Source organism: Prionailurus viverrinus, chromosome B2 (assembly GCF_022837055.1).
Source record: "Prionailurus viverrinus isolate Anna chromosome B2, UM_Priviv_1.0, whole genome shotgun sequence".
NCBI lineage: Eukaryota > Metazoa > Chordata > Mammalia > Carnivora > Felidae > Prionailurus > Prionailurus viverrinus.
Window position 1 is genome coordinate 141,329,178 of NC_062565.1, and position 144,179 is coordinate 141,473,356.

Consider the following 144,179-nt stretch of genomic DNA (forward strand, 5'->3'; position numbering starts at 1 on the left):
CATGGTGGGCAGGCTAGAAGGCAGGGTCTGGATTCATGGCGCCCTTTTCTATGGACAAAACTTAAAAAAAAAGGGGGGGGCGGATTTTCTTACCATGGAGAGAAAAGTCGTTCCCCAACAAGTACCAGTATTTAGAGTGACCAGCCATTTTAGCTCTCCTAAAACTCTCCCAGTTTGGCGCTGGAAGTCCTGCATCCTGAGAAATCCATCGGTCCCATGCAAACCAGGATGGTTGGTCACCCTAGAAGGGGATCATGGTACCAACACATGAGGACACTCATTGGGTTTGGAGCTGGGCAGACAGCTACTACCTCCTAATGGTCCTCTCTGAGGTTGAGTGCATTCAGGAAAGTCCCCTACTCCACACACTCTAAAACGGATGACTTTTCCAATGAAGGTGTTCAACCTTCTCACTAACAAACTCTCACTCCACAGCCAGTCCCCATCCGGGCACTCACTGTTAGACAAGTCGGCCAAATCACGCAAGAAAACACTCTGTTTGGCAACAATCTTTACCTGATTCAACCTAGGATTTTTTTTTTCTTTTTTAACAAGTTTAATGTGGAAGAAGGAGATATCTTTGCTTCTCTTTCTACTATTTCTTGTTTCAACGGTACCTTTGTCAAAATGTGTGCGATTACCCAGTGACAAGCACAATGTAAGTCCTTATAGGTACTTTTTCCTTAAAGTTACTCAATATCTTAGAAACTTTATTTTTAGTAAAGTGCTTTTAAGAAGAGGATTTGGAGGCAAAAGTATCGAATGCATGGGTGAGAACAATTCAGTTCTGTGCTCTGTAAGGCTGGCCTCTTTCCACAACCAGCTCCTTCCTGGGGCCATCCCCATCTCTATCAGTCCGCGCTATGGAAACACAAGCCAGTTTACTGGCTTAAACCCAACATCGCCACAGAGGAAACTCTTCTTCCCTAAGAAATAAGACCCTGCATGCCAAAGCCCAATGAAAATGGGAAAATGGCATTTGACTCGTACACTCACTGTGGTTGACCATACAGGTTGGTCTAGGTAAGATTTCTGGTCCCATCTCTACAACCATCTGTCTGATTAGGAGGAGCATTTGACCTGCTTCGGTTTGGGCCTTTAGAAAGCAAGATTGCTCAACTAGAATGATCTCTAACTTTTTTCCTAGCCACAAAAAAACACTGACAATATTTCTATATCTTTGCTTTAACTCATAGGATCCAGATTTGGCTTCCTTAATCATGCAGACAATTTTAGAGTGTTCCTCTCTCTAGGTGGGACCTAGACCCTATGCTAGATGTTGTATACGTTACCAATTGTATACATCAGTAAACAAGCAACAAGTCCCCCTCAGAAGACCCCCCCACATTTCACAGTCTCATAGGAGAAAGGCAATAAATAAGAACACAAACAAGGTATAAATATGAACGAAAGTGGCCACACCCAGCACATCAAAGGGAAATAATGAGGAGTTCAAGGTGTTCCCACCTGATGACTTGTATTTTTCCGGTGAGGTGTGAGGTAAAGTCACCAACTAAGTGTGCACTGGAGAGAGGTGGGAGAGAAGAGCGGAGACGGAGAAAACCATCCCTTAAGGGGACACGGAGCTGGCAGAGAGGTGTGTTCAGATGGCCCAGGAGAGGGAACCTTCCTGGGGTCTGAAACCAAGAATTTAAAAGGAACTCAGTCTGCTCAGTTGTGCTTTCCTCTGACTAGGCTCTACAACTCAGATGCAAGCAGAACAAGGCAGATAGCTGGGTTCATCAGGGCAGTGGGTCTCAGACTTGCCTGGGCATGAGAACCATCTAGGAGCTTATAAAAAAAAATACTGAGACTCAGGCTCCTCCTTCAAAGACTGATTCTGTTGTTCCACAGTGGGGCCCAGGCATAGGTAATTTTGAAGGCTCTCTGGTATGGTCAAAGTGCTTTGGTTACAGGCTTGGAAAAGAGAGTAGGATAGCCAGAAGAAGAAAATGTCTGCAAGACCATCGTACTGATTGAGCAAGGAGCCTAGGCTGGACAAAAAATGAAGGGAAGCTGAAGGGAGTTAATGCAACTAGGGGGTTCAGTGGACCACAATGAGGTCAAGGGATGATTATACTGGGGGTTCCTTGAACAGTTAGCTAGAAGGACAAAAACCTTTAGTAGGAGCACGATATTACCATTTCATATATTTAGGGGATTCTTCTAAAGCTGTTATGGTGAAGGAATCTAAGACGTGGCCATGGGAGGGGGTGGCTAGCCAACACTGAAAAAAGCAAAACACTGCCGACGAGAAGGTGAAGGAACTGAGAGGCCAGGATGTGGTGTAGACCATCCACCTGGGAGCTGAGATGGCCAAGAATCATCACAGGAGTTGGGGTGTAGCGAAGGACTCTGAACTCTGGATTAGGTCCACAATAAATGAGAGAAGGTGAGAGAATGGACAAGGACACAATCAGTGTCCCAGAGCCAGCAGGGCTGGGTTATTCTAGGAAACCGGGTTGGGACGGAGGGCCTCCAGGGGGCCAGAAGGCCTGAACCGGGCAGTAAGCAGGCCTCAGACACATGCGCTGAGCTCAGGGTCTAATCTGAGGAAGAAGAGAGGATTTATATGTCCAGTTACGGCATTCCCACCTCCCCCCCACCCACCCCCGGCAACTCGGGACTCATGGAGTCACAGGTGCACTCAACATCCACACTGGACATCTAGCAGCCATCTCAGCGGAACATATCCAGAACTGAGCTCCACATGACCCCCTCATTGCCTGCTCCTGCAAAGCCTTGCCAGCTCAGTTAGAGGCACTTCTGTCCTTCCCATCAACTACCACCTCGACTCTCCTCTTTCTCTCGCTTCCCACCCGCACTTTTCCCCACCCCACTGCCAGCCAGCATTGTTGCTCTCTTAGTCATAGCAACAGACTCCAAATTACTCTCCTCGCTTTTGCTCTTAGCCCCCTACCATCTGTTCTTAACCCGGCAGCCAGAGTGGTGCTTTTAAAATAAAGCCTCATAGCCACGGATGATAACAAGCTTGGCTGCTGAGGACCCCCACCAACCCTGAAGCCAGCTAATGGAGCTGCCCAGAGTCCCTGTTGCTACATCTTTTCCCTACAGCTGGAGCCACTGCGGTGGTGAGACCTGCCCCCAGAACCCCAGTCACTGCTCTGCCCCACTCTCTGGCATTGGGATGTCATAGTGCCTCACAATCTATAGGACTGGAGAGCTGCCACCGCTCTGACAGTTCGACATATGGCTTTAATGGTTCATCACCAGGGCCATGCTGTTGATGCTAACCATCGCCCGCAGTGAGTCAGGGCTTTAAGCTACCGTCCCCATGGTATGCACCTTGCTTCCTGAGCCCAAACCACCAGTGCACTCTGTCATCCCAGACCCATGCTACTAAGGCACGACCCTCCTCTGGAGCCTTAGTCACTGCAGTGAGTCCCAGAGACCCAGGACCCAATTCCATGAAAGACCCACACATACCTACACGTCGGACACCAGGGCCAACAAGTGCAGGCACTGTAGTAGTTCAGAGCGCATCTGACCCCAGAACCCTGGGTCTACTGCCATTCTGAGTGCAGACACACAAGACCCAGAACCAAGAGGAACCCCCTCCATTCGAACTTTCTCCCACAGGCAAAGAAGGAGAACAGGAGGACTCCAGCAACCTTTACCTTCAAGGACCCCAATAGCCCTAGCCACCACTGGGATCTTTGTAGTCTTGGTCACAGAAGAACTCACCGTCTTCATTGACACTGACCTAAGTTGATGGAGCTACATGGAGGCTATGCTATTGTGCCCTCCCAGGAATGAGAGATGCTACACTGTGCCTAGCTAGCACACCCACATCTATGTTTAGGTGAAAGTCTTTCTCCACCAAAGCCATGTCGAAAAAGGCTGGAGGAGGTGACTCCTCCCACAAAGGCACAGACATCAATGCAAAGCCATTGGAAACTCAGAAAACGTGAGGAAACATAACACCACCAAAAGGACACAATAAGTTTTTAGTTACTGACCCCAAAGAAATAGAGATCTGAAAAAGAATTCAAAGTAATTACTTTAAGGAATCTCAGTTTAATTCAAGGGAACACAGCCAATTCAATGAACTCAAGAGAACAGTGTGTGAACAAAACAAGAAGTTCAACAAAAAGATAGAAATCATTAAAAAAAAAACCAGAAATTCTGAAACTGAAGCAATACAATGAATGAAATGAAAAATGCAATATGAATTTCAATAGCAGGCTCAAGTAGAAGACGGAATCTGCAAATTTGAGAACAGATCTCTTGATGTTATCCATTCAGAGGAGAAGAAAGAAATCAGAGTGAAAAAGGGGGCCCCTGGGTGTCTTAGTCAGGCATCCGACACTTGATTCCATCTCAGGTCATGAGCTCGCAGTTGTGAGATCCAGCCCCACGTTGGGTTCCACACTGAGCATGGATCCTCCCTGGGATTCTCTCTCTCCCTCTCTCTCTGCCCCTCCCCCATCTCTCTCTTTCTTTCTCAAAATAAATAAATAAGCTTAAAAAAAGTGTTTTTAAAGAGTGAAAAAAGCCTATGTTGATTACGGGATAATGCCAAGCACAACAGTATTTGCATACTGAAAGTCCTAGAAGACAAAAGAGAGAAGAAAGGAGAGAGAGAGAGAGAGAGAGAGAGAGAGAGAGAGAAAGAGAGAGAGAGAAAGAGAAAGAAAGAAAGAAAGAAAGAAAGAAAGAAAGAAAGAAAGAAAGAAAAAGAAAGAAAGAAAGAATTATTTAAGAAAATAATGGCTGAGAGGCAGCTGGATGGCTCAGTTAAGTGTCTGACTTCAGCTCAGGTCATGATCTCATGGTTTGTGAGTTCAAGCCCTGTGTCAGGCTCTGTGCTGACAGCTTGAAGCCTGGAGCCTGCTTCGGATTCTGTGTGTCCCTCTCGCTCTCTCTCTCCATCCCTCCCGCACTCAAGCTCTGTCTCTCTCCCTCTCAAAAATAAACATTAAAAAAATTTAAAGAAAGAAAGAAAGAAAGAAAGAAAGAAAGAAAGAAAGAAAGAAAGAAAAGAATGGCTGAAACTACCCAAGTCTGGGGAGAAATATAGCTACCAAAATACATGAAGCTTAAAGCTCTCCCAACATTTTCAACCCAAAGAGATCTTCACCAAGACACATTATAATCAAATTCTCTAAAATCAAAGACAGAATTTTTAAAGCAGCAAGAGAAAAAGAGACTCATCAAATACAAAGGAACCCCAATAAAACCATCAGTAGAAACCCTGCACAGCAAAGGAAATAATCAATAAACTAAAAGACAACCTACTGAATGGGAGAAGATAAATTTAAAAGGCAACCTATAGAATGGGACAAAAATATTTGCAAGCCATATCTCTTAAAGGGTTAATATACAGAATATATAAAGAACTCCTGTAACTCCATAGCAAAAAAAAAAAAACAGCAAACAATCCAATTTAAAAATGGGCAATGGATTTAAATAGCTATTTTCCTAAAGAAGACATACAAATGGCCAAGAGATAAACAAAAAGGTGCTTGACATCACTAATTGTCAGGGAAATAGCTCACATCACCTCACACCTGTTAAGATGGCTAATGTCAAAAAGACAAGAGGTAACAAATGGGGGTGAGGATATCCAGAAAAGGAATGTAAATTGGTACAGTTACTATGGGAAACAGTTTAGCGATTCCTCAAAAATTAAAAATAGATATACCACATGATCCAGTAATAGTATATATCTGGGTATATATCCAAAGGAAATTAAATTAATATCTCAAAGAGATATCTGCACTCCCATGTTCAGTGTAGCATTATTCACAATAGTAAGATACAGAAACAACCTGAATGTCTTTTAATCTTTTAATGGATGAATGGGTAAAAAAAAAGGCGTGATGTGTGTGTGTGTATATATATATATATATATATATATATATATATATATATATTTGTGTGTGTGTGTGTGTCAGTGCGTAGACATATATGTGTTCATCTATCTATGTGGTGTGTATATGTGTGTGTAAAATGGAATATTATTCAGCCGTAAAACAGAAGGAAATCCTGCCCTGTCCAACAATATGGATGGACCTGGAGTGTGTGATGCTAAATGAAATAAGTCAGGGAAGGACAAAGACTATATGATATCACTTATATGCGAGTCAAAAAAATACAGACTGCAAGGAGGAGGAAATGGGGAGCTGTTGGCCCAAGTATACAAACTGTTAAGAAGGGGCGCCTGGGTGGCTCAGTCGGTTAAGTCTTCAACTTCAGCTCAGGTCATGTCTTGTGGTTTGTGAGTTCAAGCCTCGCACTGGGCTCTCTGCTGTCAGTGCTGAGCTTGCTTCCTCTCTCTCTCTCTGCCTCTCCCTTGCCCCTTGCGCTCTTGCTCTCTCTCTCTCACACACAAAATAAACATTTGAGAAAAAGAAGTTCTGAGTTTCTAATGTGCAGCATGGCAACTATAGTTAATAACACAACATTGTATACTTGAGAGCCACTGAGTATAGATCTTAAGCATTCACCACACACACACACACACACACACACACACACACACACACACAGGTGGTAGATGCCTTAATTATCTTGGTCTTGGTCATCATTCCACAGGGTATATGTATCTCAAACCACTGCATTGGACACTTTAAATGTATACAATTACTTTGTCAATTACTCCTCATTAAATTTGAAAAAATAAAATAAAATTGCAACCTTTGCTCCAGCCACCTCTTATCCCCTTCCCTGATGCACTTGCCTCAGAGTCCTTATCCCCAACTAATTATTAACGCTAACATTCTAATTACATGTAGGTAACATATTACATGATACTTATTTATCATGTTTACAGCCCGTATTCCCACCCTCCAAGTAAACGGCATGAGGACAGGGATTTTGTCTGTTTTGCTCACCGCTCTACTTCCTGGGCATAGAACAGTACCAGACACACAGGAGATCCTCAACACATACTTATTAAACAGATAAACAAATGTGTGAGTGTGACCATTTATTTAAGAGATAAGTTTGTGTCCAGGGTTGACCCAAAGCATGTCAGATCTGAATTTTTACTGGGGAGAAGGAGACTTAGGTCAAAGACCATGAGGTAGAACCAAAGTTATAATAAAATCTTCCCATCTTTGACTAGAGAGCATGAGTTTATTCTGCAGCCCACCGGTTGAAGGGAGTGAAGAATATTAATATGCACTTTGTACCTCCAACTCTGAGGCCAACAATGTGGGTGGGAGGTAAAAGAAATAAGGCAGGGACAAATGCAGGATTCTACCCTACGAAAAATGTGTAAACATTTTCAGGCATAATGTTGCACCGGATGCTTCAACTGAAAGAGAAATGGTCATGTGAATGTTACGGTTTGCTGGATAAAATGTGGTCCCAAAACATGAGTCAGAGTCCCCTAGAAAGTCTGGAATTTCTAATAATTAAGTTTCCTCAGTGCAATAAAAAACCATGATCTCATCTCTCCCTATAAGCAGTTATGTTTTCCAGGGTAACAAAGCTCAAAATTTCTCTTAAAAAGATTTTACTCGATGAGATAAAAGAAGGCATAATACTCATGTACATTTCCCTGCCTAATGTCCTCATTACTGCTTGGTTATAATCTTTGAACAACCCCTTCCATTCAGGATTTGTTGACATTATTTAAGCTTGCAAAAAAAAATATTTTTAAAAAGTCAAGGAGTTCAGAAACCAAGCCCCCTGCATGATTAAGGTTTTTATTACATCTGAAATGATGGGAGTGATAATAATTCATCCCCCTTGGGATTGCATGTCCGAAAGAGCAAATCCATACCTCAAATTGGCTCTTGATCTCTAGTCTATAAGAGATGAGCCAAAGTTTAAATACAGCAGGGAAGTTTCAATACAGCCCAAGCTCGAATACAAAAATGAAATATTGCCCGGTCCTTCTGGAGAAAGCAGTTTGGGGGAAGAAGAGAGAAGGAATTATGGGTTTAGGTGTGTGTGTGTGTGTGTGTCTGTGTGTGTGTGTGTGTGTGTGTGTGTGTCTGTGTGATTTAAGAAGCACACAAGTAAGCATACCTCAGAGCTATTATGGATTTGGTTCCAGGCCACCACAAGAAAGCAGATACCTCAATAAAGCAAGTCAAATGAATTTTTTGGTTTCCCAGTGCATACAAAAGTTACATTTATACCGTATCATACTATAACCTATAATATAGTCTATATAAGACTCTTAAGTATGCAACAGCATTATGTCTAAAAAATATACATTCCTTAATTTAAAAATACTTTGACTCTTCCTTTCATGAATGATTTGTCTGTAGCTTGCAATGCTATATGATAGCATTTAATCCACATTTAATCAACCTCTTTCAAAGTTGAGGTCAATCCTCTCAGATCCTGCCACACTTATCAACTAAGTTTATGTCATATTCTAAATCCTTTGTTATCTTTTCAACAATCGTCACAGCATCGCCACCAGGAGTAGATTTTATCTTGAGAAACCACTTTCTTTGCTCACCCATAAGAAGCAACTCCTCATCCATTCAGGTTTGATAACGAAATTGCAGCAACTCAGTTCCGTCTTCAGGCTCCACTTCCAACTCTAGTTCTCTTGGTATTTCCACCGCATCTGCAGTGACTTTCTCCACTGGAGTCTTGAACCCCCAAAGTCATCCGTGAAGGCTAGAATCAACTTCTTCCCTTCCCTAAAGGACCCCATGTTGATATTTTTACCTCCTTTCATGAATCACAGATGTTCTTAATGGCATCTAGAATGGTGGATCCTTTCCAGAAGCTTTTCAATTTACTTTGCCCAGATCCATCTGAGGAATCATTATCTATGGCAGCTATAACCTTAAGTATTTTTTCAATAGTAAGACTTGAAACTCAAAATGACTCCCTGATCCGTGAGCCACAGAATGGATGTTGTATTAGCAGGCATACAAACAACAGTAATCTCGTGGTACATCTCCATCAGAGCTCCTGGATGACTGGATGCATTGTCAATGAGCAGTAATATTTTAAAAGAAATCTTTTTTTCTGAGCAGCAATTCCCAACAGTGGGCTTAAAATAGTCAGTAAACCATGTTGTGAGCAGATGTGCTGTCATCCCGGCTTTGTTGTTCCGTTTATAGAGCACAGGCAGAGTAGATTTAGCATAACTCTTAAGAGCCCTAGAATTTTTGGAATGGCAAATGAGCACTGGCTTCAACTTAAAACTACCAGCTGCATTAGCCCCTAACAAAAGAGTCAGCCTGTTCATTGAAGTTTGAAGGCAGTCATTGACTTCTCTTCTCTAGCTATGAAGTTATTGATGCTGTCTCAGCCTTCAGAGAACTGAAGAAGAGTTATGGCCTGGCTCTGGAACAGGCTTTGGCTTAAGGGAATATTGTGGCTAGTTTGGTCTTCTCTCTAGACCACTAAACCTTTCTCCATATCAGCAATAGGCTGCTCACTTTCTTACCATTCATGTGTTCGCCAGAGTAGCACTTTTCACACCTTCAAGAATTTTTATTCACCACTTGGCTTTTGGCCTATGGTGGCTTTCAACATGCCTTCCTCATGCTTCATCGTTTCTAGTTTGTGACTTAAAGTGAGAGACGGGCAACTCTTCCTTGAACACTCAGAGGCCACTACAGGGTTATTAAATTGGCCTAATTTCAATATTGTGTCTTGGGATTGGGAAGCCTGAGGAGAGGGAGAGAGATGATGGCATGGCCAGTCAATGGAGCACTCAAAACACACATATTTATTAAGTTCACTGTCTTATATGGGTGCCGTTTGTGGCACCCCCAAACGGTTGCAATAATAACACCAAAAATCACTGATCACCATAATACATATAATCATGAAAACGTTTGAAATACTGCAAGAATGACCAAAACGCGACACGGAGGCACGAAGTGAACAAATGCTGTTGCAAAAATGACACCGACAGACCCATTTGACACAGGTTACCACAAACTTCCAATTTGTAAAAAATGCAGTATCTGTGAAGTGCAATAAAGCAAAGCACAATAAAATGAGATATGCCCGTGTTAGATTTTCGAAGCTAATGCCCATGGTAGAAATGACCTACAATTGGAGAGGCATGGGTGAGGTGGGTAGTGACAAAGCAGATCGTGATTAAACTAAAAAAAAGTGGAAAAAGACTAGAAAGCAAACACCAGGAGTAGAGGAAGGAGGTAAGTGATTTTCTGCAGAGCCCGAGTAAATCTGTAGGGGCTTAGAATCAAGGGAGGGCTCCCGTCTCCACGAACATGTCTCACGATCAGTCTAGTCAGATGGCTCACGAGCTGAGATGCGTGGTACAGAGGGGACTAAACACGAAGTGTGTTCCCCTTCAGAGAAATATCCTGATTTTTCCAAAATGGGATTTGGAAGTGACTGAACTAGAGCATTCATTCATGTATTCATTCATTCATACCATTACCGAGCATCCACAACACCCTATGAATTTGGTGGTCCCAAATGAGCCACTCCTCCCAGCTCTGTGAGGCCCTCCCATATTGATTTTGGGCTCGGCGCTGTGGCCGGCTGGGGCCAGTAGGACAGGGGCAATCATGGTACGCATATGCTCCAAAGGCTTATCTCAGAGTGCTCTCTCTTGCGAGTCCTGAGTTGCCATGTAAAACATCCCATGATGTGGTGGAGAAATCACATAGAGGAGAGGCCCTGAGGTGAAATGGAGACGACTGAGGGGTCAGCTGAGAGGAAGAACCAAGGACCCAGAAGTCTGACCACCCTGGAGCCCCATTTGCTACAATATCAGCATATGAGTGAAGAAAACATCCAGGATAATGCAGTCTCTGTGGATATAAAGAGATCAAAGACAAGTCTTTGGGAGACCTTGGGAAGTAAGAGTGACACAAATGTTTGTAATCAGTGGACAGACTATGGTTGGCAGTCTCCAAAGATGGCCCCAGAATTCCTCTCCTCCTTGAGCACATGCGCCATTCCTCATACCAGCAAATAGAGCTTAATTTTACTCCCTTAAAAGTGGCATAGCTCTGTGATTGCTTTAACTAATAGAAAGCAGCATAAGTGACACCCTGGGGCCACCAAGCCCAGGTTTTAAAGGAATTTGCAGCTTCTCTTCTCTTCTTAGAAAGCTTACCCTTGGGTCACCCCCTCTCAGAACCCAGTCTCCACACTGAAAGCTAAAGCCACATGAAAAGGATACCTAGAAGGGAACCATGAGAACAGGACCAAAAGGCACAGCTAAGACCCCAGCTGGCAGCCATCATCAACTGCCAACCTTGCAAATGAGTCATCCCAGCCAAAACAGCCCCAAATGACTGCAGATCCCGCCAACAACATGAGATATAGAAGTAACACCCGGCTGAGCTCAGTCAGCCCAGAGAACTATGATAAATTAATCGGTGTTGTTTTAAGGGGCTGGTTTGTGGGGTGGTTTGTTATGCAGCTTTGTGTTTCTAAAATCACGACAGATATTAATCTTTAGGGTTTGGGAATGGGAATTTTGAATTCCTGGGAATTAGAAGTTGTTTTTAATACTGCCAACATTCGTCATAATTTTTACTCATTATTATGGATAGCTTTCAAAGTTTTAATACGTACGAAATATCACATTTAGTAGTATCTTCAAAGAGCTATAGCCTATAGAGGATATTCAAACACTGGAAAATGTCAGTAAACACTATTGGGTGGTGTTCAAATAAATGTAACATTTAGATCTCGTAGCAAGTACTAAAAGAATCATGTGCCTGAATAGCCTATTGAAGGGTTTATTTTGCTTCTAAAACATGTTATTCTTGGAGCACCACTCATAGGATTTGTAGAAAACATACTCTCCATATAGACATTCGTATTTATTTTATTTTCAATAAAGACTCACCGTTTGAAGCAGACAGAGCCACAAGAACATACTTAAAACATGGCAGCAGCTAACCAAGGATGACTGATTAGATTGTAGCCAGTATTCTCATATGTGTTCCCATCCTCATTCCTACAAATGTTGACCTTTATATTTGTATCCATGTATCGATATTTTCGGCTCTTGCTTTCTACTTGACTTCAGGGGATGCCTTAGAACCCGTGACAGTCTCTGTTAAGTGTTTGTTCTTACAAAAGTAGGTCTGTTGCCCAATTTTCCCACTTTTGTAACTGATTTTTCTCAAGATTCACCATTCAGAAAAACATGTAAATTTCCCAAGGAATGCCAAGAAAGAATTCCCACATGGAAACACTAAGAGTAACAGATGACAACATCCACAACCAGCCTGCATTTCTGGGTGACTAAGCTGGTAACACAACAAACATGGTTCCTACAGTCACAGAGCTTACAGTCAGATAAGGAAAACTAATACTACACAGATGAGCAGAGGCACAAACCATCATGAGCCCCACACTGCCATTGTCCAGGTGAAGATGGGAAGCTGCCAAAAGAGGAGAAAGAAGAAAAGGTGGTCTCTACTCAGTCTTGAAGAGAAGCCCACAGATCCTTGCACCATTGGAGTGGTAACCACAACGTTACCCAGAGAAGCAACGATGCGAACTGGTTGAGAAAACATTTTGATTTGGGAGTTATTCTTACAAGGGCCACTTTGCCATGAAGTACAGCAGGATGGCCACAACCCTACCCACCTGGAGTCAAGATTTCCAGGCCACTGCTGCCTTCCTACAAGGTGAAGGGGATGCCCAGCAAAGCACCACAGTGAATCCCTCTTTCACAAGGTCACTATTTCTATTTCCTCACAATTTACATCTTTTTCTTCAGGCCCATTACCTTTTTTCTACTGATATAATGCATATTACAATCGATGCTACATTTTTTGTAATTTGTGGTCATTTCTCCTAAATCCTCAACAAATATCTCTCTTGGTGTCAGTAATTGGTCTTAAAGGAAAGACAAGTTTCTTATTAGGCTTCTAACAAGCATATAACACTTTCTTTAGAGATGCCCACTTCACCAAGTAGGTCTCAAAAATATTATTAGTTCCACCACTTGGATACCTCCTGAGTCGATGACCCACCTGACAAAAAAGGTGAAGCCTCTATAACCCAACCCCTAAGGACATGAGAAGTTTCTACGACGTGAACCCAACCCCTAAGGACATAAGAAGTCCTACGAACTCTTCTAGGCCTTTGCTGGGGGTTTAATTATGTCTGATTATAAAGTGTGATCAGAAAACAACCTGGTTAATTTAAGAGTTCTACCCGTTTACACTTTCTTGCTACTTACAAAAATCCTCTTATACCACCAGGTAATTTCCCACAGACAGGGGACAGATTTAATAGTGACCAGAGTGGACCTGACGCCATGGAACTACCTATTCTGTCCAGTTTCAATTCTTCCTGTTGCTAAGACTTGCTCTCCCTTTATAAAATGCTGCATGACACCCATGAACAACCACCACATAGGACTAACTTTGAGATCCCCAAGATGTCACATGAGGTGATATGAGAAAAGTGACCAAGAGGAAGAGAAGGAGATGTACAGAGAGAATGAAGGTCCTGGAATTTATTTTTATTTTTATTTTTTGGCTAGGGAATCTGACTCCATTAACATTTACATGTTTTGAGAAGCTAGCATGGCTGTATGAAATCCTCTCAAAGATCTGACATAGCTAATGAAAATACCTCATGTTTATATAATGAATTGGTTTCCAAGAACGCCATGCAAGTCACAGCTGAACCTCGTAATGTCTCAGTACGCTAGAGGAAGAAAGTAGAAATGAGTTGGTAACCAAGGAGCTTGCCCAAGGACACACAGCATCATCAGAGATTTGGTCTTCAGCTCACATTGCGTGATCTTCAATGCCAAGTGCAGTTCTCCAAGCACACAGCTCCCCAAAAAAGTGGCTCGGAGAAATGAATTAGTTCATCCCTTTACTTCATTTCAAATCATCACATGGGCTTGGGGTTTAGGGAAGCCCCTTTCATTGCCTCTCCTGACCCAGCCTCAGAACATTAACCATGATCACAAGTGAACCTGAGAGTGACTCCGGGGAGACTTCAAGGGAGTCAGTTTATTTGTAATTTAACCAGATGAATTTCAATCTCAATTAGACATCTTAAAACACAATTAAAGTTTTTTATGGGTTATTTGATCCTCACACCTCATAAATTAAATGGAATGAATTTTGATCTACCTAAGTCCTCCTGGTAGAAAAGTGGTGAGGGTAAGCAAAGGGGTTTCCAAGATATTTGGCATGAATTTCCTTCGGGGAAAGCCCCATAGAGCCTGGTTCCCAACACCGAGGTACAAGCAAGGATGTAACAGTCCACACGACATCCTTGATGGGGACAGATGGGAAACAGCAAACCTAAGCCTTCCCTTTCCACGCTTCTTACACGTGGGCTTTTCAGCTCAACCAAGCCAATCTATTAGCTGTTCTTCTACAAGATATCACTTTGGTGACGGAGGCAGCCATGTCACAAATATCCCCCTTCCCCCGACCAACTGCGTAATTTGCGGGGCCCATGGCAAAACTAAAATGTGGATCCCCTTGTTCAAAAACGATTAAGAATTTAACATGCAACAGCAGAGCAGTAAACCAAGCACGGGGGCCCTTCTAAGTATGGCCACGTGTGACTCCATAGGTCCCATGCCCATGAAGCCTGTTCTGCCACCTCCCTCATTGGATAAGAACGTGCCTGTCTAGCAAGCTTTGTCAGATAAACCCAATCTCCATTCAACCAGAGTACATGAGATGATATGTTAATCTTTGTATTTATGTATTTTCTCCCCCAACAGGACTATCAAATCTTCTAAAATAACCCTGTCTTTTTATTTTTTAATACCTCAAATAGTACCTAACGATGCTTTGTAGATAGTACGTATTAATAAAATGATTGCTTTCTCAACAAAACTTCAGGACAACTGGGAGCTGCACTCTCCCTCAACAGTGTTCCTGTGCTTGGGTCCAACTCAAGTGGCAACACCACTCCTTTAGCAAGTGATGTCATATAACCTTGGATCTTCAGGAGAGCTCCAGGAAAGATTAGGGCCAAGGGAGGAGGGCATGTTGCAAAGCATGCCTGCACCTAGGCTCCATTTATAAGGCCTGCAGAAAGGATAGTCCCCGCCAGGAAGCCCAGCGTTCAACCTTGTTTGAACCTGACTCCAGAGCTGTAGAGTTGAGAGGCAGGGATGGGGTCAGTGAACTGACAATATGGCTCCTCAGAGGCCAGCTGCAATGCACTGGGGGGTGGGGGGATGTATCCACAAAGTGTTTCACTTTTCAAGCCCACGTCCATTCCTGTTGTCATGGGCTATAGATTTCTTGTTGAACTACATAGCCAGGTCTCATCAGGGTGTATGTTTGTATGCTGATGTCAATCATTTCTTTTTTGTGTCCCTCACTGGCTGCTGCCCACGGAGTGGAGGTAATTCTTGTTCCCTGCTCTATTGATGTTGGTTATTTTTATGATATTATTTTTCCCTGGTGCTTTGATACCTATCAAGGTCTCACATCTACAGTGAGCAGGGGGTTATCCAAGAATCAAAGGGCAGAGTTCATACAGTTGGAAGGATGTTGGTGGGAGCTGACACGATTTATCTCAAAGAGATTTGCCACCATCCATCATTCTTGGAATAACAGTGTTCCTGCATCCAACCTCACCCTTCATAGAAAGATAACCACATGCTTTGCACACACTGACTCATTCATCCTCCATCACAAGTGAGTTCCATTTTAACTGTTTATGTCTCTGGCCTTTAGAAAAACAGTTAGCAAGACACCTTGTTTTTCTGAAGGTGACCTCTCTACCCTCCTTCATCATCCAATATGCAAATGAGAGCCAGGAAGTCCCTGAATAGCCAAAATGGATGCACCAGAGCCCTCACCCTTTGTTCATAGAGGAAGCCGTCCCCTGAAAGCTGACTACTCTCGTTTTAAACACGATTTCCAACCAGGTTAGGTATCGAGTTTCACAGCCAATGAAAGATGAAGGTCTGTCATGACAGGAAGGAGAAGAGGATCCAGGCAGGCAAAGTGACAGCAAACAAATTAGAGCCCTGGGGCCAGTGGAGAGTTTTCATCTCCGGGAATCTCCTGCACACCCACCCCTTCAGGCACCCTGATGTCCTATGCAATGTACTTTCACAGTCACCTACCTTTGCCCATGCTGGGTTCAGTACCTGGGATGCTCCTTCCTAGGGTCTCTGGGCGTCAACCACCTACTTATCTTTCAACACCCAACCCAGATGGCCCCTTCTGTGTGAAACCTTCCATTACACGTCTGCACACTTGTACCAATGAGTTGAACGTAGATCTTGATGCGTCTACCTCTCCAGCCACACTCCGCAGCTCCTAATGGCAGAGATGCCCTTGAGCATAGCTTCATACCTGTGCTCCCTCAAATATAGTGAGCACTCAATAAATATTTGCTCAACGAAAGAAGGAATTGTCTATGGAAAGCAGACAGGGTAAAAGAGTATGGCAAACAAGAGTCCCTGGAATTGTCACCCTGAAATACAGCCACTAGGCTGGGTGACAGCCACAGTGATTACAATAAATTATTTTTAAAAGGTTAAGATCCGTTCCTTATCCCTTATGATGAAAGGAAAGTAAGTGTGTATATCTTTAGAAAGATTTTGAGAATAACGATAGAAAAGTCATTTATTTGAAACACCTCGCCTGAGCTAATATTCAATAGGTGGGAAACTCCTATCGACTTCATTTACTCAGTGTTTGAATCAGAAGGAATTGAAATTCCTAAGACAGGAACTCTGACCCACACTCAAAGTCCTCCTTCCCTCTCGGTCCTAGCAAAGACTGGGTATGAAGCATCTCGTCACGTCCCCAGAGACAGACAACAGGTGCGTCCGTTGTCTAAGTAACAGAGACAAGATGAGCCGCAGTCAAAATGCATCTATCAGAACAGGTGGCAACGGCCAATAAAAGGAAGTTTTCTACTCCTGGGGCGAAGGAGATTTTGTTCTTTTTTTCTTTTGGCACAGATTTGTTTACTGTTCAGCCGTATTAAAGTATACGGTGCTACCAAAATATTTATTAATAGCCCTAACACTTCTTTAAATAAATAAGCCATTGATGATCCGCTTTTCAAAAGGTAAGCTGGAGAGCAGAGAACAGGGGGAGGAGGGAAGCAGGTGAATGCTTCTGACACTTCACCCCTTCACATTTAACTGCACACGATGACAAGTTTAAAATTCAACCCTAGCCACACTGGGAAGAGACAGCACATCAGAAAATAATAAATACAGTATCTTGAGGGGAGGGGACAGTGTTTCCTGGGCCTCTTCCACGTGCTCAACGGCACCATTCCCAAAGTTTGAGATCATTTTAATTCAGCAGTAAGCCGTCTTTCAAAAGGAGATACAAATATTGCTTCTGCTGCCCATTCGAGTAAATAATCTAGTTATCACTGTAGGAAGGAGTCAACTTTCGCTGACCACGTGACTTTAACTCACTCGCCTCCAATCCTATACCTTTACCCCTTGACCCCGATTTCCACGGTCCAGAAGCAAGGGGGATGAGTGGGGACAGTGGCCATCCAGGGCCAGGAAAGTGGAACATCTGGTGACGTCCCCAGCACGCACTTCCTGTCCTCAATGACTTTCAAGGTTAAAGTAGCTTTTTTTTTTTTCAAAGTCACAGCCATAGGCAGATTCATGGCAGTTCTGCAAAGCACACCCCAGTTTGAAAATCCGCCCACTTTAAAAGGAAGAATTGCCTTCATCTCCAGTAGATCATCAGACCCAAAGAAAGTCATGTCAGGCTGTGGCAAAGCCAACCTGGGCTGACAGCATTTATAAAGAAAAGGGCACCTAGACACCCAGTTTAAAGTGAACAGCTAAGATTGTGAGAACAGAGGCCAGAGCATCTTAATGGGGTCATGTCAAGACCTAGATGCTCACAGATGCTCCACACTCACCCCCCAAGTATCACCCCAGTGAGGTCCCGAGGAAGGCCATGTACTTCGAAACCTAGACAGATGGCCGAAGTATGGTGGTGCCAGCCGAAGTATTTAAAGTGTGCTCTTCCAATGGCCATTCCCAGAGCTGCCTAAATGTAAGCAAAAGAGTATTTCAGTAACAAATAAAAAATACAACGATCAAAAGCTTTTCATTCAAATTCTATGACCGGGAAACCACAAAGACAGGAAGGATGGGGAAAAGTCATCTGTCATCCCCACATTTACACATAGCCTGAAACAAAATAGAATGAGATATTCTATCAAGTGTAGCTTATGGAGTCCCGATGGTAAACAATGTCGTAATTATCCCTGAAACGAGGGGGTGGAATTCATAGACTTGCTCTCTGGATGTTCTCCGGTCTCTTTTTCTAGGAACTAGTTGATACTGGTTAACAGGAGTGTCTTAAGACTGTAGAAATGGACAGGTTTGTTTTTCTTGTTACATTTGAAAGGAGGGACGCCTGGGTGGCTCAGTCGGTTGAGCGTCTGACTCCGGCTCAGGTCATGATCTCATGGTTCGTGGGTTCAAGATCCACATCAGGCTTTGCACTGACAGCCCAGAGACTGCTTGGATTCTCTGTCTCCCTCCCTCTCTCTGCCCCTCCCCTGCTCATGTTCTCTCTCTCTGTGTCTCTCTCTGTCTCTCTCAAATAAGTAAACATTAAAAAAATTTTTGGAAGGGCAATTAGAAAGTCCTTCCTGAAACTCCAACATTTCTGATTCATTCCCTAAGGTTTAAATACTGATGTCTTGAAGTGTGTACTCCACAAAAATACGACATCAGCAAGGAAACCCATGAAGCTACTATCATTTACAAAAACCTTCACAGAGGGGCGCCAGGTGGCTCAGTCGGTTGAGCATCCGACTTCGACTCAGGTCATGATCTCACAGTCTGTGTGTTTGAGCCCCGCATCCGGCTCTGTGCTGACAGCTCAGAGCCTGGAGCTTGCTCCCAATTCTGTCTCTCCCTCTCTCTCTGCCCCCCCCCCCCCGCCACTCGTACGTACTCTGTCTCTCTCCAAAACTAAATAAGCATAAAAATAAATAAAAAAATAAAAACCTTTGCAGAAATGTATACTCTTTCTTTCCTTACAACTGTTCGCTGAGAGCCTTTGGAAAAGGGGTCTTGATGAAATAGGGCTATGAGAACAATGGTTCAGGAACAGCCAGGAATCCTGGGGTAAGGGAGGCCAGGAAAGGGGCCCCAGCAGGGGCTCTGAGCTGCCAAAGGGGAGGCAAGGTCACCAGAAAGAGAGAAACAGTGAAAGCAGAGGGGAGAGGCCCCTTCAAGCAGTGTTGTACAGGGCTGGCCCTGCCCTAACTTGTCTCTGCCTCTCTCCCAGGCTTGCCTCCCGCCCCTCTCGCCTCTGCATTCGGGCAGACAGAAGCTAGGGGGTCATGCTCACCTCCACTCCAACTAATAAAAAGAAGGAAAATGCCAATAAAATGAATATCTGCATTTATGCGTGCAGTCGCTTCAAGTTTCTGCACGTTTCAGTGGTAAGCACTGCAGGACATTAAGAGTAGAGTCAAGACGATATTTTATCCAGCTGCCCTCTTCCCAGAAAGTAAACAGATAATAAAATAAATCTAATCAGCATTCCTTTTCACTTAGCTGAAATTAAATTTTACTCATCATGGGTAAGTGGCTAATTACACGTTTAGTGTAAAGAAAATTCCGGGGACATTACCTTATTTACTCTCTTCTTGTGTCAATAGATGAGAGGACATTGGCATTCAGATGTAGGTGGCAACAGCTGACTGCTGATGCCAACTTACCTTTTACGGCCTGAATTCAGAGCAAAACAAAGCAAACAGGAGAGACACCGGAATTAAATTGCCTTCCACCCCAAATCCAGGCAATCTGCCCATTGATTTATAGCAACTGCAAGTGCTGAGGAAATTGCTTCCCAAATGGACTGATCCCTGGGCTCCGAGAGTTTGAGGAAAAAAAAAAAAAAAAGCCAAAATTTCTTGAGTGGTTACTGTGCGCTAGGCATTTCTTATGTTAAGATGCTTCGCCACAAGCCATGAGGCAAGTTGTCATGTTTTTATACCCATCTTGCGGTGGGGGAAACCAAAGCTTCAAAGGGCGGAACAGCATCCCCGAGGTCAATCAGCTGGTGAGCAGGGGACCCAAATCTGTCTGACGTTCAAGGCCACGCTTTGAACTGTGGCATCGTCTCTGTGGCAAAGGGGACTCCTTCCTGACACACCACAGCTGCCGCATGTTCACACGAAGGGGACCCAAGAGTTCCGAGGCCCTCTGTCAGCCGTGAGAGGGTCCCTTCGAGCAAAGTCCACTGGTGAACTTAGGCACAGCGCTGGTCAGCTCTCACCTGCCCGAACTTCCTTGTTTGGCTTGGTCCCAAGAAAACGTCTGGCTCCCAAGCCACCTTTTGGGTGACAGACCTCCCATATGGTGGTTTGTTCCTCGGTGCTATACCACTCTGCTGAGCTTTCCAATCTGGAAGGTGCTGCTGTAGACCGCACGCTGGCAGAAGGAACACTTCCTGCAAAGCGTTTAGGGAGTGGAGCAGGCTTGCACATTTCGCAGGCTTGTTAACGAGAGCTGCGTGTTTAGTCCCCCATGCTCTGAGCAAGACCTGAGGGTACCCTTTTTGAACTCGGGCAAAACATAAATGCAAATAATTCCATACAAACAGAACTGTCCTGAATTAGTCATGCTCAGATGAGCCCATGTGCGAGCATTCCAGCGCCTGATCATCACCGATGGAAGCTTACGTGGACGTCATTACATTTTACTTATAATCTACTCCAAACCAACGTGCTCAGTCTCTGAAAAGGGGATTCCTTCCGCAGTCCCCCCCCCTTTTTTTTTTCTGAGTTGTGTACGTCCTGAGCCATTGTCGACATCCTAGCAGGCTGTAAAGTCAATTCATTTTCTTCTATAGCTGTTTTGAATTTTATCTGGAGATGTTGTTAAATCAAGTCTGCTTAAACCTGAAGGCCCGGCATTTGTCACAGGGAACCTCTAGGTAATAAATAAAAACAAACAAGTCAAATCGCACCGCCTAGGTGATGTCTGCAAGTAAGAAAGGAAAGGATTTTTTTTTTTCACTCCGTTATGAAAAGTTCATGGCTACCATTACTGCTCAGTAGTAAATGTCCCCATCAAGACGCTCCCCCCGAATAGTTTCTCCCAGGTTTGGCAAACAGGACAGACGATGTGATACTTTTATCTGATTCGGAGGGTACGAAAAACCGTAACAAACGCCATCAACTACTGATGGTTCCAAATCCTCTCCAAATCCTCTTCCAAACACACTAGCTGCCTGGTTCTCTCCTTGTTACGTTTCTGGAGTACAAGCAGGGACGCGGGACTGAAAGGGCTCCCCGTGCCACTTGAGTTCGGGCTGCAAGCAGACCACAGCTGGATCTTACTGAAAGTTGTATTCTTACGACACCCCGAGGGGAGAAGCTAGGTGGCGTGGGTACTGCTTTGGGGACCTGTCCAAACTGACACTACAATTTCAGAGATCCCACCAAAATATATTTTACGGCGTGTGGCCTGAGACCACGAAACCTGGCGTGGGAATTTGGGTGCAACAGATGACGATCCACGGATTTCAGGGACTAACGTCCTCATGCCCACTGGCACCTGTTCCTGACTGTAAATTAGCATGCAAAATCTACCACACCTTCCCGAAAGACAGAAGGTAGGCTTGGCGTCTCTTTCATTTGTGTGAACCAGTTATGATTTAATATTTAGTGAAAACACGAGTCATCCGTCTTCCCCCTTCACTTGTCTTTCTTGATTCACAGGCCACCTTCCTATCCGCTCCACTCTGCCCACTCTATTTTTATCCAGGTTGCCACCCTTGATCCTCTCCCGTGTCCGATTTCTCCATTTTCTCCACTCCCCTCTCTCTCTCCTCGATCTTCCCATCTGAACACAGGAAAGGAGTCGCCCTAGTGTTTAAAATTTCTTAGAACTCTTGCGCCCCTTTAAAATCTTCCATCATTTAGTATTTGGAAATTTCGCAAGATAAACTTGGGAAAGCCAAGATCCCACATCCACCACTGCCCCTGATTCTAAATATGCCCCAGAGGGATCTAGCATCTGCTAGAAATGAGCCCCTCAACACAAGAATTAGAGGTTCCCGAGCCCTAGGAATTGATTATGGGTTGACAAATCAAATTACAGGATTTCTCCTATAACAATGAACATGTGCTCCTACGTCTCTTCACGTTATGGGATTTCATGCAACAAAAATACTAACGACAGCAGACGCTGCCAAGAGCCTCAACCATAGCCCCTCACGCTCATCCCTTGGTTGCATGTGGGCCAGACTTCCCGCAACAAGCCCCGCGACTGTGTTCCTTTGGCCGCGGGTCTGTCTGGCCTCTAGAGTCTTCTCTGCCTGCCCACATAGAGGACTAGGGATGCTGGGGAATTAATGCCTCCCCGGAGCAGCTCTGACCAACGTCCAACAGGAGTTGGGGTGTAAAGCTCCCTTCCCCCTCAGGTGGGATAACTCAGAGCGTGTCTTACACTGGCTCCTTGCGTTTCCCCAAGGGGTCTATGTGCCCGTGGCCCACAGTTGTAATTGTCTCCAGACACCTTCGTCAGCTGGCTTCTCTTCCCTGCCTCCTTTCCAGCATTTCCTCCACCTTTCAATTAAATTACTTGCACTTGAATTCTGGCCTCAGGGTCTTCTTCTTGGGAACCCCCCAAACGATACACGGTTATGGGATAATAGGACTGGGCCAGGCGCTCAGACCTTTTATGTCTCCTCAGTGATACACCAGACAAAGCAGACAAAGAAGAAAGAGAAGCAATAGCACAATTAAAATGCTACCAGAGTTGTAAACATCTTGGATTCTTAATACATGTTTTAAAATCACGCATTATTTGACACATTTCCTTGACAAGTTGCATAAATTTTGTTTAGTGGAAGGAGGTAGGTAAGCTAGTCTGGCTTCTGAATTACGAGGAAGGGCTGGAAGAAGGCCATCCTAATTTTTAAGACAAAATGTTGCGACACCCACGGTGGATAGCCATGGCTCAATGTTCCATACTTCTTACTTCTGTGCTGACTTAAATTAGAAATCCAGCTTTTGGGATTGGGCCCGTTCCCTCTTTTTGTGACACAAAGTGCTAGTTTGTTGTATTTGTATTTGTGGTTTGGCATTAAGCCATGATCTTCGGTCCCCTGAAGGTGCTTCTAAAACACCTTTAAAGTAGCTGATGACTACCACACAAGTTATTTTAAGAGTGAGAATTTAGTACAAGGGATTGGTGAAGCAGGTGATGGATGACTAAAAAGCCAAAGGGGGAAGTCTCAGGCAACTTCTGGAAGCATCTTCTGAGATGGAAAAAGAAATGAAGTGGGAGCGTCACTTGGTGGGACCAGACCTCTGAGGAGAAGTAGGGTGACCAACCATCCCAGTTTCTCTGGGACACCGATTTTTCATGCTAAAACCAAGAGAGTCCCAGGGAGACCAGACGGTTGTTCGTCCTAGAGGAAGGAGGGATGCCTGGCTGGTGGTGATGCCTCGGAAACTTCGAGAAGGGTCCCCCTCCTCCTCAGAGCTGGAACTCAGCTCTCTGATCAGGAGGAACTGGTACCTCTGGACTGGTAAAACGGGCCAGGTGCCAGGACAGCAAGATGACCGGAGCCCGGAACCAACTGCCGTTCCTCCGACTTTAAATTTTTCTCTAGCACCTTCGATTGGTGTGGGCCTAACGAGGAGCAGTCACCAAAGGGCAAAGTGAAAACATAGTTTGCTCTACAAGCAAAGCACAAAGGGTGGGTCTGGAGCTGAGAGCAATAGTTTAACAACCACACAACCAGCCAGCACGCCCACCACGATGGCCTCGGCTTTCCTTTCTCTCTCTTTCTCCCTCCAGCACTGTCTCTAATGAGGACTCCTTTGGCCCTCCTACCTCCTCTCCCCTTCTCGTATCTTTTAAAGCATTTTGTTATTTTCAGTTTCCCCTCGATACCTAAGACCCTCCCTTTATGCTCACTGCTTGAACTTTTATAACCAGATCATTGTATTAAATAATCTGATCACCAAAACATGCACACGCAGGGGAAGAGCGTGGTACACACTCCCGGGACGGTGCGCACAGGTGACCTGGGGCCCAGGAGCCGATGAGGTGCGTGTTGTGCGTGCAGGGTTCCTCCGCAGCTTAGTACAATGAGCTACGTGGCAAGTTTCGTCTCCACCTGCTGTCTCTTGGTACCGCACGGCTCCGTTACCTTGTGGCAAAAAAAAAAATCTTATTTGAGCAAATATGAACTTTGCATTCGGGTGATTTTATTCCCCTATGCGTCTAACCCAGAAGAACAAATACATGCCTTAGAGACAGGCATTTCAACAGAAGACTTGCTCTAAGAACTAGGGCCATCTCTCCCAGACCTGAGGTGGAGAAGTCGGGGACTCCTGGCCTCATCCCCCGCCCCCCCCCCGGAAATTTCTCCGTGTGTCTTTCCTGGAAATCACTTTATTATCTCTCCCATTTACTCAAAAAAAAATGTACTGAGCCAAAATATCCCTCAGGATTTACTTGAGAGCAGTTTAGGCATCTTTATTTACTCACTCTGTGTGGATACGTGGGCTTCATGCGTTGTGACCGTTGGATCTTTACTTCTCAGAAATTCTTGGAATGAACACAAATACAGCCCCATCGGGTTAGGAGGAACAAGAACTCCTGGCCCAAGAAGTCCTGCCACGTGCCCGGACTCCACACCTCTATCTGCCTGCACCTCTGCACCTGCTGACCCCCTCTCTGCTGGCACTTTTATGAGCGGTCTATTATTATCAGCCAAAAAAAGCTAGAATCTTTGATTCATTTCTAACGACTTTAAAAAGCGCAACGGGCCGCAATAAAAACCTTCGACAACTTTCATCTTCAAAGACACACCAAATTACGTTATAATTTATCTGAAACTTGAAATTGTTTCTGGAATTGTTTCATGTTTTTAGTCTCCTGCTCCACTCACATGACTCACGATTCCTGGGAGGGTCTTGGATGCAAGCTCGGCGTTACAAAATAGGTCACTGGCACGCCCAAGCTAATCCCCGCAGCCCGAAAACATTTTTGTTTCAAATGCAAGCAACCATAAACTCTTGATTATAACGGCAAATTTTCAGAGACCTCTGCTGCTTGTTTGCGAAATCTTGAGGGTGCTGCCGTGCGGGGTACCCCTGGATGCCACAGAGGGTAGTCATATTAAGATTGCCATTAGCTCTAGACATAAAACGTCAGTATCATTCGATGTGCATTGGGCTTCTTAGTTAATGATATATTCATTGGGTGGGCACTCACTGAACAAGAAGACAAATGTTTCCCTGCCTAGAAAAGCGGATAATCGGAAAGAACTCTAAATAAGTTTCTTCCAGATCACTCTGCCATTGGATCCCGCTGGGGAATAGTTTTCCAGTGTTTCACAAAAGGGTTTCCTTCTGGCTTTGTGCTCCTCGATCTCTACCCATGGTGGTCAAAAGCCCTCCCGGGCCTTCTGTCGCTGAGCCACAATTAAAATAAAATCCGAAATATGAAAACACTTCCCATTCCCTAACCACAAGACAGGCAGGCGTGGAGACTGCTCACATTCCAGCAGCCCACACGTGGCCCTGAATCGAGGGCAAATGGTTGATTCCAGCCAGTTCTGAGTCCTTCTAGGACTAACAGTTCCTCCCCGGAGCAAATATCTCACACTAACTTGACTTCTAGTTCTTCTCAAGGCAAACAAGAAGCTGCAGCCACCCTTAGAAATGCTCTGTGGGCCAGAATGCTGGTCCTGGACTCAAATGCCTTTGGGTGGGAAAGTCAAAGGAGCAGCAGCAAATTGGGAAGCCGACAGCAAAGCCTGATGGTCCTTCCTTGTGCCCATTCTATACTCCACTTACAAGCAAAGCACAAAGGGTGGGTCTGGAGCTGAGAGCAATAATTGAACAACCACACAACCAGCCAGCACACCCACCACGATGGCCTCAGTTTTCATTTCTCTCTCTCTCTCTCACTCTCTCTCGCCATTCTATACTCCAAAGTGGATGGCACAATCTGGAGGGGAAGAAAGCCTCCCTTCCTCACCTTGACCATGGTGTTGTACCTACTCCCATACAAACCGCTGGTTAGAGCTGACCCTTCATCTTAACTGTCCTCATACCCGTTGCCCCCGTGAGCCGCAGATCTTTCCTACTCTTTACACCGCACACTGGTTATCCCATCATCTCCACACCTACCTTTGAGAATCCACCTGGTTCATTTAGTAGAATACCTAAGCTCTGAGCACACTGTGTGTGGTGGTTTCTTTATTTATTCCATTATTTAGTGTTCTGTTAACTTGGTTCAGTAACACATAAACCCGGTAAGAACAAAGATTCTATCGGGGCGCCTGGGTGGCTCGGTTGGTTAAGCATCCGACTTCAGCTCAGGTCATGATCCCGTGGTTCATGAGTTCGAGCCCCACGTCGGGCTCTGTGCTGGCAGCTCGGAGCCTGAGACTGCTTCGGAATCTGTGACTCCCCCTCTCTCTCTGCCCCCCCCCCCCGCCAGCTCATGCTCTGTCCCTGTCTCTCAAAAAGTAAATAAAAAAAATATATAAACGAATAAAAATTAAAAAAGAACAAAGATTCTATCTACGTCAATGCTGTTTCCCGTTACCTGTTCTACCTGTGACAGGAGAGACTCCATAGTGTTTGTTGAACGAATGATGGAAGTAGAAGAAGAAAAGCACAAGCACACCCTAAAAGAAATCATTCCAAATGTGATTTGAGCTACTGACGTATAAAATTGGTCTAGGTTGGAGAGAGCCAAAGCATAAGAGACTCTTAAAAACTGAGAACAAACTGAGGGTTGATGGGGGTGGGAGGGAGGGGAGGGGGGGTGATGGGTATGGAGGAGGGCACCTGTTGGGATGAGCACTGGGTGTGGTATGGAAACCGATTTGACAATCAATTTCATATATTGGAAAAAATAAAAAATAACAAAAAAATAAAAAAATAAAAATAAAAAAAAATAAATAAATAATAAAATTAGTCTAGGTTAAGATTGTCTTCAATATTCTTTTCCGTTTTAAAAAATACATGAAAATTTCAGTCTCTTCCATTTCACTTGAAATTATCCCTGACAATTAACCGGCTCCACTGCTATCGGCTTGCTCTATGACACACTGGGATCCTTATTTCACTTTTTATAAATCAACCATTATATCACAGCCATATACAATAACGCACAAAGCCAAGTATGGTATGCACCTCTTCCTCTTGGACCTCCTTTCTTGACGGAGGCACAAACACATCACTCAGTTTGTTCGTCTCAATGATAAGCCCCATGTAGGCGGGGACCTACTTTTTTTTTTTTTTAACGAGTATCACCGTACTTAACGCGTTACCTAGCACATAATCACAGGTAGCCAGTAATGACTAGTTAAATGCGTGAGTTACATGCGCCCAGGCACTCAGCTTCTATTTGGATGCCCTTTTCCCCGTGGTGAAAACTTCAAGTCTTTCATTATTTAGGTTAAGTCCTTTCCTTATTCCCTCCTAACGTGTGGTTTGTTCTCATCATTACATAATGAGCAAACAGATGACAAGGATGTTCCCATTCTTAAGTTTTTGTTTACCTCACAGTACTGAGTACAGCGCTTTGAACATAAAAGGGATAGCATTAAATAATAATAACAACAGCTGGCTTTTTAAACAACCTGTTTTGAGTGATGGGCCCGAGCTCTGCGAGCTCTACATAATGAATTCATTTAACATTTGCCAAAACCCTGTGAGATTGTTTATGCCAAGATCCCATTTTACAGAAGAGGAAACTGAAGCCCAGAGACACAGATCATGACTGGCCAGGATTCAAATCCACACGTTCTGGTTCTCAAACGCATCCCACACACACACACCAGGAAATAATACAGCGTCACCTCTACAACGGCAGCCAGACAGTCATGGACCAGCCAGGGTGCGTGGGGTAAGCAATCCACATGCCTGTGGTCCAGGATGAGAACCCACATAGAGATAAAGCCAGAACGAGTACACAAGGCCCGGTGACTTACGTGTCTCAGATAATAAGCAAGCAAATTAATGGGTGCCTTTTGTGGCAATGAAGGCGTTGTGTGATTTTGGGGGTCCCCGGGAGGATTTCAAAGGTTACGCGATATTTCCATTGAGCATTTCCTGACCTCTCATCCTCATGATGCACAGTACACATCCACGCACGGCAGGAGTTTTCATACATTCGTTGTTACGCGGTGCATTTCAGACTTTTCGATATTCAGTTATTCTAATTTGATATGAATTGTTCCTAATAACTCACCAAATAAGTAAATAGGAAGCCCCGCTGGATAGAGTCTTTTCGTACAGACTTTGGAATTAATCGTGCATTTTGTTCTTCTTGTTCGAATACGCTCTGCTATCTTTAAATAAAGGGAACTTGAATAGGTCACAAATTTGTATTGAGCCCGAACTGTAACCTAAGTGGCTTCAACTCAAACACTCTTGTGTCTATCACATCCTCAAATAGCACTAAAAGACAAGTGTGCCGCTTTTAATCCTTTGATTTCAAGTATTACAGAGACACATAATGATGGAATTTACTTACGCTTCACAGAGATCCTAGAATAGTCTTTGTAAGCAGCGTGCACTATTTCAATTACAAAGACACTCTTGGCAAGCACACGTTGAACAATCACATTTTCTTTTATTTTTGATTGATCCCCAATATCAGTGCCATGTAGTGATTTATAATGAGATAATAATATCTGCTTCATAGGTGTGCCTTGAGGATTTAAGAAGACAATATGTGGGAAGCATTTTATAGGACCTTAAATCACATGTGCTACAAGACCGACATGAGGGGTAGAGCCAGGCAACCAATGAGTGAGCCTTGCTCACCCCAGCCTCCTCACTCAGCTGTTGTTATTCTGAGACCTGGGGACGCACGAGTTTCTGTACGTATCCTCCTCCAGCGACAAGAGTCTACTTTTCTTACAATCTCACACCGTGTGATCTTTTGGGGGAGCCAATTTTTCAATGTCTCTGAAAAGTCAAGTGTAGATCCCCTCTGATAATACAAATCTGCTTCAAGTCATTTATGCTCTAGATCGATATCCACACCTGTTTCCACTATTTTTAATACTGGCCAAATGTCCAGCCATAGGGATGGGTTAAAATAAAGTATGGTGCTTCCCAAGAGTAGATTACTATGCAGCCATGAAAATAATCGTACAGATGATCTGGAACCTCACCAAGATAAACCGGTAAGTGGAATGAATAAGATGCTAACTGCTACAGGTAGGACACCCCGTGGGTGTTTTTAAAATAAGGAGAGGCATACGTATAAACCTTGTCGATGCACAGACTATTTCAGAAAAGATTCGTAAGAACGTGGGAAGAGTGGTTGCCCATGGGAAACAGAATTAGAGATTGGGATCTGGTGGGAAGGGAATCTATTTTCGCTGTATACCCTTTTGCACTGCTTGAATTATTTTTTATCGCTTTGGAGTATTACGTTTTCAATTTAAAAACTAGATAATTTTTTTCCACATGATCATGATCAACATTCGCCAACTCCACGGTATGACTGGTGGGCAATACTTGCCTTCTGGCATCTGTTCTCAATGAGTATAATGTGGAGCCACGGGAGCCTTGGTTTTTGTAGGACAAAACACACACATTTCAACTGGTTGGTGCAAAATCCCCTGATAAGGTTGCTTGCTGACTTGAGCAACCATACTTTGGAGGTAAAAATCTATCCATAGGGAACTTAAAAGCAAATAAGGTGGGAAGATTTCTCCGAAACAGCCTGGTGAAGAATATATAGTTTGGGCAGGTGGGAGATTTTATTACCACTCGGAACACACCTGACCAACACCGCCTAATGGGTGGGCCAGACCAAATAACAAGACTTGTGTCGCCAGAACGTTAAGTTTGTAACAATATGCATTTGGTGTTTTGCTCCGTCTCACAGACGTCGGTGTAAAAACACTTAAGGAAAACGTCCACGTCTTGTAACATAAGCATGTTGCATAGCTTACGTTGCGAATTATACAAGAATGAATTATTAAACGAAAAATGTAATTAGACGTTTAAAATGTTACTGATAGCTCACACTCACAAAACAAACTGTGAATTCCACTTCCTAGCGTATGATTCAGGCCCCAGTTCTACAGATTTAATGTCTTTGAGGAATATCAGATGTCCCCAAGATTTGGAATTTGATGGAACCGTAAGATGCGGAGGGAAACGTTGCAGCCAGACAATTCCCCATTGGCTCCATATCTGAAGAGGACCAAAAGCCTGTGCTATTCCAGCTAAGGTTAGCAATAATTTATGCTGAATACATTATCTGCAGTTTAGCTTTTCTCAGCCAGGGGCACGAGAAGTTATGCAACGCAAAAGACTGTGTAGGCTAGCATGTACCAACATGCTGGAACCAAACCCGACTGGGAGCATCACATCAGATCCCGAGCCCAGTTTGCTATTGGCTTGGTGCGGGGCCATGTCCCTGGCTCAGCTGTGAGCAGAGGCAACGTCCCAGTCTCCACCCACTCGCCTTGCTTAACCTACCACTCACTGGACCGACCTGCACCTGGAAAGGGTGGAAAGCATGCCCAGGAAATAAAATGGAATCATAACGCACCATTTGGAAGGAAAAATAAATACACATCGATGGGGGGTGGGGGGGGGGTGCGTCCTCCGAAAGACGCTACCGACGTGGGTGACAAGACACAACCGGTTCCCTCCTCTAGAACGGATTCCAAATCTCGGGGTGCCTGTCGATGCTGAGCCAAAACGTCTCCACAGAGGTGGCAGGCAGCACGCGAACAGTTCCAGAAAGATCTGCCCCAAGGATCTCCTTGCAGGAGCTACAGTTACACGGGGACTGGGAGAAAGTTGGGTCTGGCTCACTGTCATTACCGTTTGGGCGACGGCCCAGCCCATACACTCCTTTCCGTGGCTGACTCAAAACAAAGCAAGGCCCTTATTAGGAACATAGGCTTAAACTGTCTAAAAGGCAAATGCATTAGTATGTTCAGTCACCTTGTGAGCTAATGACTAGACACTTTAGAGCACAGGGGATCATTATTCCAGCACATCATCAGTGAACTTTCCAGAAAAGCTAATTAAAGGATCCATTAAAATGCTTACCAGAAAGTGAGGGTTTATCACAGAATCTTACTCACATTTGAAGAATTCGCAAGATTTTTGCCTTGCCGGCTGCTACCGCCTTTCATTTCCTTCCCTGCGATCTCTACAGATGGACACAATTAATTAGGGACACTCTTATTTCCCTTTGATCATAATTTAGGTGTCTCCTCATTTCCCCTCTCTCCGATACTGTTTGCTACCAACCGACATGGTAACCCAAAATATCGGAGGCTGGCAAATAGCACGCATTTTCTCCTCTGTCTAGAGCAGCAGCTGTCTATACCTGCCCGGAAAATTCCACTGGGGCTAACACCTGTTTCTTCTCCCACATAGAAGTTGCTCTGACATCCTTTTCAGGTCTTTCAATAGCCTCTACTTGGCGTCCCCCACAAGGTGGGGACTACATTAATCCAGTAGAATGTGGAAGAAAATTTTACATTATATATATCTTGTTCCCTCATCCTATGGTAACTTTATTTTTGTATTTTCGTATTTTTTTTTCAGTATTTATTTTTGAGAGACAGAGGGAGAGCCGGAGCACGAGTGGGGGAGGGGCAGAGAGAGAAGGAGACACAGAATCTGAAGCAGGCTCCAGGCTCGGAGCAGTCAGCACAGAGCCCGACGCGGGGCTCGAACTCACGGACCGCGAGATCATGACCTGAGCCAAAGTCAGCTGCTTAACTGACTGAGCCACCCAGGTGCCCTATTTTTGTATATGTTTTACAACAAATAAAACACATTAGGACAGTGATACTTAGACATCATTTGTAAGTAAAATAAATAACCAGAAGTGAGAAGTGTGGGGTCAAATGGTTTTACAGACGAGGAGAGCAGTCAGACTCCACCCCCAGGCTAGCCCAGAACACCACAGCAGCCACGTGGAACCACCCATCACATGCTATCAACAGGCAGCATGAGGTCCTACTGTGTGCACCCCACCCCCCAACAAACTTCCCTGTAATGGACTCCACATCTGAAAAGAATTCAAGGCCACTGGATTCCGTAAAGATACAGAGTCATCCGTGGTATTAACATTGTTCACCTCATGTTCAGAAATCTTAGGAGATGAGCAAGTGAAATCACTGAATAGGCCCAGAGTGATTCTTCCCCCAAAACGGGTAAACTCCAGAAAACAAACAGAAAATGCCAAACTGACCCAGGAGTTTGACTCACGGAACACACAGGTCCACAGTTTAGCCTTTCCCTTTCCCCAAAGTAGGGTACGAGTTAGCATTATCTTTTCTTTTTAACTAATTCTTTTGAAGTTTTTTTCTTATAAAATAATACATAGCTACCACAAAAAATAAAGATAAAAATATAAAAAGTTACCTGTAATAGTGTTTTACTACAGAGTCAAGAATCTTAAAAAAAAAAAAGAGCCTGCTGCAGACGTCATCAAGACTATTACCATGCTCGCCTACCTGCTTCGGCTAACCAGCAGCTTGGGAAGAAGAGGCCTGGGCTCTGTGGGGATGCAGGGCCCCTGAGGGTGGGAGCGCACTCATCCATGACCCCAGCAGGCATTCAGTAGGTGCCGATTAAATGAAGCACTTTACTGCTCCCCAGGACAAAGCCGATATCTCTTTGTAAAAATGTAACAGTGAAGAAATCGGAAACGGTGAAATTGGACAAATCAAATTAAACTGTCTAGGATTCCCTCGTCTCATTTATTTCTTTAACACGCACACTTAGTGGCCCCAGCTCTAGGCCAGGCCCCATGGCAGGCATAAGGAACACAAAAATGAACCCAGCGATGGTCCTCTGGGACAAGACGGCTCAAATACAGGGTGTGATAGTCAACATAAGCCATGCTTGGCAGGCCAGCAGGGCTCAGTGGGGGCAGAGCTCAGGGGCAGGCACCCAACAACTAGGGAAGCCTCCTCGGAGGAGGTGACTGCGGGGTTGGTTGAATCGACATATTAGTGATTTCTTCTCAGAAGGAGAGTGACAAAGGGAAATCATTAAGAGACGTCAACATACCTACAATGTGTTAATTCCTTAAAAAGAAAGCCAGATATTAATGGTTGTTAATTCAGGATGGTGGGACATGGGTATTTGATTTTTTTTTTTTTTTGTACTGTTGTTAAATTTAATTTCTTGGTGGTGGGTGAGGGGAATGGGAGGTAAGTGGAACTTAGCCTACTGATGGGGAAAGGCAGTTTCCCTAGGCAAAAGGACACAGGAGGGTCTTCCAAATGGTGACAATTATGTCTACCCTCCTGCCTCGTGAGGGTGTTAGACAAACCAGGTGGAGAAAGGAAATATGAAAATACTTTGCAAAACATACAGCTGTGTTCTGAGGTGTCTTTTTTTAACTCTTTAATATAAGATTATATTTTTGCTTTATTTTTATTTATATTATTACATACTTAATATTAAGTTAAAGATTTCATGCAGGCCAATTTACTTTCCACCATCAGTATCGGCGATGTAGGAGATATTAATGGCCATAGAATGTCCTAATTAGGCAGAACTGAAAGGGACAGGCACTGTCACATGGTGGTAAACTTTGGGGAACCAATAAGGCACCAGACATCAAATTCTACATCAATGAATAACCCCTGATGAGTATATTTCTATGTCAGTCATCTCACAAAAGACCCTGGTGACTTACAACAATGACAAAATCTCTCTGAATACTAAAAGTATTTCCGCTTCCTTTCATCTTTACATTCATTACTCTATCAGCTATTAATGGAAAATTGATTTCGTTATTTTTGCTGCTCAGTCTATCTTATCCGCGGAGAAGTCAAAGGGAATCCCTACGGACACAGATGGAGGGAACCATTCTTTACACATTTTTGTATGTGATTTGGAAGGCCTAATAAAACGGACAAATCACAAGAAAAAGAAATTTGTGTCCTGCAGAGTAAAACTCAGTACCTGGAAATTTCACTGCAGGAAGTTGAAATTGACAGACAGAAACTAGACCAGTTTCATAATATCACTTCACAAACTCACAGGGAAAAACTGTTCTGAAAGTCTAGCTTTTTTCCTCACAAATATCATAAAATGACAGAACTGAAGGGGCATTCACAGGTCATCTTCCCCAGCCCCCTGCCTCGGGCAAAGGAGCATTCCGCCCGACGAGATAAATGACCCGGTGTGTGGTTTTGTTTTGCTTTGTGTTTTTTGAATATCCGAAGATATTTCGGTTTCTCTTGGTTACTTGATCAGTATCCAATCAGCCTTTCAATCGTGGCAATTTGACTGGACTCTTTATAGTTTAGACACATTTTCTCTTGTTCAGTTCTCTAAAAAGAACGAATTGGTGATTTTAAGTGTAAGAATATTGTTTGATATACTTGAAAAGAGTTACTGCCTTCTATTTCCGGTGGTATAGTAAACTATATACTCTAACCACACTATTTGCCATAAACAACTAAAAATGCCTAATGAAGTCTAAAAGCTATCTTTTAGCCTGCATCATTGAGCCGACAGAAAACAAATAAATGAAAAGAATACTCAGATGGCAAAATCCAGGTAAAAGCCAGTCTAAGAATGAACAGCAGAGCCCCAAAGCTGACTCTCATCTGAAGTCATTCACCAAACCAGATGAACTTGAACTTGGTCTTTAAGGCCTCAAAGGGGCACAAGGCACAGCAGACAAAGCCTAAAGATGGAATGTAAAATAGGAGATACACACTCCATTCCACCACAAGCTACAATCCCAAAAGGCCATAGTCTCAATAAGGATAAACCAAAAATACATCGTCCACTCTCCAGGAGATCACAAGGAGGATCACGTCTCAAATCTTGAAGAAAAAAAAAAAAATGAAAAAAATCTCCCCTCTGAATCTGCCTTCACAATGAAGACCCCTCGGATAAGCATGTATTTCAAAATTATACTGTCTGGCATTCTGGAAAACCAAGACTTTCATTTTAAAGGCACCCCAGGCTACCCATCCTGCCCAAGCATCCAGCTAAAGCAAATATGAATCATCTCTGAATACGTAAAGGTCTTTTCTTTATGGTCATACTGTTTCTCCAAAAAAACAATCTATGGATACTCTGCCCTGTTCGATGTACATGGCAGGGGTGGGGGGGGAGGGCGGCGGGAGGAGACGAGGTCAGGATAAAATTCTTGACATCCAGTATCTTGGTAGCGGAGTAGGGAAAGGGCAACTAGAGGTCAGTTACAGAGACATTCACTTCATCCCCTGAATTTCATTCTCCGCTCTGTCTCTACCCTTTGCTGTGCCTCCTTGTGTCTAAATCCAAATTCTTTCTTGATTTCATTTGTCCACGATGTAAACCACCTGTGGGGGAAGCCAGCTGATGCGTGGGGTTCAACCAGGTCATGTACAGACTTTGTGCCAATCTCCTATTTTCAGCCTGATGCCTCCCCACTGCCTGCCATCCACATCACCTGGATCTTCAACGTGCCCCCGCTCTCTAGGTTCTGCGGAGTGGATCAGCTAATTCCTCACACTCTCCCCCATGGGGGAGGCCCGTGGGATTGTTATTTCCTCTGCTCTGCTCAGTCAGCGGCCACACCAAGCTTCTGGAAACGTTCTTTTATTTATTGGGGTCTCCACTCACCTTCTGCTTGTGTGTTTATTCATTTTTCTTCCTTTGCGGCCATTTTAATTGGATTCGGGGAGGGAAAAGAGCTGCATATTCTGCCATGTTTACCCAGAAAAGGTCAAGTTGAACCTTGAATGGCCTGGGTGATAATGTGGGCCAAATATAGTGTCCGGACCATCTCTCGGGCTACCCTCAGCCTTGAATTTCCTATTTAAATATCTGGTTCCTCCCTGGAAAGGCAGACCCTGTGAATCACCTTTGTTAAATTGCCAGGACCTGCAACAGTAGATATTATTAAAAGAATTAAATTCAGATGGTTGAACTCTTGATCATCTACAACAACACCACATTGAACACTTATTAAGCACCTTGTATGTGCCAAGACCTGGCTTAAACACTTTACAGATAGCATTTTATTCACTTTAATTCTCATGACAGTGTTACGACGGAGTTATCATTAGTCATGTTCACAGATGATAAAACTGTGGCTCAGTTGAGCTAAGTGGTCTGGTGACAGGCACACAACCGGCTGAAAGGTGACCCAGTGTACACATCTGAGTCTCCCTCAAGCCAAGGACCTTGCTTGCTCCTCTCAACCACACCACACCCCGCCAAAGCCTAACATCATGAGAATGGAAGCAACGGCAAGACCACATCACACATAGACACGGCATGAAAGAACTTAAATCCAGAAAGCATGTACCAGGGCGCCTGGGTGGCTCAATGGGTTGAGCGTCTGACTTTAACTCAGGTCATGAGCTCACGGTTTGTGGGTTCTTGCCCCGCGTCGGGCTCTGTGCTGACAGCCCGGAGCCTGGAACCTGCTTCGGATTCTGTGTGTGTGTCTGTCTCTCTCTCTCTGCCCCTCCCCTGCTCACACTGTGTCTCCCTCAAAACTAAATAAACACTAAGAAATTAAAAAAGAAAGAAAGAAAGCAAGCACGTACCAAACAAAGATGGCATGGAAAGGTGATCTGAACCAAGGTTAAATGTTGAGCGCTTATTTGGATTTGCCGATTCAGAGGTGAGCACTGCTTTTTAAACTTCACAATTAGTATGTTACGCACGGCAGTTCTAAAAGTGCATTGTCTTGTACAAAACACATCGTCTTGTTTGAATCGCTAAACAAACCGGTCAGAAATCAACTAGCAGTGAATAAGGTGCTTTTAAAGTCTTGAATAAAGAGATTTAGCTCAATATTTTTATTATGCAGGCATAATGTATTTCAGAAGGATATCTCAGTAACTAATATGACTAAAAATAGAGAAGTCAAATGCATACTGATTAACACAGTGAATTAACTATCCCCAACTGTAAGTATGATTCAACATCATATTCCCCAGGAAAATATTTGGACTTGGAATTATCCATTGAACAACATATTTTCATTCAAAAACATATTGAAATATAAGCAGTTCTTACAACGCTTGCTTTTAGAATCATCGAATTTTGGCTTTGTTGAAATTACTTCTCCCATGGCTTCAATTTCTTCTGCATACACAATTTGATACCCAAATTGTGAAACAAAAACAGAATTTTTCTCATGGCAAAGGATGCCATGCAATTAGATTCAACATATTTTGAAACCTGACTATAGACGAAGGTCTGTGCTAAGCATTCTAGCATATTTAAAGCTGAACAAGGCATGTTTCCAAACATCAAGGGAGGAAACAAATACGTTCAGCATAATATAAGGCGGACGTGGGCAGCAGTGCCCTGGAAATAGAGACACGTGCTATGGACATCCAGAGAAGAGAGAGGTACCGGAACCCGGCAGATGAGGGGCTACGTGAGCTGGCCTTGGAAGCTTGAGGGATCTCAGCAGACAGAAGTGGCAGCAAATGGCGTTCCAGTGGAGGGGCCGTGGTGAGGAGACTCCTTAATGGGAAGGAGGAAGCGAGTAACACCGGCGTATCAGACTCAGGAAGTAGCTGGGAGCAGGTATTAGCGTCCTCGGGCCCCCATTACAAATTACCACCAACTTGGCGCCTTAAAACAACAGAAATGTATTTTCTCGTGGCTCAAGAAGCTAAAAGTCCAAAAGCAAGGCGCCAGAGGGTCAGTCCGCTCTGGAGGCTCTGCAGGAGAATTCTTTCCTGCCTCTCGCCTGGGTCTGCTGGCGGCTGAGCCCCAGCGTTCCTTGGCATCCAGTCCAGCCCCTGCCTCCATCTCAAATGGTTCTCATCTCTCCCCTCCTCTTCCCTTCCCTCTCCTCTCTTCTCTTCCCTCTCTTCTCGTCTCAGGACTTATCATTGGATTTAGGACCTTCTCTAACCCAGAATTATCTCATCTCAAGATCCTTACCTCTGCAAAGATTCTTATACCAATAAGTTACATTCTCAAGTTCATGGTGGCCATACTTTGGGGGGAGGGGGGACACAGTTCAAGCCTCTACAGGGCATCTCTCCCATAAATGTATAATATTTAAAATAAATTGTCCTTGTACTTCTATTTGATTATGAATTGTATCAAAAAAATATCTGAGCAATAAATTCTTAACGACAATTTGATTACCATTTTTCTGAATTTAATTTTTAACTAGTCAGCAGGGTTTTCACATTATGTCCAGGTCCGGGTGACTGATTGCCGAGGGAGACTTTCCCAAAACCCCCTCCCACCACGTGTGTAGAAGAACCGGTCACATGATATTACTGGATCCACGGCTGTCCCAGAAATTGGCCATGAGTAATGCAACCCCGTGCAACCCTTCGCCTCCTATACCGACAGGAGAACTGATCTCCATATTTGAAAAATGCCCCACAAAATACCAAGCAAGCCACATGAATCAAAAGCATTGTAAAAATTAGGGAAGAAAATCTAGCCTATACTCATCCAAAATTTGCTGTATGCACAGGAAGCACTTAGAAGCTGAACCCTAAGAATGGATTTTGTAGGGCATTTCATAATTGCCTTAATTATGGAAAACACTTTTTATTGGATTAGAGGTGCAATTTGATGCTCTTTGGGTGCTGGCTAAAGAACTCAGTAATTGTATAAAATGATGGACAGGCTTTCAGGCTCCTACACTTGTTTTTTTTGACTCTGTGATTTAAGTGTGAAATTGATCTGAAGTCGGTGCGGGTCCTCTATCAAGTAGGCTCGAATGTAAGCAGTGCAGCGCCCTTTGCACTAATTCGGTACAAAATATCCTTTCGGTGTGTAAAACTCAAATGCATCTCTTAGAATAGAGAGTCCAATTTATGTCATGCTATAATCATAGCAGTTCTAAACTAATTTAACACCCTGAAGAAGTTAATTAACATCATTAAAAAGTGCATCCAGTCAAGTATAACATGTGACCCAAATAAATAATTGAGTGAACTTTCCTCCTCCAGGGGTGACATGTTCCAAGGCTGTCCTCTTTCATCAGACCTGGTCAACAATTGTTTGAAACGTCTGACACCGACCACATTAGATGATTTTCATGAAGGTGTAAACCTACATGGCAGCCTAATAAACAACTTAAGTTTCATGGCTGACATTGATTCATACATCTTCTAAAGAGGTGGTGCATGAAATGATCAGAACAGTCAATAATGCAAGCAAAATGTATGGGCTTGAGATAAGAGAGCAGAAAACAAAATCAATGCCTTCCAGCTATTAACAGCATGCAGCAGAGTTCATAATAGATGGCATTAAACTTGAACAAGTTGCATCCTTCAAATACCTCACAGAAACCGTCACTCCAACAGTAATTGCAAGAATAGCATTCACACAAATGAGTATATATGGCTTTAGCTTGGTCACTGAAAGCATTTTACCAACTAAAAGCTACTCACATGAGTTGTTTGGGGTGCGTTCTTATTGCAAAAATTTTAAAGAAGGTCACTAAGCACACTAACAAGTATCATTAGGTGCATAAAATTTAGATAATGAAGAAAGTCAATACATTGCTATAAACCTTCACACACAAAATAGATGCACAAAAGGGCAAAGCAATCAGCCGCAAATGGATGATTTTTTTCTCCTTTAAAGAAATGAAATCGAGTGGAATGAAATATTGTTATCTTGTAATCAACACAGTCATTTTTAAGCCCTCCAGGTCAGAGAAGTTTCTGTGTCAGAAACACGAAAGGGGTTCTAGTATAAAGTATTTGGGAGAGCCGAGTGACTGAGCACGCTGGCTTGGAGATCAGATCGACCTGTGTTTGATTCACACCTTTACCACTTATTAGCTTTTTCATTTCACCTCTCCGGGCCTCTGTTTATTCATCTGTAAAATGAGATTAATTACAAGCACCTAGCAGTGTTGTTGTGAGAATATAATAACAGACGTTGGAGTAGTCTCTGAATAGAGTGTTCCCATCTTTATTTTCAGGATATGTAGGACTTTGTCCATACACTAAATGTTCTAAAGACTGGTAAATTAACATAAACACTTCAAAACAAGGTCAGTCCTTCATAATCTCCGCTTAGTACAAAAATGATAATGTCCGGATTCAGAGCAGCTAACTTAAAGAAGTGAATGGTCAGGCTGCTCTCTAGCAATGGAAATACGTCCTGGAGAACGGCGCACTAACAGCGACACTCGCACAGGTTACGTTTCTCGCTCCCTCTTTATACGTTATCCAGGTGCAGGAGGATTCAGATAATCCGAGCTCACGTTTTCCATTTAACCTTGAAATGATTTCGAGTATCAGAGGATCGCTTCAAAATCCCGGGTCAGCCACCCACAGCTCAGCATCTCAGGAGCACGTTCTATTATCTGCTAGTATTGCCACAACTTTCAACACGGCTGCACCATTTTAAATTTCTACTGCTTCTTTTGTTGTTGTTGCTGTTGTTGCTGATGTTGTTTGTTGTTGCTTTTTAGGCAGCATGCATTGGGGAAGAGTCACATGGCACGCCTCTTCTTTTACCAGTTTTATTGAGAAATAATTGACACACCTCACTGTATAATTTTAAGGGGGACAGCAGGATGATTTGATTTACGCAGACTGTGAAACGAATACCACGATAGGTGCAGCTAACATCCATGATCTCATATAGATACAATAAACAGAAAAGGAAGAAGTAAAAAAAAGAATTTTCGGGGCGCCTGGGTGGTTCAGTCGGTTGGGCATCAGACTTTGGCTCAAGTCATGGTCTCATGGTTTGTGGGTTCAAGTCCCAAGTCATGCTCCGTGCTGACAGCTCAGAGCCTGGAGCCTGCCTCGATTCTTTCTCCCTCTCTCTCCACCACTCCGCCCCCATGCTTTGTCTCTGTCTCTCTCTCTCTCAGAAATAAATAATTTTTTAAAAAAATTTTAAAGAAAAAGAATTTTCTCCTTGTGATCAGAACTCTTAGGATTTACTCTCAAATTGTCCTACATGTCATATAACAGTGTAACCTACTCATCACAGTATACATTACATCCCTAAGACTTATTTATAACTACAAGTTTGTACCTTTTGACCACCTGCCTCCAATTCCTACTTCCCGACCCTCTACCTCTGATAAACACAAGGCTGATCTCTTTCTCTATGAGTATGACTTTGGGGGGATGAGTTATTTGTTTTGGGTTTTGTTTTGTTTTGTTTAGATTCCACATATAAGTGAGATCTTCCAGTATTTGTCTTTCTCTGTCTGACTTATTTCACTCAACATAACATGCCTGCAAGGTCCATACATGTCACAAATGGTAGAATTTCCTTATTTATGGCTCAATAATATTTCATTTGATGTACACACACCCATTAATACACACACACACACACACACACACACACACACACACACCACAATTTCTTTATACATTCATCTATCACTGGACACTTAATCGTTTCCACGCCTTGGCCATTGTAAATAATGCTGTCATGAACATGAGGGTGCACATATCTTTTCAAGTTAGTATTTTCATTTCCTTCAGATAAATACCCAGAGGTGGAATTTCTGGATCATATAGTAGTTCTATTTTTAATTTTTTGAGGATCCTCCATACTTTTTCCATAGTAGCATATGTCATCTCTTATCTCTCTGATGATGGCCATTTTAACAGGCATGACTAGTTTTTAATTTGCATTTCCCTCATAACTAGTGATGTTGAGCATCCTCTCATGTATTTGTTGGCCTTTTGTATATCTTCTTTGGAAAAATGTCTAGTCAGGCCCTCTGCTCATTTTTTAATTGAGTTATTTGGAGTTTTGCTATCAAGCTGTATAAGCTATTCACATATTTTTATATTAACTCCTTATTAGCTATATGATTTGCAAATATTTTTCCCATTCCATTGTCTTTTCACTTTGTCAATGGTTTCTTTGGCTGTACATAAGCTATTTAGACTAGTGCAGTCCCACTTGCTTATTTTTGTTTTGTTGCCTGTGTGTTAGGTGTCATAACCAAGAAATCATCACCAAGACCCATGTCAGGAAGCTTTGTTCCTCTGTTTTCTTCTAGGACTTCCATGGTTTCAGGTCTTACATTTACGTCTTCAATCTGAGTTAATTTTTGTGAGTGGTGTAAGATAGGAGTCCAGTTTCATACTTTTGAACATGAATATCCAACTATCCCAGCACCATTTATTGAAGAGACTGTCCTTTCTCCATTGAGTATTCTTGGCTCTCTTGTCAAATATTAGTTGATCATATATGCTTGGGTGTATTTCTGGGCTATCAATTTCTGTCCCCTTGGTCTACTTGTCTGTCGTTATGCCAGTGCTATACTGTTTTGGTGACTATAGCTTTATAGTATAGCTTGAAATCAGGAATTGTGATGCCTCTGGCTTTGTTCTTCTTTCTTGGGATTTATTTTTTGACTATTTGGGGTCTTTGTGCTTCCATGTAAGTTTTAAGATTGTTTTCCACTTATGTAAAAAAAAAAGTGCCATTGTAATTTTAATAGAGATTGCATGGAATCTACAGATGGCTTTTGATAACATTGACATTTCAACAATGTTAATTCTTCTAATCCATGAACATGGGATACCTTTCCATTTATATGTGGCTTCAATTTCTTTCATCAAGGTCTTGTGATGTTCAGAGTAAAGCTCTTTTACTTCCTTGGTTATTCCTTAAATAATTTATTGTTTTTGATGCTATTGTAAATGGGATAGATATCTTTATTTCTTTTTCAAAAAAAGTTCTTGCTACTGCGTAGAAATACTACTGATTTTATACATTGACTCTGTATCCTGCAACCTTACTGAATTCCTTGATTAGATCTAACAGTTTTTTGGTTGAGTCTTCAGGATTTTCTACATATAAAATCATGTCGTCTACAAATAGAGACAATTTCACTTCTTTCTTTCCAATTCTGACATTTTTGTTTTTGTTTTTGTTTTCTGGCCTGATTATTCTAGCTAGGACTTCCAGTACCATACTTAAAAGGAATAGTGAGAACCGTCATCTTTGTCTTGGTCCTGATCTTAAAGAAAAAGCTTTCAACCCTTCACCACTGAGTATGATGTTAGCTGGGGGCTTGTCATATACGGCCTTTACTATATTCACATATGTTCCTTCTTCGCTAGGAGTTTTTATCACAAATGGATGTTGAATTTTGTCAAATGCTTTCTCTGTATCTGTTGAGATGATCATATAATTCTTTTCTTCCATTCTATTAATTTGATGTATTGCATTGATTTATTTGCGTATTTTGAAGCATCCTTGCATTCCAGATATAAATCCCATTTGATCATGATGAATGATTCTTTAAATGTGCTACTGAATTTATTTTGCACTATTTTATTGAGAATCTTTGCATCTATATTAATCAAGGATATGGCCTGTAGTTTTCTTTTCTAGTAGGTCTTGTTTGGTTGTGATATGAAGATAATGCTGGCCTCATAAAATGATTTTAGGAGTGTTCCCTACTCTTTGATTTTTTAGAAGAGTTTGCAAAGGATTGGTGTTAATTACATGGCACATTTCTAATGGCAACTGGTGATTCTTCATCACACAGTTGTATAAATTATCACCTCTTTTTCCTTCATTTGTGCCATGAACAACTGTTGAACTATAGAAACATTTTGTTGAAATACCGTATACGAAAAATTATTACATGTTAGGAATGTAAATGACTGTCTCAGGACATCGGGGCTGAAATATTGGCTCTGGGTAGGAAAGCGCTCATGGCCCTGGCCCTGTGCTGCTATTTAGTAATGGAAATAGAAACACAGCCTCTCCGTTAGCCAGAAAGGTGATTCTGCAGCAATCAAAGGCTGAAAAACACAGCTGCTGCTGGGCCAGAGTCCCCAACACAGAAACTTCTATTGAAGCAAGTATCTTTTCATTGAGCTCCACAGAAAACCATCAGTGGCTTTTTTAACCTGACTTTGTGCTTCATTTGGTGCAGCTCAGTGCAAGAAGCTATAGAAGGATAGCCCTGGAGAGTAAATTATTTTCTACCACCCCACTACATAAAGGCTACATAAAGATGCTGATTTTCCCTTCCTGTTTTCTCAGCACCCAGGGGTTATAATGACAAACCTGGCGTGCAACACTTAGTGATTGGGTGACAAGATACTCAAGTTGAGAAAACGACGGTCAAGGAAATGCCCCAAAATAATAATACCACTAAAAACAGAAAACTGAAATCACAAGTTTGATCATTTGGGTTGAATGGTTGAAAAAAAAAAGTTTGTTAGGAAAAAGAAAAAGTTTGCGTGTTGGGAGGGAGGGGTATGTTTAATAATCCCAGCTCTCTCTCGTAAACAGAATCATGCATAAGAGGGAAAAATGAAACAAGCAGAACTATTGGCATTCAAGGACAGAAAGGGGCAGTTCAGACCATGGAACAGGTTTCCAGATCTCTGCTAATTACTTTCGCTGTTCAGAGCAGCTGGGGCCTCTGAGGGGCTGGTATTGTTCCTTGCCCCCAAATACTTTACAATCCCCTTGGGAGAGCAATGATAGCAAATATTCGGTGACAGAACAATGTGAGGAGATGATTTTGCCCTGTTAAAGTAGACGATATAAACTTACATTCCGTAGGGGGTTCAGAGAAAGGAGAGGCTGGTGGCAAAAACATCAGGGGCCACCTAACCAGACAGCTGCATTTGTCAGTCTGCTTATTTCTGGGCTTTCATGCCATCCCTGCGTCTTTGACCGAATTGCTCCCCAACCACGGGTGCCCCCGTCCCTTTGTTAGGACCCCCATCATGGATGTGTTTGAAGTTTCTCCTTACTGGAGCTGTCCCCGATCACTGTTATCCACAGATGCTCTAGGACATGCAGACCCCACCCCCGCCTCCATAGAACATGTCTCCATGACTATAAACATCTACGAAGCATCTGTGCCTAGTTGACATTGAGGAGAAAACGCAAGGCAGGATCGTTCATGGACTGCTTAAAATAATAGCAAGTATTTTGCCCTCTTTCATACAAACTGTTTAACTATTCAATATCCTTCTAATAATTTCACTTAAAGAAGTTGTCATAGGTGTGGATAAGGTCTTAGATGCAAGGATATTCTTTGAAGCACTGTTTACAATAGTGAGAATCTGAAAATATCCTAAGTATCTAATAATAGATACTGCATAGAATAGAATAATAGAAGAATAATAGACTATAAGGCAACCAACAAATATGGTATAGCAAATGAATATTTATGAACATAGAAATATGCTTACAATATATTAAGTGGGAAAACCACAGGCTACTGCAAGCAGATACAATGTGATCCTGTAATTCATACATATAGACAGTTGTATATATGTAAACATATATATATATATACACATATATTTTTAATGCATATAAACATATATATACATATATAAACATATATATAGGTTTATATGCATTAAAAAATGTCAACCATTGGATGAAGTGCATTCATGTTTTTACTCTATTGCTTTGGTATTCTTCTGATTTTTCTTTGATGAATAAAGAACCCAAACATGGTTATAATGACTATGCCCACAAAACATTGTCCTTTTGATTATGAAATATTTTATGCCTACAAATGAGCTTTTGGAAAAGTATAATACATACCCACGCACCTACCACCAAGCTTGCACAATTCTCTCTTTAGGCAACTTTGCTTTTAGCGAAGGGGTCTAAGAAATGAACAAAAGTAGGTCAGAATGCTGAAACGCTATGTGGATTTACCCTCCTGTAATGAGAGGTTTCATTCTGGCCCTCTTAAACTCAGTTTTTAACAGCCCAGACTATCTCTAAAAAACACCCTTTCTCCCAGCCTCTGCACCAGTAATAGTAACATATAATGTAGTACAAAGAACCATGATTTTTCCCTATTCAGGGAGCTGTTATCATCTGCTGTGGTAAGCTGTCTGTGGAGCCTGGGCCCGAGCCCACACACAACTCACCTCCTGATTTACTTAAATCTTTTTGCTTCCATCAACCACAGGGAATGGGGACACTTACAGGTAACAACTGACAATTTGAACAGAAAATATAGAGAAAAGCTGTGTAAAGCAAGTGGCTCAGATTATAGCTGTTGACTTCTAATATTATTTGATAGATGAGGCCGCTACAATTATCTACTGCTCATGGGTTCCATTACTGGAACAAGAAGCACACAAAATAAGGGCAATTTCCCAAACAATATCTGGGCCCACTTAACTTTGTCAAGAGCCATTTCAGCAAGTGAAGTCCTCCTTGTAAAAGACACAAAGATAATGCGCTGGCAACTTGACATGGGCATTTAGTTCCTACCACATTAACTGCCTTTTGTTATTTCTGCTATGCACTAGTTAAGGCCAAATTGGATATTATTTTTAACTAAGCATTTGTTTTAAAACGCAATCATGGGATCTACCATTTTTCCTCTAAGATAAAAGAAAAGGAAAAAAAGAGCTCTAAGAAAAATTTGAAGACCTCTAAACAAAAGAGTGAAGAAGAGTTTCCACCTGAATTTTTCATGAATCTTTCTCCCAACCAGCTACCCTAAAATTATCAGAACAGTTTTCATTCTTAAAAACATTATTCTGTGGTTTAACCTTAAGTTACTATTTAAAGATCAAAAAGAAACTGCCTCTAGAGAAAGAAAAAAGCAATACGTTTTTGAAAGACAAAAAACAAAGTACCTGTGCAGCGAACTGAATTATTGCATCCATGTTAACTGTTAATTCGTTTTGCATTTTGAACTTGGAATTGAGCCATTGGGTGGAATGAGTTTGGGAAATGGTAGAACTTCATCAGGAATTGCACTTGTCCCCTACCCCAATCTTCTTCCCCACGTTGGAGAGTGGAAAGAGGAAGGAGGAGACTGAGGAAGATAAGAAAAACACAGAATAATTCCTGGCTGATGACCTTACAATGGGGAGGGGGGGAGGTCACCACCAGAAGTTCACCCAAAGTGGTTCACCTTTCTCTCTTAGACAGAATCCATGTGCATGGACCTACATAGTGCCTTATTTTCTAAATTAAAATCCTTCTGATTTATTTTCCTTTTTATTCTTGTTGCTTTGATGCATTTCCAAACCAAAATATAGGAAAGTGTCAAAGACACACAGGACATTGGACTCCTTTTCTTCCTTTCCCTATCCTTTTTCATCCCACTTTTCAAGTGATACACAGTTGACCAGTTGACCTATCTACTGCCAGGGCTGTGTCTTCCCCTTGACCAAATGCTACAGATGAATCCTCCTGGGTACTTAGCCAAGAAATGTCCAAGTCCCCTAAAATCTGGGTCACTGTGAACATCCATAAGTGGAGCTGGTCAAAAAGCATGCTCCTCTCCAATAATACTCAAGAGAGATGGTTAAGTCTGTCCAGTTTAATTATAACATTCAGGATTTTTTTTTTTATTATTCTTTCTCAGCTCCTAGAGTCTTTTAAGTCTCTTTTTAAAAGGCCTCTACACAAAAGGTAACTTCATCCTGGAGAAAAAGAAACTCAGACTTGGCCACACCACTTCCACTTGGGCATTGATTAGATGTCTTTTTTTTTTTAACAAATTCAAAAAGAAAAGGGACACGACTTAAAACTAAAATAGAACCAGGCACATTGTACAAAGGATTATTTCAAGTAATTCTCCTTGAAACTATAACAAAGGAATGTTTCCTGGGGATTAAATGGACTGTCAGGTAATCAGAAAAGTTCTTTTAGGTTTTTCCTCAGGAAGAAAAAGAGCACTTTGGATGGATTTTGTTCCTGGCATTTTGTGACACTTTACAGCTTATTCCCTGGTGTCACACCGATTTATTTTATTATTCATGAGCTCCGGGAAGGAAGGAATGATCTCAGAGGTCCCCAGCTGGACCACACTAATAGATCCTATCCTCCACCTTCTGTTACTTTAACATGGATAAGATCGTTTTATTAATATGGATAAGATTGTTTTATTAATGAGAACAAATGGGTTTCCTGAATATCAGCCTCTCCTTTGGTCACTCTGGAACCTGATATACTTGATTAATTGATTTCCAACTTTTTGAGCACCCACACTATTTTTGACACTGTACTTTTAAGAAATTAGGACCTACATGAACAAAAGCTGTACCTCCAGGAAGTTACATTCTAATGAAATAAGACTGACCTCCATTACTAATTGATGACACTACAGTCAACTATCAATTATTCATGTAAAGATTATCCCTGACACGCTTTGTAGAGCATTCGTTGTGAATTTCTAAATCCTAGGCTCTCCTACTTTTCAACCAGACAGACTTAGGGGAGGTAGTGTGAAATTCCTCACAACACTATAGATTTTGGCGCAGAAGGAAGCAACCCAACTGCCCCCAACTGCCTCTGGATCTCAATCTTCATTCATTAAGCAGGCATGGAGTACTTTCGAAAAGGTACTATGTCAGGCACCACAAAGAAAGATGAATGAAGTGTGAAAAAGGTACACCAGGCTCCCAGATAGGAGCGGCTAATTCTACTGGTAGAAAGAAACAGACAAGAATATCAATGGGAAGAGGACACTTGACTTGAGTAATGGAAATGCAGTGGGTGTTGAGGGGGTGGACAAAATGAGAAGACATTCTAAGCAGCGTCTGAGCAGAGGCGTAGAACTGTTAAATAATGTGATGCGCTATGGAATTTTCACGTTTAGCGTGACCCGGGGGTTAGCAAGTGGAAGGAGGTAATGCAGTTGCTAACAAGAGATAGAACTGAAAAGATAAGCAGAGGAGGGGCCTCCACAGGACTTCTTGCTTTGGGTTTTAAAGGGATAAGAAGTTAAGCGTGACCCCTCTCCACTCAGCGTATGGCCTGGGTAACAAAGTAGTTGGGTGCCATCGCTAAGACTGGGAATCCTGGAGGAGAAACGTTTTCAGAGGAAAAATAATGGGTTCAGTTTGGGACACTTCCCTCACTACTGTACTGAGACTTGTGAATGGCTTCCAACTCTTAAAATATTAATACCTGGGTTCCACAATCGACTGCTATTGGGCTACTTAGTCAACTGAAGACAAGAGATTATTCTCTTACACACCTCCATTACATAAAATACATCTCCCATCATCTGTGTGGTTTCTTCAGCCTACATGCAGACAGGGAGATTGTCTGGATTTTTCCAGAAATCGAGGATTGGTTATTTACATCGCTCAATCTAATTTTTTTTTTTTTTTTTTTTTTTTTTTTTTTACAATTTAGTGTAGATACTGATACTTCTTCTGCTTTAGTTTTGGACATGCACATGATACACGGACTATGTTGGAGATAATTTCTCAGGTCCAAAGGAAACGGCACCACAACTAGCCTTAAGGTTGGCCCACGTGGACCATGGAGGAAAATGGTGCCAAAATGTCTAGCAAATGTCACTAGGAAGTTAGCATATTCATTCATTCGTTCATTCGATGCATGTATTCTGAGGACTTACTACATGCCAGGCCAGTGGATGGGGGAGCTGATTAAGAACCCTGCCCTCATGAGCCAAAGCATAAGAGACTCTTAAAAACTGAGAACAAACTGAGGGTTGATGGGGGGTGGGAGGGAGGGGAGGGTGGGGGATGGGTATTGAGGAGGGCACCTGTGGGGATGAGCACTGGGTGTGGTATGGAAACCAATTTGACAAGAAATTTCATATTAAAAAAAAAAAGAAAGAAAAGAAAAAAGAACCCTGCCCTCATGGTGCTTTCATTCCAGTGGGGTGGACAGGACACCCGACATGAAGAAAACCGGATGGAGTGGCAGCTTCAATGGGGGGGGGGGGGGGGAGGGGGGTCAGAGAAGGGTCTGCTGAATAAATGCTATTGCACTGAAAGCTGAAAAATGAGGAAAAGCCATGGAGGCCAAGATTCGAGGGAACACATTCCAGAAAGGACAGCAAAGGAGCTAAGACCAGAACTGGCCTGGTGTGTTCAACAAACCGAAAAGCCACCCGTGTGGCTGCAGCAATGCCGGCAAAGGGACAGTGAAACAGGCTAAGGGGGAAAAGGAGGCCGAGCAGATCACGCACAGACAGGAGCAAGAGCTTCACCTACACGGGATCAAAGCCATTTCAGAGCCTCTCGGGGACCTCAGTCACGTGACCGAAACTCTCAGAAACCTTTTTTCCCCTGTTTCTATCAAAACAGCAGCAATACTTTTATCACTCGAGAAGGGTAACTATGCAACGCCTGGCACATAGGAACAACCTAAGTAGGGTTCGTGCCTCCTCCTCCCCTTTTCCTTCTTGTAATAGCAATCAAGGAAGCCAAGGTGGCTTGTGTGAACATTAAGAAAAAGGAGCCTTTTCTGGTCTCAATGTGTGAGGTCTTCCTTCCAGCAGCTCCTGATTCCTGGAGCTAACCTTCAGCACTGCCCCCCTTTCCAGGAACCCGGGGGGGGGGGGGGGGGGGCCGGAGGTCAATGTTGCCGAGATAGATCAGGTGATGCGATGGTGAAAAATGGTCCCATGTGAGCCTGGAGACCTTCAAATTAATTTCCTGTGTAACCCTGGCATTTGTGAGCTGAGGTCTCGCAAGTTAAAAATAAAGCAGGAGCTAACTCTGCAAGATGAATGCTTTTTAAAATCAACAATTACTTTGAAGTCCTTAGAGAAAGGTACTTTAAAATGCAAGTTATTTTGCTTGATCATCACCTATTTCCTGCCTCCTGAGGGCGAGGTGGGGGGGCGCAGCAGGGAATACGGAATATTCCTGATTTGCTGACTTCCCTCCCCAGCTATCCTTGATGGCAGACTGAATCATTTCTGATATTTAAGACCTCTTTCCTCTTTGATCACCTCACCATCATCTCTTCATCTTTTCTACGTCCCGAGAAGCCCAAAGAGGTCTGGCACATCCCTTGGGGTTCTAGTTTTCCTCTAAGAAGAGAGAAGCACCTGCTTTTCACCACGACCAACACTCCTCAATTCCATCTCCTCTAGCCAGTCGCCACAAACTCTCACTCAAGGACTAGACACTAGAGTTACGTGTTCCCAGGCTCTTCTGCAGTGTGCCTTTGGGCTGGGTACCCTGCTGAAAAGGAGGGTATAAAACCAATGACAGCCCAGTCACTCACCGTCACAGTAAGGGGACCTTACACTTGCTGACTTTAAACCCTGGCTAAAAAAAAAAAAACAAAATAGGGGTTCATCTATGTACAACCTTTGTCTGCATTCTCATGAACACTCAAGCCTTGGACTTGCTGTAATATTTGCTCAATAAAAAAAAGTCACTTGTGGGGTTTAGGTATGCAGAATTAATTGGTCCATATCCAATCTCCTCAAAACCTGTGTGTAGCGAGTGGACTGAACGGCGGCCCCAAAGGAATAACAGGTCTACATCCTAATCCTCAGGAGTAAAGGAGAGGAGAAAAATCCCCCTTGCTAGAGCAGACGTGCTCTGGACAGAACCATGCTGGGCACCAAACCTCAGACCGAGAGACGGACAACCATCTCTTTAGCTGCGGCTCTGAAAAGAAGAGTCAATATCACACATGAAGGCAGGGAAGAGACCAAGCACATCTAAGGCTCCTGTCTGTGGACAAAAACTGGGTCTGGACACGATTCAAGGGTGAGTAATGACAGGAAAACAGCAATAAGCAGGATCCACACTCAAGACGCTCAGTGGAAGAGAGCTCTTTGAAAATGATCCACTGCAGGATCCTGAAAATTTTTAGAAAATTCTTTTTGCGCCCCACAGAGTACAAAGAAGGGGCACCTGGGTGGCTCAGTCAGTTAAGCGTCCGACTCTTGATTTCAGCTCAGGTCACGATCTCGCGGTTCGTGGGTTCGAGTCCCGTGTCAGGCAGTGCAGAGCCTGCTTGGAATTCTCTCTCTCTTCCCCTCCCCTGCTCTCTCTCTCTCTCTCAAAAATAAATAAACATTTAAAAAATGGAGTACAAATAAAATAAGCTTCTGTGTACAATAAAGAGAATACGAACAAGGGGAATCTTAATGCTTAGAATGGAACAAAATAAATGGAACAAAGGCGAATAGAGGCAAGAAGAGAAAAGGGTGCCGCTGTGCCCCTTCTCTTGGAAGGGAGGAGACAAGCCGAGGAGGACCGTTCACCTTAGCCTAGAACACTTACAGAAACATGTCCCACAGTGCTCCTGAAAACAGCAACGGAAACACCAAAACCTAGTAGAACCGTAAGTAGAATCTGTTTGTTTTTCCAAAGTGTTTGCTGAGTGCCCGCTACGACTAGGTGCTCAGCATGAACTAGAAAGATACAAACGTTGCCAAACTTTCCAAGGAATGAAAACATAGTTTACATCTAAAACATAAAAATCAAAGAAAGCAGCAAAGGAAGCACACAATAACACACAAACCAAATACGCTGCATATACCGATAAGTTTAAATGCATTAAGCTCTCCAATGAGCTAAAAACTGGCTGGGTAAAGATCGGGAAAGACAGAGTGAGAGATGGGCAAGGGAGGAGGTAACATAAAGCAAAACGTCCTCCAAAAAAGTTCAGAATATGCAAAGAGGTATCAGGGCAAAGTTAAAAAAAAAAAAAAATATATATATATATATATTTATATTTATATTTATATTTATATTTATATTTATATGTATGTCTTACATAAATATATATACATATATAAATTAGACATATATATACATATATAACATAAATATATTTATATACACACATATATGCAGGACACTTGATGCTAATATCATGTGAAAGAACTCAAGAAGACTAAAAACTTTTGAAAGAATAATTCCATTTCTAATAGCTCACCTTAAGTAATTATGATGGATGCGGAGAGAGAGCTGCAGTAATGATCATGGCCGCCTACCTCATTATAACAGAGAAAAACGGAAAACAACATAAGTGACTAACAATGAATGAAATAAAATAGTTCACACCCGCACAACTAGATACTACGTACGCAGCTATTAAAATACGTCTGCAAGCATATCTGGTGACTTGAGACAATGCTCAAGATACATTTTATAGTGAATCAAAAACACGTTACTCATCAGCCTGTATTATGTGATCTGATTTTCTTTTTCAAAAAGTAGTCTATTCATCAACACCAAAAAGCACAGTCCCAGCAAATTGCATGCATTCTTTGACACCTATTTCCTTGCTGCGTTTTCTTTTTCCTGCTCTGTTCCTTTTCTGTACTTTTGTCAGCAAATACTTTTAAGTTGTCCTACGGCTAAATGATTCTAAACTAAATGCTGTCCTAACTTGTTTTTGAGATAAAATATGTACAACATAGAAAAGTGAAAGGAAAAATTGTTGCCTCTTGACCCACTGCCCTCTTCCCATTGGTCCCTCCAAAGGGGCGTCCAGCTACCCAACTACTCAAGAGATCATTCTGGAAGTTGACATAGACCCTTTCTTGTGCCTCATCCCACATCTCCAACCCTAAATTGCTTCTTCCTCCAAAATGTCTGGCGTCTGTTCTCTTCTTGCTCGACCACTGCCAGCATCCCAGTCCACCTCACCCCCCTCACCTCTGTCTCCTGCCTGTCCTGCTCCAGAGGCCCCCAAATGACCCTACGTTCATGCTCCCTCACCTCCAACTCTGTATTCACTCCACAATCAGAGTGTTTTTCAACAGGAAAGCGGGGCACGTCCTTCCCTTGTTTAGATTCTTCCAAGGACTGCTTGTCCACGGGGGATAAATGCTGCCAGGCACCTCTGATCAGGCCAGGCCCACCCTTCCACCTTCCCTGCATCGCTGGCCACGGCACTCACCAGACTCCAGCAGCCTGGCCCTCATCCTCTGCCGGCTCCCCGCCTTCACGTATGTGACTCAGAACTTCATATATATGCTGTTCCTCTCTGCTCCCAGCACAACTATGGCTCATCTCTCTTACTGAATGTCACTTCCATCTGGAGACACTTGTAGACCTTCCAGTCTAACTAGGTTCTCCCCCCCCTGCCAATTATTCTGTCTAAAAACACTACTTTTCTTTATGGTACTTACCATACTTCTTCGTTATCGACCTATTTGATTATTGGGGGGATATTTGTATCCCCCTCCAGATTCTGAGTCTTCTATGGCTGAGGCCTTGTTTTCCGATTATCAGTGGACACTCAGCACTCAGTGCAGTGCCTGGCACCTAAAAATGAGAGGAAGAGAATTTATGCAGCACTTCCTCTCTACCAAACAGGTATAACTCCTTCAGTACCAATAACTCATTTAATCCTACAACGAAGCTTATAACGTAAGGCTACCATTATTCCCATCTTACAGGTGAGGAAACTGAGGCACACAATGTTCAATTATTTGTCCAAGGCCTTGCTGATAATGAATGGTTGACCTGAACCTGAAGCCAGACAATAGGACTTCCTATTCCCTGCTCCTTATCATTATACTACACTGCTCCTCACGGGACATGTTCTGGACATTTTCTTCAATAAACCCCACTACCCTAAGGAACTATCTTCTTTCAATGCATGTATGTGGGCCTGGCGTTGTTTCGAGCATGAAACAGGAAACGCATTCTCTGTACAACCTCGGCTTCCACTATTTTTAATTAATGCTATACGGGTATAAGGTTTTCATGGCGGCATATTATTCCAATATACAAATCTATCTGAATTTATGTAACCACTCTCATATTTACGGAGCTTTTGGAAGGTGTCTTTATTAACCTGGGCTACCCTGACAGAATGCCACAAACTGGGTAGCTTTTAAACAATAGAAATGTATTTCTCACAGTTTGGGGGGGGGGAGGGGTTGTGGAGACAGCCTTCTTCGGTGTTGCAGATGGCTATCTTTTTCATTGTGTCCTCACATGGAAGAGAGGGAAAGAGCATTCTGGGCTCTCTTTTATAAAGCACTAATCCCATTCATAAGGCCCCCACTCTCATGACCTAATCACTTCCCAAACGTTCCATCTCCTAACACCATCACCGTGGGAGTTAGGAATTCAACCTATGAATTTGGGGAGGACGTAAACATTCAGTCCATACAGAGTGGTTTTTTTCTCCTTTAATTTATTGCTATTTTAAGTGGCTTTATACTGACATTCTTGAACATAAATTTTGTAAATGCCTTATGATAAACCTTCCGGGTTTCGAGGTACATTGACTAATTGCCTTCCCAAAAGGCTAGAGGGGAACTGTTTCCCCATAGTCATGCCAAATGAGGCCACGGCTGCCTCTAAAATCACACGAGGGGTGTGAGTGTTCCTCAAAATACCTATGGGTAGAAGGTATTTTATATCATATTTGGGGTATTGCTAGACTTGGGTTCTGATCTGGATACTATTAAAATCGTTTTCCATTCATTGATTAGCTGTGTGAAAGGGATGACAACATCAGTGTTTACACAGATATTAAAGAACTGACTCTATCCCGGTTTTTGAATAGTACTTGTGCTATTAAGAATTATAAACACAATCTTAGGGGAAGAGCCATTAACTCAGCTTTAAACTGAAATTTAAGTTTAAATTATATTCCAAAATATGATGTTATTCTTTCCTTTTCCATGTAAAAACCACCAAGCAAAATATACATTTTTACCACCCGCTGCTCCCTCAATACTAGGTCCAAAAATTAAACAGTTTACAAAAACAAAAAAGAAAGAAAGAGTTCCCAGAACAGAGACCCCAACAGAAACACAAGCTCTGTACGTAGGCTAGACCACAACGATAACACTGACAGGAAGGTGTGATTAGACTAAATTGACAGGATCTGCTTGCTTGTTTTTCTCCTACAATCCCATGCTCCTGCAAACAACACGTGGAATGTTCCTTGATTACAGTTAAGAAACGGTACCTTTTTATTGCCTTGCATTCCCAGCGGACTGCAGTGAAATCTTGAAGCTGACATGACAGATAGTTCATCTCACCATTGGAATACGACACCGGAGTAAATTCTTAAAAAATGTCTAAATCCAATATATCCCATTAGAAGGGACACTATAAGCCCACAAAAAAGAGCACATTGGAACATATTCAAGTATCACGGAAGAAAAGAATTAACCCAGAAAAGCTAAGAACTCGACTAGTACGAGCAACCATAAAAGAAACAAGAGAAATGGAAACTCGTGAAAAATGCATGGCCATTACAATACGTATTACCTGTTCAGACACAAGTTAGTTGCACATGAAACTTTGCTATTCAGAATGTTCAAGGATTAGTCTACAAACACTAATCCACTCACACGATGAAAAATATTTATAATATCCATGGACCCTGTGTATGTATACAACCTAGGGTTTATGAACAACAAAATCTTGGTATCAACACTTGCTGAATTTTTACAAGTAGTGGAAGGTTTCATTTTAAATATTCACACAAGCAAGGAAAGCTCTCTAGCACTTCTTGAATGACACCATGACCTCTCATTTTGTAAATTAATTAGTTGATTTACCTTTTAGTTTACATCCAAGTTAGTTAGCATATAGTGCAATCACGATTTCAGGAATAGATTCCAGTGATTTATCCCCCATGTATAACGCCCAATGCTCATCCCAACAAGTGTCTTCCTTGATGCTCATTACCCATGTAGCCCATCCCCCTGCCAGCAACCCTCAGTTGGTTCTCCGTACTTAAGAGTCTCTTATGTTTTACCACGACCTCTCATTTAACTGGGTTCTCCAAACAGCAGCAACTTGTAAGCGGATTCTACAAATGGAAGGTGCCAGTGTAGTACTGGGACCTCACACCAAATCAAGATCATTTGGTGCAGAAGAAAGATCTTCTCTCTTGGTATTAAAAAAAAATAATAATTACATTCAAAAACTATTATTATGCTAAACATGCTTTTAAAAAGTTTAATCCTTTTTTAAAAATGTATATCTAAAATAGCCGTCAGTAGAAATTTGTGAAACCCTAGAACTGCAGCCCAGAGACATTTCATTCCATTTGGTGCTAAAACTCTGCAAATCACAATGGAAGTAAATCCCCTGGGTCTGTAATTTAGTCATCCAGCTGAAACTGTCCTAAGCAGAAGGTGCAGAGAAGACTGGCGGGAGGGAGAATAATCATGATTTCCCTGAGTTCATATGTTGGGGCCTCCACATCGGACATAGGAAAAAGGGGGCAGCGATTCAAGCTCCTTGGAAGAACTTACTGCAGAAGGAATAAGGAAGGTATCCTTCGTCCTGTGTGAAGACAGGAACAAAGAAGTAAGGGCTGTGACTTTGGCTCTAAACTATCTTGAAGGCTTTCCAGAAGCACATGGAACTCGAGAAGAGATGACACAAAAATTGCTTTATGATGCCCGGAAACCCTGAGGTGAGTAAAAGTTTGAAACTGGAATTTAACTTTAACAAAGCAAGCAGTAATTGAAAACATGTGAGACAAGTGAGTGGTCATCCTTATGTATCTGTATGAAAACTGCCTCAGAGCTAGAAATGGCTTTTCAGATTACACAGTTTAGTGGCTTGATTATTGTAGCTACCAGAATGCTTTCTTTAGAAGAAACCTTACACAAAACACCATGACAAGGCACTAGTGAAAAAGAAAAGAACAGTCCAGGCAAGAATGGAAGGCCCAGAGCTCACGTGCGTGGCTCCAACCATTTCAAAGACCTCCAAGTTGACTCCACAGAGCACAGTTGGAAAACCACTAATCTGGTCCAACACTTTCACTCTCCAACTGAAGAGAGAAAGAATGATTGATTGATTGATTGATTGATTGATTGGCTCAGCGACATGCCCACTGTCATGCAAGTAGAACCAGAATTAGAAGTCAGTGCCTCAAAGTCCTGCTTCAGCATTTTACCTATAACACAACTCTGCTTGCAAAGGGATCTCTTCATAACGTGTTCAAGAGCCTATTTTTTCTTATTATGAATATAGAAATGTATCTAATTCATATGTGTGCAATGTTTTAAATATTTTTAGAAGTTTCTTTTGAAAAAATATCATGGATATTCATGACAAATATTTTGAGTCTCGAACATTCCTGTACCAATCGATCTCAGCACTGCACAAAAAGATCCATCAATAAGTTGACACAGACATGATGCTGAAGAGGAAACCGTGGGCCCCAGTGGGGCTCACCCTGCAAATCCAACCTCTTTCAGTGTCCAAAATTGTCAAACTGAGTTCCTGGAGATATTTACCACTTAACTAAAGAAATAAATCAGATTTCTTTCTAAAAGTAGATGGCAACAGCAGTAGAATTATGTCTTTGACATACTGAAAGAAAAGTGACAACCAAAAAATTGATATTCATCCAAATTATCATTTAAGAGTAAAGACAACATAAAGACACTTTAAGGCATATGAAGACTAGGAATGTATCACTCAAGGAACTGGTGTTTTTAAAAAAAAGGAATTTAGCAGGAAAAAAAGTGAACAAAGAACATGTGGAATTTGAGACAAATGTAGAACTTTTTTAAAAAGTTAATAATCCAATTAAATATTGGCTATAAAAACAGCAAATAATAACTCAAAATTACGATAACAGTCAACGACAACCCAGCAGGTACCTATGCTAAGACTCACTGTCATTGGAAGAAGGAAATACTGAATAACTACAGACTTTGGTTTTCTTAAAATGTGGATAAGTAAGAACCTTTAAGATTAAAAGTAACCTCTAAACACTATCAATGCAGTTTGCAGCTTCCAAATCATCTGAACAGAATATTAAAAACTGTGTCATTGCAACAAACGGCAGGGAAGGGAAAGGAGAAATAAAGAAAAAAATAGTGAACAGAATACACAAGATAGTAGAACTAAGTTCAAATATACAAGTAATCATAATTGTAAATTAATTAAGTTCATCAACTAAGAGGTTATCATACTGATTTTTTAATCAAGCCATATGCTGCTTAGAAGAGAAACATCTAGGCAAAAAAACACGCAGGAGAATGAAGATGAAGGGCTAGAAAAAGATATAGCATTTAAATACTAGACAAAGTTGATGTAACAATATTAATATCAGACAAATATATTTAAAGTTTGAAAAGAATTAATAAAAATAAATACAGTATATAATAATAAAAGACACAATTCAACATGAAGATAACAAACATGAAATTAGTATTTATCGTAGCTTTAAAATATATAAAGCAGAAATTGGCAAAATTAAATGAAAAAACCGGTAAATTTAGAATCATCGAGGGAAATTAGTACTAGTTGGAAAACAGCAGCTTGGAAAAACAAAATTAACTAGCTTGATTAACTAGGTATAGAGAGAACCCCACACCACAGAAAGACCATATCATCTATCATGAAAACATAGAACGTTTACAAATATTGGCATGATACCAGGATTTTAAAGAACAAATATCATTCATACCATCTCTTCTGATTGTGGTTCATTAAATTTGAAAGCAATGTTGCAAAGTAGCAAAAACATAACAAATGTATATGTTTAGGTATCTGAAAGTGAATTATCAAATAAAGCCTGAGTTAACAAGAAATTGCTACATATCAAAACATGTGGATGAAGCTAAATCACTCTTTAGAGACAAATTTATAGCATTAAATCCATTTACTAGAAAACTGAAAGAGTAAAATAAATGTTCAAGAATCTAGAATAACTGAAAAGTAAGCCTGAAGAAAATAAGAAGAAGAAAATAATAAGACTGTCATAAAGAAACAGAAACAAAGCAATAATAGAAAGGATAAAATTGAAAGGAGATTCTTTTAAAGAAAACTAATAAGTAGGGAGAGTTTTAGCAAACCTGATCAAAAATAAAAGAAGAAAGCAATGAAAAGGTACACAAAAATATACAGTAGAAGTTAAACATCATAAAAGAATGCTATGAATGTTATGTGATGAATTTGAAAACTTAAAAGAAATATATTTTAGAAAAATATAAATTTCTAAAACTGGCCCAAGAGGGAACAAAAAAGATGAATAAACAAATAATAACTGGAGAAATTGAATTGGTAATCAAAAGTCCCTCAAATAAAGACACTAGAGCCAGAATATTTTACAAGTGAATTCATTCAAACTTTCAAAGAACAAAGAAACAACAATAGCTTTATCATCCAAGCAGATACTGAAGACAGAAAAGGAGAGCAAATTATCCAACATTTTTTATAAAGTTGGTAAGATCAGAATACCAAACTGGTAAGTTACCATAAAAACGAAAGTTATAAATTAATCACTTCAATAAGCATGGGTGGCAAAATCCCAAATAAAATATCCAAAAATAAATTTCAGCAGCATATAAAATAATTATTAATAATTTTTAAAGTATCGTGTCCAGTTAGATTTAATTCCAAGAATTCAAAGATGGCTCAATAGCAGACAATTCATTGATTTGTTCACCATCAAAAAAAATATATATCAAAGTCATTTATTACACGGAGACATGCATGGGCTCAGGGTAGAGAAGAATTTCTTAGACAACATAAAAAAATACAAAACCAGGGGCACTTTGGTGGCTCAGTCAGTTAAGCGTCCGACTTCGGCTCAAGTTGTGATCTCAGGGTTCATGAGTTCAAGTCTCAGGTCCGGCTCTGTGCTGACAGTTCAGAGCCTGGAGCCTGCTTTGGATTCTGTTTCCCTCTCTCTCTCTCTCTGTCCCTCCCCCACTCATACTCTGTGTCTCTCTCTCTCAAACATAAAAACATTAAAAAAAATTTTTTTACTACAAAACCAAAAGAATGAATCAAAAAATTGACATACCCAATTGTATTAAAATTAAAACTTCTGTTCAACAAAACCATGACATGATAAGTGAAATTAAAAGACAAGCCACAGTGTGAGAGAAAACATTTGCAAATATAACTGACAGATGATGAGAAACTAACAAATATAAAGAACTCCTAAAAATTCGTTAAGAAAACAAATTAAAAAAAGACAATTTAATGGGATGTTAGGAATGGAAACTGAACAAAGGATATGAATAGGTAATTCACAGAGAAGAAAACCAAAAGGCCGATAAATGTGTATAATCATGTCAAACTCACTAGTCGTCAGAGAGATACAAAATAAAAATAACATTGATATCATCTCACATACCTCAGATTGGCAGACATTTTAGTCTGACAAACAAAATTCTGGTGAGGATGTGGGAAAATGGGGCTCTCATATTCTACTGGTGAGAATGTAAATTCTTATCCACCTTTGAGGATATCCACACCCATGACCCAGAAATCCCACTCATAGCTATGCCCTAAAATAGTAGTGCCCAAATTTTTGTTTACCTCAGAACCCCTTTACATTCTAAAAATTATCGAAGGTCCCAAGAGCTTTTATATATGTGTTATATCTATAAATGATTAGAAAATATAAATGATAAAATTTTCAATATTTATTAGTTCTCCAATAACATACCTATTAACTATATTTTCCAAAACCAGAAAAAATTAGTCAGATTTCTGCAAATCTCTTTAGTATCTGGCTTAGCATAGCTGGATTCTCAGATTTTCCTCTGCGCAGTCCATACAATTACATTGTTTTGGTTGAAATATGCATAGAAATTTTAGCCTTGCACTTAGAATAAATCATTTATCCATGAATAATTTTGCAAAATCGTGGGTTGATCGTTTGGAAAACACTGGTGTGCTGAGTTACACAGATCTTCCAAATGTGGTCATACTTCATTACGCAACATCAAAAAATAATGTTCTTTGTTAACATGATCACCAATCTCCTAAGTCTTTAACTATTAGGAAATGTTAAGCTCATTGTCACACATTTTTCAAAATCCTAATTGTTGCTTGCAAACTAGAATTGTATCATTGAAAACAAACATGGCCAGTTGTTTTCCTTGAAGTAAAAGGATTGCTTCATTCATTTTTGAGGAAATGTCTACTAGATTCCCAATAGTTTATCTTCCCATCATTCTTTCAAGTAAAAATGGTGTTCCATGAAAATGTAGCTAGTTCAGCTTGTAACTTAAACCGTATCTCACGGAAGTGCTTCCTGTACACTCCCCGTTGTGCCACACGTAAATTTAAGAAGACATGTACTCAAGAGTTGAAATGTAATCAAAATTTTCTTAAATGTTAAAATCATTTTATTAAGCACTTACTAAGTCCTTCACTAAAGACATTCTTAAATGAATGGCTTCTTTCTGCAAGGGCATGGGAGTGAAGAAGAAAATAGCTGTGTGTGCCATTATTTTGATTCATGCTAAGGTTGCAATGGTTTGACCAATCATCGCTTTTCCCCCACCAGTGCACACATCCACACAGTCAAAAAGGCAAATAACATCTCTGTATTATTATGAAAATGGTTTCAGCCTTGAAGACCCCCTGAAAAAGGTAACATGGAGCCCAGGGAGCCCACAGACCACACTTTGAGAACCTCTGCCCTAGGAAAACTCATGCATGTGAACCAGCAGGCATAATCAGTTCTGCATTATTTGTATAACAAACAAATTGGAAATGATCCAAATGTCTGTCAACAGGAGAATGGATAAATAAAATAATGTACATTCATTCAATGCAACAATAGACAAGCATTTAATGCTGAATGAACTAAAGCTATATCCATCAACATGAATAATTCTTAACAATATAATGTCGAACAAAAAAAACAGTTTGCAGAAGAATAGAGTATTATACCACTAATAAAACATTTAAACTTTTGAAAACAATACTATACTATGCTAAATAGTATCATATGTTTTATTATTATACTATAGTAAAAGTACAAAAATATGCAGGGAAATGATAAATCCTGAATTCATGATAATAGTTTAGGAAGGAAAAGAAATAAGATTAAGGAGGAGTTTATAAGGGGGCTCAACTGTATCTTTTTTTTTCTTTTTCAAGTTTTTATTTAAATTCTCATTAGTTAACATAGAGTGTATTATTACTTTCAGGTGTAGAATTCAGTGATTCATCACTTATGTACAACACCCAGTGTGCATCTTAATGTTTTATATAACTGAAAAATATATCTGCAGTAAGTAATATAACATTAAGGCTTAATAAAGACGTGTGACAGGTATATATGTATTCTTTACACTAACTCCTATCATGTGTGTGTGTGTTTGAAATCTATCATAATTTTTAAAAAAAATTTTAATGCTTTATTTATTTTTTAAAGAAAGAGAGAGACAGAGTACGAGCAGGGGAGGGGCAAAGAGAGAGGGAGACAGAATCCACAAAGCAGGCTCTAGGCCCCCAGCTGTCAGCAACAGAGCCCGATGTGGGGCTCGAACTCACAAACCACAAGATCATGACCTGAGCCGAAGTCGGACGCTTAACCAACTGAGCCACCCAGGCACCCTCTACGTTATAAACAATTTTTTAAAAATAAATTAATTCAAGGTATATTTTTTTTAATGGAGCATCCTCGCTGCTTTTAAGGTCGCCATTCATAAATATTAAGTTGAATTAAGTTAATGTTCCTTAAATTTAGATGCAGAAAAGAATTAAAATTTTAAAAACAAACAAGTTATATTGACGAGGAATTGTCTTCAGAGTTCGACAACATTTCCCCACATCACCACAGACCTCTACACAGCCAAGGAGAAATACCCTAGGACAATTACCAATATTTTGCATGGTTCCATAATGGATCCCAGCCCGTAGCTTGATTATTTGTGAAACTCACTATGGCTAATTCACATTGATGATTTGGGGTGGAGTGGGGAGGAAAAGAATCATTTTGCAGGAGTGCAGTTGGGGAACGGGGGACGCCAGGGAGAAAGGGGCAGTATCTTATGTGGAGGAAGGACCTAATGGCATAGACGAAAACTGCCATACTGTGTTTAAGCCCTGGAAATTTCTGCAAAAATATTAATGGAATTAATCTCTTTTTGTACTATAATTCAAATTCAGCGAACTTTAATCTTAAGTGTGAAGTCTAAACTCCTTCCTAATGAAGAAACTTTTGCATATATTGGTTTGCTACACATATTTCTAATATTTTGTTGTTAATGACATATTATATTCTTCAAATATTATTAATGACTCCTTGATTAATCAAAGGAAAGAATTAAGGAAAGAATAAGCAACCCTTTCGATTCTCTTATCTTTCTACTATCTCCCATTTCATTATTAATAGGACAGTTCCCAGAATATGGGCAGAAAAAAGGAAAGGAAATTAAACATAATTATAGGAATTTTACTAAGGAGTTTGACATGAATAGGAATTGAAAATATTAGATATTTTAATTTTATGGTAACATATTGATTTTATGTATTCATTCTGTTTCTACCCTATCCCAGTAGCTAACTGATAGTTAATTCTGGCATAAAGTACAGTAAAACCTTGGTTTGTGAGCATAATTCATTCCAGAAACAAGCTTGTAATCCAAAGCTCTTGTATATCAAAGTGAATTTCAAGAACCATTGGCTCAGCTGTGATCAAGTGACATTCGGCATCACCTACCACTTGTATTGCAAGACACCGCTCGTTTATCGAATTAAAATTTATTAGAAACGTTTGTTCATCGGGGCACCTGGATGGGTCAGTCGGTTACGTGTCCGACTCTTGGTTTCGGCTCAGGTCATGATCTCACAGTTCGTGAGTTTCAGCCCCACACTGGGCTCCACGCTGACAGTGCGGAGCCTGCTTGGGATTCTCTCACTCCCTCTCTCTGCCCCTCCCTCGCTCTATCTCTCTCAAAACAAACAAATAAATAAAAATTTTAAAAAAAAGTTTGTTCACTTTGTGGAACACTCACGGAACAAGTTACTCACAATCCAAGGTTTTATGTATCCCATCATATTTACAAATACTCTGGATATTATTTATTCCTCACAAACACCTTCCACCAAAAATGGAATACTGAAGGTGTGGGGCAAATGGTGGTGATCTCTGCAATCTGGCTTAAACCATGTTATCCCTGACACTTCAATCAGTGTTGCCTTCCTGTTGATTACACTCCTGTCCCACACTTCTCACCTACAGCAACTCAGGAAGAAACGGATTACGAGGGAGTACTGCACTACATTCAATGCATGTTAATGTATGTTAAACATGTAATTGTCAAACATGTATGTTAAACATGTAATTGTCAAGGTAGTAGGTATTTTAAATGACTTTTGCTGGACTTAAGGCTAAGGACAAAGATAAGCCACACACACACACACACACACACACACACACACACACACAGAGCTGAAATTGAACCAGATAAATCCTCAGGGCTTATTTAGAATCAGTCAGCCTAGTTTTTAAAAAATAAAAATAAAATAGGGACGCCTGGGTGTCTCGTCGGTTGAGTGTCAGACTCTTGATTTCAGCTCAGGTCATGATCTCGTGATTCGCAAGTTTGGGCCCCATGTTGGGCTCTGCACTGACACTGGGGAGCCTGCTTGAGATATTCTCTCTCTCTCTCTCTCTCTCTCTCTCTCTCTCTCTCTCTCTCTCTGTCTCTCTCTCTCCCCCCCCATCCCTCCCCTGTTCACATGAGCACATACACTTTTTCTCTCAAGAAAAAAAATTTAATAATAAAAAATAAAATAAAATAAAATAAAATAAAACAAAACACTAGTGAGGGTAGAGAAGGCTGAGAAAGAAATGCATAGTCTACCTAGGTTGGAAGAGTACCATGACTATTCCCTCCATAAAAAAAGGGGACCAAGATAACGTCTCATTAATGTTGGGTTTGCCTTCAAAAGGGGAAAACAGGCTGCATCTTACCCTGGTTGGGCATCTGTTCATGCAGTGAGTTCTGCCTTCTGTGGGTGGGGCAAGAATTGGAAAGACAACAGCAAGGCAAGAAGTGGGACCACCCAGAGGGGCAATCGGTTCCCCACCAGTGTGTGTGGGCAGATGCATGATTCTCCCTGTCCTGGCCCCAGAGAAGGGGACACACCTGAGCCACACTGCAGATGCGACATGCGAGGGGCTAGCCTGACCACCCAGGAGACTTCCACTCTCAGCCAGACACCATGGGGTGTTCCACGGAGGCAGGAGCTGAGGGAGGGCTCTAAGGGGTCAAGAAAGAAATGACCTCCAAAAATCTGCGCAGTGGGGGCAGAGCTCTCTGCAGAATACACACTCCTAAAGGGAGCACACAGGGTTAGAAAAAAAAAAAAGAAGTCAGCTTTAGCCTGTGGGATCAGCAGTAGCCCAGAGGGGACTCCAGCAGAGCCAGAAATCCAAGAGGGCCCTTGAGGGCTCTCCTGTCTTCCTCCACCCCCGTTCCAGAGGAAGGGGGTCACAAGAGTGCCAGAGAGGCCCCACCCCTGCCCACTGAAAACCCTGGGCCTAGGCTGAGGGGGCATAGGGTTTAGATGGGAGAGAGGGGGAAGAACACGGTCTCAAATGAACTAGTGTGGATTCTTAACTGAAAGAGATCAGAAATCCAAGAAATCTTCCCGGGATGCAATTAAGGGATAGGACTGGGAAAGTGAAAAAATAAATAAATAAAATAAAATAAAATAAAATAAAATAAAATAAAATAAAATAAAATAAAACAAGGACTGACAGTATTTGAAATAAACCCCCAACACATCAAATCACGTCTCTGTCACCCTCTGACCAAGTTCAGACTGCAATAGACAGGGTATGCATGGACTGATAGACTGCTGAGTGTTGGGAAATATTCGGAGCGGTGTGGAAAGGGGCAATTCAAAGGAATGAAGTAGAGGATGAGGGGAAATGAATCTGGGAAAGGGGAGGGGGGGCCTGGGCTGAAGTGGGGGGAGGGAAGGAGAAGAAAGCAATGCTGGATGGTTCCTGCAAATAGGGCCGTTAGGTCGCATTAACACAGTCGGATGAACATTAGACAGATAACCCAGCTGTTGGCTCCACTTCTGTGCTGCTCTGCTCTCCTGCATTCTACCTTCAGCCTTCAAAGAATAAACTACACTCAGTGCCAATCTTTAAAACCACGCTAAGTCGGAGCAAGAACAGCAGAAGAATCAAGACCAGCAGCTCTATAGCCGGAACACCCGAATCCAAATCCTGGCTCTTCCGCTCAGCAACTGGATGCTTCGGCTTCCTCATCTGTGAAATGAGGGTAACAACGGTACCTTCCACGTAGGGTGACTGACAGGATTCGATGAGGTTGCCAGAATAATACGTTCCATTCAGCAAAAGCGCAGTGGATGCCATCCGATGATTAACGAGTGTACATAACACCCTTTAAAAACTGAAATTACAGGTGTCTAAAACACTATCCTCATTGAGTTTTGGCTCCACTTAATGCCATGAGCTAATTCCCTCACGGAAGTGCAGTTTCTGAAGGAAAACATTAAGTATTTGTGCACAGGTGTTACACAAAACTCATATGGCAGCGAGAACTCTCTTGAGAAAACTTCCCGTTTAGTTGACTAAAAAGTTATGCACACGGCTATCTGAAACATGTTCAATACATAAAGCACGACCAAACACATAAATACATATATAATAGCCAATAACCTATGAACAGGTACAAATAATACACTCCCCATAAGTGTACATAATGAACACGATCCATAAATGGCCCTTCGTTTTAACATTCGACTAAAACCATTTCCTTGCTAAGCCCATACCAAAGTTACTTGAATTGTAACTAGGCACATAGTAGGTGCTGTATACATCTTTGCTGAGGGTGATGAAACGTAGTAAGTCCTGTCTATTCAAGCAGGGTTCGTTTGTTTTTTTCTTGCCTCAATGAACGGCTTCTTTCAAACCAGTTTCTAAGTGTGTTTATCTCCTACATGAATCCCATTTAGTACAGGGCCACACTGAATCACTGTCATGAACAACCTAAGGACAAAAGTCAGAAGCGCCATTTATTTCTTGTTAAAAATAAAACTGCACCATGAATTTTGAACCAATCTCATGCATAAATACATATTTTGGGTGATTCAATGCTAGCATATCCAATTCAAATGCCACCATATTATAAAACCAACTGACTGCCATCATTCACTTTACACTGGCAATACCTGCAAGTTATTTCACATCCATTTCCATTTTTCCTCGAATGGTAGAAACTGAAACCTGCTAATTAATACTTCCTTCTACCCACTCTCAAGCAAACTACTCAGAGCCTGTGATTCAAGTATCACAAAATAGCCATCACGCCACGATGCCCTGTTGCCTCCTTTAGGTGCTCAGCCTCAGTGGCTTGGGTCAGTACCTGAAAGCCCTCCTCAAACGCTTGGAAGCAACATATGTAAACTGATATGTTGAATAACAAAACTGTACATCCGTAATCTGCCTACTGCACACATACAACCTCTTGTCATTTTTGACACATCTAAGCATGGCACTTGTAAAAATGATATAACTCCAGTCTAGAACAAAATTAGAGAAGGGGACCTAGAATAAGAGAACTTGAAAGTGATATGCAGGTTATGCCTATAAGATTGGAGTGGATGATAGAAGATATAGATGAGATAGATAGATAGATGAGATAGATGATAGATAGATAGATAGATAGATAGATAGATAAATAGATAGATAGATAGATAATAGATGAATGGAGGGAGAGAGGGAGGGAGGGAGGGAAGGAGGGATGATGGAAGATATAGATGATGATGATGATAAAGATTGACTGAAAGATGGATAGATGGATAATAGATAATATCTAGAAATATTTTTAGATGGAATTAACAGATGAGAGGCACATGGCTAAAAGAAGAATCAAAAAGCCTAAATATATTACAAGTCAACTCAAAAGTATTGACATATTGAGCTCTTGAGTCATGAGAATGCCCACATAACACTAACAACAATGTTCATTCACCAAGTGTTTACTCTGTTACAGGCATTGGGCTGAGCGTGTCACCGATCTCTCCGTATGGATTATGTCCACACCTCAGAATCTTTTCAACGGTACAAAAAATCAAAGCAGCTCAAAGGGAAGGAAGACATTGAGAGGTATGAGCTGACACACCTTGGTAAATGGGGTCCAGGGAACAAGTTCCAAACTCCTCCCAAGAAAGAAAGGGCTTAATGATTATTTGGAGGGTTAGATTTGAAGTAGAATCAATGCTGTATACCCATGGAACACTGGGGCAATTTCTCTGAACATGTTTTTTTTAAGTTATTTATTTTTGAGAGAGAGAGGGAGAAAGCATGAGATGAGTGGGGGAGGGAGAGAGACAGACAGAGATGACAGACATTCCCAAGAAGGCTCTGAACTGTCAGCGCAGAGCCCAATGAAGGGTTCGAACTCACGAACTGCAAGATCATGACCTGAGCTGAAATCAAGAGTTAGACGCTTAACCCACTGAGCCACCCAGGCACCCCTTTCTGCACGCCCTTTGATTGACAAGATACCTAATTTCAAAAACAACACCATGAATTTAGAAGATATTTTAGTTAAATTTTATTAATCACAAAACATCCGAGATTGATAACATACGTCTGATGCCAGAAATGTAATAATTCACATGATGAACAATGTTTGATGCACACAGAGTAGTCAGCCAGCCCAGTGGTGGGGCCCAAGGGAGCTGGCAGATGACGGCATCATTCCACACTCTACATCCTGGCTGGGTCACTGTGATCACTCCGAGCCTCATCTTTCCTCAACTGGAAAATGAGAGTACTAATACTCATCTCATAAAGTTACCTCAAAGATTAAGCAAGATAGCACTTATTAGGTTGAGTCATAGGAAACTGCTTACCTACAATTGCCTTTGACGTACAAAAATGGCAGCTTCCTTCGCAGAGCCAGTGCGGGGTAAGGACTCATTGCACAGCAGCGGGAGTGGGCTGAGGAAATGACCGAGCGGCTGGTTCAAAACCCCTTGGCAGTAATTCCACGATTCCCCCTCTCCCGACCCACCCAGGTGTTTGTGGCCATCAGTAGAGAACAGGAAGCCAGGAAACCAGTTAGAAAAGACTTTAGACAATTGGTTTGGCTACCACAGTTGAAACTTTTAGTTGAGCGACAGTTGAATAGTTGAATTACCAAGAGGTTCAAGGGTTCATTGAATGTATTACCCCAGCCATCTCTGCCTTGTGGCTATGCAGCCAAAGGTTGACATTATCAACAAAGTGCATTCCTACTGCACGGTGGATGGGAAAAGAACTAAAGGAGGGGGTAAAGACCGGGACCAAAGTCCAGATGGCACATCTGTATGGAGTCACGTGGCGAAAGGCAGGGAGAGATGGACAGAGAAGTTCAAGATTACACAGCCTGCATAATTTGTTCAGGATACATTCTCGGGATGCTCTTGTTATAATGAAATCTGTCCTCTCCTTTTACAGCAAAAACCACCGATCGGTGGATCACTGCTGAATGCTATTCTAGATCGTTAATTAGAGGAGAAGGAGAGAGCACGCAGGCAGGAAAGCAGGCAGCTTCCTTCCAGCCAGTGTCTGACATAGGCTCTATTATTTTATTCCACTTTAAAACATTATTTTTTTTTACCTTTTTAATATTATCACAAGTACAAGTTCAGAATTTTTGATCAGCTGTATACCACCTGCCGGGACTCGGTATGTCTCATTTACCTACAGACAAATCTCTTGATTCCTTCCTTCCATTTTGATACAGAAAAGGCACTTATCAACATAAGAAAAGAATGCTTGCAAGTAAGACTTCACACGCGGTTTCACCCAGACTAAGACTTGTTTATGCTAAATACAGTCATCAAGAGGTTAGAGTACATTTTTATTAATAAGCTTTATAATTTTCCAATCTTTCAGAAACCCGCAAAGTGATTTTATGTAATAACCCTGAAACCTTCACAAAATCAGAGTTGCTACTGTAAAATTATTTAAATATCATAGCCTTATCATTTGCTATACTGTTAGCACAGTTCATTGCATTGCATTAACAATTAAGAGATTCATTTCTTGAGAGCCTGATACACAAAATACTGCGCATTTTAAAATGAATAATATCTGATGCCTGTCACCAAATAGCTCATTGTTTAACTTAGTAATTCCAGAACAAATATATATGAGAAAATGAAGCATCCAGAGTCCCACCCACCAAGGATTCTGATTCAGCAAACCAGAGGTGGGAAGCAGAAACCAGCATTGTTAATGAGAGCCCCAAGTTCACCACACCCTTGAAGAAGCACATTTTACAAGCTAAAGAGAATCAGCTGAAAAGCCTCTGGTCACACAGACACATGGTGAGTGCACTGAGCTGTTCTCCAAGTGTCTCACAGCCTACAAGGTACATCAGGTCATAGATGCTAACAGTAAAAATCCCTCCTTTAAGAAGGACCTACTTTGTTATGAAATTTGTGCCACATGGGAACTTTTTCGTAGCGAACTCCAATCAAGCAACTATATTTAACTTAAGTTAGATATACTTTATTTTTTAAGTTTGTTTATTTATTTGAGAGGGAGAGAGAGAGAGAGAGGCAGAGAGGGAGGGAGAGAGAAAATCCCAAGGAGGCTCTGTGCTGTCAGCGCAGAACCCAATGCGGGGCTCAAACTCACGAACTGAGTGAGATCATGACCGGGGCCAAAATCAAGAGACGGACACTTAATCGACTGAGCCACCCAGGCGCCCCAGATATACTTTAAATCCATCCGATTTAAGCCCGCACCATTTCACATTCCCTTTGGTAGACACCGAGAAGAGCCATTAGCCCATGTTTACACGTCACGTCCTCCTGTTCTAGAAGACCAATACCAATTCCCTATTTAACATTCTTTTTTCCTGGTTCTGTAACCCTGTTCCAGCAGCATCTCCTCCTAAGGTTTATTTCCCAAACTAATTATTTCCACTGCTTTCCTCTAGACCCTCTCCACATTCTCTCAATCTTGAGATAATTGGCAACCAGAGCTTCCATCAGTCCACACGGTGACTTTATGTGAACTCGAAAGCACATCTTCCTCAAGACACTTTACTTCCATCTCGTGGAAAATTGTCACAAATATTAGTTTTGTTGGGACGAGTCACTGCTGACAGAAATTTGTCCTAATATACAACTGCATAATATCTGTAATGTGACTGGCAGATTTTACACACACACACACACACACACACACACACACACACACACACAGCTCCCAGTTGGCCCATGCAAACCACAGACGGTGGCCCCTAGCAGATAAACTTTGAGGACATTTGTACTTTTTGCACAAAAATTTCTACTCTAGGTCCAAACACTGTTATTTCCCATCACCAAGGAAATGAAGGTGGGATAAATCTTTTGATGGTAATTATGACTTACATCTTCAGGCAGAATCCTGTTCTATAACTTGTTGCCCTGTGGGTGGAATGTTTGGAATAAGTTGGATTACTGGGAAATTAGTCTTTTGAATAGGCACCCCATTTATGGGAAACAAGAACAGCATCAGTTCAAGTTCTCACCATTTAACTAGAGAAAAATGAAGGGTGCGTAAAATCTGCATAAACACAATGGCAAAGAAATATTTTGTCAAGAAGTAAACTGCAGTGCACAGGGAGGAATAATAGCATCTATGGATGTGCCTTAATCTACAAAATGGAGAATTAAGGCAATCAAGCTTGCTTTCTTTTCTCTTCCCTTTTTCTCCACTTTCTCACTTTCAAAGGAAAGTACTCTATGGATAATTGAGGCAAAGGGATTTTTTTTCTCCTTGAATAATTCATGAAATTGCCTCAATTTTCCTCCTCACTTTTCACTACATTTACTTGTGCAGACTCAGACCACATCTACATAATGAAACTATATCACTATAGCACGATCAACAAGGTATTTGTGCCTTTGCCTTCATTGTTCAATTGATTCTGTGACGCTGAACTGTATCAACCGTGCATTGATCTGATTTCTTAAGAGAGAGAAAGAAAAAAGACTGGACCAGCCGTACTGGCTTTGACCTCCGCTCCCTTCACTCTAGCTGCCAGAGCCAGGCGGCCCGGTTATTTCAAAGCAACGAGCAGTATTCTCGCCAACTAGTATATTTTATTAACAAGGTTGGCCTGTCCCTTTATAAATCAGTAGGATCTCAACTTAATTTTGGAGAAACTGGACACGAGATGACGTAAGAATGCTTGCAAGCTTCTTCTGAAAGCCAATAAAAAGTTGACTGGCCTTGGACCCATTATAAATTCTGTATCTGAAGTTTGGTTTTGGATTCAGAAGTGGCTTTGAGTCACCACCACGTGCCTTGTCCCAATTTAGTGAGCTTAGCTTCCACGAGTATATCAGGAATTTTTTTTCAAGCCAATCTCCCAAAAAAACATAGATTCCTGTTTCCATCCATTTACGTCTCTGAGGAGGGATGTAGATATTCTCATTATGTGAAAGTGTTTCTAAATGTTCAATGTTGTCACAAATATTACACCCTATCTCTTCACTCTTGTTGCTATATAATTCATGGAAAATCCCCATGTTATCGTTTCTGAGTAATTTTCCTTCACTAACTAAGCACTCACAAGACATAAGCAGGAAAGCTGCCTGGTCCAGAGACTCCCTCTCTGTAGCACAGCCATCACTGTGGACTCAGAAGCAGCATTTCTTATAGAATGCCAAGCGCTTCTCACCCAGACGCAGGACGTGGCTTGCTGTCCCTTCTCTGGCTTTATTAAACATGGCGTGATTCCTGAATCAGAATCAGGCCTGCCCAGCAGGGGGCTGAGTTCTTAAATATTGATGCTGATAATGTCTACACGGTGTCTGTGTCCAGTAGATGGATTCACTGTCCAACAGTTTTCACCTCTTGTTTCTTTCTCCTAAATTTCTCATTATTCATTGCCCCCTACGGCCCCATTTATTTTTTTTAATGTTTATTTATTTGGGGGGTGCCTGGGCGGTTCAATTGGCTGAGCATCCGACTTCGGCTCAGGTCATGATGTCACAGTTTGAGTTCAAAGCCCCACGTCAGGTTCTGTGCTGACGGCTCAGAGCCTGGAGCCTGCTTCGGATTCTGTGTCTCCCTCTCTCCCTGCGCCGCACCCACTCATGTTCTCTCGCTCTCTCTCTCTCTCAAAAATAAACATGAAAAATAATAAAAGAAAAGAAAAGAAAAGAAAAGAATCTTAACTGCGTTTTTAAGACCCCATTATAATGCAAACTCATTATTCATCAAACTATATAGTATAATTGGTTTCATGTGGACTATAGAGCCTTTTGGTTTGCAACTGAGTCATATACTTAAATGAGGAATTAAATGAGGAATTAATTTTTTTTTTAATTTTTAAATGTTTATTTTTGAGAGAGAGAGAGCACGCAAGACAGCAAGCAGGGGAGAGGCAGAGAGAGGGAGACAGAGGATCTGAAGCAGGCTCTGTGCTGACATCAGAGCGCCCCATGTGGGGCTTGAACTCATGAACAGGGAGATCATGACCTGAGTTGAAGTCGGATGCTTAACCAACTGAGTCACCCAGATGCGCCGTCCCTATTTATTTTTAATTTCATTTCTTTTTTTTGTCTTTCCTTTATTTCCTACCTTTCTTTCTTTTCATTATAAACACATTATTTTTCTTTTCAATTATTACTTCTTTGTTCGTTACCCTCAATATACTATTTTTCCTTGAATTTTCTCTTTAGAAACAAAACCCTGCCACACATAAGAAAGCTCTCAGGCCCCTTGCTCTACGTCAGAAAGGCTATTCCAGCCTTCAATCCATTTGGGGTTGAGTTTTGTGTATGGTGTAAGATAGGGGTCCAGTTTTCCCAAGATCGTTTCCTGAAGCGACTGCTCTCTCTCTCCCTTATGTTCTTGGATCCTTTGCTGAAAATTAGTTGGCCATATATGCGTGGGCTTATTTCTGGGCTTTTTGTTCTATTACACTGATCCATATGTCTGCTTTTATGCCAATACCACGCTGTTCTGATTACTATAGCTTTGTGGTAAAATTTGAAATGAACAAGTGTGATACCTCCAGCTTTTCTAAACATTGCCTTGGCTATTTGGGGTCTTCTGGATGTGTGAATGGAATCAATGGGAGAATCCTTTCAAATGTATATGTATTTCAAGTCAACATGTAAACTTTAAATATCCCACCATTTTATGTGTTGATTATATCTCAGTAAAGCTGGAGGAATAAAAGACAAAGAAGGGAAGGGAAGGGAAGGGAAGGGAAGGGAAGGGAAGGGAAGGGAAAAAGAGGGGAGGAGAGGAGAGCAGAGGGAAGAGGAGAGGGCGGGGGGGAAAAGGAGAGCAGAGGGGAATGGAGGGGAGGGGAGGGAAGGGGAGGGGAGGGGAAGAGAGGAGAGGAGAGGAGAGGAGAGGAGAGGAGAGGAGAGGAGAGGAGAGGAGAAAGGCTCTATAAGTCACCAGCCTCTAGCCAGGAATGCTCCTCCTGTAATTCAAACACACCTCTACCTGCTAAGAGAGAGCACTTCCCAGTTCCTGGGCCCTCACTTCAGCTCCCAAAGGGCATCAGCCTCACACACTCCCAATCTTCCTAGTTATTATGCATGATTGTTAAGGGCATAGACTCCAGGGTCGGATAAACCTCACCGGAACCAGCTCTGTGATCTTCAGCAAGTTACGTAAATCCTCAGGGTCTTAGTTTCCTCTTCTGTAAAAGGGGGATAATCAAAATCGTCGCTGTAATAAACACTGAATGAGGCAATTGCTAAAGAGAAGCCCTTCGCACGGTGCCTGACAAATACGAACCCGCGTATAGCAGCTGTTTAGTGAATACTTCCATGTGCCAAGCAGTGAGCGAACCACTTACATTGCATCGTCTCGTGGCAACGCTACGGGCCCCATGCGCCATCATCCACGTCTTCGAAAGGAGACAAATGAACACCCGAGTAAGTGCTCCAAGGAAGATCCTACTCACACCCACAATCCAGATAGCTGAGCCCTGACCAGCACGGGCTGCGGGCCAGACACAGTCACGACGGATGAGATGGTCCTCCCCTGGCTATCATTTCTCCACTGCAGGGCCAGTGGCTGCCTCGGCCACCTGGCAGGCCCCTCTACTTGCTTCATCCTGTGGAACCTAGATTTGGGATGCACTGGGGAGGGGCACAGCGGCCTCACATCTGCCAGCAGAAATACGGCGCCACCTTAGAAGACCAGGGGAGGATACGAAAAGTCTCAAGGCCTTCAGAGCCCAGTGGAAGCCAGTCGGGAGGTGCTGCGGTCCTGGACTGCCCGATCGTGGTCTCCTCCTTTCGACGGGGGGCCACCTCTGTTGGACCCCGAAGGACTCTGCAGGGCACAGCAAACTTCTTCTTCAGGCGAAGACAGACATTTTCAACATCACTCACAGCGGGATGTCTTTGTAACCTCTGGTCCACTACAGCCTATCCTAAATGGGTAATCAGACCTGCAGGTATTAATTAAACTTATGGTTCTATTTATTGCAGCACTCTGGGGATTGAACAGACAGCAAATAGCAATAAGTACTTCTGAATGTTCTCTTTGGCTTAATTACTGTTCCATAGTTAGTCCATCAAGTTGATGTACAATCAACAAGGCTGTGCTTATTTATACAGCTCATGTAGAGTGAGAATGTTCAGGAGCTGCCAACATCTTTCTCGCAGTGCCTGAGTCTACTGGGGACTCAGGAGAGGCTGGGCCCGAGGAAGCCTTTAATCCGGCCCATCACGTACCATTTGGCAGGAGCGCCTCTCCCCCTAGCCAGCACCTTTCCATTCAGACATAACCTCGATTGGCACTGGAAGGTACTTTGGACTAAGTACATCGCATCCCCAGCCTACACAGGACAAAGAGAAGGACAGAGTTTCCCAGCACCCCTGGTTTTTAAAGCCTCATGCACAGCCAGCAGAGATCATTAAAAGTACAGATTCCTGAAATCTAAAGGGAATTTAGAGGCTATCTAATTCAACCACTTCATTTTACAGAAGATGGAACGGAGACCAGAGAAGAAGAGTGGCTTGACTAGGTCGCACAATGTCTTGGTAAGGGAAGCTTGCGTTGCAAGAAAGACAGACCCGCTCAAGGCTAGCTTAATTAAGTAAAGGGAGATTTATTATTATAAGAGTCCAGGGGACTCTCACAGAATCCAGTTGGGGGGTTGCCGGAAATGGAAAGCCACTGCCTCCTGTTTCTGCTTCTTCCTACACATCTGCCCCCTTCTCACATCTGCCACGGTCTTCATTCCTGTCCCTTGTGACTCCAGCTTGCATGTGGCTTTGGGCTGCCATGGTACCCAAATCTGATCCCACCTGCGTATGACCTTCCACTTTCGAAGCCCAACCCCTTCTAACCACCTTCTCCACAGTCTGCAAATTGTGGATTTCACTGGCTCATCTTGGGGCCAGAGGTCAAGTATGATACAATCAACCGTGACCAGGATCCGTGGACTGACCAGGCCTACCCTTCAGCAGAGACTGGGAAGGGAGGCAGTTCCAACAACAGAGGAATGACATAGAAATCCAAAGAGGTAGTGGGGTCAACACTAATCCAGATTTTCCAACTCGGCATCTAGACCCTTGCCAGTATATTATACCACCTCTCAGCGTCAACCCAAAGACTATCTCTCACTTGGAGGGAAGATGGAGTTTGAAGCTAGGTTACTCAGAAAATAGTGGTTGTATAATGGTGGCCTTAGAGGGGCCACATACAAAACTGAAAGAAAAACGCCTCAATTACCTTGCATATTATCCATCCATAAATACGATCAGAGAGAGACACAGAACATCAGGAACAAATAAGAATAACGACCACACAGATCCTAGACTTCCTTCTCCACACTTCTCATAAAAATCGCATGTTTCAGTGGAGTTGAGAGATCCTTTTCCAGGTCTTATAATCCGAGGCATGAGCAGAATGCCATCAAATCATCTTCTTCTCCTGGGAGAGTCCAACAACGATACTCATATTCCATCCTATAGTATCCGAACTATTTCAATTTGCCATAGAAAAGGAGCAAACTGTGCTGTTTTTCATTCAAATTTTAGTTCTCTTTCGATCCCCACCCCCCACATTAGGTTCAGTATCCTTCTACTTAGCAAATTAGGCAGGATGCAACACATTCACTCCTACTTCTCTCTCGCCCTGCCTCCTTCCCTGGACTGCCTCTTCCCTTCCGCTCCATTTTATAGGGAAAATAAGAGACAGCTGAAATGAGCCCAAGCAGACAGCGAAGGGAAAGGTTAAATTATAAAAATCAGGTGAGAGTTTGGATTGCTGTCTCCAAAGGGAAGGTCACGTCAGTGGAAGAGGTTCCGAGCTGCTAGTTAGGACAACCGAGACTAGACCCGGGTGTGGGAGAAGATGGCCACTCTGGGTTCTGAGTGTGTTTTGTGGCTTTGGTGCTATAAGTGTTCTCTTGGACTTCTTTTAGGACATGCCAGCCAGATGTAGATGAGCCCTGGTCACCGTAGACGACCCTTTCACCACCGCCGCCACCATCCCCCAGAGCACACCACAATGGGGCTGAGGGAGCAGACACCAGAAGGCAGAAACCCCTGTTTAACTTCTAGCTGTGGCACCAAGAGTTTATGCAAGCCATGTGCCTTCCCACCCTCTTTCCTCACTGCAAAATAGGGAATTTGGACCAGAGGATCCTGCTCAAGGTAGATCTTGACCTTTCCAGATTTTAGACTCCTTTGAAAACTCCAATGCATGCTATGGTCACTCTTCCCAGAGATAATGCACAAACACCTCAAGCGTTATGTACACTTCTAAGGGATCCATCTAACCTACCCAAGTTATCTTCGAGCCTGTTATCAATTCATAAAGCCCAAGTTAATATCCCTTGAACTAGACGAATTCTAATAAGGCACTTCTAACTATGTGAATACCAATTATCCCCAAATCTACCCATGGAATAAAAGCATTCCAGAACTCTGTGAGTCAGGAGACATCATCAATTCAACCTTCTCCTTTTACAGATAAAGAAACAGAGCCAGGGCCTGTAATCTCAGAGGCCATGGGACTGGGATGAGAACCTGTGCCCTCTGGCTCAGGTATCCCCTTGTGTTCCAAGATGTGGGTGCTGCAAAGCTACTAGGGGCTCCCTCAGCCGTGGCTCCCCTGTTGGAAGCCCTCTGTTCCCCTGGTGTTTATTGTCACGATCTCCTGGCTGGAGGGAGCTGGTAGGATCTGATCCTGGGGTTCTGTGCCTTCCAATGGGAGAGGCTGGGTGCCATCTTGAGATCTATTGGCTGCAACACCAATAGGGCCATATGGATGGGCACTGGATGGGCACTGGATGGGCTGCAACACCAATAGGGCCATATGGATGGGCACTGGAAGCTGATGGGCAGTGGATGGAACCAGTGAGTGGCCAGCAAAGAAAACTGTTTCATTTCAAAGGGCAGACAAAAGCAATTCTCATACATGGTTCCTAACAGCACCGTCCGAATTCTGCCGATGCCAGCCAATCCCGGTACCGGAAACGTGCATTCTCCTCTTATTCGTGAGACTATAGCTTGGGAAAATAAGAGTTCCTTCACGCCCTCCCTCACCTAAAACCTCGAGCTTTTTGATAACAATACTACAGAGTCGTGTCACATCCCATAAATCACACGTATGGGAGGAAGGCTTAAAGCATTTTCTCAAGTTGGTACAAAATCCAGATTTTTTTTTTCTTTTTTGCCAGTCTCCACGAGCCGTGGGTGTCTGGGTGGGTGGATTGAGTGACATGTTAGTGAGAAAGTTCCCTCCCCTCGCGGGGCTCCTCGAAAAAGGAGTCGGGGAGATGGCACTTGGGAAAGTGACAGGCGGATCACGTAGCACTGGCGCTGATGAAAAAGCGTTTAAATCTGTCAGAATCCCGAATTCAGAACAGCAGAGCTTCACTAACCTTTGTCAGCTGGGTGGTTTTTTTTGTTTTTTTGTTTTTTTGGGTTTTTTTGCATTCCAGGCAGCCCCCCACCCCCACCCCCGCGGGGGAGGCATTTGCGACCCCTCTCTCCTCTCTTCCAAAGTCCTGCAGCCCAGAAAGAGACCCTGGCAGTGATGTTGCCCCGCGAGCATCCGCACCTCCCCTTCGTTCCTCGGAAGCCCCCACCCTCCCCGCACTAGCCGAGAGGGTCTCCCAGTGATCCCCTCTACCTGCCACGCTTGCAAATCAACTCCGTGGCTTGCCAGAAATTCAGAGTCTGAGGACACGCCACGGTGGCACAGCCATGACATGAGAACAGATGGAAAACTTCTCGGGAACAAAATGTGCACACAAAAAATGGATTCTGGCTTTGAAGTGCATATTCACGGTGCAGCTTTCAAGGCTTCTGAAAGGCCCACCCAAGCTCAAATCTGACCTACTTAGGCGGTGTTCTTATTTATGTCTCCGAGGAAGGAGCTGTATATTTAGCAAATGAGGACCATCCATCCCCCATGCCCACTTCTTCACGTTTATAGAGCCGAGCAATTTTCGCTTGTTAATTTCTCCCCAGACCGCCTCCCGAAAAGTGGATATAGAAGTTAAACACTGCTCAAAAATTCCATGAGCTCCAGGAATTCTGCATCAGTGCATTCTGGTTTTCATTGAGCGTGTGGGTTAACATCGCTTAAAAGAACAAGAATGAGACGGCTGTTGATCCGCATTTGTTCCTTTTCTCTTCGTTGGCAGAGCAGCCGCCGGCCTGTCATTAACGCTGCAGTCAGATTTCCTGATGTTCCAACCTGTAAACTGCGTCAGTTTCTGCTTGGAGAGTCTACGTGTGCAGAGTATAGACCTGAAGCTGTTATCCCCCGAGGAAGCCGAAATAGACGTTAGTTTCAATTATCCGGGGTTTCAGGAGAAAGGCTTTTTAACCTTCGTTATCAGGATAATTGCCTTGACCCCCACCCTTTGTACATATCATGGAAACCATAAAGTTTCAAGCCCCGGAGCAAGGAGCTGCCTCAAACCTTTTTCGGAAGCAGCGGGCACCAAACAATAAGTGAGCACGTGAAGAGCACACCTTCAAAAGACGATGTTGATTCTTAACAGTTTAGTTTAAAGGAGTTCGCCAAAGAGACATCTTTTCCGAAGTCATTAATGCCAGGATGTCACATCACCCGGCAGTGCGCTCAGACTCCCTTGGATTTTCTTGGAAACCCAAAGGTCAGTTTTAGGGAATTCAGGGCCCACTGCCTCCACGCATGCTAGAGTGTATTTTGTTTTCTTGCGAATAAATCTGGTAATCGCCGCCCTCTTCCCGCCAGAGAGAGAAAAGTTGGTTGAACGGTGTGCGAGAAGAAAACGATAACCCTAGAGGGTCTTCCCATAATGTGTACTTTCTCTCCCAGTGCTCAGCACAGGACTGTGCTCAGTGTTTGATGAGAAGAGTTTCGCAGCCCAGCGCTCACCTTCTCAATTAAGCAAATGTGTGCACAGCACCCAGCTCCTGGTTGTGTCTCCCGGCACCTGCGCGCTCCTGAGCTGTGGCCACAGGGGGCAGATTCTCCGGCACGTGGCACATGGCCCAGAGGCAGTGGTGACCATCACGACCGTCACCACACCACAAGGACCCTCAGCAACGATCTCGCTTGAAAGCCTGACCTTGATGTACTTGCTCCTTGCCCCGGACTTTGCCCTTCCTAAGAAGTTGCTCCAGCCTCACCCTGAGTCCCTCCTTCCTCCCCTCAGAAAACCGAGAGCTCCATTTCTAGGTAACGCTATCGACTGTGCGCCTGCTAAACTGGCATCCTCTACTTAACCTACTTAGCTCAGCACGGTGAGATGGAAATAAACATGTGCACCCGGGGCATTTCTCTTACCTGCAGCTGGCTCCCGGGTCATGCTGGGACGGAGCTCATTGAGACACAGCGGGACCTCTGAACCTGGCTCCCGCACCTCCACCTAACAGGCCTGGCACGCAACACAAAGTGCCAGGCGCACCTGCTCGCCACACTGCAGGGGCAGTGACACTGGCGTGAGGATTAAATTAGGTGATGCTTGTGCGCAGAACTCTCCAAACGACGGGCACAAAATCGACAACGAGGGAAGGATACCGCTACGGAACGAAACGCGTCTTCCCGAATTCCTACGCGGCAGCCCTAATCCCCGGTGCGATGGCTAGGGAGCCAGCCGAGGTGACTGGGTTGAGATGAGACCATGGGGTGGGGCCCTCAGGGTGGCATTAGCGCCCTTGTAAGAAGAGACGCCAGAGAACTCGTTCTCTATCTCTGCCACGTGAGGACACAGCAAACCAGGAAGAGACCCTAACCAGGAACTTGGCCATGCTCGGCGCCCTGAGCCTGAACCTGCAGCCTCCAGAACTGTCACAACTAAGTGTCTCTTGACTGAGCCCCTCAGCCCGTGGTATCGTGTTATGGCAACGCCAGCAGCCTAAGACGGTCACGTTCTCATCTCCCACCCACCTTACCCCGTCCTAGCCCCGCATTCCTCTTTTTCCAGCTGTTAACAACATTCCCCCCTGTGCAGCTCCACCTTTCAAAGCTCTTTTCCTTCCTGCACCAGTCAGAATGGTCCGCCTTACACCGAAGTCAAGCATTTACCAGGAACTCACTACGCACGATACGCAAGGCGACGTCTTACGAGACCCCGTGCCCTCCAGTTAAACAAGTGCCTCTGGTGTCCCTGGTTGCCGCTTGCGGTCCTGCTCACATCAGCCGAGTGAGCCGAGTGATGCCGAGTTCAGAGCGCGAGGTAAATGAAATACAGCTCTGTTGGCTTCTGCTCCATTAGGAAAGGGAAAAATCAATGTTTGCCAAATGCAGAAGGACAAAATCAATAGCAAAAGAAATTTTATTTTCAACCTTCTAAGGGAGTATTACAAAGAAGAGAGAGTGAAAATTATTATTATTTATTGATGTATACAGCACCCTCTGAAAGCCTCAAAGTGTTTTATGGCATTACAAACTGCCTTCGTCCTTTGCTGCGTACAGACCACTGTTCTGCTCCTGGGGAGCCCTCCCGGAGGGGTGAGTGCGGGAAGTGTGAGGGCCACCTGACACCGTAGTCGCCGGGGTGCCCATTCAATGGTACCTCGCGTGTTTATTAAAGAAGAGAAAGTAATAATTAGTGCGATGAAGTTAGCCCACTCTAATCCTGTGGAAGGTTCCTGAGGAAGAAGCCGCCTCTTTAGATTTTGGATGGCATCGTAATATATGTGGTTTGGCAGAAGGAGGAGAAAACCCACTCTCCACCCTTCTCCAACGTTCCTTCGTTGGAACAAGCAGCACATTTGGGGAGAACAGGCCACCTGCTGCCAACATCTTAATGCAGTTCCTGGCAGAGGAGTTTTGATAGATGGCTTCAAAGCCACGAGTGTAAACCCCTGAACAAAACTTTCCAGAGGATGAAACGTCAAGAGAGCGAGGTTGCAGGAAGCAGGGCTCGTGGAGGTTGGCAGCTGTGGAAAACTCCACAAAGGGAAGAGTCGAAATAAAATCTCACAAGGGGAGAATGATTTCCACTTTTCAATCTCCTTTCACCTGGGTTTTTTTTTTTCTTTTTCTCTCATTTGCACTTTGTGACGATCCTCGGAGAGAGAGGGGGCAGGAATTATTAACTCCATTTTACGGGGGCTCAGGAGAGCGCAAGTGACTTGCCCCAGATCTTCGCCTGTTCATTGGCAGGGCTCAGAAGGGAACCTGGTCTCCTGGATTCTCAGTCACCAGGAAGATGAGAGGTTTCGTAGCTGAAGCTTCCACCTCAAACGGGAATCCCCTCCGTAGCATCTCTGAGATGTAGGCAAGTCTCCAGATGATGAGTCCAACCCCTCAGAAGAATAGCACTTCACTTTTAAATTATTCCAAATGCCATCTGACATCATGAGATGGTAAGACTAGTTCTGGAGTTTCTAGAGACTATTCTAGAGACCAGTTTCTGGAGACTATTCTGCTTGCTTTGATGGGAATCTCCATTCACACCATGGACTCCAAGTGACCTCCTCAAAATCACTTCATAGACACCGCCACATTTTCCAGCCACCAAACCCCCATTCTGTACCTGTGCCGTTAATTACCTCAGTGAAGGACTTCACACTTAGAAATATTAAGTGCTCTCTGTATTCACACCCATGACTTCAGCCTACCAAGTTGTTACGACTCCTGACTCTACCTTCCAGCACACTGTTTATCCTGCCTGGATGTCTAAGTCGGACTTTCTGTGCCTTCCTTCAAAGTATTAATCAGTTCAAGGACTGGAGCCTAGAGTACAGCCCTAAAGCAGGCCATGGCGAGCACCCGCTGGTTGGTGTTAGCTCATTAATCTACTCCCTTTGGTCATCCAAAGAGAAGTGGATTTCTTCGGCTGGTATTCAGTTCACACGCTTCCGGTCAGGCACTGCTCTAGGCTCAGCTGCAGGCAATAGCTACTTTAAGGACAAGAGAGAGAAACTATGCAAAATCCCCCTGGATCGGCTACTTTACTGCCCCCTTTGCTGCTTTGTGTCCCCCGCCTCATGGGCTGGCTTCCCCTTTAAGGGCCCTCGTCGGTATTCCCGCTTCCAACTAAAGCCTGCCGTCCCTCCCACTCATCAGACTTTCCTCTGAGCTTGGATGCTCCTGGTTCCAATCCCAAAGGACCAACTTGCCTGCTATAGATCCCCCTGAAACCAGCTGACTTTCCTCCATTATTCCCTTTGCCCTCGTATGACGTCCCTTCTCCCTGAAGCTAGTCTGTCACCTCACAGCTTCATTTTATCTGCACAAATATTACAGGAAACTTTGTCAAAGCCCTTAATAAAGTCCAGACCTATCACGTAATAGTGCCCTGAAATATATCAAGTCTTGTCACCTTATCCGGAAAAGAAAGAAATTTACCACTATATGAATTACTGAATTACAGTTTGTGTATACGGAGCAAACTCCTGAATGGGCTTACCGACCCCTTCCGGAAACTATCCCTCTCCCTCCCATGCCAACTCTGTCGTTTTCACACAGTCAGTGTGATCCCACAGCCTCAGCTTCTTAGTCCAATTGGTCAACTGCCCCAAGCTGAGCCCACAGCATTTTTTCTACAGGAGTTAAGGCCAAAACTGAGGCAGAGAGACTAATCTCTCTTTGGTGGCTGGGCCCAAGATAAGGTGCTTGGAAACTGTGACCTGCCATGTTTTCAGCCATGTGGACCATGGGGACGCCCCCCCCCCCCCAGCAAGAAGAGAGAAGACAGAAATAGAAAGGCAGGGAGGCACCAGGCAACAGACTAAGAGCATCCCGAAGGCTCAAGACTCCTGTCCCCGTTTTCCTTAGATAAGCCATGTTCTTCTCCTTGGGTCCCAAAAGTCGGTCAAAACCTTTCAAATAAATCCCCATTTTGTTTGTGGTAGTTTGAGTTCACTTTCTGTCTGTCATTGGCCACCGAAGATTCCTAAGTGACACAGGGTGGGGCACTGACCCCACCCCGGAGCCAGCCAGCTGCCTTGCAGGACTGCACCGGTGAAATTAGTCAACCTCACGCAATCCTACAAAGAGCTTGTTGGCCCACAAAAAAGAAAGAAATGTAAGGGAATGAGGTCTCACAACCACGCTGCTTATTTCAGAGTCTCCTTGTGTCTCCTTTTTCTTTCTTGATGTCCTGTTCACAACAGAGGAAAGTCCCTCATGCTAGGCAACAGTCCAAATCATGGACTTCTGTGGGCCACAGGGAGAGAAACTCGGAAGGGCCAAGAGAGTTGTGTCTGCTTATTCTGGTTGCTTTGAGTCAAGCAGCAAAGGGATTTTCCAGTCGAACAGTCCCCTGAGCGCGGCAGGAATGTTTCACGATCCTGTCACGCTTCCCTCTTCCCATTCACAGCCCAGGCCAATCATCCGGTAAATGCCTGAGAAGGTTGCCTTTGTATACGCTTCCTGGTTAAATCAAAACAGCTTCCAAAACGTAGACATGGGAAAACTGGATGAACCCCTCAGTCCTAAATTCAGTCTGATTCACAAACAACGGCTAAATATAGAAAGACTCTACCCATTTGAGGCCAACAAAGAGCGTCCAGAATCTGCTCTTGGAACCTCAGTATCATGTGGGAGCCACTGATGTTCCAGCCCAGAGGGAGGGGACTTTGCCTCCAGAGTGGCCATCGCTAAGCAGCATCAACCCAATGACCATCAGCCTTGGGGCCACCATGATACTCCTTGCAATTTTCTTGAGGATATTCCAGAAGGGAAAGCCACAGGGCTTAGATTTTAAGTAACTAGAACAGATGTATAGTGTAAATTCCTTAGGGTCAGGATCCCTATTGGGCTTAGTGTTTTTCCCCTCTAGTATCTGCTATATCAGGACCAGATAAATCATATGTAGGGCCCACTTCAAAATGAAACCACAGGGCTGCTGGTTCAAAAATTAAGAATTGCAAGAGCATGACAGCAGAGCAATAAACCAAGTGCTGGGCCCTGTGTGATCGTCCAGGTTGCTCACAAGCTGTAGCCAGTCTTGTCCATAGCACCCTGGTCATGATTTGTGCAGCATAAATGCTTATTAGTGAATCAATAAATCGAATAACCAGGACCAGAATTAGAAGGGCGGGGGCAAGACACCTCTGCTTCAAGCAAACAACCCACCCTTTCTCTTTCATGCTTCTGCTGGGAACTCTGATAAGAAAGGGTTCCACTGTAGAAGTTTGAGAAACACTGCTCCGTAGAAGCATCTTTGTAGAATTTAGAGCACAGTGTCACTGATAACCAGGTCCTCACTAAATCAATTCAGGTATGGAGTGAATAGACAAAACCATCAAGACAAGATCAGAGGAAAGGAAAAACAAAAACGCCACCAGTGTGTGAAATTTAAATCTCTTCTAGAGCGTGCTGTCTCCTTATAAATAATCTACTAGTTCCCGGTCTGCCCTGCCCATCCCCTATGGTAGACCACCCCTTATCAATGCTATTTTTTTTTTATCTCTCCCAATTTGTTCACATCTGCATATTTACCCATAGTCTCGGTTCCTATTTATTAGTCCGTCACATCAAAGTATCTGCTATTGGATCACCTTCTGAAAACGCTAGAAGAAAGCGATCGGTCTTTAAGGAAGGTGTTAAACACTGGTAGGATGCTTGCAATAACCTTGGTCTGCTCTTTGAAAGCAAAGAATGGGGATGCTTACCAAGCATTTTCTGAGAAATGAGTGTAAATTGCAGGAAACAGTGTGTAAATTAAAGGAACTGCCTAATATAATTAGCCACACAGGAAATGTAATGGGTCTGGAAAACAAAAGTGTAATTTATGAGGAAATATCAATTGGAATAATGTAAATAATGGGTCTTTCACTGCGGTTCCTATTGCTTGTGGAACTAAGGTAGTCATTAGGCAAGGAAGCGCTTATCAAATTCTAAAAAGGTTCTCTAAAGCTATGACTTTAGAATGTCATATTACCTTCAAGAAAGATCCTCAATTAATGGTGGGGCTGTTGTAAGATGTATAATGGGCCCAGCTGAGTTTCCCCATTCTTCCCACTGGGCTGACTACACCCATAAAATATGGCCTAGCTCTTGGCCAGGATCTTTGGGAAAGCTTTTTGTAGTGGGCCTTTCATTTGATGGTGAACTGCTCCACTTTTGGCTCACATTTCTTACAATATTTTCCTCGGAGGTGGGCAGACACTGACAACATTGATTCTTTTAATATCATCCACCTGAATTACAATTATTACTGGGGTTCTCGATGCCTCTCCATGAATCAGTTTAGCCTCTAGGAAAAAAAATAGATACTAAGTTCAGTGGCTCACTGCATAAATGGAAACATAGCCCAAACCTCTAAATAATGATCAAGCACAGGGTGCCTGGGTGGCTCAGTCAGTTGAGTGACTGACTTTGACTCGGGTCATGGGTTCGGGAGTTCGAGCTTTGCGCTGATAGCATGGAGCTTGCTTCAGATTCATTCTCTTCCCCTCTCTTTCTCTCTTTTTCTCTCTCTCTCAAAAATGAATACACTCTTTCTTTTAATTTAAATAATAGTCAACCATATAAGCTTTAACTGAAGCTCATGCAACAAAGACCTTTTCTAGGTAAAAAAAAACAAAATGTAACTTGCATATTTTTAGTGTATTTTTCCCCGTTGTTACCCTGATTGCCATAATTCTACCTTTATAGTAGAGTGACTGGCTGCCATAACCCAGAAAACAATGGTGATGAAATGCAAGGCCTCTCAATATCGGTACCTCTGAAGTTCTTTATGTCCAGATTCCAAAGGACAGGGAATTGGACAAATCATGAAATACAGCAGGAGACAACATGAGCAACAGGTGTATCTTACACCTCTACTTTTGTTCCATCTGGTGGCCCTTGGACTAATAAATCTGCTAATTCAGCGATAGCCACTGCCTGACCCTCCTGCATTCTGTTACTCTTGTGTCTGCCTGGGGTGGAGATCTCAGTCCTCACACTCCCAGACTCGTGCGGTGCCTGCCTCCAGGGGGCTCTCCCACCATGGCTCCAGCCCACCAGCCCACTCTCCTCTGGTAGGACAAGTGTCTGCAGAGGACATCTCCTGCTCCATATGGGGCTTTCCTCTCTGCCCCCACCTCCACAGGGCAGCCTGAAGTGCTCAGGAAGAATAATTCTGCCTCCTCCAATGCCATCACTCTAAACTCCTAAAACAAGCACTGTTTCATACTGAACAACTCAAAAAAAGGCAATGGAAAAGTACATTCTAGAACGTTTTTCTATTCTTCAGCCAACAAATGGTCAAAGGTTATAAATTCAGTTCACCAGAACTTTCTAGTCTCATCCATGGGTCTTTTATGACCCTGTTAAGGAGGGGTGATGGGCTTCTTGGTATTAACAGTGGCTCTAAAGGTAGAGGTAGTGACATTTATTTCTACACAAAGAAAGAAAAAAAATAGCCTCTTCCTTATTCTTATTTCTGGCCATCACAGATATCCTTCTTTATAATTACTTGGGCTATTGCTATTGTAGCCATCATTTTCACTATTTACTATTATGGGTATTTAGAGGCTCATAAAAATGTGAGCTTCCTCAATGCTTAAACAGCACGAGAGATAAATCAGAGGCACAGAGCATTGGCTGACACTGGATGAAACCTGACTGGGAACAGCTGGATTGCTCTCTTGACTAAATATTTACAAAAGGCATGATTATATCACTGAGCGACACTGTGCGAATATAACAATTTATCAATCATCTTGTTTAACAGCAATCCCCACAGGAAGGGCTACATTCCCACTTAACAATAAGAATCTACTGGATGCTAATTAATTTACTTCTTTTCACTTAAGGTTATTTCAGACACGTATGCCCTTGTGCTTTTATAACAGCACATTTTACACGGAGACCAAGTAAATGTTTTATAGGCCAAAAAAAATAATAAAAGGGAGGGTCAATGTTAACTCTAAATCTTGGCTCACAGTCCATCTTCTGGGGTTAGAATAGAGAAACGTGGACATGTTAAGGCGTATTCTAGGGATCCGGCTGCAGATGTTACTGCTAATTCTAGAGAATATGAGAAAAATGAAAGGACAAAGGCTGGTTTCCTCTTGAATTTGAATAAGGAAATGTTAACCAGTTGTTGTTTACCACACAAGCGGTCATGGGGAGGCAGGTCCATTGTTAGCATTCAGAGCACAATTCTGTCCAGTGACAAGCGTTAGTAGAAGGAAGAAGAGCATGGTTCCTGTCCTTGGGTGCCCTTCAGCCTCAGGGGAACAACTGGTGGGCTCAGCCCAAGTTGTATAATATCACACGGAACACAGATGTAAAGTCCTGCAAAACCAGTTAGTAGAGGAATTCTGGGAGGATGGCTGTGGTGTCAATGGCACAGTTTTGGACCTTCCAGAATTGTGACATAAAACAGAGCATGTAGATGGCACAACTGAAACACATGGACCACATCTGTGACAAAAGTAGGCAACAAGATTTCTTTACAAGTCCCAAAATATAAGTGGATATTGCTAAAGTACTTAGTGCCCCAATACCTGAGCGTTACTGGCAACTGCGAGGTAGGATCCAAGGGAAGGATTTAGAGCAAGCCTGTGAGCAGGAGAAGAAAAACAAAACAAAAATGAAAACAAAAACGAAAGCGAAAGCGAAAACAAAAATAACCGACAGGTATATCCGGGAAAGTGTGGTGGGCAAATCTGAGAAGAGCAGCTGAATCTGTGACTAGAAGGTTGAAGATTCTCCAGCCATCTGGCCCCTCTGAACCCTCCAAACTGACTAGCAAACTAACAAAGGCTCCTTCCAGGAAGGGGCCCCATGAGGAGACAGTCAGGAATGTAACCAAAACTGAGCAGGATAGGGATGATAGAGGCAAAGAAAAGATAAGATACAGAGAAAAGTGGGACAGAGATGAAGGGAAGAGAATTGTGAAATCTCAGGAAGCAAGCTGTCACTGTGTTTTTAACATTATATAAAAACACCATAAGAGGGAGCTCCACAAAGTAAGCAAAACTCTATGAACTCAGCCTCCATCTAAAAATTCATGAGAACTAAATTCGCATTAAAATGAGGAATAAAAAATATATATAGGTCAGTTCCCATACAAAGTGACTATCAAAAAATAAAATATGTATCAGAGCAACATCACTACAAACAAGAAAAACATCCCAGAAAGACATATTAAACACACACACACACACACACACACACACACACACACACACACAGAGAGACACAACCTTGCAATATACTCTTTCAAAACAAACTAAAGGCTTTAAGAAAATGATATGAGACAGGAAAGAGCAATGAATTAGAATTAGAAAAACTCAGAAATGTAGGGACAAAACTTAAGAAAAACTTACACATAAAATAATCACTAGAAGACTAAATTAGAAGGAACACAAGAGCAAATAAAGGTAATAACATAGTGACTTCAGACAGTAAAAAAGGAAGGAATTAAAAAAAATAAATTTGTAAAAAGATTTTAATAGGATCAAGAGAAAATGACAAATATTGGAGATAAGCAAAGAAAATCTAACATATCGATATAGTAGTCCCTGAAAAAGAAAACCAAATCCAGGGAGCAGAACAAACCATAAAAATTATAACTAAAAAAAAAAACAAAAACAAAAACAAAAAAAAACAAAACTTTTCTCAAATTAAAAGAAAAAAAGTGTCAGACCACATATTGAAAGAGCTCTTTGAATTCTTGTATCCTTGAGACTACCCCAGAATGATCAACACCAACATGTATTCTAAAAAAACCACTGGACTTTAAAGAAAAAAGAAAAAAAATCATTTGGACATTGGATAAAAAGAACTTGTGATTTATAAAAGAATGAAAGTGGGTTTTCAGTAGACTATTAAATACCAACTCTTGTTCCAAAAGAAAATAAGAAAATATATTTCAGATACTCAGGGAAAGAAAATATGAGCTCAAAATTTTATACCCAGCACACCTGGCCTTCAGGTAAAAAGTGCTCAAACTCTTGTTAACATGCAAAACTCAGAGAGCTTTGTTTCCATGAGCCTATCCTAAGGAATCCATTATTTCTAATGAATTCAGACAGACAAAATGACTAGAAGGGCATCAACAAAAAGAATTGTGATGAGTATTAAATACATAGTTAATTGTAGAACTAAGGCTAAAAAAATTAAAAGGGAGAGATTATAATATGTAATAGCTAAATGATATGGTAGTATGGATATAGCACAGTCATTTTTAAAATGGGAGAGGAGTGAAGATAGCATATTTCCTATAAACTGGAAGAAATTTATAAGTCTCTGCATTCAGAGACCTGAGAAAACTCAGGATTGATTCCTTTGAAAAATTATAGGTGCTTTTCCATTCTTTCATTAGGAAGAATACAATGTCTGCCTGCTTTTTTTGTTCTTTTTAATAAAAACTTTATTTAATATTTCTACTGGGGCACCTGGGTGACTCAGTCAGTTGAGCATCCAACTTCAACTCAGGTCATGATCTCATGGCTTATGAGTTCCAGCCCTGTGTTGGGCTTTGTGCTGACAGCTCAGAGCCTGGAGCCTGCTTCAGATTCTGTCTCCGTCTCTCTCTGCCCCTCTCCCACTTGTGTTCTGTCCCTCTCTCTCAAAAATAAATAAACATTAAAAAAATACTTTAACTACTTTTAATAATTTTACTTATTTTTATTAATAAAATTGGTGATATACTGGGGTGCCTGGGTGGCTCAGTCGGTTAGCATCTGACTTAAGCCCAGGTCATGATTTCATAGCTCATGAGTTGGAGGCCCGTGTCAGGCTCTGTGCTGACAGCTCAGAGCCTGGAGCCCACTTTGAGTTCTGTGTCCCTGTCTCTCTCTGCCCCTTCCCTGCTTGTGCGCTCTCTCTCTCTCTCTCTCTCTCTCTCTCTCTCTCTCAAAAATAAATAAACATTTAAAAAATTTTTTAATTAAAAAAAAATTGGTGACATACTATTAGCATTGCTACTCCTATACTTTGTGTGTGGGTGATATGAGATTAAGCAAACAAGTAATTATGGGATCTTCGAATTCCCTCATTCTGTGTCCTTCTTGACATAAAAGAAAGAAGATACAGATACAATGTATATCCTGCTTAAGTAAAAATCCCATAGTACTAAACTTGAATTGGAGGTACCAGTGGTATTTTATTTTTAATCATGAGGTATTTTATTTTTAAATGTGCATATGCTTGTGTTTATTTCCTAGATCTATCCACTGGAAAAGCCTAGGGAAAAAATGAGCAATCCAGTAACAGTGAGTATTGTGGGTTCCTAGATGGTAGCCTTGAAATGTCATTTCCCATCATTTAAAAAGTGGAAGGGGAGGGGTGCCTGAAACCAATGTAATATCATCAGTCAACTATACTTCAGTTAGAAAAAAAAACATTAAAAAATAAAATAAAAATGAAAAGATGGGGGGAGGGCTTCTTGGGGCAGTGGGTGGGACAAGAAATGTAAGGATAAGAAGACAAGTCTAGTATATCCTAATATACCAGATATCAAGAATACATTCAAGGCCTGTTTGAGCTTTAGTAAGAATTAAAATTGCAATGGATTGAAATTTAACATACATATTTAAATCCACACTTTTAGAATAATTTTTTAAGTGGTCACTTTCTGAAGATGGCAGAGAACCAATGCATAATCTCAAAAACTGGGTAAATAAAAGGACAAAATCAAGAACTTATACTGTCTTCTCTGTCTGAATGATACCTCTGGGTAACCAATAGTAGTTGGGATGGGGGGAGTTATGCTATAAAATTATTCCAGCTAATACATAAAAATAAAATGGTAGAATTAGAACACCACCATTTGGCAAGCACTATAAATTTATGGATCTAGGCATTGAAGATGAGCAGTTGCTAACATCAAAAAAAAAGTGAAAAGCGGGCATTGTGTTCCTCGTGATGAAAATCACAAGGTCACTAATAGTCTTGTCGAAGAGAGCAAACCAGAGTCTCAACCAGCCTCTGTATTCAGCTGCCAATGTGCAGAGAACACACAGGATAGAAACACATGTCAAAATATCCCGTGCATCTACAAGCACCAAACCTTAACTCTGGGAAATTCAAATGGCCAACTTCCTTAACATATAAGTTTTAAAGAAAATACAGGGATATAGGGCAATCTATAATTACAAAATTAAAATTATATATGTCAAATAAATGCTGTCTCGGATGCACAGTTGAATGGCAAAACCATTTTAAAATGCAAGGAAGTGACTATTGTAAAGAAGTCAGGGTAGGGGCGCCTGTGTGGCTCAGTCCGTTGAGCCTCTGACTCTTGATTTCAGCTCAAGTCACGATCTCATGGTTTGCGAGATCAGGCTCCACATCAGGCTCTGCACCAACAGCATGGAGCCTGCTTGAGATTCTCTCTCTCCCTCTCGCTCTCTCCCTCTCTCTCCCTCTCTCTCTCTCCCAAAATAAAAATAAATATTAAAAAAAAAGAAGAAGCAGCAGAAGAAGTCAGGGTAGTGGCTGCCTTGGGAGGGAGTGGACCGTGAAAGAGATAAGGCACATAGAGGCCCCTCAGGGTGTCTGGCAAAGTTCTATTTCTTGACTTGCAAGGCATTTACAAGGGTGTTTGTTCACTTCATAAAATTCCACTAGGCTACATATTTGTTGTATGTGGTTTTCTCTATCTGTGTTCTGTTTTGCAATGACCAAGGTTAAAAGACAACAATAATCCCAGAAAAAAAAGTATAAACACTATGATTATGTAGAGAATGTGGACCTTTGAATCAGACAGGTCTAGATGTAGGTCCTACTTTGCCACAAATAAAACTGTGGGATCTCTGACCTCTCTGGGCCTCAATTTCTGCTTTCAAAAGGTAACGACAGAACCTAAAAGTTCCAGCTATCTAGTAAGTATTCAATAAATACTAGTTTTATCATTTTTTTCTCTTTCCTCTTTCTCCCTCCTTGTTGAGTGTCTGTTGGAATGATCAGCAGGGCTGAAACCATGTAGGATTAGTTAGTGAAAACTTCAGGAGGATCCATGGAGGAATCCAGAGCGGAATTTTTTTTTCCACTGAAAGAGATGGGATATCCACCAGAGAACACGAGCGGTAATCCAGGTGGGAGGGGAGGGAATACAGAAAAGGGCAGTTGGGTTATACGAAAGGGAAGTCGGAAAGGAGGTTTGCCTGATGAGGTGACAAGAATGGAGGTCACCCACCTAACTACCCACAGAGGACGGGCGGTAACAGATGAGTGAAGCAGACTCCTTGCCGATAAAAGCAGCGCAGGGTCAGCGAGAAATCGCAACTGACCTTCAGACTCAGCCTGAAACAAGAGGGCGTGGGTGGGTGCTGTACACGGAATGCTGGTACCTCCCCCCAAATTCATATGTTGAAACCCTAACCCCTCCTCATGTGATGGTATTAGGGGGTGGGACCTTTGGGAGGTGGTCAGGGTTGGATGGTTCAGGAGGGTGGAGCCCCTATGAATGGGATTAGCGCCCTTCTCAGAATCACAGAGAGCTTACTTCCTCTCTGCTCTTTTCCGGGTGAGGCTACAACAGGAAGTCAGGGGTCTGCAACCCGCAAGTGGGCTCTCACCAGACCCCGACCACGCTGGCTCCCTGGTCTCAGATTTCCAGCCCCCAGAACGGCGATAAGTAAGTTTCTGTGGTTGGTAAGCCACGTATTTTGTTTCAGCAGCCAGAACTAAGACAGTGGGGGTTTTAAGACTTTCTAAACTCAGGTTTAAGCATGGTTTCTTTTTTTTTAATTCGTTTTTTAACGTTTATTTATTTTTGAGACAGGGAGAGACAGAGCATGAACAGGGGAGGGCCAGAGAGAGGGAGACACAGAATATGAAGCAGGCTCCAGGCTCTGAGCTGTCAGCACAGAGCCCGACGCGGGGCTCAAACTCACGGACCGCGAGATCATGACCTGAGCCAAAGTCGGCCGCCTAACCGACTGAGCCACCCAGGCGCCCCAAGCATGGTTTCTTAAAAGCCTGTGGACTACCAGAATATACACGCTGTAAGTACATTAGTCCTTCGAGCTAGGGAAAACAGCAAGACACGCCCACATTAGAACCGTGTCGCATACCCCAAGATCACTCTTGACACTGAGGTCTTCTTTCACAGAGCATTGGCACGTTAAGGAGAAGCCTGTACATCCACAGTCAACCACAGCAGAGACATAGCATAAATATACCAAGATCCTAAAACCCCCAAACTACAAGTGGCAATGTTTACTGGAAAATAAATATGGGTCCATGCAGCAATACTTGGTCACGTTTACACTGCTGTGGGCCTAATGAATGCTTTTCTTCGCTGGGCTTTCTTTTCAGAAGTTTATTTATTTCCTATAACACCCATCCAAGTAATTCCTATATCCTATGAATAATCAACACATAAGCTTGTACTTAGAGTGAGAATAAAGGAATTGACATGGAAAGGTGGCCTGTTAGATACCAGTGGTGAGACAAAATCCAACCCAAGTGATGCAACAACTGGAAAAAAGTCAGATCTGTCCAATTAACTCAACTAGTTATACATAATACTAACACCGCACTCCACATAGCTCTCACTGTGCATCAGGCACTGTGCTAAGTAATTCCTTGCATTACCTCCTTCACGCACACTTCTCTGAGGTACAAACGATTATAGGCCAGAGGAGAACTGAATTCAGAGGTTGTGTAGCTTGGCCGAGATCATGCCATTAGATTCCAACCTATGTCCTCTGCAACCAAAGCCCGATGCTCTGTACTCTCTCACATAGCTGTTGAGGAAACCTGCATCGTGTTAACTCAGGTTGTTGTTCTGGTTCTCCTTCTGTTGTTCTCAGGTTCTGTTCTGGAACTTTGCTTCCAAGAGTTCTGGGTTAAAGGGTGCCATCTGGATGTTCTTACGGCAGAAGCATCTGAATCTGAGGGGACCCAACGAACCACCCTAAATCCGGCTGAGACGCTGAGACATCCCCCAGGCCACCGCCTGTACCACTAACCACAGGGAGGGAAGGGGCACAGAGAAGCTGTGACCAGAGCTGGGAGCTGGGCGCAAACCCCATCCAGCTATAGCACATACTAGCTATGATACGGACAAATGGCTTCACCTCCCTGATTCTGTCTTCTTATGGGTAAAATAGCAGTCTGAAATATCTCACCGCACAATGGTCTTTGGGAAGACTGAGATAATGCGCGTGCGACAGCCTACAAACGCTCAGAGTTCATCTTCCCCCATCCTACGTCCCCACCAGCATGTACTTCACCCTCATGTACACACAACGTCCGGCCCCCACTGGTGTGTTGTCTGAGCGTGAGGCCACCGTGATGTTTTGTTTGGTTGTGCTCCTTGTGAAGCATCCACGTGTCGCCCCAGGTGGAACATAGCTGAGAATATGTGTCCCCACAGCATTTTCCAAAGTGGCCCAAAATGGCCAGCAGAATCCATCCTGGAAAGATTCTCACTCCCCAAATAAGTCCCAGGCATAAGAAGACACAGACTGTTACAGGCAGACTTCTGCAAATGCCGTCTGGAGAGTGTGCCTTTGAACAAGAAAACCGAGCTAATTCAAAAAGGGTCTCCTGCCTCCTACAGTAGAACGGAAAAGAGAAACCTCGGCCACTCAGACATTTCTCTTGGCTTCCTTCCTGCCTGGGCTGGGGGACAGAGGCATTCAGGAGAGCCAAGCATTTCTTTGTTCTGCGCGGGGCCCCCAGCTGAGGAGAAGCCACATGTGAAGCTGAGAAGGGGCATAAACACCCAGTCCTGGGTCCTGCCCAGGGTGTGCCTGGCACACAGACCCGGAGATTGGCCAACACCCACCTCTCAAAGACCACGTGTTCTCGAACTGAGTTTGACCGTCGCAGGGAAAGAAAGGGGGATGTTAAGTGCTGTTTCAGGTGTCTGCTGTTCTACTAAAAGCTTTTGCAGGAGGTTATTAACTTCAAAGGAAAACTCCATTTATCCTCACTCCTTTCCCCTTGAACCTCAGACAGGCCCACACTGGAACTGTCTACGTCACGGAGAGCCCCTGGAGGGCGGCCAAGGCCCCGGCTCCCACCCCCAGGTGCCAAGTGACTTTTAAACCCATCCTAGAAACAGAAAGGGGCTCCCCCCCCACCGAGGCATATGAGTTCTCTGGGTAAAAACACAATTATTTCTCATCTTCTTATAGGTAAAGATCTGGAGCAAAAGAAACAGAACTTAATAAACTATTCTCCTAGTATTTTAGCTTCTCGGGTCTTTAAATGACCAAACTCCATCTTGGTGACAAGATGCTGAACCCCAATAAAACTTCCTCTCAAACTCTTAGTGCTTATAACCAATAAAGGATATTTTTTAAACAGTTAAACGATAATGCATTATACTTCCTAACCTGATTTCACTGAGGAAAGGGTATATGTTCATCATTTCCCTGTCTCTCTATTTGTGTGTGTGCATAAATTTAAAGGATGTTCCTTAAAAATAACAGATCTATCACAGTACTGGTTTGGAGTCTTTTTTCCCTTTAAAGGGCTGTTCAGTCTTGGCCGATCCCGATTTCACTTCGAAGCAACGTGATGCCAGAGTGTCTGTCTCGTCCCTCCTAACTCCTCAGCAGCTGTGACCTAGATCCACCGATCTCTCTCTCCCTCTTTCCCTCTCTCCTCCCTCCCCCCTCCCCCTTCCCTCTCCCCGTCTCCCCATTTTCACCTATTCCCAAATCTCCCCCAGATGTTCTTGAACTTAACTGTTTCTCATAGACAACACCTCAGAACGGCCTTGGCTGCATTGCTAATGCTCTGCCACCTTCCCCAAAGCCGGTTTGGGACTCACTCCCCACAAGGCGGTCACTAGGTGGTACCAGTCCCATTGTTCCACGGAGCTGGCAGAAAGCCAGTGGGCTACGCCCCAGGGCTCACGTCCTTATAGGCCCTTCTGAAGAATGTGGATTTTAGAGGGTGGTGGTGTGGGGCATGTTGCACCTTACAGAGGTCCCAAAGAATTGGCCGAGAGGTAAACCCGGGAAGGGTGCCACTGTGACAAGGCTGAGGGCTCGAGGAGTCCCGCCAGGGGGGTGAGTCCTCTGACCCCGGTGGCTGTGCCACTGGAGAGAAGGAGCCCGACCCCAGTTCCCTCAAGAGTCCCTCTGTTGCCCTCCCAGGACTTCCTGGTGTGTGTGGAAGGAAGTGCGTCCCAGACCCTGGAGCTCCTGCCCCCGGTGGGGCTTTCCTGAACCACTCCTGTGCTCTTCCCCGGCAGGATGCTGTGCACCTGCTGGTCGCACACAGGTGCTTTGGGCATTTTTTTGTATCTACATCTCCCTCTCCAACCCGGACACGCCACCCTGCCACCTTCCCATTACCAGCATTTTTTCCAATTATGCCAAAAGGAAAGGATACTTTGAAGCCTGCGTGGCCGGGAATGGTCAGCTTCCGCACACAAGCCCCTCGGAGGAGCCCTGGCGTGTCCCATGTAGACCGTTAGACATCTCTGGGACTCCAGCCGCGGAGGCCACTTGTACAGATTCTTCAAAACAAGCCAACAAGATGCTGAATTACAGCGAAAGCCACCCCATCTCTCTGCTCCTTGACATCGCTACACTATATATATTAATGAAGTGTGTCCGATTGAAAATTCAAAACCAAATACATTCGTTAACAGTCTAAAAATAGATTCTTCCCTCCATGATTTTAAAGCCTTTAGGCTCTCTTTCCAGTGTTGATTATTTTGGTTTTGCTACAACCAAGATATAAACATGAGATATAAAAACAAGAAAAATAATCCTTTAAGGTTAATAGCTTTGAACAATTAGTATAAATAATCACACTTTGATATTTTCTGCAATATTAATTTTGAAACTGAGCATACTATTTTGCTGAGCCAGACACGAAGCTGACTAGGAATTACTTTTCATCCTCACTTCATCCAAGGAATTGAATCTGTAACATTAATCGTGTTACTTACCGTCTTAGACCAACGGTCCCATAGCCATTGTGCCTCCGTCGGCACAGACCTGTCAACGGTCTCCTCTACATGAAACCAAGGAGCCCAGTTATGTTTTACCATCTGACCAATAGCCTGCCCTCCCTTAAACTCCAAATATGCAGAAGATACCCAACAAGCATTTCTTAGGCACGTGAGTAACATAGAACAATGTTTTAGGTACTTTCAGAAACAATGCCACCCCGATGTTTTTAGCCCCAGAGCCTAACACAGTGCCTGGCCCATAGTAGGAGTTTAATACTTAACTGTGAATGTCCAATTAGACATAGGCAGCATCTACACGGACAAGTAGTCGGGACATTTAGTCACTCCTGCTCCCCTCTGCTGGGTTAACGCAGTGCCAGAGACAGGACTTTCCTTTCCAGTTTCCTCTGGGGCCAGTATGAAGCAAATGGACTCAAGTGTTGATCTTGTTCATGGAACCACGACTAAAACCCCCTTCTGAGGACCAAAGCCCAGTATTCTGCAGTTGCGGGAGCTACTTTGAGGAATCGTCTCCAACGCCTAAAGATAGGTGATGCCCCTTGACAAAGCTGAGATGGGGGGAATTGAGGGACCACCCTGCACCCTGGAGAGAGAGGACACGGGCAGTTAAGCACCCCTGTGTCCGCGGGAGCCAGCTGAAGCCTGACAAGTTGTAGAGAGAGTGAAAGTAGTAGTTCTCGTATGTTCTAAATGCGGTGATAACAAGACTTAACACTTAGACAACCGTCCTTACTGATGGCTGAAGAAATGACTCAGGGCTGCCGAGCCGACTCCAATCCAAAAGTGAATCTACTAGAAAGAAACTTTCTCAATTCTGTGTTTTCTTTAAAAGTTTGAGGCTTCTTTTATAGTTCACTAATTTTAATTGAAGTCATAATTATTTGGTTTTGATCCCACTGGCAGCTAGAATAAAAAAAGTAATTTCTGAGACTAAAATGAGGGAAAAAATTCTTTTGAGGTAACCTACTACAATCCTTTTTATTTTGGAGATATAAATGTAATCTCAGTCAGTAGCGCGAAAAATAATGTTTCTACATTCCAATACATTAAAAATATATTCATGTTAAATAATTGAAGTATTATAGTTTAGTTATTATTATAGACACTTTAATCTATTCCACATTTGGTCTCTCAACCACCCATATTTTAGCCCTATAGTCCTGTTTTCTGTAGAGTGATGTAAATAATGAAGGAATGAAACCCTTAATGCATTTTTAATGCAGTATAACCATTTTCTGTAATTGGATTAGGATTACAACTCTCAAACTACTGCTAACACGTGAGGTACAAGTCAAATTAAAAAGAAAAAGAGGGAAAAGGATGAGGAAGGACACCTTTACTGGTGAGAAATATCGTTTACAAAGTGGCTTTTGCACAGGAAAAAAAAAAGGTGGTATTATTTTCAAACCTAAAAAGTAATTTCTGGAATAAATTTTACCACTGAATTTAGAAAGTTTCTAAACACTTGCATCTTTAAAGCATCTTTAAAGGTATTACCAATACCTACAAAATTAGTCAAACTCCCTCATCTTTAATCTCTGGAAGATGAGGGAATCCTACAACCTCAGAAGGAATTAAAACCTGGCCAGATGGGTTTACCCTGGCCACGCAGGGATGGCTTACTATTAGGGACTCCATGATGTTGATACATCGTATCAAAGATCACATAAAAAATATTTTTTAATTTACAAAAATTTTTAAGAGATCACATAGGAAAAACTTCACTAAGTACAGTCAATGCCAAAAGCCATTTGGTAAGATCCTGCCTGTGTCTTATTAGGAAAAAAAAAAAAAAGGAAAGAAAGGAGGGAGGGAGAGAAGGATGGGGGCGCGGTCGGGGGAGACAGGGAGGAAGGGAGAAGGAGGAATAGTGGAAGGACATATAGCCACTCTAATAAAGACTGGTTGTCTCACATCATCAGCCATCATTTAACTGCAAAATACTAGATGAGCCCAGATAAGAACATCTGCTACCACGGTAACTACTTAACAGCCTGCTGTAAATTCGAATTAACCAATATGACATAAAACAAATAATATATAATATAATAGATATTTTGTATAACATAATACGTAACGTTATAGATAGTTTTCATATAAGAGTAGATGACATTAATAAATAATTAACAAATTACAGTGATATAATATGATTACACATCTAAAAATACCAAGAGATGCTTATGTAGACTCTGAAAATAGCAACACTCAAGAGCTGTTAATATAACAGCTCTTATTGTATATTGATAAATATACAATCAATAGCTTGTGTACATAATAGCAATAAACAGAGCCTCTAAAGGAAATGGAAAGTCATTCAGAGAAAAATCCAAGAAATAATCGTGACAACAGATGTGTAGTGTTTGTGTGAAGGAAATTCAAACCTTCCCTGGTAAAATAAAAGAAGAATTGAATGAGTAGCAGGTCACTACGACAGAAAGAGGGAGAGAAGAGAAAGGAAGGAAAGAAAATCAGGGGAAAGGGTGGGGAGAGATGAGAAAACAGAAGTCACAAATGTCATTAAACTCAAACAGAAAGGCAATGAAAAAAATGTATAAGTAAGTAGTTATAACCATGTAAAACTTTTCACAAAATATTTTCAGCATAATTTTTAAACTGAAAAAAAAAATGTCAATCAACCAACCAGGAAAAAAATTTCCCACAAGTTTAATAGACAAAAGTTGCAAACCTCTTGTAAGTCAGTAGGAAAAATACTAATGCATTCCTTTTTTAGATTCAAAGGAAATGAACGGCAAGTCATAGAATGAAAATTCAAACTTCAGTGAGACTGAAGGATATAAAATCAATAGACAAAAATCCGCTCCATTTGTATACACCAATAATGAGCTATCAGAAAGAGAAATTTACAAAACAATCATATTTACACTTGCATCAAAAAGAATAAGATACCTAGGAATAAATTTAACCAAGGAGATGAAACACCTGTGCGCTGAAAACTGAAAGACGATGACAAGAGAAGTTGAAGAAGACACAAATAAATGGAAAGATATTCTGTGCTCATGGGCTGGAAGAATTAATATTGTTAAAACGTCCATACTACCCAAAGCAATATACAGATACGGCGCAATCCCTGTCAAAATTCCAACGGCATTTTTCACAGGAATAGAACACATACTCCTAACATTTATATGGAACCACAAAAGATCTGAAACAGCCTAAGCAATCTTGAGAAAGAAGAGTAAAGCTGGTGGCATCATGCTTTCTGATTTCAAAATATGTTACAAAGCTATAGTAATCAAAACAATACAGTATTGTGGTAAAAACAGGTACATAAATTAATGAAATAGAATGGGAAGCCCCAAAACAAACCCATGAACAGATGGTCATTTGATTTGCAACAAAGGAGCCAAGACTATACAAGGAGTAAAGGACAGTCTCTTCAATAAACGGTGCTGGCAAAACCAGACAGCTGCATGCAAAGGAACGAAACTAGACCACTCTCTTATACCATACATAAAAGTGAACTCAAAATGGGTTGAAACTTGAAACGTAAGACCTGAAACTACAAAACTTCTAGAAGAAAGCATAAGTGGTGAACTCCTTGACATAAGCATTGAGTTTTTAGATTTGACACCAAAAACAAAAGCAACAAGAGTAAAAATCAAGCGGGTCGACATCAAACTAAAAACCTCCTGCACAGTGAAGGAAACCATCAGCAAAATGAAAAGGCAACCTACTGAACTGGAAAAATATTTGCAAGTCATATATCTGATAAAGGGTTAATATCTAAAATATATAAAGAACACATACAATTCATTGGCAAAAAACAAACAATTTTTTAAGTGGGCAGAAGATCTGAACTGACATTTTTCAACAGGTACATGAAAAGATGTTCAACATTATTCGTCGGGGAAATGCAACCTAAAACCACAAGGAGATATCACTTCAGATCTGTGAGAATGGCTGCTATCAAAAACACAAAAAAATAACAAGATTTGGCAGGGATGTGGAGAAAAGGGAACACTGGTGCACTGTTAGTAGGAATGTAAATTGGGGCAGCCACTGTGGAAAACAGTATAGATGTGCCTCAAAAAATTAAAACCAGGGGCCTCTGGGTGGCTCAGTCGGTTAAGCGTCTGACTTTGGCTCAGGTCATGATCTCACGGTTCATGGGTTCAAGCCCCACATGGGTCTCTCTGCAGTCAGCACAGAGCCACTTCAGATCTTTTGTCTCCCTCTTTCTCTCTACCTTTCTCTCTGTCTCTCTCTCTCTCTCTCAAAAATAAATAAACGTTGAAAAAAATTAAAAAAAGAACTACCATATGATACAGCAATTCCATTTCTGGGTATTTAACCAAAGAAAGCAAAACCGTAACTCAAAATATATCGGCACGCCTAGGTTCATAGCAGGATTATTAACAATAACCAAGACACGGAAACAACCTAAGTGTCCATCAGTGGATGCGCGGATAAAGAAGATGTGGAATAGATACATACATACATACATACATACATACACACCTACACACACAATGGAATATTGTCATAAAAAAGAAGGAAATCTTGCCATTTGCAATATGAGTGGATCTTAAAGGCACTACGCTAAGTGGAATAAGCCAGACATGAAAGACAAACACCGTATGACCTCACTTATACGTGAAATCTAAAGAACAAAACAAAACAAAAAAAACAAGCTCATGAATATAGAGAATAGACTAATGGTTACTGGGGGGGGGCGGGGGGGAAGGGGGGAAAAACGGGTGAAGGGGGTCGAAAAGTCCAAACTTCCAGTTACAAAATAAATAAGTCATGACGACGTAATGTACAGCATGGCAACCATAGTTAATAACAGTATATTGCATATTTGAAAGTTGCCGAGAGTAGATCTTAAAATTTCTCGTCACGAGAAAAAAAAAATTCTGTAATTATGTATGGTGACAGATGTTAACCAGACTTATTGTGGTTGTCATTTCACAGTGTATACAGATATAGAATCATTATGTTGTACGCCTGAAACTAATATAATGTTGTACATCAATTATACCTTAAAAAAATTAAAATTAATTTTTTTTTAAATAGGGGAAGCCAGGCAGACACCACATTTACCAAGTGGTCAGAGTTAGTGTCGCAAGTAATGGGACAAATCAACATGGCATGGAAGAAAAACAAGTTCAAATTTCCAAAAACTATACTCATTAGTGATCAATGAGCATGCAAAAAATTTTCAAATTGTGTGCCACTTTACCCTATCAGGATGGCAAAAAGTAATTAATTGTGAAACAAAACAATAATTTTAAATGCCGGCCAATGCGCATGCCATAAAACGGACATTCTTATACACTGTTGAAAAGAATGTAATGGATACAAACTTTCCAAATAGCAACTTGGAACTATGCATGGAAAGTTTTTGCCCAGTAGTTACACTTCTGCAAATTTACCCTAAGAAAATAATCGCAGATATAGACAGAGATTTATGTATAGGAGTGTTAATTATGCATTATTTATAATGGTGAAAAATTGGGCCCAGTCTAAACAGAGAAGAGTTAAATGTATTATGGCACATATTGATGATATAATGGAATATAAGTAATATAATAGAGCCATGAAAACTCATGCTTCATGAGACTATATAACCGATCGCTGAAAATATGTGTACACAGTGTATGGAACGCAATTTTGTAAGCAGACGAAATACACAGACACACAAACACACTAAGTGGAAAGAAAGGCACTAAAAGGTAAACAACAGCTATTTCTGAGTAGTTGGATCATGGGTGACTTTCACTTTTTCCCCAATAGTTCGCCATATTTCCTAAATTTTCTGAAATAAATATATGTTACGTTGAAAACACTACCGTGAGTTAATAACCAATCAGTGCTTACTCTGTGCCAAGGGCTATTCAAAATCTCTAGTATGTATTATGTCATTTAATTCTCTCAGTAAATCTGCGAGCTAGATAATGATTGTTATTCTTCTCATTTTAACTCTAAGGCCCAGGAGGGGTGCCCGGGTGGCTCAGTCGGTTAAGCGTCTGACTTCAGCTCAGGTCACGATCTCGTGGTCCGTGAGTCTGAGCCCCACATCAGGCTCTGCTCTGTGCTGACAGCTCACAGCCTGGAACCTGCCTCGGATTCTGTTGTCTCCCTCTCTCTCTGCCCCTCCCCCACTCAAGCTCTGTCTCTCTGTGTCTCTCAAAAATGAATAAACGTTAAAAAAAAAAAAAAATTTGAAGGCCCGGGAAGGGTTAGTAACTTACCCAAGGTCATGCAGTAGTAATTGGTGTGGCCAGTAAGCTGTAAGTGACGTAGGCAAACCCGGGCCCTGTGATTGCCAAATGTACACATGTAACCATCAGTCGTATCAGAGATTACCAAACTTTCTTGTATTGGATCCTTTTACGCTATTGAAACCCCCAAAGGAATGTTGTTTATGCAGATTATTGCTATTGATATATGTAATAATACCATTCATAATGTTTAAAGCTGAGGAATGCTTAATTCATCTAAAAATAACAATGAAAACCCATGACATGTTAATACAAATAATACACTTTTATTAAAACAACTCTATTTCCAAAACCAAAAAAAAAAAAAATTGTAGTGAGAAAAATGGTATTATTTTATCTTTCTGAAAATCTTTTCATGTCTAGGTTAACAGAAAAGAACTATATACCTATATATCTGCTTTTGTGCTTAATTTATTTCAGTGTTACATGTCATGTAGCCTTTGGAAAACTCCACTGTCAATTCATGAGAGAATGAGAGTGAAAATGGCAAGTAACATCTTAGTTTTATTGTGATAATGATCTGGACTTTGTGGACCCCTTGGAAAGAGTCCCAGGGAAACCCAATCCTCTACACTGAGGTTTTTTGGTTTATTTTTAAGTTTATTTTAGTTATTTTGAGAGAGAGAGAGAGCATGTACACGAGGAGGGGGAGACAGCATGTACCCAGGAGAGGGGGAGAGAGAGGGAGAGGGAGAGGGAGAGAGAGATCCCAAGAGAGAATCCCAGCACAGAGCCTGACACAGGGCTCAATCTCAGGAACTATGAGATCATGTCCTTACATGAAATCAAGAGTCAGGTGCTTAACCAACTGAGTCACTCAGTTTAAGAAAGAAAGAAGAAAAGGAGGTAAAGGGGGGAGAGGAGATGGAAAAGAAGAAGGACGAGGAAAAAGAAGAAAGAAGGAGGGAGGAGGAGGAGGAGAAATTGACTAGCACTTACTCTGCACCAAGCACTCATCACTTCAGGTTCTCAAAAGGGCACCAGCACAACAGTGGAGGGATAGAGGAGGGAGGGGGACTTTGCTCCCGCCTTCATCAACCCACAGCAAAATCACCTCCTAAGATGCCAGTCACTGCCAATCCACTGGCTGAGCTGCAACCAAAATTTGGATCCAACTAGAGTTCTGGAACTCTGTTGACCTTGGACACATGGGATCAAGAAAGACAGAGACAGGAAACTGGGCATGTCCTGTAGAGACACCAGCTCCAAGGAGCCCACCCTGCTGTAGACAAGGAGAGGAAATCCATGTAAGAAGCCAGATCACGGCATCATGAGTAACTTCCAATAAGTCCCCGGCTCATCCATTCATTCAACCGACGTTTATTTACCAGTCACTAGTTACAGTGTCCTGCTTGATGCTAAGGCTACAAAGGGGACAGGCAAACGATCTCTTACTCATTGCCTGGTTCTTAGTGTTAAACACCTTCCACATGATAGGTGCTCAATAAATGCAGATGACAGATGGACGGGTGGCCATATGTCTGGATGGATGGAGAAATGGCCCAGTAACTGCCCTTAAGCAGCTCATAGTCTATTCAAGGAGATAGACATAAACCAAGAATCACAATGCCTTGCAGCCAGGACCCTGAAGACTCTGAGAGAAGGCAAACAGAGGGAAGTACAGGAAGGTAGGCTCACTTCCGGGGGGAGAAGGAGTACTGGCAGGAGCCAGGTCATGGTTGGAAGGCAGGTCCTGGCAGGATATGCAGGTACGTGGGTCATGACGAGAGTCCAGCCCCTAGATCTGGGCGTGGCATCATGGTGTGGTTACAGGACCAGCCCAGAGGCCCAGTTACCAGAACTTGGTAGAAGAATCACGAACAGTAAATTCAACTTGATCTGATGGTGAGTTTTATCTGGATGCCTGAATCAGGCTCTTCACAGGCCCTCAGCATGGTTTCCCAAGTCAGGGACAGGGTTCAGCCCGCAGGGGACTGCCACATGGCCACGGCAACAGGGGAAGAAGGCTAGTGAACAGCGACCTCACAGAGACTTTCTTCTCCCACCCAGCCACCCGCCTCCCTCTGGACTAACATTTAACCACTGTTGGCATTAATGTCGAGCCATTGTTACTGTTACAGTAAATGAAACAGGTGCCCGCACACCCAGAGCCTAGCACACAGTTGACACGCCGTTACATTTTAGTCGACATCATTCATGCCCATGACAGCACTTTCCAGACACTGTAGACATACACTAAAACATTTCCTGTACTTCAAATTCCACAAGCAACCAAGGCTGTAAATCTTCTTGGAGTTGGGGTATAAATAGGATGAGGAAATGTTTGATGCTATGTGGGAAGAAGCAACATAATATTCTCAGCCTAAAAATAGATGGATTTGTTGTGACCATGTGTTTTTTGTTGTTGTTGTTGTTGTTGTGTTTTGTAGAATCAGTACTCTTGCATTTCTAGGTATGGGAAAGTATTTGCAAACTGCAAATAAAAGCCAATGGGCTCAAATGCTTACCGTTACGGCACTTTCACACCAACCTTCCCAAGGTACCTCACTTAGAAACTAGAGCAGGTCAAGGGTTCACGAATGCGGTGCATGAAGTTAACTTATTTTGAACCACCACCAAAAGCAGAAACTCCCCAGCCCACTGAGGCAAAGGAAGAAAGAGACTGAAGCCATCTGAACTCCGTAAATAACTCGTGGGGTTTTGCTCCCATGTGTGTGGATAGACAGTGGCGTTATGCTGTTACATTCCAGAAACTTCTCTGGTTTGCCGTACCAGGAGAAGCACACAAGATGTTTATTTAATGGATTCACTATGATGGTAATAGGAGTCGTATTTTCAGTGCTTATAATACAGAAGATCAGTTAAAACTATGGCAAATAAATGAATGAAATAAGACTGGAGGTCAACCGAGGCAAGGAAAAACAAATGCCCCAGGCCAATCTGGTTTCTCAGATCTGAGGGCTTTATTGAACTCCATCAGGATACCTACCAAACACAAAATACGTACTGTTAAAAATTTCTAAAGAGAGAGATTAAGGTCCCATTGACTGAGAACAAGGCAATAGAGATCGAAAAATGCCCCAAGTAACAGTCATGGGCAAAACATCTTGAACTTCATTCCTGAACTCTGTTTCTTTATAAAGAAAGCCAATTCCCAGGGTATGTCTCAAAGAGAACTGGCACCAGCTAGAAGGGCTTAAGGGAGAACCTGGGATCTCTGATGGCAGGGAGGGAAGGAAGAAGAAAGACAAGAGGGAATTCTTTTCTATGCAAAATTTGAAAATCAAAGAGATTTTTTTTTTCCTTTAGGGTGACCTTTGTCAGTTCTCTTTCCCAAGATAAATTTCATCACTGCTAATCTCATAAACTAATATCAAAATTAAATATGGCATACTGCTTCATATAACATTTCTGTCTATGTGGCTACTCTCAAGACTGTATATTTACGTAAGGAACTCTCACTGGGAGTCTCAACTGCACCAGATCTAACAGCCCAAATAAAGGGGATTACTGCTATTTACATACGACTTAATCACACTTACAGACTGCCTATCCTTTAAGTATAACTCACTTTAGGCAGATGGGTGTCGAATAAGCCGTCAGCTCCAAGATCCAAGTAAGATGCTTTCCATTAACTAAAGCTGTAGCACAGTAAACAATACCTTGGGAACCTCAGAGAGAGAGAGAGAGAGAGGAGAGAGAGAGAGAGAGAGAGAATACATCTTCCAAAGGGCCACATTTATGGGAAGTAGGAGCATAATTTAGGCACTAGAAACATTTGGCTCAAGATAATTAAAGGAGAAAATGGGCTTGCAAAATAGATTTGATTCAGGTCTGCCTCCCAACTTGGACATGCTGTATCAGACCTAATTGAAATTGTGGGATATTTAAGGAAAAAGCTTCCTAAAAGGCACAGAAAACCACAGTAGATTTCAAAGGATTTAAGTGTTTTCCTCTATATAGAACTCCCTGGCTTATCTACTAAATTTGTAACAGTGAAACCAATTCGTGGAGGACTGAATTTTGGAATGGAGGTGGCAAACGAAGTAAGACAAAGTGGCCTTTCCAAGTAGCAGGAAGAACCTAGCCAAAAAACAAAAAATAGAATTAAACAAAGGCAAAGGGAAGCAAAAGGGAGGCCACACGGATAGAGGACAGATGAAATTATTCTCTCTGATACAACGTGAGACATTGTGCTTCTGTCAAAATTCACAGAACTGCACAACACAAAGAGGGAACCCCAATCAAACTGTGGCCTTGACTAATAAAAATGTATCCATATCGGTTCGTGGATTGTAGCAAGATAACAATAGGCAACATACAGGGGGGCTCGGGGCTCTCTACTCGATTTTTCTACAAACCAAAAACTGCTCTAAAAATAAAGGTAAGACGGAAGTCAATTTAAGTTAGACGCCAAGAAAGAATCCAGATAGGAAAGAAAAAACAGTGCAAAACTCTGTTGCTGGGGTATTAAAGGTCAATGCAAGCCACAAAGATCAGCAGTTGGGTGTCCCGTGCACTGTACGTAACATTCTCCAGGCTGGTTCACTGCCCCAGGGATGCAAATGTTCAGAACCAGGAGCGGTGCTGTTTTGCTGTGCACCTTTCATAGGGCAATGATAATCGTCAATGAGCTCACCTCAGAAGAAAGGAAGAAAAACTATGCCTCCCTAAGTTATTTGGAAGAGTTGCAGACTTAATACCTACCTTCCTTTGGCCCAGACACCGATACTTATATTAAGAGACAAAAAACGAAATAAGGAACATGCCTGTTTACTGGTGAAGTTGAAGACCAAATTTTGCCACATCCCCCAAATTTAAAAGGCAGCAATTTATTTTTTTTTTAACATTTATTTATTTTTGAGACAGAGAGAGACAGAGCATGAACGGGGGAGGGTCAGAGAGAGGGAGACACAGAGTCTGAAACAGGCTCTGAGCTGTCAGCACAGAGCCCGACGCGGGGCTCGAACTCACGGACCGCGAGATCATGACCTGAGCCGAAGCCGGCTGCTCAACTGACTGAGCCACCCAGGCGCCCCTAAAAGGCAACAATTTAAAAGGCTGGCACTTGCCTACTGGTTTTCTGATTTTCTTACACGCTATCTAGGCTAGGCCATCATCATTGTCAATACATCACCAGGGCACCTGGGTGGCTGTCGGTTAAGCCTCCAACTCTGGCTCAGGTCCTGATTTCAGGGTTCACGAGTTCGAGTGGTTTGTGGGTTCGAGACCCGCATCCGGCTCTGTGCTGACAGCTCAGAGCCGGGAGCCCGCTTTGGATTCTGTGTCTCCTCTCTCTCTGTCCCTCCCCTGCTCACGCTCTGTCTCTTTCTCAAAAAATAAATAAATAAACATTTTTTAAAAAGTTTGAATATACACTTTGGCCCAAATGACCTAATTCTGTAAGGCGTTTTTAGAATATCTATGGTAAATACATGGCTTAAGGCAATGTCTCCTTTATTTCCATTTAATTTTTCTCCTAATTTTACTGCAGAACTTATGGTAAAACCTAGATAGCAAGTTTCTTCTATTTATTAATAATGATAGCTAAATTTTTTTTAAAAATTTTAAGCACAGTTGATAAAGTGTCACATTAGTTTCAGGTGTGCAACACAGTGATTCAACACGTTTATACACTGCTACACTCACAGCACGTATAGCTACCATCCGTCACCATACATTGTTATCCCAATATCCTTGACTATATTCTCTGTGCTGTGCCTTTTATCCCCATGACTTATTCGTTCCATCACTGGAAGCCTACATCTCCCTCCCTACTTCACCCATTTTGCCCACCGTCCCACCCTCTTCGCCTCTGGCAACCATCAGTTTGTTCTCTATATTTACAGGTCTGATTCTGCTCTTTGTTTATTATTCACTATGGTTTTTTAGATTCCACAAATGAGTGACATCATATGGTGTGTGCCTTTCTCAGTCTGACTTATTTCACTTAGCATCCTACCCTCCAGGTCCTATCCATGTGGTCACAAATGGCACAATCTCATCTTTTTTACGGCTAAATAATATTCCAGTGGGGTGTGGGTGTGTGAGTGTGTGTGTGTGTGTGTGTGTGTGTGTGTGTGTTACAGGTTCCTTATCCATCTGTCTATCAATGGGACACTTAGCTCAACACCAAAAAAAGAAGCAATCCAATTTAAAAATGGGCAGAGGGCCTGAATAGATATATTTCCAAAGAAGACATCCAGATGACCCAATACACACATGAAGAGATGCTCAGCATCATTCATCATCAGGGACATGCAAATCAAAGCCACAATGAGTAACCACTTTGCACCTGTCAGAACGGCTAAAATCAGAAAGACAAGTAATAACAAGTGTTGGCAAGGAAGTGGAGAAAATGAAACCCTCGCGCACTGTGGAAACGGTAAGAAAGTTCCTCAACAATTAAAAACGGGGCGCCTTGGTGGCTCAGTGGGTTAAGCATCCTACTTCGGCTGAGGTCAGGATCTCGCAGTTCATGAGTTTGAGCCCCATGTCAGACTCTGTGCTGACAGCTCAGAGCCTGGAGCCTGCTTCAGATTCTGTCTCCTCTCTCTCTGCCCCTTCCCCCCCCCCCACCCTTTCTCTCTCTCTCTCTCTCTCAAAAATAAATAAACATTAAAAATTTTTTAATTGAAAATAGAAATACCATATGATCCAATAATTCCACTACTGGGTATTTACCCAAAGAGAACAAAAACACTAATTCGAAAATGTATCCATACTCTTCTGTTTATTGCAGAATTACTTACAACAGCCGAGATACGGGAGCAACCTAAGTGTCCGTGGATGGCTAACATCTGTTAACAATTATAGCTAACACTGCTCTAAACAAGAGAAACAGGTAGCCAGTGAATTCTTTGAGTAATTCCTCGTTTATTCTCATTGCAGGTGGAATCTCAAAAGAATGAGAGGTATTATTTTTTCCTTCCTCTTTCCACTCAGCCTGGACATGGAGGGGGGTAGAGTACGGGGGGGCTCTAACATCCCTCCTGTTTGAGGCACAAAGAAACACAAGTCCAAATGAGCCCCCCAGCTCCCAGGCTTTCATCTGCAAATGCAGGCCTGAGAGGAGAGGACTCTCCAGGTGAGGCGGCTGGAGACAGGGGGTTGTACCTGGGGGGCAGGGGAAGGTCTACGTAAGGGGAAAGGGGAGAGGATTGAGAAGGTGGATTCCATCAGGAGCCAGGGCCCGTGCACAGCTCCGATGGGGCTGAACGTAGGTCCTGGAGAGGCGGATGCCTGAAGAGCTGGCGTAAGATCTCTATGCTCCCCTGACCGTAAAGAGAACGGAACCGCCAGCCTGGGCCAGGATATATCACTGGCAACGTTGAGTGGAAGGCTTTTCTTGGAACAAACTCCTCTTCTGTTCTCTAGCACCTTATATGGTGGAATTTTATATGAGCTTTTAATGGGGGAAGGCAACCAGGATCCTGCTGCAGCCGGCCTACTGGCTCACAAGAATCGATTGTTAAATTTTGAGGAATTTTGTGAGCCCATTATGAAACACAGTCATTATTAAAAATAGGGGCGACTGGGTGGCTCAGTCGGTGAAGCGTCTGACTTCAGCTCAGGTCACGATCTCGCAGTTGGTGAGTTCAAGACCCGCGTCGGGCTCTGTGCTGACAGCTTGGAGCCTAGACGCTGCTTCTGATTCTGTGTCTCCCTCTGTCTCTCTTCCCCTCCCCTATTTGAGCTGTCTCTCTCTCTCTCTCTCTCTCTCTCTCTCTCTCTCTGTCTCTCTTAAAAATAAACATTAAAAATTTTTTTGCTTTAAAAACTCCCTATTTCCTACCCATTTGACTACATTTTACTATAATCTATGTTCTCGATGGCATCTTGAAGGCATCTATCTTCACTATACCTGGATGGGACTATTTATACCACAGAAATTGGCAAACCCTACAGATCAGGGCTTAATGTATTGCTCTAGACTAGGAGTCAGCAAACTGTGGCCCACGGGCCAAATATAGTTCACCACCTGTTTCTCTAAAGTTTTACTTGAACACAACCATGCCCATTCATGTATGCCTTACCTAGCCGTGAAAGTTTTTACTGCCTTTGCTGCTTTCTCTCTACGATGGTGGGACAGAATAGTGAAAACAGAGACTGTGTGACCTGCAAAGCCTAAAATATTTATTATCTGTTCCTTTACAGGAAAATGTTGCTGACCCCTGATCCAGATTTAAGAAAGTGATAGAGAATTGTGGTGATCATTTCACAATATATTCAAATAGTGAATCATTCATTATATTGAACATCTGAAACCAATATAATGGTATATGTCAATTATGTCTCACTGTTTTTTAAAAAGCGATGAAGAAAATGTAAATAATGCAGATCAAGCTTAAAAATGTGTTGTGTCTGTGGACCGTAGTTGTGTTTGCGAGTGGCGTAAAACATTAAAGAAATATTCTTCCAATATTTAGAACTATTATCCAATTCAGTAAAGGAGATACATCTAGTGACGTTACAAAGTAGTGCGCTTCTGAAACACATCTTCATTATTTTACTGTCCTGTAACTCATTCATGCAAATAAAAATATCGACCAGCAAAAGTCAAAAGCATACTCAAAGCTCCGGTTTTTAACATCCAGGCCTAGCACTGAATTCTCTCACTGAATTTTGGTGCAAGATACAACCTCTCTGCTAAATCTGTTTAAAAACAGATTTAAAACACACGCAAGGAACCTCACATATTTCTTGTATTCAGGTGTTGTAGAGCATATTCATAACCTGCCATATATATTATGTCATTTAATAATGTGATGATTCTGGTATCATAAACCTTATTCAGTAGGTGAAGTAATAGAGAGAAAAGGTTAAGAAACATCGCACAAGGTTGAAGCTAGGATTTGAACCTAATTTACTGAAAATCTGAGTACGCTTGCTTGGAAATTATCATTTTAGTAGCTATTATATGAGAGAAGACGCCATAATGTTAAAAAAAAAGCAACCGTGAACTCAGCCATACTTGCATGTACGTTATTAATGACCATATCAGTATACATTTGAAAAAGTTATGTGTGAAACACTTCTTCATTCTATAGGCAGTGTTTTGAATGGATTCACAAACCCCTTGTGATAATGCAGCACTGTCATCAGAGTTCTGTGGCCAAAGGCTGGAAACTTGGGAAACAATTTCTAGAGCTTATCTTTAAGATCCTTCTTGTGGCCAGACCAGACTCCCTGCCATATACTTGGGCCCAGACTTTGTTCTCTTCCCCAGGAACCGGCCCTCTGGAACACCAGTTGGCTTCATCAGTCTGAATTGCATGGTCTGGCCCCATGTGATGTCTTTCCTCTACACTGGTCTTCCATGCTTTGGGGACCTTCCAGGGTGGTAGCAGGGGGGGATGGTTGCTTGCAAAGGTTCCATGGTGACAGGGAACAGACTGACAGACTTAGACCACTGAGAACAAGTCAGAGTGACAAGAATGAAGGAGTTCGGAGAGGAGAAGCTGAGAGTCCCTGGGAACAATGCTAAGCCGGTAAGTTACACAATCTGACTTCGGTTTTGTTGATTTTTTTTAAAATGATGTCACATCCATAAAAGATTGAATCCCACCACATCCTGACCTTCACCTTCTGCCCAGAGAAAAGCAGGCAAGGCCCAGCCCAGACGGTGGTTTTTTCTGGGCCAAGACCAGGCTGGAGACCTCTGAGAAAGGCCAATGCCAGGGATAGGAGAGCAGAGTGACCAGAAGCTTCTACCCAACAAGCCAAAGGTGGCAAACCACGGGAGGCCCAGTGTGCAGCCATGAGTCCCACAGACCAGGCTCAGCAGAGCAAGAACAGAAAGTAGGGGGAAACATGGAGCAGTGGGGGCACTCGGCTAAAGGAGGCACTGTTGTTAATGGTTCCCTTTGGTGCACTGCCCAACAGCAGGGAGGGACTGAGCGAAAACAGATCATCTAAACAGCCATGCGAATTACATTTTACAGAAATCCAAGTTTTAGTTTTTCTCTTTTACTCTCTTGGGTCATTAATAGTTGTGGTTTTGATAACAATGGGCTAAAAAGAAATACATAGTGAACTCGGTAATGCTTTAAAAGTCATCAATTATTTCATTCAAGAAGGTGTATTATCTAGGGGCACCTGGGTGGCTCGGTCGGTTGAGCGACCAACTTGGGCTCGAGTCATGATCTCACATCTATGTGAGTTTGAGCCCCGCGCTGGGCTCTTTGCTGACAGCTCAGAGCCTGGAGCCGGCTTCGGATGGAGGGGGAAATTGCATTATTCTTTATATCTGGAGTGTGTGTAACGCCAAACTCCTGCTAGGCTTACAGCCAGATCAGTAGCACACATTTCTCCGAGCAATGGTGAAGTGCAGGTGTGCTTTGCTTCACTGTAGACAGTTTGGGAGGGTGAAGCCACCCATCACCACCATCCAGGGAAAACAGAAAGAATGAGGGGAAAGGCCAGGATTCTGGGCTGCAAGCTTGGATGAGAAGAACCTTCCTGGGTTTCTTGCCCTTAATACGGACATACTTCCTACCAGAAACAAATCTACACAAGGCACTATACCCTTCCCAGCCACGTGTTGCTTACCAAATTCCCTACTTGGCCGTTTATAATCCCAGACCCACTGTTAACCATTACACTAAAAACAATTCCAAAAGAGTAGCCAGGGATCACCTCATTGCCAAATCCGCCGGCTCCTTCTAAGTTCCTATTCCCCTTAGTTTCCATAGCATGAGACTGCCTATCCTCGTAACCAGGCCTCTGTCAAGAGAAAAAAGGAAAATGATTTGATGTCTACAATATGCAGATTGAGGGAAAGGCAGGAGGCCAAGACAACATTAGTATTTTGAGTGTGTGTGTGTCTGAAACACGTTGCCAAAACAGAGGGAGGGAAGTTGGGAGGGGAACCACGTGGAGGGGGGAGGAGGGCTGAGCAAGCTCTCCAGGCACAGGAACCCCAATCGGGGTAGGGGCCATCTATACAAAAAGAGTTGCGTCAGTCCGGAAAAGCAACACAGACACGGAAAGAAAACAAGATGGGCTATTGGCACTTCTGGTTCCTTCCCTCAAGTCCGTTCCGGGCCACTGACAAACATTTCCTCAACACTGCTTGCTTTCTCCAGTTTAAAACTGGCTCCTTGTCGGGGCGCCTGGGCGGCTCAGCAGGTTAAGCGTCTGACTCTTGGTTTCGGCTCAGGTCACGATCTCACGGTTCGTGCGTTCGAGCCCCGCGTGGGGCTCCACACTGATGGTGTGGAGTTTGCTTGGGATTCTCTCTCTCCCTCTCTCTCTGCCCCTCTCCTGCCCGCTCTCTCTCTCTCTCTCTCAAAAACGAACTTTACAAAAACAGTTTCTAAAACTGGCTCCTTGCTGATTTCACTCAGAAGGCCAGTGCCTTGCTTAAAAGGCCCTGGGAAAGACTCTAATTCTCCCACTTGGTTCCGCACGGCAGTGAGACAGCTCACCCCCTGCCCTGCTGGCCTCCTTTTCTTCCCCACTTCTCCCCCATTGTCCCCTGCGCATTCGTCCCCTGCCTCTTCCTCGGGATTGATCACATAACAGAGACCAACTTCTGTTCTGCCCTCTCTTTGTCTAAATGTATCCTTAACCCAACCAGACAAGAGAATGGTCTTACAGCACTTTTATGATTCTCTGACACACCCTATGTATGATAAAGTATGAAATACATTCTTGGTTGACTACTGGATTGCCTAATATGTGAAACTGTGCCTCCGTAAAACTCAAGAACCCATCACTTACAGGATCAAAAGAGTTTCTCTTTGCAGAAATGAAATTACTCATTACCTATTCTTTTCTCATCGTGGTAACATACATGTAACGTAAAATTTACTATTTTAGGGGTGCCTTGGTGGCTGAGTCAGTTAAGCGTCCGACTTTGGCTCAGGTCATGATCTCGGGGTTCATGAGTTCAAGCCCCGCGTCAGGCTCTGTGCTGGCAGCTCAGAGCCTGGAGCCTCCTTCAGATTCTCTCTCTCTCTCTCTGTCTCTCTCTCTCTCTCTCAAAAATAAATAAACATTAAAAAAAAATTTTTTAAAGAAAGAAATCAAGCCAACCAGAACAGGGGCCAGACACAAATGATCCATATTCCAGTCCTGCCTTCACCAAACTGGAACTTGTATGCAGCTTCTCAAAAGCACATCTGCTTCAGAGCATAAGGAAAACCGTGTCTGAAATAACACGGCGAGGAAACAGCTCTGCACCCAGCATGGCATGACGGCTGACGCAAACGTCTCACGCAGACAGTCACCAACTCAGGGAGTCACAACTCCATCATCCCCATTTTGCAGACGAAGAAACCAAAGCTTAAAGGGCCCAAGTAATTTGTCCCAAATCACAGCCAGGAAATACCGGAGCTGAGACTCACACACTCAGACCGACGGCTGTTTGAGCCCAGACGTCCTGTCCCTTAAACACCCATCTCCTACCCGCCCCTCAACCCCAGACCCCAACCCAAAGTAGAGGGAAGCAAGGAAATCAAGTAGACAAACATAGGACCTGAGAAAAATGGTTTGTAAGATTTAAGTGAGCCGTAGCATGCTGAGAAGGTGACTTTAAAACAGCCTGAGTATATAAATTGTGATCAGACTATTAAAGTCTCTTTTAAAGAAGAACAAATGGGCTTCAAGGGTAACAGGAGGAATCTCATTATTAGATGGGTTTTCATAAAGGTTGTGAGCTCCCTTCCCCAGGAGACTTGCAGGAGGAGGAAAGGCTCGAACCTGCCTAGATCAGGCCTGCCTGGAGGCAAAGAGGTGAACCGGGGGGTCTTGGGGGACTCCCCCAGCACCAGAAGTCCCTGAGGTGAGACTTGTAAAGCTTTTGAGTTCCTAAAAGAAAGGCTGTCTAGAAACACTAGGTAAGCGTCATAAATATGCATGTGTATTTTATTCTCTGTCATCAGTTCATCCTGCTGGGTGGGGTGCATGTCTGACTCTCTCAAAATTTAAGGGGCAATGTCCCCTTTGATTACAGGGCATTCTGCAGTGAACTAACTTTCAAACTAACTCCAACCTGCTTTCAAGCAGCAGCTTTTACATTCAGGCTGAGCGGTGAGTTCGCCTTGAAGTGAATATTTCAGTGAACAGGGAAGACGCCAGCTTTTCATTTTAATGTCCTCACAGCTCTTTCTAGATGCATCGCCTCCGAGGCTGGGTTTGTCAAGATATGTAAACAGCAAAATCCAGTGTGATTTTCTCAGGCTGACCCGGCCTACAGAGGCAGATTCTGCACACAGGATGTTCCGAATTTCTTTCAGAGGGAAAATGAAATGCAGGAGCCACCCATTTCAGGTGATAGGAGCCACCTAAACACCACAGACATTCCTAGGGATAAACCACTGGTCAGATCTGAGGGTTTTTTTCTACAGCTGACGTATCACTTTTGTCTTCTGTTCATTCTGCCACATTCTTTAAGCCTCTACAGCCCACATTCAATTTGCACTCTTCTTGTGGTTGTAAAGGGACCCCGATGAGGTTCGCACCATTCCCTCAAGTGTTTAGGTTGTGAAGGGGTGTTGTTTTGGCCCCCGCCACTGTGCCCACCTCTTTCTTCCTCCGGGTTATCTACCTCCCTAAACCTCCCCCATCTGTCGTTGCGAAATCCTCAGTGAACACGGTGGTGTTTCAAAGCTGCCTGAATTCTATGGCTTCTGATGTAACTTCATTTTAAGGCTTATCCAGATTTTCATTGTCTAAAAATGCTATTTCTTTTGCGGTAATTATATAAATGTCTGCATGGATTCAGACTGGTGTTTGCTAATCTTTGTGCAAAATAAAATGGGCTCCAAAGCATTGGTATGTGGGGAGGGGGAGGGGGGGACAATGGAGTAATCTCTGTGCATATTGAAATGTGGAAATTCTGTCTTCTGCAAATATGGGTACACCTAATGCCCAACATTACTGCCTTCCTGGCATCTGCAGGGCGACCGCCGTCAGTGACAGACCTCTCACCCTACTAGAAGGTAGTCTTTCTCAGCATACATTCAATGTAATGACAAAAGCTGGTGGAGGCTTTTAATCTATCAGTATATTTTTATTAAGAGGAGTCAGAACAGGGGCGCCTGGGTGGCTCAGTCAGTTAAGCATCTGACTTCGGCTCAGGTCATGATCTCACGGTTCGTGGGTTCGAGCCCCGTGTCGGGCTCTGTGCTGACAGCTTGGAGCCTGGAGCCTGCTTCGGATTCTGTGTGTGTGTGTGTGTGTGTGTGTCTCTCTCTCTGCCCCTCCCCCACTCATGCTCTCTGTCTCTCTCCATCTCTCAAAAATTAATACACATTAAAAAAAATTTTAAATAAAAAAAGGACTCAAAACATATATATATATATATATATATATATATATATATATACACACACACACACACACACACACACACAGCCACCAAAATAAACATTGGCAGTCAACCCAGGCATTTCAGCTACTTTTCCATCACTGAGAGACAGGATAGCACCATGAAAACCCTTAATGGTGCAGCAATACGCAGTGGTCACTAAGATGGATGAAAGGCCAGGAGAGCCGAGCCAAGACCTGGTCCTTCTGCTCCAGAGATGTGCCCTGTATCCTTCCCCAGAAAGACATTAATATGTTCACACTTGTGTACCCCCAAGCCATTCAGTGGACATCATTAAAGCAGCCAGATTAAATGGATAAAGATAAACTCCCCGAAATGAACCCCAAGCCCATACCAAAGCCAAACTGAAAATCTATAGCTCTTTGGTCTTCCAGTGCTGGTGGACTTCTAGACTTCCAAAGTTGACGTTGTCTACTCTGTTATAGCTCTGGGCATGAGCCGTGACCATTCCCATGCAAGAGAGGGTAACAGGGACAAAATAGTGCACACAAATTTGGAGACAGCTTTGCCTCTTGTAGTCAAATGATAAAATTAATATCTATAAACCAAAGAGATCACAAAGCCTCCTAAAATTAGAGAAAGAAAGAAGCATCATTTTGTAGGACATGACAGTCATCTGGTCGATTAGGCTAAGTGTCCAAAGACAAAACATATTAGTGAGGAGGGAAGGACAATCATAGAAACATGGAGAGAACTGGCTAGAGGTTCGACTGAGAGGGGAGGGCTGCCAGGCCCTGGGACACAATATCAAGTCCCAAGGGCAGGTCGGCTTCTCTGAGAGAAATGACAAGAGCTGGTTCTCAGAACCCGATGCCAGTAAGCATTTGACCTGGGCATTTGTTAGAAGTCTGTGCTCGCCGCAATCTTTCCACCGTAATGTGCCTTCACAGGTCACAAACACATTTCAAAACAGTAAATTAGGATTCTGATCTATGCTTCAGCCTTTTTGAGTTTGGTGAATATGCGTCCATCCCCAGGAGACAGAGCCGATGACAACTCTTCCTCCATTTTCAGTCCTCGCCCGTTTCTCAAAACAATGAACTCAGGCTATTTACAAAAGTGGGCCAACATATAACACATTACCAATTATTATATATGAGTCACTGTGATAGCACCACAAAGTGCTGACATTAAGAATAAAGTTATTTCGGGGAGCCTGGGTGGCTCAGTCGGTTGGGTGTCCGACTTCGGCTCAGGTCACGATCTCGCAGTCTGGGAGTTCGAGCCCCGCATCGGGCTCTGGGCTGACGGCTCAGAGCCTGGAGCCTGCTTCCGATTCTGTGTCTCCCTCTCTCTCTGCCCCTCCCCCGTTCATGCTCTCTCTCTGTCTCAAAAATAAGTAAACATTAAAAAAAAATTTTTTTTAATAAAAAAAAGAATAAAACTATTTCCTTTGGGAGAGAAATGTTAGTAAGTGAGTTTCCCATCTTGTGAACTTTGAGGGCAGGCAGTTTGAGGGCAAATGCTGAGTTTTTATATTTTCTGTATTTATGTTTTATGTTCATTCTGTCCTCCACAAGGCCTGGCCCAGTTGTGAGTAGGAGTTCACAAGCAGGTGTTAGATTATCGAGTGAGTAAACTACACCTTGCAGCTGACTACAGCCACGTGACATAAACCAAAGAGCCTTGACATGGGAAGCCCACAGCCAAGGCCTCCCATGCCAGTGGCTCCAATACCAGGGACGGTCCTGACTTCTAAACAGAACCCGGTCTGTCCCTGTCCTCAGAGGGTAGACAAGCAGGTCACTTTCTGGATTTCTTTCCACCACATTCCCTTTGACCTCCAGCAGAGGATGCGAAGGAGGAGGGGACGCTGCGGGAGCACGAGTCTGACCGTGAGCTCACTGCGTGCTCCTCCTGGACGCCTCCTGAGGTCACCGCTGCTATGTGGCCATGTCCGTGTTTAGAAGTGATTGGAAGCTGCCACAGTGAGAAAGCACTGTCAGTTGTCTCTCCCTGCTCACTGGGCGAGAAAAGATTTTTCATTTCATACATCATTTACAACTTGCTGCTGTGATTCTAAAAAACCAGTGGGCTTTATCGAGTTAATGAGCAAGAAAAACATATTTGGTGAGCGTGTTAATTTTCTGAATGTTCTGCAGAGCCCAGGACATTAGGCGACATGCACAGGGCAGCTGAGCACACCAGGGTGCCCCCCTCCCCCCAGATTCATTCCACCCAAAGATGGGGGCACCTGGCTATTCACTAATAAGTCTGTACATGCGTCTCGACAGAAACCGAACCACAAACACATCATTCACTTTGCATTCTCTGCATTGTCTCTACCCGGGAACATTTGGGACCCTGGGCAAAAATCCCCATTGGCCTGATTGAGTTTCTCTTCCACATATCACTCTTCACAGCGGGAGAGAGGAACAGTCAGGGCGGCTCTGAGGACAAATCGGGTCAAAAGGGGGGAAGAAAGCACATTGAGTCCCAGTGCTTGGGATTTTCAAAGTGCTATAAGACAATCTATCTAAAGGATGGTGTGGCCATGGAGGTGGAAGCCTAAACATGCGGATGAAATGGCTCTGTCGGAGGACAAAAACAATCTTCATTTATGAAAGGATCCTTTTAGAGTTCCTATTCTTATCTACCAAAATCTCTGATACGCCAAGCCGGTTAAATACATCTCAGAATTAATCCGCTCATGAAACCACCGAACCAAAAGGACCGCGTTCACTGAATTTTAGTTTCTGTCTCTAAGGTGCATCTTCAGGTAGACGTGTGAGATGGACCCCAGCAAGTTCATGGTGTTGGTAAAACTCGCACCTAGGGGCTCCTGGGTGGCTCAGTCGGTTGAGCGTCCGACTTCGGCTCAGGTCATGATCTCACAGTCTGTGAGTTCGAGCCCCACATCGGGCTCTGTGCTGATGGCTCAGAGCCTGGAACCTGCTTCCGATTCTGTGTCTCCCTCTCTCTCTGCCCCTTGCCTGCTCACGCTCTGTCTCTCTCTGTCTCAAAAATAAATAAAAACATAAAAAAAAAAAAACTCGCACCTATAACCAAAAGGGCATGTGTGCATTTCTCTTCCGCACATGGATGATGTGTAGAGTTGTGCCTTATTAGAGATGGGGAAGTGTTTGAGCATTGTTAGGTGTAAACGCTAAATGATAGCCACTACGTCGGGGCTTAGAATAACCCCCACACGACACAAACGGACAATGGGGAGGGGCAGGGTTTTCATGGGTTACACAACTCATTTAAAGAGGGTCAGTTTCCAGACCCCCACCGATCACCGAGATAGCCAGCCATAAACACACGCATGCACACACATACCATTCACACACACAATCTGAAACTCCCAGAGAGCAGTGGGTCACTTAGATTAAGCAAATGGCACAGGAGACAGAAACTGGCTGTTTTCTAGATAAGGAAAAATGCAAAACAGTCTATTTCAGAAAAGATACAAAATAAGTATCACTATTTTAGGGAGGAACAGAATTGTGTTTTGTTGGAGAATATGAATCCAGGAAACACTTTTGTATTCTGATATTTAATGGTATTTTGTACTCATTCTTGCTGCGGCTGTGATAAAGCTCTACATAACAAAGACACCCAGTTTTCCGTAACTGAGACTATTATCTCAGAAAGACTGGGGCTCATTCTCTGAGAGGGGATATATCTCTGGTGCCTGGTAAATGGTGAGGAATGTCAGAAGAGTATCTTAATTTGCAAATAAGTTTTGGAGAAATGGAAAGAAGGGAGCTGAGAACCGTGCCCAGCGAGAACGAGCCCGAGGACAGCGAGCTCCACGTGTGGCTGAAAAGGCCTGTCTCAGGTGTCCCCACTGTGGGACCGACCACCCAGCGCTCCCTGCCGGGCTCCACCTGTCAGGCAGTGAGGCCAAGAGTCTGCCCTACACACGGAGCCAGAGGGATGCCCTACATGTCCTCAGGCACAACCCTCACTTGCATGCTAAATAACTTCCCCATCTAAACCCTGGGCTCTGGGCATCTACACCCTAACGCTTTGGGCATTAGATTCTGCAGGTATAGAGTGTACAAGTAAGGCCTGGCCCTACCACTCCGTGGGAAACCTCAGGGAGATTATCTTGGGACATCCAGGCGGGCCCAGTCTAATCACATACTCTTAAAAGCAGAGACCCTTATCTAGCCAGAGTCAGAAAGAGGAGGCAAGAGAGAAGCAGGTGAAATTCTCAGCACAAAAGCCTTCAACACGCCATTGCTGTTTCTGAGATGTAGGGGCCAAGTGCAAGAACCAGGGAAAGGCCCCTAGGAACCAACAGAAGCCCCCAACTGACCGCCAGCAAGGAAATGGAGACTTCAGTGCCACAACTACAAGGGAGCCCAGTCCTGCTAACCACTGGAAGCAGCTTGGGATCAGCTCCTTCCCTAAGACCTCCAGAAAGGGTCACAGAGAGCCCTGCCAACATCTAGTAGAACCCAGGTCAGAGGAACCAGCTGAGCCATGCTCTTTCAAGCCACTAAATGTGTGGTAATTTGTTACAGCGGCAATAAGAAACTGATACATTGGCCTTGGAGAAGATGGCTGCCATCTTGTCAGAGCAGATGTAAAAGGCTCACTGGGTAAGAGTCGGGAGCAGCCCCAGCTGACAACCACCAATAACCCCTCAGTCCTGCAACCACAAGCAACTGAATTCTGCCAACGGCCACCTGAGCTTGAAAGAGGACCCCGTGCCCCAGATAGGAACCCAATGTGGCCTATACCATGATGGAAGCCTTGTGAGACCCCAAGCAGAGGACCCAGCTAAGCAAGCCATGCCCAGATTGCTGATCCACAGAGAGCGAGATGGTAAATATATTTGTTTTAAATCACCAAAGTCATGACTACTTGTTACAGAGCAATCAATAGCTAGTACACATGCCCCTACACCCAGGAGAGTGGTTCCTGCTTCCTCAGGAATACATCACCCCAACCCGAACCAAATTACTAACTTAGGATTGGGGGGTATAGGGTCTGGTGTGTAATAGATTAGAGGTTAGGAGAACGATCTAACATGCTCAGGCACCTGTTACATGCAAATACAGATTCTCTCATCTCCACCAGAACATAAAATCAGAGCTGTCTGACGACCATGCTCTACTCTCTCTTACAAACCAGAGCACTGCCCTACCTTACAATGGTGACACAGGTTCTCTGAAGAGGACAAATCAAGAGTTAACTCCTTTTTTAGAGAGCCATGCAGGAGTATCAATCTGTAACTTTATTTCAGTTATTGTTTCCCAAAGTCTTTTACCAGCTTGAGGACACTATGAGGAAGAACCCTTTCATGTTTAAGTGACACAAACTCGAATTCAGACAGACTTGAACTAAAAACAGGAAAGGACTGTAAAGTCAAGGACAGGCAGGGCTGAAAGCCCTGGTCTCACTCCAGCTCTTGGTTCTGCTCTCCTCTATGTTTGCTTTATTCTCCAAAGGGCTCTACTCTTGACAAGAGTGACAAGATGGCGGTCAGCAGGCCACTTCTCATCATCCTTTCACCCAAGATGGTACAGCACGAGTCCTGGGCTTGACTCTCGCTGGCTCATCTGGGTCATGTCAACTGCTGAACGGTCACTGGGGAGACATGGAGAGAGTTTGCCGACCGGCCAAAGCTGGGAGCCTATGCCCACTCCTAGAGCAAAAGGTGAGGATTCCAATCCCAACCCTGTGGACTGAGAGTCTGGGAGGAATGCCTTCCCAAAAGGAAAGATAAGAAGCACTATCAAAAAAAGGACAAGAAACATTAGATGGTCAAAACCAATACCTCTGTCTTTCTGCAAGCCACCTTATTTATCCATTTTGACGCTGACCGGCATTGGGCAATTTTCAAACACCAAATCAATTTTCTAAGAAGAAAAAAAAAAACTCTCATCCCCATAAAGACATCCATATCTTGTGTCTAGACTAGAATGTGTCCTGGAAGGTCCCTTCCATCTTTACAGTGTAGGGTTCTCACTCTATTGGGAATCTAAATGAATGGCATTCTGGTCTCCCAGTGTGGATGATTTTGAAATTATCTGTGAAAAGAAGAACATTCACCTGACTTCCTGAAAAACCAGCTCCAGCACTTTCTAGTAAACCTCATGGGTCATCTCCTTGCCTGCTCTGTATTCAGATGGTCCCCTGTCCCTGCCTCCAGTGCTGGGAACACACAGACATTGAATCTCTGGACATCCCTATAGAGGCGACAGGGAGAAAGACTTGAGGGCACTGAGTATGCGCTCTGTCAACTCCCCAAACTTTGTTTTTCAAAAGCAAATTTCTTCAAACAAAGCAGTTACAAGTCCTTCGTTGAAGTTTAAAAACAAAGATACTTTTGAGTCTTCTAAACACATATGAAAAGAAAAGGTTATTTTTTTAACTTTCAAAAAAGACAGATGCATTCTTTTGGTGTTCAAATACAGCCAAGCAGAATTTAGCTAAAACTTTCCCCTGAGTTCTATTTTGCGACTGAGACCAGGCACCAGATTTTTTTTTTTTTTATCTGAAAGGATCTTTTTCTTTCAAAAAAGAAAAAGACATAGTTGGAAGAGAACATATAAAGGAGCTAAATAGGAAAGCCCTGTCAGCCATATAAGTGCCTGAAATGAAGATATCGCCCAATAAATTGTTCATACCTTCTCGTCAGATGTCATTTTTGGATCCAGATGATAATTTTAGCAGAAATCACTCAAACTTCCTTAAGGTAGAACAGTCACTAAAGCTTTAACCCATTTCAGAGATGTATTGTACTGCTCTCCTATTTTTAGTGCCCTGGAGTTTCTTTAGCATAATCTGAGGGGGGAAATGCTCCGTTCTCCTGCCAGCACACCATATGTGTTATTTTCTAGTACCTGTGTATAATTATCAGTGTTATTTTAATAATCAATTTCAGCGGAATGGCAGGATTTGCTTCCGTTGCATCTAAATCCTAATAAAGCTCAATAAAAAGAAAATGAGAAAGAAAGAGAAAATATCGTTCGGAGGATTAACAAAACACTCCAACAAAAGGGGCCTTTTTAATTTTCATGACGTGATAAAGTGATAGCCTTTTGAATAGACAATTAGGCTCATAAACCTGATACACCAAGGGCTTAATTCACAAACACACACCGCCACTAATACATTTGCAGAGAAGCTGTATGCTTAACAGGATTAGAATACAGTGAATCATTCATTATTAATGGAAATCTACATTGCCTAGGTCTTCATCCGTAGATAGACCGGTATTTAAATCAAATCATTTAGCACAGTTTCAGGAGCTTAGTGCTGTATATAGATTGCTCATGGGTAGCTCAGTATCTCCATACGTAGAACTGGGAATCTTTCCTAGGGGCGTTGTTAACCTGCCTCAGCCCCTGTTACCCAGGGGATTTAGATTCTAGAAGCTTTGTACCTTGCCCTGTTCACCCATAAAATAAGAAGTAACCACCTGGCTGGCCCACCCGATAAGGTCATTTGCTTCCCCCGAAAGACTGTACGCTTACCACATTCCATGCACACTGTTTGCACGTTAGCTCTGATGGGTGATTTTGCAAATGCTGGACACATGTCACAAGGGGGTTCAGACAAAACCTGGTCTAGGTCAGAGGTAGAATTTACAGAGTTGCCATTTCATCAGTGTCTCAAGGGAACTGTCATCCCACAGAAAGATCACAGAAGACTTCCCTCACTTTGGCTCATGGAAAAGCTGGCTTCACGGGTAGGTGTACTGACAAGATATGACTTGAGGGAGGGCGACAACGGAGATTATTCATCCTTTTTGTTGAGCATCTCAATTGTGCCAAGCACAGAGTGACCAACTCTGGGACCGAAGGGTTTCCCAGGGCAAGGAGCTTTTACGTTTAAATCAGAAAATTCCCAGGGATTTCACCATCATGTGATCGAGCCCCACATCAAGCTCCATACTGGGTGTGGAGCCTGCTTAAGATTCTCTCTCTCTCTCTCTCTCTCTCTCTCTCTCTCTCTCTCTCTGCCTTTCACCCGCTTGCTTGTGCACATGCTTGCTCTCTCTCTCAAAATAAAATAAAATAAAAGTGTTTTAAATAATAAACCAGAAAACTCCCAGGCGCATCCCAGGTTGGTCACCCTGGCAAGGCAACACAACATGCTCTCTACTATTCATAATGGAGGTTCATTATTTCCTAATGATTGACGTTGATCCTCAACCTTCTGAGGGGATATTCCCGTTTTTCGATACGGAGAATGAACCCCAAAGATGTTAAGTAATTCACCCAGTCATGGCCAGTAGAGCTGGGATTCAATCCCAGACCTCTCCAACTTCTCTGCCCATTACCTCTAGCTCTGCGTGGGCAGCCAAACACCCAGCTAGAACAAAGCGCCTTGATACTCACCCAGGGTCACGTGCCTCCCCGACACGGGAAATCAAGGCTCTCTAAGCTGATAATTAATTCTAGCTTTAGATTAAAGCTTCACGTGATCTGAGAACTCACCAGGCCCTTCGGCAAGGCCAAGGTCAGGCTCGATTCAACTAGCACGTCACCCGCAGAACTAAGGGCCAACAGAAACCAGGGTCATTTGGAAGAAGAGTGTGCATGGAAACCTCCTGGGGATATTTTCCCTAATAAAAATCTCTCCCACCCTCAGTGGGGAGATTTCGATTCAGTAGGCTTAGCGGTGTGCCTGGCGTGTGGTTTCAGATAAAGATCCCAAAGTCACCCAGATGATTCACAAGGCCTTGACAGCTGCCTTACTCTTCCATAGGTGAGTCTGCTGCTTTACTCCACAACCCACCTAGCCACTGTGCCTCACCAATGTGACCGGGGCAGGCCCTGGCAAGATTCCTTCAGTGGTCACACAGACCATATTGAAGGTTTGCTTTGGGAAAGAAAAACCAAGTGCCAGCTGCACTGTGCGACCTTGGATAAATCACTTGATCTCAGTGCTCCCATTTCCTCATTCATAGCGTGGGGCTAACACGAACACCTCTCCCAGGAGAGCGTACGTGACGTACCAAACACACTGGTTCCCGTACCCTTGCCCCCCTGGCCCCCCACTCAACCTCAAACAAGGTACTGAACAATCACATTATTTCATTTCGAAGGAGGCTCCATCCAGTCGACAGACGTCATGGAAATTTGCCCATTCGTTCTGGCCTGTGTACAACTGTCCATTTTCATTTCAGCGTGCATCTTGATTATCAACCGCCTTGGAATAACAGTATCCTTCATTACCTTCCAGGAGTCAGTCCAGCGAGAGGGGCTTCACGGGTGCAACTGATGGATGGAATTATAGATGCAACAAATACTACATTAAGTGGCTGACTCCTCTCGTTAGAAAAGGGGTGTTTGCTTTGCAGAAGGATTAATCAAAGTTCTTTTAAGTAGCAGAAGCCCAAATCGCATTAATCATTAATTATGAGTAACAGTAATTAGTAATATATATTTAGCCTCTAAAATCCAGAATGCTTAAGACCTGGCAGGCCCCAGACAGGAAAGTGTCTAGTCTGCAAAAGAAAACAAGGTGCAACATACATAAATCCCTTTTCGGTCTTCTTTGCGAGTTTCTCGGCTTCTGCGGGTCCTCAGGTTCATGTGCAGGGCCTCGTGTCTTCTTTTGAATGTTTATTTTATTTTGGGGAGACAGAGAGACAGAGTGGGGATGGGGCAGACAGAGAGGGAGACACAGAATCCAAAGCAGGCTCCAGGCTTTGAGCTGTCAGCACAGAACCCAATGTGGGGCTCAAACTCACAAATCGTGTGATCATGACCTGAGCCGAAGTCGGATGTTTAACCGACTGAGCCACCGAGCTGCCCCACATAAATAAATTTCTATTGTTTAAGCCACCTGGCTCGTGGCCCGAGGAAACTAGCACGATGCCCGGCCCTGGGCCAGAATCCCCCCCAGTCAGCAGGACCTCCGGCTTTCGGCCGCACCTACCAGCCACCAGGACGGCATCCTGGCCTCACTGCCTTCCCCCCTCACCTGCCCTGCACCTGCTGTGCATCCCACCCAGTCCCCATCGTTCCCCTGCCCGGCTCAGTCCAGGGACCATGTCCTCAGAGATGCCACCTCCTGTTCGAACTCCCTCCACACCCTTCATTTTTCCCTCGTGGCGTTTGTCACAGCTCTTGATCACATATTTAGTAGCGTGGGGTTGTTTGCTGTTGCCATTGGGTTTTTCTCTCTTTCTCTCCCTCACTACAGACCCTAGACGAACAGGAATGATGTCTATTTGTTCTCCCGGTGTTGGCAGAAAGCAGTGCCCGGCTCCTAGGAGGTGATCTATAAATACTGTGGAATGGTCCAACCTAAACGCCTCTCTTCGTGGCATGATGCGGTATAGGGATGTGTTGACTCTCAGATAAACAGCATAGCCCTAAGTCTCCTCACTCCAGGACTGCCGTGAGAACTCAGGGCTGTGAGGAAACACAGCATCACCGACTGCCATCTGTGGAGAGATGGCGGGGCATCTGATTTCTTGAAGTTTCCACAGCTTACAGCCTGCTCCAGGCCACAGATTCCTGATTGAAGATATTGCCTGACCAGCTCTTGATGCTTCGTAGAGCTCCGCTTCAAGTGCGATCTCGGGGATCCATCCAGTGCCGACAGTCATGGGCGTGTCACCAACCCATTTCACAGATGAGGACAGAGGGTGTAAATCACACAAGTGATAATGCGAGGGCTGGTCTCCTCCCGGCGTGTGGAAAGCCCCTGAATACAACAGAAAACACCGTGGCTTTCAAAGAATGACTTGTGGATAAACCAACAGATGACCCCAACCAGGAATTGATCCTATCATACAGGATTATCACGCAAGTTCTATCAGAGCCACCTCTGGGGTCACTTGATACATTTTTAACAGTGTCACCAGAAGTAGCTAGCACTTATACATAACTCTTGGACCAAGAAGAGAAGTATCAGCCTGAATCAGCCTGATTCTCATCAGTCATCAAGTCAATTTCAGGGATCCATCAAGAATTAGAAAAAAACCACAGGATTCTTTGAAGCGATGAAAGAATTTAAGATGCATGCAAGAAGTACTCAAGCCTGTGACACAGGTCACCCCGGCGATGGCCTCCACCTAGAGATGGATTGGCCCACCGCTATTTTTTTTTTTATTTAAAATTTTTTTTTCAACGTTTTTATTTATTTTTGGGACAGAGAGAGACAGAGCATGAACGGGGGAGGGGCAGAGAGAGAGGGAGACACAGAATCGGAAACAGGCTCCAGGCTCCGAGCCATCAGCCCAGAGCCTGACGCGGGGCTCGAACTCACGGACCGCGAGATCGTGACCTGGCTCAAGTCGGACGCTTAACCGACTGCGCCACCCAGGCGCCCCTGGCCCACCGCTATTTAAAGACAAAAGCTGGCCGCCGCACCGTGCTTCTCTGTGGATCCCAGGCCTTGAAGACTCTGGAAAAGGTCTCCCTGCTAATGAGCACTAACTTTACCAACGGTCACTCCACTCACTCAATACCTCTCAAATCCAGCCCCAGGTCCCTCCAAGATCCCTGCCTCCAGCCAGTAACAGCCAAGTCCCCAGCCTCCCTGGCCCCTCAGTCTTTTCAAGACCCCCCCCCCCCCCCACCCGCCTTCCGTTCACACAGCTGCCACAGATTTTATATTCTTGAAGGAAAAAAGCAGAACGTGTCTGTCAGGCACTGAGCAAGCTACGAGCCCAAGGCGGGTCCCACTTTTCCTCATTAGATCAGGCTACACACCTTTCAATGACATCATGTCTTTGTGCAGCTGGCCTTTCCAGATCACTGTGACAAAAGCGAGCCCCTTGTTACCCGCCCAAAAGCAACAAAAGCAGGGACTCAGCGGACGCGTGTGCGCCAAGGTTCACAGAAGTACTATTTGCAATAGCCAACAGGTAGCAACATCCCAAAGGTAGGGATAAACGAAATGTGGTCTCTACGTGTGGCGGAATATCATTCACTCCCAAAAAAGAATGAAGGACTTCATTGGTGCACCACAGACAGGTCTTGAACACATGATGCTAGGCAAATAATAATAATAATAATAATAATAATAACAATAATAATAATAATAAGCCAAACACAGAAGAACAAATATGGTATGATTCCACTCTCAGGAAGTATGCAGTCAATGTCCTAAAGTCAGAAAACAAAATGGTGGTCGCCACAGGCTGGGGAAGGATGGGGCATTAGTGTTTAATGTTAATTAGCGTTTAATAGGTACAGAGTTTCAGCTTGGGATGATGACAAAACTCTGGGAGTGAATGATGGTGCCGGTTGCACAGTGCTGTGAATGTACCTTAATGCCACTAATGTGAACGCTTAAAAACGGTTACAGTGGTAAGTTGTATATTAAAACTTAGTTTTATATTATAAATATATTATACATAAATATAAACATTATTTACATGTACATAACTTATATATATTTTTATATATTTTAATATATATGTGACTTAGATTTTATAATAATATAATTTATATTTGTGTATTTATAATTTTTATTTAATTTAATCTATAATTTATATATAACTTATATAAATATAAATACATATAAGTATATGTATTAGATATATTAGATATAAAAATACCACAAATATAAAAACTAAGTTTCATATTACAAAAAAAAGTAAAACCTCGCAACAATCAACGCGAAAGAGAAAACGAGGATGACAGTGTGGGATACGACCCCAGGCGTGAAAAGCTATTCTGTGCCCAACTGGTAAGAAACTGTGGCTAAGAATGCAGTGGAAATACTGTCTTGATTTGATTTACGCACAGTAGTTTCCAATGGGCCACCCGGTTGTTAGAACACAAACACTAAGCTGTTTAAACACATGACGACTCGGGTGCCTGGGCGGCTCAGCCAGTTGAGCCTCCAATTTCAACTTAGGTCAGAATCTCCCAGCTCACGGGTTTGACCACCGCCGGTGCGGAGCCTGCTAGGGGTTCTCTCTCCCCCCTCCTCTCTCTGCCCCTCTCCTCCTAGTGCTCTCTCAGAATAAATAAATAAAAATAAATTTTAAATAAATTAATGAATTACACCATGATGAATTAATCAACTGAACCGCTATTCTTTCGGCTGAGGGCACCATGAAAAAATTACGGGCACACCAGAAAGGAATGGCAAAACAGACAACCAAATACGTATCATCGTCACTAACACTTCTCCCCTGGGAGCCTGCCATCTACGTGGGCCCCATTATAAAGCTCTTGTTACGGGAGGGGATGGGTCCTCGCTCCTACCTGGGAGGGAGGAACCGAAAAGGCACCCGTAAGAATGAAAAAGCTGAAACGTGCAAGGCCACTTCCCTGCGTCCAGAGTTGGAGACAGAATGAATCAAACCAACGTTACGGTTCCAGAAAAGCAAGACTCTAACCAAGGAGCGACCAGATCACGCCATGAACCAAGGTCCCACCTGTTCGGTTCATTCACCCAAAAGGCCACACTTACATTTCATCCACTTCCCTATACACAGGAACTACAGGGAACAGAGGAGCATGTTAAATGACACCATCAGGAAGCCCGCAGTGTATCTAAACTGTGGGAAAGGCTACAGGACAAAAATAAAAAGCGTTCTTAAACCAACAGGCTTCAGGGAAATATAAAGGGAGAAGGAGAGAGAGAGAGAGAGAGAGAGAGAGAGAGAGAGAGAGAGATGGAGGGGATACAGATTACAAGAGACATACAATACATCAACCAGCTACAGTATATGGACCTTACTGGATTCGGATTTAAACAAGCTGTAAAATGCATACAGTTTGTTCACATATACGAAAATCAGTTTGTTCATATAGAGATGAAAATCGGGGAATTTAAGGCTAACTGGATCCGCTGGTATTGTTTAGGAATTGTTAAGTTTTGGGTGTGATAATACTGTGGTTATGTCTCAGGTGTCTTTGTCTTTCAGAGAGGCACGTTAAAACGTTCACAGAAGAAAGGATGTGCTGTCTGGGACTTGCTTTAGAACAATTTCAGGCAGGGAGTTGGAGAGCAAGGGGAGAAGAGACAACAGTTGGCCATAAGGTGATCAGTGCTGGAACCGGGCGACGGACACGGGGAGGTTCACGGTCCCCCCTGCTGGCAGCTTCCCATTTCCAAAGTGACGTTCAAGTTTTGTGAAGCCCAGTGTGCCCCTCCCCACTCTAACTCCTTGGATGGCTCCCCGTGCTCTCGGGATAAAATCCAAACTTGTGCGTGTGACACCTGCCTCTACTTGCCTCTCCATCCACATTTCCACCGGCGTGCTTTGTGACACGAAGCCGCGGGGACCTCCCAGGCCCCTGCCCGCCCAGCCCCCAGCCCTTGGTGGCACCAACGTCCGTGTGGGTATGCCCTCCCCCCCTTCTTATCTGGGCAGTCCTCCACACTATGCAGCACGCTCACCACCTCTCCTGGGGTGCTCTAACAGACACCCCTCCCCAGGGCAATGAGGAGCTTTCCCTCTCGGCTTCCAGAGAAACACACTTTCCCCTTAGCAAAACTTTGTAAACAGTAATACTTTCAGTTCCCACTGGTTCATTAAACTGAGCGTCTGGCACACAGTAGATACTCAATAAACCTTGGTTGAACTGAGAAGTGAATGGCACGACAGACAACCAAATACGTACCATCACCACTAACACTTCTCCCCTGGGAGCCTGCCATCTACGTGGGCCCCATTATAAAGCTCTTGTTACGGGAGGGGATGGGTCCTCGCTCCTACCTGGAAGGGAGGAAACGAAAGGGCACCCGTAAGAATGAAAAAGCTGAAACGTGCAAGGCCACTTCCCTGGGTCCAGAGTCGGAGACAGAATGAATCAAGCCAACATTCCAGTTCCAGAAAAGCAAAACTCTAACCAAGGAGTGACCACGTTAGAACGGGACCGGTCGGGTGATGGGAATCACGACTCCAGAGAAATCCAATCCCTGCCCCGTGGACACTTACCTGCCTTAGTGCGTCACTTCTGGGGCCTCCGTTTCCTCACTCACCTCTCGAAAGCCTCTTCCAGACGGGACATCTTGAGATTCCACCCCAGTTTCCGATGGGTGTCCACCACCCTCGGTTTGTTCCTTATGTGATAACTGGTTATCGATCCCTGAGAGGGCCCCAGCCTTGCCAGACGGGGTGCTGGGCAGCGTGACAAACTCCAACGTTCACATGGGTCTCAACGTCCCGCAGAGAAAGACGACAGGCATAGACACAGCCGCATCACAAAAGCCCACGTGATACGCGGCAGAAGAGGGGGGCAAGCAGGATGTCCGGGCGATCATAACTGGGCTAGATGGAGTTCTTTCAGTTCTCGAAGGCTTGACAGAAGCCGCAGGGTCTGTGTGCCAGCCTCGAAAGGCGGGTGGGATTCAGGCAGGAGGCTGGGACGCTTTCGGCCGCGTGGGACAGCCTGCCGGATCGGGGCTCCTGACCCAGCCGGGGAACGTGTCCTGTCGTGGCTGGCCTTGGGGCCCTTGTCTGCTTGTGGGGATGGGTTCTGCCCGTCTTGTCCCCCTGCCGTGCCCGGGCGGGCTCATCGGGGAGCGAGAAGGCACAGAGGGCAGGCGTCCGTCCGGGCACGGCGAAGTTCAGGCGAAGAAGACAGACTGGTTAGTCTGGGGTCTCTTCCCGTGGCTCACTCTTCGAGGAAACTCAACTCTTCCCAGAAGCCCCACAGCCAACTCTGGCCAAGGCACGTAGCTGAGGGTGGACGGGAGGCCCGGCCCCGAGCCAATTCTGTGCCCGACGCATGCCCTCAATTAGGGGCACACGCAATGCCATGGCCACGTGAGCCTCCTCGCTCACTGCCAGCCTCTTCTGCCTTCTAGATTCAGCCGGGGGTGGCGGGGAGGGGGACGTCTTCAATATTCTGCCCACCAGCGAGGCAGGCTCTGGAGAGGCCAGGCGAGCAAGAGGTAAGAAGCAGGGGTCTGAAGACAAGACAAGACAAGACAAACCCGAATTCAGTCCCCACCATGCCTTTTTCTCTACCCCAGCGGTTCTGACTCCTGGCTGCACATTAAAACTCCCTGAGCCCCATCCCAGACCAACCAAATCCAAGTCTCCCGGGCTTGGGATTCAGGCACCTGTGGCTTGGTTGTTTTTTTTTTTTAAACTTCCCGGAGGAATCGGACGCCCAGCTGGGGGTTGAGAACCAGCGTTCTGGCTCAGCGCTTCTCAAACGTCAGTAGCAACGGAATCACCGGGCGGGCGCGTTAAAATACAGACTGCTGGGCGCCCCCCCGCTGAGCTTCCGACTCGGTGGGTCTGGGGTGGGGCCGAAAATCTGCATTTCTAACAAGCTCCCGGTCGGCGCCGAAGCTGGCGCCGGCACCGGCATCTCGATCAAACTCTTACCCCGCTCCGAACCTCCGTAGCCTTTCTCCCCTGTAAAACAGAGGTCAGGAGAGCTGCCACACTGCCCTTATTGAAAGGATTGAAGGTAACGTCCAGAAGACAGCTGGCACCGGGCTCACAGAGCCCCTAGCAGGTCCTTGGAAGACGCAAGGCACCGTGGTTTGAGTTCCATCGCTAGGGGCGTGTCAGAGGGCTGTGTGAGCGTGACCCTGGGAGCTGGGTCAGCTCTCCCTCCTGCCTGGGTTGTTGGGTTTTTTTGTTTTTTTTTTGTTGTTGTTGTTGTTTTGTTTGTTTTGTTTTTTTTTTTTGCCTTCTAAAAATGTTATCACCAAAAAAAAAAAAAAAAAGTGCATCGTGCTTTCTGCCCCAGTTCTAACTCAGCCTTGGCGTTTTCTTATAGAATGATGCTTATCAGAGGAAAAACATCTGTTCCACTTCCTTTAATCTCTAATTTATCTAATCTCCCTTTGTAAAAAGGTATATTGCTAATGAGCGAATTTCTGCCAAAGGGGGGAAAATATGCTTGTTTCAATTACTTATTCTTCTCATTGACTTTGCTCTCGGTGGTGTAATATCACATAACATAAATATAATGAATGGCCCCCCCCCTTTTTTTTTCTGGTATCTTCATCACTGGCCACTGAGAGAGAGACTTCCCGAATAGAAAGACGTCATTTTTCACGACTCTTCTCTGAAGCCTCAGACACACGTGTGCTCGGTGGAGTCAATCTGTTCCTGGGGCAAGTGTCCTCCCCCTGCCCAAGGCACAAGCCCAGGAGAACCTCTGCGGCCGGTGACCATAACGGAGAGCGGCCGCCAGAGGGCGCCGCAGAGCAGCGCAGCCCGCCCCCTCCAGGGCCCTGCGACTCCGCCGCCTGGGCCTCGCAAGCCCCGCCCGGGGTGTCGATTTCCCCGCTGGAAAGGGTGGTTTTCAGAATGTGCGGACATCTACGTGTTGTTTTGCCGTGTTGGGGTTTTTCCGGGTTAAAAATGGAAGTTAACGATCAAATAGGATTTGGGCCCCTGTGTTTAGAAAAGCAAATGAGGATAAAATCATTGAAAAGAATGAAATTGGATCAAGACAAGGAAACTTGGAATTGCAGGGCTATGGGGGTGAGGTGGGGACTCGAACCCCTCGTTTTACAGGTGAGGACACTTGAGGATCAGAGAGTTCACGGTGTCACAGCCAACACAGCACAACCCTCGTCAGAGCCGGGGGTGCAAAGGGCCACGAGAGCTACCCGTTAACCCCAGCTTCCTCTCTCTGTCTTCCCTTAGTCTCTCTTACTGTGCAAAAAAAGACAGACCAGAGACAATGCTTATTATAACCGGAGTTTGTGCCATACTTTGCAAAGTTTGTGACTTTTTTTTTGGATTTTTTACATTTTTTAGGATTTTTTTCTTTTGGCCACAATTTGGATGGTGGTGAAATATCCATACAATTCACCATTTTAACCATTTTTAAGTGGCCATTTCAGTAGCACTAAGTACTTTTATGACATTGTGCCACCATCACCACCGTGTCTCCAGAACTTTTTTGTCTTCCCAAACTGAAATTCCGTCCCCACTAAATGTTGACTCCCCGGCCCCTCCCCCAGCCCCTGGCACCCACCGTTCTATTCTCTGTCTCTATGGATTCACCTGTTTAGGTGCCTCATTTAAGGGAATCATACAATATGTGTCCTTCGGGGTCTGGCTTATTTCATTTATAAATGTCCCCAAGTTTCAGTCATAGTGTAGCTCATGTCAGGATGTCCTTCCTTTTCACGGCTGAATTCCTCACGTCTACCTCTGCTTTATTTTTTTATGTTTATTTATTTTTGAGAGAAAGAGAAACGTTGAGTGGGGGGGGGGGCACAGAGAGAGAAGGGGAGAGAGAGAGAATTCCAAGCAGGCTCCACGCTGTCAGCGGAGAGCCAGGTGAGGGGCTCAAACTCACAAACCGTGAGCTCATGACCTGAGCTGAAATCAAGAGTCGGACGCTTAACGGACTGAGCCAGCCAGGTGCCCCTACATCTACCTGTGCTTTCCAAACAAAACCCATGCTGGGGTTTATGATGTCCCCATTATCGACGTTGACATGACTGTTATTCGTGGCCTATGGGCTTGACTGCACACTGCACCTCTTAGGACCCACACGCACTCGGTGAGGAAGTTAGGGCTGGAAGATGACACAGCTGCCCAGGGTTGCACCACTGGAAAATCATAGCCTACGGTCCAAGTGGGAGTTCATGACCTCAGAGCCCGACTTCACCACCATGGAGCTTAGTCAGCTCATGTGAAACTCATCCCTTACCCGTAGGGGGAAGCTGTCCTTGGAGGGTAGATACTCTCTTTCCAAACCAAAGCGTAGGCAACTGACTCAATCCAACAAACCCTACTTGGGCCCCTTTTGGGTCAGTCACAGGTGCCTTGAGAGACACCAAGGGGAAGGCAGTCCCAGCTCTCCTGGAGCTCACATCTAATAAACAAATATTTGTTGAGCCCAATCTGTGACTCATCGGGCTTACGTTTAGGAGTAATATGGAACATCAAACGTAGTAACTTTTTTGGTGTGAATGAAAAGAAACTGAGAAATCGTTTCTTGGATGGCATCCAGGTGAGAAAACAGAATACCTCGATTTTTACTAAAACACTCTGAGTAAGCCTTTCCAAACTTCATGTAAGACGCAGAGACACGTGACAGTCCACAAGACTTGTCACCTTGGTTCACGGACTCCAATCATGAATTACATAAAGGGTGTTACCTGGAAAAGAAGGGGTTTTGCCAACGTTCCAGTCAAAATAGGCTTCATAAATTAAGCGGCGTGTTTTCTGAAACTGTATTAATCTCTAGGAACACTGGAGGAAACAATAAAGGAAGCTCCAACCCATCCTGTTTTGTCTGATAAATACGGAACGTACGTGAACTCTAACAATGCACATAAGATGAAGCATCACCCAGAAAAGGTTGGCGGATCCTGAAAGGATTAAAATCTGTCTCATTGGTCCAAGAGCCCCTTGTAATTTCAGCTGCTCATCAGCCTTGGCTATATTCGCCAGTTTTCTGATGTGAAAATGCTGGATGAGGTCAACACCGCGCTTCAGTTTGGGAGGTCTGCAGACATGGTGGTGGAAGAGACACCTTCTGATCCCGACATGCCGATCCCTTGGCTCCCACCCCAGCGTGTTGCCAAGGAAAAGGAGGCACGTTCTCTAGCTTGTGGTGAAGCAGGAACACTTGTACCAATAGATGAGAAATATAAAGGGAGAGCGTGTTTCCTTCTAAATAACCTGGGACAAAAAATAGGACAACTTCGGGAACCCGCGAACAATGTTTGAATAGCTAAGTACCCTAAGAGTGAAAAAACATGATCACACGAAGCTTATTTCCACTAAAAAGTTACTCTCAGGATAACTTTTAGGTAATATTTCAAAGAAAATTGGGGGGGAAAAGTTATTACAAAGAATAAGTATATTATTTATATTATATTACATAGTATATTATTTTTTTTTTAATTTTTTTTTTCAACAATTATTTATTTTTGGGACAGAGAGAGACAGAGCATGAATGGGGGAGGGGCAGAGAGAGAGGGAGACACAGAATCGGAAACAGGCTCCAGGCTCTGAGCCATCAGCCCAGAGCCTGACGCGGGGCTCGAACTCACGGGCCGCGAGATCGTGACCTGGCTGAAGTCGGACGCTTAACCGACTGCGCCACCCAGGCGCCCCCACATAGTATATTATTATAAATAATATAGGAGGTGGGGGGGATCTTATTACAAATAAGGTAGTAACATTGCACCCAGCTACTTGAAAGGGGGCCCCGATCCTAACCACCACTGCCCCTTCACAATATGTGACTTACATTGGCCAGTGGAACGTGATCAGAGGTGACCCGTGCCACAGGAGAAGTGTGTGGCGGGGCTTAGCCATTGCTCTTTTCCCTCTGCCATAGAGAGGAATGACACAAATTCAGGCGGCTCCTTCAGCCTGGGTCTTGCAATGAGGAGGACCCATGGGAGCAAAGCTGCGGCAGCCCAGAGTCAAGATGAGCGAGAAACAGACGTGTGCTACTGGCAGCTACTGAGATATTGGAGCCTGCTTGTTACACGGCATTACCTAGTAAATACTGACACATGAGGCTTCTTGTTCCTCTTAGATTCAAATCCAAATTCCATAACCTCTCACCAAGACCTACATACATCTCCTCAAAGCAGCCTTGCTTCCCCACAGCAGGCTGGTGTCCACCTTTGTTAATGGCCACTTTAGACCTGAGCTTAAAAGTTACTTCCTGCAGGAAAAGTTTTCCGGACCCTCGGTTCATCTGCCACATACCTCTCCTTTGTAGAGTGTATCAGATTTGAAATTTTGTGTTTATTTGCTTGGTCATTCGAGGGCTACCTCCGCTTCTCCTTAAAGCATCAATCACAGCTGCTCTTCCTTTGATGAGTTATGAGATGTCTGCCCCTCCCCTGACCACCACACACGCTCACGGACACACTCGCGGAGTCTCAGAAGAATTCTTCCTGGTTTTGCTAACCATCGAAGCCAAGGGCCGGGAAATTGCCTGGCACATAAAAGAGGTTCAAATTTTTGTAACTGAATGAAACGACTCACCGATGACCAAACACTACGGCTTCACAGTATATTGTAAAATGTGAATATAAAAGTTATTAAAAGCGTTTGCTGAATTGAGTAACTAAGAGCTGGTATTTCGTGTAAGAGAAGTGATCTGTCTCTTTTCTCCCGTATCAATTACCAACCCCGCCTCCAAAGACCAGTTGATACCTGAGTCATGGACCGTGTGGTCTTAGAGCGATGGCTCTTCAACCCTTAGAAACAGAGAATCATCCGGTAAAAACACAGGTTGTGGGGCGCCTGGGTGGCTCAGTCCGTTGAGCATCTATCGCACCGTTCGTGCATTTGAGCCCCGCGACAGGCTCAGCCCGGATGGTGCAGAACCTGTTTGGGATTCTCTCTCTCTCCTCTATCTCTGCCACTCCCCCACTCACACTTTTTCTCTCTTTCTCATAATAAATAAATTTTAAAAACACAGATTGCTGGGTCCTACCCCCAGATTTTCCGGTTCGGCGGTGTGAATTGCTAGTAAATTCCAGGGGGCTGTACCGCTGCTGGCCAGGCCGCAGAGAACCATGACCTTGGAACTTACCACGCTCTCACTTAGCAGGGGTCGGTGCACACTGCCTGTGTCAGGGCCACCAGGACCCCCCAGGGCTCCCCCCGGCGTCCCCACGCTCCTCAAGGCAGGAGGGCTTCTACTCAAGCACTGGGAGCCTCCACACCTGCCCCGTGGTCACCAACGAGGTGCAGGCACACCAGAGATCACGACCTGAGGGCCCCGTTTGTTTTTCCATATTATAACAAGGGTGGTTTGCTCGGCGGAATTGGGAGAATTGGGGCCCCACGTCCACGGAGTGAAAGGTTCCCTTCATCTGTGCCCAAAGAACGAGGCGGATTCTCCCACCTCGCCCACCCGCCTCTCCCCCCTACCCCCCTGCGCGCTCTCCCACCCCTGCACCCGCCACGCGGGCCTCTGCCAGCACCTGCTCTCACACCCGTGCCCGCGCCACAGACTCCCGCACACCCGGGAGGAGGGAGAGCGGTTGGCACAGGGCTTAACTCTGGAGCTAAAGGGATTCAAGTCTGGCCCGGAAGGGGCACGTGGGTGGCTCAGTCGGTTAAGCTTCCGACGTTGGCTCAGGTCGTGATCTCAAGGTTCGTGAGTTCGAGCCCTGCGTGGGGCTCCACGCTGACAGCTCGGAGCCTGGAGCCTGCTTCGGATTCTGTGTCTCCCTCTCTCTCTGCCCCTCCTCCCTCACCTTTCAAAAATAAATGTTAAAAAAAAAATGGTTTCTAATTTGACCCTGAAATTTTCTGGGCGTCCCAAGTAGAAGGAAGGGAGGCTACGGCCTCGGGGTTGGCTGCGAAGCAAGGGGAAAGGGGCCGGTGGTCAGAGGGCGGTGAGGATGCGGGTCGGAGGTCGGGGGTCAGAGGCACACGAAAGCTGGAGGGGAGGTGGTGGAAGCGGACTGGCCCGCTGGCCTGGCATCACCACGGCCCTGCCGCCTGCAGACGCCAGGAGCAGCCTCTCTGGTCTCCCACAGGCCCTCGAGGGCCATCCAAACGTCACGTCCGCTGGCAGCTCGGCCATCTGTGTTTGATCAGCGTGGCGGACTCAGATGTGTCCCCCCAGAATTCCCACGTGGACGTCCTAACTCTCGGCACCTCAGAAGGTGGCTGTGATCGGGGACGGGGTCTGCAAAGCGGGGCATGTGATGGGGTCTGTGAGCTTAAAATGAGGTCACGGGGTGGGCCCCGAGCCAGGCTCACTGTGTCCTCTCTGGACAAGATGAGGACACAGACCCACGGAGGGCAGACCACGTGAAGACACACGAGACAATAAATGTGTGTTGTTGAAGTCCCGGGTGTGGGCTCTCGGCTACAGCAGCCCCAGGGGACCGGTCCGGTGGGTACTGGGTTCCGCAGCTCCCTGTAACGGGGAGTCACGAGGCCGGAGAGGGGAACCGGGGGCAGGGGGAGGACCGGGTCGCAGTGGATGGCCCACCCTCTCTTGTGAGCTAAAGGACACAGCTTTAGTATAAGCCCAAGAGAGGGTCCCTGCAGAGCTTTGGACCCAAGGGGTCAACACGAATCACATTTTCTGCAAAACGCTCTGCACAGAAGTTGGGCAGCGCTCCTGGCGCCCAAATTCCAGTGAGCCTCCCTCTCGTGGGGGACACCTGGCCTGTCACTGAAAACTGAAAACGGGTGACAAGGAAGGGGAACCCTGATACCACCGGGGCTGTCAATAACACATCATTTGTGATCCGTAGAGCTATAAGCATTCCTGTGTCGAGCACATACAACATAAAGGAGACCCCTTATCCAGAAAAATCTGATTGGAAAAAAAATGATTTTTTTCATGAAGTTTTCCTCCCAGTATTTGTATTGGAATTACAACAGCAAAACACACACACACACACACACACACACACACACACACACACACAATCTCAAAAATCTCTTAGTGAGGGGTGCCTGGGTGGCTCAGGCAATTAAGCGTCTGACTTCGGCTCAGGTCATGATCTCGTGGTTTGTGAGTTCAAGCCCCACATGGGGCTCTGTGCTGACAGCTCAGAGCCTGGAGCCTGCTTTGGATTCTGTGTCTCCCTCTCTCTCTCTGCCCCTCCCCTGCTCATGCTCTCTCTCTCTCTCTCTCTCTCAAAAATAAACAAACACTTTTTAAAAACCTCAGAAATCTCTTAGTGAAGCAAGCAAACACTTAAGCAATGTAAGAAGGGAAGAACTAAAAATAAGCTGTGCCTCTCCAGCCTGGGCACAGCCCTGCATGTCCTCCGGTAAGGCTGACCTCAGCTTTCCTGGGCGCTTGGCTCACAGATTAATGAGGTCACACGTCCTCTCCTCCTCACCACTGTCCCCGAGACATGAGACCCTCATCCTGTACATGCAGAACACTGCCTTTGTCTGAAACCTTCACAGACCACAGCTCACCACCAGGAAATGCAAGGAATAGGGGACGGAGGGGTGGAGGGGAGGAAGCTCTTCCGGGACCCGCCCAGGATTCTGCTTCACATGAGGACCGCCCCCAGCGTAGCAAAGCACAGGTGACACATGCAACCATTCATATAAAACCCAAATCACCAACCCCAGCCTAAAAGCAAGCCATGTGGGCACTACTGAGACTTTCATGCCACCGCTTGCAAAGACAATATAGGGCTAGTGGCTCCACAAAAGCAAGCATCCAAGGAAAACCGCCCAGGGCTATAATTTTTCATCGCTGTAAAAATATGTTGAATTAGTCTCATAGACACTGCATTTACCCATCTGTCACTATTCCTGGCCCCACTCTCCTCTTCTGTAAATTTTTATGCATAATCAGAAGGGTATCTTTTCATGAGCCCCAAGCCCCACTTTATTTCCCTGAGTCTGGGATGCCTGTGCGGCTAACGCACAGCATCCACCCCGCCCACCCCACCCCTACCTCCTCACCTCTTGCTGATGGACGCGTCCCCTGACACTCACGGGACAGGATGGCCAGGCACCCCAAGGAAAGGTCGGACAGGGCAGAGTGATGGCTGGATTTCAGCCCAGTCAAAACCCATTTTGATCCCTGAAATGTGGGTTTCTCACTGAATCCCAATTCTTCACACTTGTTTTAGGATATGACTTGACATGAAATGGGAAATATTTACTTTGTGGCACCCAGGTTGGGTCTCTACACTGGTTCCATGGTGCTCATCCCCTTGGAGCGCTGCAATTAAAGACCCAGTTGGCAGGGAGAGCCTCCCTCCCCAGACAGTGGCAGCCCTGTCTCAGTGAAACTTACTGGGGGGGGAGAGGGCGAGCAGAAAAGTGGCCAAATCCACACTGGCCACCACACCATGGCCCCAACCACAGCCCTGAGGACCATGCAGAAGGCCAATCTCACCACCTGTCCTGAGAAGCAAACAACAGAGCCCCATGCATTCCTCCCATCTTTCTCTCTTTTTCTGAGAGGAAACAGTGATGAAGAATGCAGAGTTTGGACTCCTACGTCAGGTTCAAATCCTGTATCTGTCATCACCTGTGATGGCTTGGACAAATCATTTTAAAGTTTCAGTAGGTTTTGTTTCCTTCACCCATCTCACAGAGTTTTGTAAAAATTTAAGAAGGTTATCCGTCTTGGGACACCTGGGTGGCTCAGTTCGTTGAATGTCCGACTCTTGATTTCAGCTCAGGTCATGATCTCAGAGTTCATGAGTTCAAGCCCCATGTTGGGCTATGCATTGGCAGTGTGGAGCCTGCTTGGGATTCTCTCTCTCCCTCTCTCTCTGCCCCTCCCCTACTCGCACATGTGCACACTCTCTCTCT

At 43.7% G+C, this 144,179-nt stretch overlaps 1 long non-coding RNA gene across 2 annotated transcripts; it reads right to left on the reverse strand.

Annotated features, from left to right (window-relative positions):
* Positions 1–19,467: 19,467 nt before the first annotated feature.
* LOC125166160 (uncharacterized) lies at positions 19,468–95,384 on the reverse strand. 2 transcript variants are annotated; one of them, XR_007152378.1, is made up of 4 exons: positions 95,200–95,384; positions 24,401–24,460; positions 23,935–24,059; positions 19,468–20,824 (listed from the first exon to the last, which is right to left on the reverse strand). It is a non-coding gene; the product is annotated as an uncharacterized LOC125166160 (long non-coding RNA). The 2 variants fall into 2 exon arrangements; XR_007152377.1 differs by having other exon boundaries at positions 23,872–24,059.
* Between the last annotated feature and the right edge of the window lie 48,795 nt (positions 95,385–144,179).